The sequence below is a fragment of the Ochotona curzoniae genome, unplaced genomic scaffold (genome assembly GCF_017591425.1).
Source record: "Ochotona curzoniae isolate NIBS_2020 unplaced genomic scaffold, NIBS_Ocur_1.0 contig_4558, whole genome shotgun sequence".
In the NCBI taxonomy this organism is placed as follows: Eukaryota; Metazoa; Chordata; class Mammalia; order Lagomorpha; family Ochotonidae; genus Ochotona; species Ochotona curzoniae.
Window position 1 is genome coordinate 1 of NW_024466327.1, and position 105,345 is coordinate 105,345.

Consider the following 105,345-nt stretch of genomic DNA (forward strand, 5'->3'; position numbering starts at 1 on the left):
AAATTGAAGAGGAAACATTTGCCAACTCCTGCACGTTCAATACCCAAAGACTACAAGAAAATTACAGAAATTCAACAAAACACCAGCCTACAAAGTCATCAGCCTATTACACATCACGCCAAATGAGATTTTTCCTGAAATGTAAGGATGGTTCAACCTATGCAAGTCAACCAATATATCACATTAACAGAATGAAGAACAAAAACTGAATGTGTTTTAAACTGATTAAGACAAAAGCCACTAACATTCCATTCTCTTTAATGGTTCAGAGGAAACCACCTTACGATAAAAAGCATGCCTGAAAACCCGCAGATAACATTACACATCTGGTGATGGACCAAAGCAATTCTAATATCCGGACAAAGGCAGAGACGCCCGATTTCACAGTTTCTGTTGAGTTTAGTTTTAGAAGTTCTAGCCAAAGCATTAGCAAGAAATATAAAGCTGAAAGCGTGCCAACAGGAATGACACACACGACTTGATCTGATGTATGGAATATCCTGAACATTCCACCCACATAGACTGACCGAATAAATGACGCTGGCAAAGCTTCAGGACACAAAAATCAACACGCTAAATCATTCCCGTTTCCACACATTACAAGAAGATGTGACAGTCTATTTTTGCAGCACAAAGTTTAACACGACCACAATAGTTAGTATTCTCAATGACATCATCATCACAGCACAAGAAATGTGGGGATTGTGCTGCCCCAAAGCAGGTGAAGGTGTTGCCTGTGGCAGTAACATCCTATACGGGGACGGTTCAAGTCCCCGCAGCCACACTTCTGATCCAGCTCACTGCTAATGTGCCTGGGATGGCTCAAAGTCCCTGGGCCTCTGCACTCACACAGGAGCTCTGAATGAAGTACCTGTCTTCAGGTGGCCCAGACCTCAATATTGAGGCCTTTTGGAGAGTGGATTAGCAGATGAAAGCTCTCTGTGTATCTCTCCTCCTATGTAACTCTTTCAAATAAAATGCCTAAAGTCGTGTCTTTTGAAGATTTATTTTTATTGGGAAGGTAGATTTACAGAAAAAAGATAAAGATCTTCCATCTACTGGTTCGCATTCCAAATGATGGCCAATCCAAAGCCAGAAGCCTGTTTCAGATCTCCCAGGAGTACACTTTACCACACCATAAGCAGGGAGCTGGATGGGAATTAGAGCAGCCAAGGCACCAACTAGCACCCATACGAGATGTGAGTGCTTGCATGTGCAAGATTAGCCAATTGAGCCATCATGCTAGCCACACAAAATCTTTTAAAAATATAAACATATGCGAAGATAGATTTAAGTACTATATATTTTCTTCCATTTATCTTTACAATCTTGTGAAATGATATGTAGTCTATTTTACAAGTAATAAAATTAGATCCAGCTCTTTCATTTTTATCCTTACTCTTTAATTCATTTTCATTTTATTTGAAAAGCAGAAAGGGTGAGAGAGGAAGAGAGGGATCATCCATCTGTTTATTCTCCCAAATGCCTGCAATATTTAAGGTTGTACCAGGCCATGACCAGGAGCCCAGGATTCAATGCCAATTGCCTACAGGAGGCTAAAAAGCACAGTGAGCTATGTCAACCCAGACAGTATGTGAAGTGGGCACCTCCTCTATTACCTTAACCAAATCCTACTGCTCGTCCCGCATGGAAAGCCTTCTCAAAGGAGATTCCATATGGCACATGTGGTTGCTCGTGTTCTTAAAAGATAATCAAACTTCTACTTGCTTATATAATGCATTACTGTAAAATGGATTGCCTTGCTGAGTGCATGTGTTGTAAGAAAAGTTCCACCCTTAGAGAAACAAAATGGTATAAAAGCCTTCAGTCCAGATATACACACTGAATATTTTACCACGGCGACGGTTCCCACCCCTCCGAGCCTTTGGCCATTCCTGCACTGCTCTGGTTCACTTCCTCTGGATTTGGTTTGTCACCTGCTTTGACACATTCCAGGCCCACACGGCTTTTGTTCTCTTAACCCTGAGATCACCTTGCTGGGAGGAAGGACAGCCTCCTTGGAAGAAGACACGGCAGAAGCACATCCAGTCCCCTCCCCGACTAGCCACCAACAGTTGCAGCCGCTGCACAGCCAACGCTTCCATCCTGGGCCTGCCCAGCCCCCAGCTGAATGCCCCTGCCCGACGGAACCACGCAGAAAAATCACAGAATCTTCAGCTGAACAGATCATCGCTTTAAACCACACATCTCGGGATGATTTTTAGAAACCCAGCAATAGGTAGCAACTAAAAACATAAGCACAGAAACAGACAATACGTTTTCCAAAGTGTAGATGGTTCCCACCCTACAACAGCTCGATCTAGAATGCCCAGACGTCACGGCGGCGTGAGAGTGCCTCCATGCGCTGCTTCTTACTCCCTTCTAATCAATAACTTGAACTGTGGTTATGCAGCAAGGTGGAGGAATCCACCAGGGGGGAGGGTTGTGGGAGGGGTGGGGGGAGTCCCAGTGCCTATAAAACTGTATCACATAATACAATGTTAATAACAATTAAAACAAATAAAACTTTAAAAAAAATTTGCTTGAAATATGCAAGTCTCAATCATGAAATAGACTTTGTGGTAGAGGAATTTGCCCAACTTCAGGCCGAAGTGAATACTCGGAGAATATTTAAGCGAGGGCCCTGTGCGGTGGCGCAGTGGTAAGGTCCTCGCCTTGCACGCCCAGGATCCCATATGGGCGCCGGTTCTAATCCCGGCGGCCCCTCTTCCCATCCAGCTCCCTGCCTGTGGCCTGGGAAAGCAGTCGAGGACAGCCCGAAGCTTTGGGAACCTGCACCCGCGTGAGAGACCCGGAAGAGGCTCCTGGCTTCGGATCGGCATAGCATCGACCGTTGCGCTCACTTGGGGAGTGAATCATTGGACGGAAGATCTTCCTCTCTGTCTCTCCTCTCTGTATATCCGCCTTTCCAATAAAAATAATAAAATAAATCTTTTAAAAAATATATTTAAGCGAGGCATAAACTCTGCTCACCGTTGGGTTAGGCGAATTAACACATTTGGGGGCTTTAGATCTTTCCACTTTACACCGACTCTACCCCAGACAGCATCCGTAACTAACCTCTCCCTTGAGTTAGAATTCTCTGTTTGCTTTGAGCGACAGCATAATTGTGAACAAGTAGATTTTTAAATCAATTTTGGTGGAACTTACGTGTTCCCCAAACCTTAGATGATTTCTCATGAACCGAGTCCCAAGAGTGTGGAATACTGGGCGGCTCCTTCTGTCGGTAAAGGAACATACTGCTTCCCCACCAGACGCCTTGGACTTTGTCTCTGCTTTCGGTCACTGAGGTACTTCGGTTGGCATTCACTTTTAACAAATTATTTTATTTAAAAGGCAGATTAAACAGAGAAGGAGAGACCAAGAAAAAGATTTGTCATCCACTGGCTCTCTTCCCGCGTGGCTCCAATGGCCAAAACTTGGCTGGATCCAAATCCAGGAGCCTGGAGCTTCTCCTGGGGTCTCCCACATGGGCACAGAGGCGATGGTTGGAAGCTATGTTCCAAAGATAGCTTACAAGGATGTAAGCGATCTTCCACTGCTTCCCTAGGCACATTAGCAGGAAGTTGAATCAGAAATGGAATGGTCTGGACTTTAAGCGGCACTTTTATGGGATGCGAGCACAAGTAGAAGCTTAGGGCCCGGCAGCGTGGTCTAGCAGCTAAAGTCCTTGCCTTGAACGCCCGGGATCCCATATGGGCGCCGGTTCTAATCCTGGCAGCTCCACTTCCCATCCAGCTCCCTGCTTGTGGCCTGGGAAAGCAGTCGAGGACGGCCCAAAGCTTTGGGAACCTGCACCCGTGTGGGAGACCCGGAAGAGGCTCCTGGCTTCGGATCGGCATAGTATCGGCCGTTTCGCTCACTTGGGGAGTGAATCATCGGATGGAAGATCTTCCTCTCTGTCTTTCCTCCTCTTTGTGTATCTGACTTTGCAATAAAAATAAATAAATCTTAAAAAAAAAAACAAGTAGAAGCTTAACCTACTGCACCACAGTGCTGGCCTCCAGTGTTGACTTTCACACTGCTTTCTGTCCCTCTGTTTTGAACCCAATCCACAAAACCCTTCACTGTTTTCTCTATCACTGGATTTTATTGGACACAATCTAGAGTTTTCAATTGCAGACAAAAATTCCCAACTCCTACTTTAAGAAAATCAGATAAGCTTAGGATCAGGCCTAATATATGAAGAATTGAAGAGCTCTGCCAAAGCTGCTCCAGCAGCACAGTGGGCTCATCCTCTGCCTGAGGCAGCAGCACCCCATCTGGGCACATGTTTGAGTCCCTGCTACCCTTCCAGCTGATGGCCTGGAAGGCAGGGGAGAACGATGCACGTGCAGAGGGGCCCCCAGCTCCAGGTCAGCCCAGCTCTGGCCTTTGCAGCCATTCGGGGAGGGAGTCAGGGGATGCAAGATCTCTGGGCCAACAACAAAAAACAGACAAACAAAACAAGAGGAGAAGAGACAGAGAGCGAGCGAGCAAGCTGCCAACGAAACCAGAGCAAAAATCGCGCTTAGCTCAGTTCAGTGCACAAGGGCACGCCTTCACAATGCCTCCCCACTGGATGGCCCCAGTGTGTCACTCACTTGTGAGTTAAAGAACCTTTAGTTTCGGATTTGTTGGGTCTAGGTCATGTGCTCTAGGCCACCCCCAGCTGCTCTGGGCAATGCTGAGAAAGACACAACCCTTTTATTTCCATCAAGAAGAAATTATTTCCTGCTGAATCCATCAACAGGAGCCAATCTCTCGATAGTCCCATGAAGGACAGCCAAAAGCCAGCACATTTCCACCACAATCAAGCTCCTGTCGCTCCAAACATCTTGGATGTGTTATTCCTCACTAGATTTGAATCCACCTGTTAAGTATTTCCACAGGACACTATCTTTACCTTGATGAAATTGTGCCTCATCATTTCAACCCTTTTAAACATATATAAAGTTACTCTTAATTGTTTGCTTTTCACTGTACAAGAATTGTCTGTAAAGTTAAACTGAATCGCAGGCAGCATCTGTCATGGACGGCTCACAGTTCTCACCGGCCAAGTGTCTGAACTCCACCACGACGGTCCTAAAGTCACCGCTCCTGTGTGCCGTCCTCCCCCCGAAGGAATTCACTCATTCCTCGCTTCTCTGTGCCTAACTGCCACCGCACATGGGGAAGGAGCGTGTGCAAACAGCTTTCCTTCTCCCGAACTCTGCACCTCTTACTTGCCAACCCCTCAGTATGCTTAAAATTATGCAACAATGAAGCAAGTTAATTGAAAGTCTCGGGCCTGAGAGCAGGTGCAAGCAGTTGCTGTACGTAAGACAGGTGTCGCTCATGACAAAAACCTTCCCTCTGATCGCAACCAGTGTTTCATCCAAAAGCAGATTCATATATTAAAGCAGTTATTGCGGTCACAATGATTCATTTTTGTACAAAGAAAAACAAGTAAAAAACCAAACCCTGTTGATAAAAACACTTACCTGCCAGCACAGGCGTCCGGGGCAGCTCGATACCGCAGCATCCATCTCCGAGGCAGGCGGGAACCTTGACTCTCGGGCTCCCCAACACTGTCGAAAAGGCCTGGACTCATTTCTTGACCGGATTTCTCCTCAAGATAGGAGAAAGGACATGACCTTTCACTATCTCACCAAACTCATAGCAGAACAGAAAATATTTTTAAAGATACGCGGAGTCATACTGAAACCCAAAAACAGAAGTTATCTGAGTTGGGAGGAATCCCAAAAACAGAGTCAACAGAGTAGCTTTACAAAGAAACACGCAAGAAAGTTCTAGCTGAAAATGCGAGAGCAGCATCTAGGTACTCTACACTGGCATCTTCTTAAAAATCATTTCCTTATTTAAAAGAGTTCGACAGATAGGAAGAGAGAACAGAGGGGAGGGGAAGGAAGAAAGAGAGAAGGTAAGAAAGAGGAGAGCAGGGGAAAGAGGAGAGGGGAGAAGAGGGGCAAGGAGAGGCAGTGGGGAGAAGGAGAAAAGGAGAGAGAGAGGAGAGAGAGAGAGAGGAGAGAGAGGAGAGGGAGGGAGGGAGAGAGAGAGAGAGAGAGAGAGAGAAACCCTTCCACCCGCTGGCTTCCCCCAGGAGCGGCCGCAGCAGGGCTGCACTATGCAAAAGCCAGGCTCCAGAGCTGCATTTGAGTTCCCGTGGCTGCCTCACCTGGGCCTCGTCAGCCCCTCTGCAGAGCTCATTAGCAGCGGGCTGGATGGGAAGCACCTGTCTGGCCAACGGGCACCCAGGACATGTCCGGCCCACTAGGCCCCCATGCGGACTCCTCCATATTAGCATTTCAACATGGAAATTTTGAGAAAATATGCACTTATCAGGGTCTCAAGAAAAATAAGTTGAGATATCAAGGAAAAGGGAAAACCTAAGTATTTCCCCTATGGAAAGTGAAGACTAACAACGAACAGCTGAACCCTCACTAACTAGGTAGAGTGAACCCCATACCTAAAGACATTTCCAGAGCCCTTCCCGGAGCAGAGAGGTGGGCAGGCGGCACCTCAGCCTTCAGCCTCGCTGGGGCTGCCGTAATGTCCCAAACAGGAGCTCGCGGCACTCATTTCTATTAGCTATTCTTTAATTGAAATAAATATCAATACGTTTATCAACACAACATATCTGTACGTTACTTTTAAAAATTTCTATGAGTGGTGGTGCCATAACAACACATTTGAAAAGCAACACAAGTTCTCAAGTGAACAGCTTCGAGTCAGGACCTCGGCAGTGCGGCCGGCAGTTCTAAGGGCGCGTTGCCCAACGCTGCCCGCCGGTACTTTCTGGCCTGTTCCGGTTCTGAATATTTATGCTGGTTTACCATTCTTTGTAAACATCTCAAGAAAGAACATACAATAAGAAGCAAGTGAAGATATTGTAAGGATGTATTTAATTGTTTGATTTTCATTGTGTAAACACAAGTCTTATAAAATATCAATATTATACAGATACTCCCTTAAAAATCATAAACTAAAACCTGAATTAGCAAAATAATAGGAAAAACAAAAATGTTTTCTAAAAAGCCATTTGTTTTAAATATGCTTGCATGAAACAACTCGCCTCATGCCCACGCTGAAGGTGACTTTACCTGCACTCACTGTACGTGAGCAAACAGCAGCGCAGAATGACAAAGATCAGCACTATTCATATTTTCTGTTTTCAAACACTCTTGCTTAAAGTTTAGCAATGTTAATGTTAAATATTGAATACTCATATTTATATTTTCAATGGTTTTTGTTTGACATTTATTTGGTAGAGACATACTCCCTAGTATGTTTCTAATATGAAGTGGCGATGTTGGGGCCGGCGTTGGCACAGTGGTACCCCCTTTGGGCACCATATGAAGTGGTGATGTTGGGGCCGGCGTTGGCACAGTGGTACCCCCTTTGGGCACCAGCAGTGTCCCTTATGCTCCACTTCTGAGCCAGCTCCCTGCTAAGGGCCAGGAAAAGCAAAGGAGGACGGCAAGTGCTTGAGTCCTGGACACTCCTCGTGACACGAGAAAACGCTCCTGGCTCCAACCCGGCCATGTTTGTAACTCATGTAGTCTTATTTTACAGCTTTCTGTCTGATATTGCATGATTAGAAAGAAAATAAAAGTACCCTGGTCTGGGCCCAGTGCGGTAGCCTAGTGGCTAAAGTCCACACATTGGAAGCACCAGGATCCCATATGAGCACTGGTTCTTGTCCCAGAGGCCCCACTTCCCATCCAGCTCCCTGCTTGTGGCTGGGGAGGCGGTCGAGGAAGGTCCAGGGCCTTGGGACTCTGCATCCGCTTGGGGGACCCAGGGGAGACTCCTGGCTCCTGGGTTTGGATTGGCACAGCTCTGGCCATTGCGGTCACTTGGGGAGTGAATCATCAGATGGAGGATCTTCCTCTCTGTCTCTTCTCCTCTCTGTATGTCTGACTTTGCAAGAAAATTAAATCTTAAAAAAAAAAAAAAACCTACCCTGATCTGTTTTATTCACAGAAGTTTCCTGGCAACCAGAGTAATAGCTAGCCCGTAAGTTCTCCATAAATATTTTTTTTATTAATAAATTTTATTTTGACATTCTTTACATAGTTAATTAGGGTAAGAAGGTTCAAGGGCTACAGGAAAGTGGATAATACTAATATGTTTTCCATATTGTTACCTTCATGTTTAAAAGGGGGGTATTAAGGGAGAAGGCCCACCCAATTTCCCACCCTCCCCAAGTCCCGGGTGTAGGGCATGCTCTGAGGTTCTTGCTCAAGTGGTTTTGATATTGCAACAGTTATGAATCGCTGTCAATCTTGCCGCTCCAAGCACTATGAGGTCTTTGAAAAATCCACTGATTGACATAGTCCATCATAGCTTAGATGGTTGGTTGACCTGTTCTGTCTTCTCTCTTTTCTTCGTTAGGGTTCTGAGTCCAGCATTTAAATTAGGAAGATCTCCAAAGAAACTTCTTGTATGTGCTAACAAGTACAGGGCCTGGCACCGTCCATCGCTCCAATCAGCTGGTGGTTGCAATTCCTGGGTTGGTTCTGTTTTCACTCCCGACTTCCACTGGAACCAATGGGTGTTGCAGTCCAGTCTGGTTCTGCCCAGCACATACTTGGCCCTCACATAAACCAGCGGGAGCTGTAGCCTAGGTTGGAGCGACCCACAATAACCCCAACCAGGCCCACCCCCTACCCTGGTTTGCCAGTAAGTGTAGCAGTAATCCAGTCTGTCCCACATCCCATTCCACCCCAGCCGCTGTCTTAGTTTTATGTCCTCCCGTGGAAGTGGTAACCCAAGAGGGATGAGCCCACTATTTCCCTCCCAGGCCTCTCCCACTCCCAGATTCCAGTTGATGCTGCCCAAACAAACCTCGCCCACTTTAATTTTGTTTGCACCAGTAGGAATAATCCGCCCAGCCTGGCTTTTCCCTGATCTAGTCCACATGAGGCGCACAGGTGTGGTAGCTCTGCCTAGTCTGGTCTGCCCCCATCCCAGCCCATGCTCTCCTGCAGAAGTAGCTGTCCAGCAAAGGAACCCTCCCTTATTCCCCTGCCAGCTCTGCCCACTTCCTTTCTTGTTCTCAGGCTGGTTGGGCGCTGCGGTCCCTTCTGGTACAGGCAACCTCACCTCGGCATTCCATAATGTGCACTAGTCTTTGTTGCGACCGACCCTGGGTCGACCCACACTGGTGCCTGGATTTGCCAGTGGATGATGTGGACAGATTCAGCCTGGTCTTGCCCCCACGTCTGCCAACTGTATGCCAGTGGGTAGGTTTCCATGGCCTTTTCTGGGCTGTTTCCTATCATGTTTCTTGCGTTTACCTGCTGGGTCTGTGTCCTGCCAGAGGAGTTGCCCAGGCTCCTCCATCAGAACCTCTCCCAATGCCAGGTTTCACGCTTACCAGTGGGTCCATGAGCCAACCCTACTCAGTCCACCTCCTGTCATAGCAGGAACTGTGGCTTTTCCTGACTGGCCTTCAACCCAATCTGGTTCTTGCTGTTGGATGTTCCAGCCCAGCCATGGTTTGTCCATACCCACGTATGGCTCACACATGGCTCAGTAGGGGTTTGAGACCCTGCCTAGTCCATCCCACATCTGCCCTGGTCCTCCAGAACACCAGGGGGAGTCGGGGTCCGGCCCTGTTCGGTGCATCCAATCCCAGTCCACACTTGTGCCAAGGGAGACTACAACTGTTTCCAGATCAGAACGCAGCCCCCTTCCAGGCCACGCGCCTCTTGGTGGGAACCTCAGCCCAGCTAGGGTTGTCCCCTTTGCTCCCCAATCGGGTCCGTTCCCAGGCATAGATCACATGCCTGCCAATGGATGCTCTGACTCAGCTTGGCACAGCCCCTCCCCTGTCTCGAACTCTGCCTTAGACACTGTGGCTTAGCGTCCCAGGCTCCCACAGACCAGCAGGTACAAGAGCCTAGCTCGGCATGACCTCTGCTCCCTCCTGGTTTCTAGTTTTACTTGTGGGCTAAGGTTTGCTCAGTCGTGCCTAATCTACTCTGTTCCATTACCAGTTGACACATTGGCCAACTGTTGGAGCTACTTGTGCAGGGCAAGCCCCAAGCCATAGCTTCTGCATGACTGGTATTTGGTGCTCAGCATTATTAGTGATTACAAGTTTTGCTAAGGAAGAGTTACTGCCTGTTTCAGGTCCAAGAAGCACAATGGGTTCAACCTGGAGCTAATTAAGCAGCAACTCAAAGAACCAAATCCCCAGAGCTCCCCAGCCGGGCGGCCAGCAGGCGGAGCCTGGCACCAATGGCGCACTGGCCGCCCGGGGAGGACGGCTCACCATGTGCCCATGGCGGCCGTCCGGGATCCAGGCATGAGACGCCCCGTCCTGAGACCCACCAGCTGCCAGGAGGCTGCTGGAGGTTTAAATAACCCAGGCCCAAGGTCGCGCCCCTCCCAAATCCCATTCACCGCCCCATGAAGGCGGCGGGTGGGCCCCGGACCTGTCCATAAATATTTATCAAACAATTCCTGAATAATATGACTCAGAAAGGAATAAGGAATGATTTTACCTTAGACTGGCCATTTTCCTTTAGGTCACACTGTCCCGCCCCAATGCCAGAGCCCGTAAGGAGCGTGGTGCCCGGGGCCACGTTGTCGTCACCGTCCTGCTGTGGAGCCTCAGCTCACTGGGGAGGCCGTGTCCTCATTCCTAGGAAGCCTGACATCTCAGGGATATTGGCAGGATTATCTTAGCTGAAGCTAACAGCAGATGTGGATGTTAGGTGCAAATTTTTTAAAAATTCAAAATAAAAAATAAATAAGTAAAAATTTAAAAGTAAAAATAAATAAACGAAAAAGGAAGGTAGTAGAAAAAAGTCACGTTAGTGTCAATTCAATGTAAAAACTTAAAACAAAATGGTTTGGGCATCGCCTTGTGGTGGCATGTTAGAAAGCAGGCCGAGTGGCCCGTTCCACCAACTGGTCAACCGTTCCATGGGCAGTCAGGTTAAAAATTTAAACAGAGAGTTCGCCTCCTTATTCCCAGAGGAAGTTTATTATTCTTCTGTTTCTGCAGATCGCTCAGGGCTCCTGGCCGTCGTTCCGATGGCGCTGGTTTCTGGCCTGGCTCTGGTTCTGGGTCCCCACCGTTCCTCACGGTGACCATTAGGATCGCTCCAGTAACCTCTCAAAACAAACAAATATACATACAAACAAAAAATCTAGAATGGACAGACAACAACATGGAAAGCTTAGAATCAGACAGGAAACGCCCAGCGTGGACCCAAACAGGCCTCACTAGGTGGGACACAAAGATTAGTAACGCCTCACTGGGGTATTGGGGATTTCTCTGCACACCCATCCTAAATTAAAAAAAAAAAAATGTATTGTACCTAAACTGATAACTGTATGGAATCAGGTTGAATACAAACCAAAATTGAAATGTCTATGAAGAAGTCACAGGATGTAGTTAAGAAACCACATCCTATCAACATACTATTAATCAATGTCATGTCAATTGATGCCATGAGGTTGTAAATGGCTGTTGAGGGCATGTCGGGGCCTTTAATTGTTTAGGATGAAGCTTAGCTGGACTTACCTTCAGACCAGAGATGGTCTCACCAAGAAATCGTTGAACCCACTAGGATAATAAGACACTGGACTTTATGCTTGGTAAATATTTCCAATGAAAGACCTTCAACTGAATTTGAACTGTGGTAATACAACAAGGTGGAGAAATCCACCATGGGGAGAGGGTTCGGGGAGGGGAGGGGGGAATCCCAGTGCCCATAACACTGTGTCACATAATGCAATACAATTAATAAAATTAAAAAAAAAAAAAAACTTAAACAAAATGGTTTGGGCGCCACCTTGTGGTGGCATGTTAGAAAGCAGGCCGAGTGGCCCGTTCCACCAACTGGTCAACCGCTCCATGGGGAGTTAGGTAAAAAGTTAAACAAAATAAAATGGTTTGGGCGCCGCCTTGTGGTGGCATGTTAGAAAGCAGGCCAAGTGGCCCGTTCCACCAACTGGTCGACCGTTCCATGGGAATTAGGTTAAAAACTTAAACAAAATGGTTTGGGCGCCGCCTTGTGGTGGCATGTTAGAAAGCAGGCCGAGTGGCAGGTTCCACCAACTGGTCAACCGTTCCATGGGAATCAGGTTAAAAACTTAAATAAAATGGTTTGGGCGCCACCTTGTGGTGACATGTTAGAAAGCAGGCCGAGTGGCCTGTTCCACCAACTGGTCAACCGCTCCATGGGAATTAGGTTAAAAACTCAAATAAAATGGTTTGGGCGCCACCTTGTGGTGGCATGTTAGAAAGCAGGCCGAGTGGCCTGTTCTACCAACTGGTCAACCGCTCCATGGGGAGTTAGGTAAAAACTTAAATAAAATAAAATAGTTTGGGCGCCGCCTTGTGGTAGCATGTTAGAAAGCAGGCCGAGTGGCCCGTTCCACCAACTGGTCAACCGCTCCATGGGAATTAGGTTAAAAACTCAAATAAAATGGTTTGAACCGCTCCATGGGGAGTTAGGAGAGACTTACCATTTTCATGAAGTCCTGACAAACTTCCAGGAACTGCCAAAAAAAAAAAAAAATCTAAGGCGTTTTGAATCCTGGACATCAGTATGCCGACAGACTCTGTGTGTGTATGAGAGATCTATGGATCATTTCTATGAATGATCAAACACGGGTGTCAATAAGTTGACTGAGACTCCCTTCAAAAGTATATGTGTTCATTTAGAAACCTAAACTAAAAGGGCCAGCATATCAGGCTGAGCCACAGCTTGCAATGCCAGCATCTCTGTTAATGTGACTGGGAAGCAGTGGAAGGTGGTCCACACACCTGAACCTCTGCCACCTGCTTGGGATGCAGTGGAAGGTGGTCCACGCACCTGAACCTCTGCCACCTGCTTGGGATGCAGTGGAAGATGGTCCACGCACCTGAACCTCTGCCACCTGCTTGGGATGCAGTGGAAGGTGGTCCATGCACCTGAACCTCTGCCACCTGCTTGGGATGCCAGAGTTGAACTCCTGGCTGCTGGATTCATTCTGGCCCAGCTCTAGCTGTTGTGGTCACCACAGAGACCCAGCAGATGGAAGATCTTTGTCCTTCTCAATTGCTCGGTCTCAAACAAATCTTTAAAATAAAAATGGAGATGAACAATTAACACTTTTACACAAAGTGTTCTTAAAAGGCCCAAATTTAAAGTTAATATTTAATCTTTTAAAAAATCAATCCAAAAGTTCAAATTTAGAAGACCTTAACTAAATATACAGATATTTTATACTTATTAAATATATCCTTAAGTCATTTTTATGAAATGAGAATGTTAAATTTAAAAAGTGGGATAAAATTGGTTGCTATTTTTGACCTAAAATATTTTATTGGGGAGGTTTTTGTGTATATGATTGAGAATTTGAACAGCAAAGCTGTTATTAGACGCTACTATGAGTGATAAAATCATGTGGTGTCTCGTATTTTAATTCTATTTAAAATTCCCAAATTTGATGTGATGAGCAGGCGGTGCTAAGATGTGAGTGAAAACTCCTGATGTAATACATGAAGGCTATAACATTAACAGTTAAGTTCTCTTCACTCTCCATCAAGACCACTCCCACATAAGGCAACCTGCGCACCCAAGGTCAAGCAGAGAAAATAATTGACAAACGAGACAACCTGGAGGAAAAACACCTTCCAGAGGTTTGAGAACGACTGTAACATCACAGCGACGGACTTTCTTCCTGTTGGAAGTAGACGGAACAAAATACGACAATTGAGGTTTTTTTAAGTTATAGTTAAGTTTCAGCATCTCTTTCAAAAATTCATACAAACATGGAAGCTAAGAACACCTGCCAGCCTGACTGAAGTTTCTTGTTTTTGACAACCTGTTTATTTTTTATTTTGATATATATTTTTGGTTCAGAGACTTGAAGAAAAACATGATGATTCCTTTAAGATAAGAAAAAAAAAAAAAACAAAAAAAAAACCAGTCCTGATGAGGCTCATGCTGTAATAAACCCTTGGAGCTGGTTTAGCTCATGTGTACTCCTCAAAGGTCAAAAGCAACAATTCAAAGAGTGTGTGTGAATGCAGGTTCTGGGTTTTCAAAACGAATGATCAAATAATTCGGTTAAGTAAATTTAGTTTTTGCAGAGATTCGCCACCTAATTCCTGCTTCCTTGCTGTCTGAATTTTCCCTAGAGCTCTGATCATAATCATGGAAACAGCAATGCAGACACAACCGCTGGCAGTCCGATCATCCCAGTGCCAGCCACCGTGAACAGTTCTCGAACAGCCCGGAAGGAGCAGTCGCTGTGTGGGGATTTTGCCGCTGGGGAGACGGCAGGACAAACCAACATGCTCCAGTCAGTGTATTTAAGTGGTTTAAAAACTCCAAGCATTTTTCAACTGACAGAAAGGCTGAAACTTTGCTCAGCATATCACATGAGCGCACCGCCTCAGGGAGGCGAATGTCTTGGGGGAGCAGTTTGTCACCTCTCACCATGTTTATGAGGCAGAGCAACGGCAAGGGAGTGTCAACCACACCGTAAATTTGGCAATATAATACATCGAATATCTGATATGATTACCACAGTGCAAAAATTTTCCAAGTTGAAATCAACTCTGGCTTTATTTACTCATCAGCATTCCAATCTAATGAAATAATAAACTTGGCCCATCAACACATAATCCATTTCTTTCATCATAGTAACATTTTTCATGCAAGTAACAGTTTTAATGTCATAATGTAACTGCTGTAAGTTAAATTGATTCAATTTAATTAACAAGCATTTATTTCGCGCCTACCTGTGCACAGCACTGTCCTAGGCATACAAAAGGACGAGAAGATACGGTCCCTGCTCAAAGGGAGCTTACAACCTGTGTAGGAAAGACAACGCGTGCATACAAGAACCACTGAAAATCACATGGAGATAAACATAACTAACGACCTACGCACTCAAGGCAGCCTGTCGTGAAGGCTCCGTGATGGAGAAGCGATGCTATCGGGAAAAGACGATCAGCAAGAGGACTGACAGAATCGTGAGGTCAGAAAGGAGAAACCACAGGAGGGTGACACACATCAGCATGGCCGGTGCAGGGACTGGCAGGGGGACTGGTGTGGCTCCAGAGAGGGGCGGAGTGGAGGCATGCTGCCCAGGCTGGTGAGGGCAAGTGGGCATGGCTGCTCGCGGTCAGGGCTGATGTTCATTTTACAATATTCTTTCAACTCACCGAGACACAAAAGCCCACAAACAGAAGTGTGTTTTCTAGCCTTGACAACAAAGCAACGAAAACTTGTAGAATGCTGAGAGAGTAAGCCCAGGGAAACGGTCACTGAAATTCGAACAGACACACTGTGGGGCAGCAGTCACTTCTGGCATTGGTTCTCTTCCTTACTTGAATTGATGAAGAGCTGGGTTGGTTCAGAGTCAAGAAGCTCGTGAAGGCAGGAGACATCCCCACTCTGCACTCGCTTAGCGACTCAATTCCTTCTCAGGCCAAATCCAGGCTGCATGTATATTTGTGGGAACAGGAGGAAAAAATATATTTATATATATATATATGTTTCTGCTCTCGTAAAAGTAGGTGAGTTCCTTATTTTCTGAGCTTAGACGGAAAAACAGGAAGGTAAAGTCACGCGTAGCTCAAGACAAGGCTGAAGAAATGGGCTTTAGCAAACAAGCATTGTTTTGAAAATTAACCCCCATCCTAGCCTACATAGCTGGGTCACACCAGCAATTTACTGCATTAAAGCAGGGGGGCAGAGCAGGGCAAAAAGCAGTGGCGCAGGAACAGATCTGTAATTGAGAAGAGGTGGAGACCCCTGGTTCACGTGGGACTGATGATGCTTTTATGCAAGAACATGACCTTGATAATCCGTCTGGGGTAGAACAAGGGGTTGTTTCTTCAACAGAAAGAAACCGTCCAGATATCTGTGCGAGTTACTGGCCACCACCAGCTGCGGCTGTTAAAAAAGAGAGAAAGCGCTGATCCAACAAAGGCACATTGAACTCGGTTCCTGCTTAGCTGTCTAAGGGGAGGCTGTCTGAAATGTGGATCTTCCAAAAGTGCCCTACTCTGCTTTAATACTCACCACTTTTCTATTCAAAATGTTTCTATATTTACTTAATAAAATTCTGATAAATTGCAATTACAGGAGAATCAAAGTCTTGCTTTTTTGCAATGCTTACTCACAACTGCAAATGTAATGAACATGGAGATGTATCATTTTCAGATCTTTCCAAAGCCAAGAGGTCCTCGTTGTCCAATAACTACTCAGGGCATAGTTACTGTGAGACTGCACACAGCTCGGGGAAAGTCAGCTAATGGCATGCTAGAACATTGCACCATTATTTCATTAAGGGAACAGTAAGTCTCAACTAGAATTCTTAGCTTAGAATCCAGAACTTTGCACCTACCACTTTAAGCACGAATTTGGTGCTGTCCTGTTACACAAAAGCGCTGCTGGGATGTGTGTTGTATGCTGTTCTAGTTCCCCATCTGCAAAGTCTAAATGAACCTACGCAGCACCCACTACTGTAACCCCTTCTTAGACTTCAAGTCTACAGTCATCACTTCTCAGGTAAGGGCTATGGGCTGGACACAATTAGAAAAAGAGATCTAGTCACTGCTTCTCTTGGTGAAGGACTCGTGAAGGTTTGTCTAGGCCACGGAAGTAAGACGCTGGAATGACCTCTTGCCTTCTCCCAAACATGACAGTTACAGAACTGAAGACACGGAAGTGGGAATAAACTCTTAAGAAAGTGACACTGAGAGAGGACAAGCAGTGACTGTTAAACTAACATCTATTTTAACAGAAATTTTACGTTCATAGTTGAGAAGCAGCACAGTTCACAGGAGAGCTCCACAAAGCTCAGACTTTTGCAGCACCCGGCACCCCCAGACATGAACATTAAGGGGATGACTGTCTCTGTCTTAGGCAGCAAGTTCAGGTTTACGAGTGGAGAAGTCGTACCTCCCGCCCCTATGTAATTCTTCCCCCATGGACTCAAGCGATGCTGGCCAGTCGTCACCTGGACGATGATGGGGAGGGCGCACTAACCCTCCCCTCCCGCGCTCCCGGAAAGGCCCGTGACGAAGAGGGCTCTGTCTGTGTCGGCCCTGCACTTCCTTACTCTGGAGGCTGGCCTTCCCAGGACCATTTGCGTTCTTGTGTAAGAGCTTAGAATAACCGCTTGATTTTGCTTCTGTATATTGCTTTCTGCTGAGCAAGAGTAGAGCCATGTTGGAATAAATATAGAAAAACTATTTCATGAAGGAAGTAAAAGTTTCAGTTTCCCAGACATGAACAAGGCAGCTGCAGGAATAAAAGAGATAAGGTAGCAAGGCCGGAGCAGGCAGCTGCAGGAATAAAAGAGATTCTAATCTTAAAGTAAAATGCCAGCTGTTATGCGAAGTTTGCGGTTTTGTCCTTTAAAAAGATGCTTTAACCTGCTTGGGGCGCGCAGAGTCCTGGATGCCTCCAGAGACTCTGTTGCCCATTCGCGAATGTTCAATAAAATCCTCATGCTTATTGCAGCCTCTGCGTTTGACTTGTTTTGCCAATGACGGTGTGACTCCCCTCCACGGGGTTGGACTCTCCCTGAGTCTAACATTTTGGTGCATTGGCCGGGAATGGAGCGACCGTCTTCAGCAAACAACTCTCGCAGAGGGAGGTAAGACCGATCGGAAAGTGTGTTTTTTGTTTTTGTGTTGTTCTGTACTGTCCTTGTCCCCCCCCAGTCTTTGAACGGTACCGGTTTGATCTTGTACGCCGGGGGACGCTCCGGTGCCTTGGAGACGGGGTGAAGATCACTTCACCCTCGTCTGGCTTTGTACGGTCGACCTTCTTGTATTTTGTATCGGGCCCTTAGGAAATCTTGCATCGCGCGAATCCTGTTTGTGTCATTTGTTTTGTAATTATTGTGTGTGGTCTTTTGTCTTTAATTATGGAACAGACTGTGACGATTCCCCTTAGTTTGACTCTTGACCATTGGACTGAAGATAAGGACAGGACTCACGACCTCTCCCTCCCGGTTAAGAAAAGATCTTGACAGACTTTCTGCTCTGCAGAAGGGCCCCGTTTTCAACCTGGGCTGGCCGAAAGGAGGCTCTTATCATCCAAACAGTTTAAAGGATTGTTTTTCCAACAGGTCCAAAAGGCCACCCTGATCAGCAGCCTTATCCTGGTTTGAAATCTGTCTCAGAATCCCCCCATGGATCCGTCCCTGGTTTTCCCTTTGCCCGGCACAGGTACCAGCTGCGGCTGCCCAGAGGTCAGCAGATTGACCCAAGAAGACTTTGATCGGATCCTCCTCCTGTTTCATTCTCTCTGAGGGACTGGCTGTGGGAGTAGACAGGCCGGGAACCCCAGGCCTCCCTGTGCCCTCCTCGCCTCTGCCCTCCCAGCCAGCCCCATGCAAATCCCCACAGGCAGGCTCCGGGGGCTCCTGCTCCCAGCACGCCTAGAGTCTACAGATAACTTTTGTAACAAGCCAGATGATATTTAATGTGCTGTGTAAAAACTCTTGTTCATAGTATTTATAGTATTAATGACCTCTTGTAAGTTTCCTGGGGGCCACCCAGTAAAAGATTTAGTTTGTTCTGAGAGGGTCTACAACTGGTGATGCCGAAAGTGTCTTGCCTGCAGCCCTTGGGTCCTGGCTGCTGGTTCCTGTGTGTTTAGACCAAGCTTAGTCTGCATTGCTTTGCTATAAACCTGTCCTGCAGTGTGAAGAGTGGCTGGAGTTTAGGGCTATAGAGACAAAACCATTGGGGCATCCTGACCAGTTACCGTATATCTTGGTATGGGAGGACCTCGTGGTTAATCCCCCGCCGTGGGCTCAACCTTTTCTCATCGCACCCTGTCCTCCTCCTCCTTCTCCAGAATTGCCGGCGCCTTCAGCTCCGCCCCAACCCCAACCCTCTGCTCTTGTTTCCCTCTGTCCGCTGGAAGCTACTCGTCCTCGACCTAAGCCTGTCCTGCCTGATGATAGTCAGATGGACCTATTAATGACCTCTGAACTTCCTCCACCTTATCCCCAGGAGCATCAACCTGAAAGAGAACCCCCAAGAGGAAGACCGGGGGAGATGGGCTCTCCAGACACCACTGTAAATGAACAGCCTGAAGCCAGATCCCCAATCCATACCAGGTTACGGCTACGCAGGGCTCAATTGCAGGAGGGAGAAAGAGGAGAAGGGCAATGGTCTTCACAATTGTACCCCTTGAGAATTGTAGGGGGGCAGGTCCAGTATTGGCCTTTCTCTGCCTCTGATTTGTATAATTGGAAAACTCATAACCCTCCTTTCTCCCAAGACCCCCAAGCATTAACAGGTCTCATCGAGTCCATCTTGTTGACGCACCAGCCGACTTGGGATGATTGTCAGCAGCTGTTACGGACTCTACTGACCACAGAAGAAGTCCAACGGGTGCTGATGGAGGCCAGAAAGAATGTCCTTCGGGCTGATGGGCAGCCCACCCAACTTCCAAACGAAATTGATGAAGTGTTCCCCCTTGTCCGACCTAATTGGGACTTCAACACTCCAAATGGTAGGGAGCGTCTCCGTCTTTATCGCCAGACTCTGTTGGCAGGTCTCAAGGGTGCCGGAAGGCGACCCACTAATTTGGCTAAGATAAGAGCAGTTCTACAGGGAGCTGGGGAGACTCCCGCGGGATTCTTAGAAAGACTAATGGAAGCATACCGCATGTATACACCGTTTGATCCGGCAAGTAAAGATAGGCAGGGGGAAGTGATTATGGCTTTCATAGGACAGTCGGCACCAGACATTCGAAATAAGTTACAAAGACTAGAAGGATTGCAGAATTATAGCTTGCAGGACTTAGTAAAAGAGGCAGATAAAATTTTCAATAAGAGAGAGACTCCGGAGAGAGAGAAGAGAGACTAAGAAAGATGCAGGAAGAAAGAGAGGATAAGAGAGATAAGCGACGGAATAAAGAACTGAGCCGTATCTTGGCCACTGTAGTTCATAACAAGCAAATAACATCCCAGGGAACTGAGATAGGGAGACAGTTTAAGGAACAGGGAGGTGAGCGGCGAAACCGTTTAGGGAAAGATCAATGTGCTTACTGTAAAGAAAACGGCCATTGGGCAAAGGATTGTCCCAACAATCCTAGAAACAAGAAAAGGCAGACCTCAGTTTTGACTTTAGAAGACTAGGCCAGTCGGGGCCAGGAGCCTCCCCCTGAGCCCAGGCTAACTCTGTCTGTGGGAGGCAAGCCCACCACGTTTCTAGTAGACACCGGGGCTCAACATTCAGTTTTGACAACTACTGATGGACCTATGAGCCAGAAGACCTCGTGGGTACAGGGAGCCACAGGAGGACGCGCGTACCGGTGGACGACTGATCGGCGGGTCGACTTAGCTACAGGTACTGTCACTCACTCCTTTTTACATGTGCCTGATTGTCCCTACCCCCTATTGGGACGAGATCTTCTGACAAAACTGGGAGCACAAATCAACTTTAAAGACCAAGAAATAACAGTGACTGGGCCTCAAGGGAAATCCCTGTGCATCTTAACCCTAAAATTAGAAAATGAATACAAACTACATGAGGCCATTAGAAAAACTGAAACTAACAAAGAGGGAACCCCACCTTACATGGAGAGATGGATGACTGAATTCCCAGATGCATGGACAGAGACGGTGGCATGGGATTGTCAGTGCAACAGCCACCAGTACACCAGTACACGTACAACTAAAGGCTACTGCAGGGCCCGTGGCTATCAGACAATATCCCATGTCAAGGAAAGCCTTTGAGGGCATTCGCCCCCACATCCACAGACTGCTAAAACTGGGAATTCTCATTCCTTGCCGGTCACCGTGGAACACTCCTCTCCTACCAGTGCAGAAGCCGGGGACAAATGACTATAGGCCCGTCCAAGACCTAAGAGAAAGCCTTGTGCCCAGGTAAACGCAGGGCGACTAAAACTTCCCCAAGGAGCCCGTGCCCAAGGACACCGACCGGGAATACAATGGGAAATAGACTTTACTGAAGTAAAACCGGGACTGTATGATTATAAATATCTCTTAGTTTTTGTAGACACCTTTTCAGGCTGGGTAGAAGCCTACCCCACGAAGAATGAAACGGCCACGACAGTCGTTAAAAAACTCCTTGAAGAAATTTTTCCCCGGTACGGATTGCCGCAAGTATTAGGGTCAGATAACGGTCCCGCTTTCGCCTCCCAGGTAAGTCAGGGGGTGGCCAAGAGTTTGGGGATTCATTAGAAACTACATTGTGCTTATCAACCCCAGAGTTCAGGCCAGGTAGAAAGAATGAATAGAACTCTAAAAGAGACCTTGACTAAATTAGCCCTAGAGACTGGCGGAAAAGACTGGATACGGCTCCTCCCTATGGCCCTTTTTCGAGTGCGCAACACTCCTGCATACCATGGGCTGACTCCCTTTGAAATATTATATGGGAGCCCACCACCGGCATCCTCTTTCTGTGATTTTGATCCTACCATGTTCCCCCATCCACCCTCGTTACAGGCGCATCTCCAGGCTCTCAGAGCAGTGAGAGAGTACATCTGGAAACCGCTTGCAGAGGCCTACAAGGACAAAGACATTCCACCGTGCCCTCACCCGTTCAAGGAAGGAGACCAGGTGTATGTCCGGAGACACCAGGCAAAAACCTTAGAACCACGGTGGAAAGGACCCTTTACTGTCCTACTGACTACTCCAACCGCCCTGAAAGTCGACGGAATTGCCGCCTGGGTACATGCCTCCCACGTGAAACACGCCAAGGATCAGCCAGCAACAGGGACTACAGGGACTGACCAGGAACCAGAATGGAAACTTCAACGAACCCCAAATCCTCTAAAGATAAGACTGACTCGTGCTTAAAAATGTACTTTTTGACTTTGCTATCTCTTCCATGTTCATTGTCAGATTATAACCCACATAGCCCCCATAAAATTACCTGGAAAATCAGTAGTTTAGAAATAGGAACAGTCATAAATAGCACTCAAGTCATTGGACCGGTTGATATTACCTTTCCCAAGTTATATTTTGATCTATGTGACCTAGTTGGAGGAGCATGGGAGACTCCCGGTCTCCCTTATTCAGGAACTAGTAGTCGGAACGCGTATGGCTGTGAGAATGTACTGGGACGGTTACACACCAGAGCCAGACCCTTTTTACGTTTGTCCGGGGAGTGAACATAGCAAAGCCAAAATCAAGCAGTGTGGGGGGGCTGAAGAAGGATACTGTGCTAGTTGGGGTTGTGAAACTACCGGGACAGTGTATTGACTCACTGAATCAACTGACCTCATCTCAGTCAAGAGGGAAAATATTCCAGGGTATTCAGGGACAGGGCCCTGGATTTGCGGCCAGGGTCACTGGAAACAAAACTGCGGACCATGCTTTGATAGTATAACTAGAAGAACGGGGAGCACCCCAGGTGGCAGATGCAATCTTTTAGTTATTTCTTTCACCTCGGCCGGAGAAAAAGCTGACTGGACTAAGACGAGAGTATGGGGATTGCAGCTCTACAGAGAAGGGTGGGACGCATTTACTCTGTTCACTATCTCCCGCCAAATAGAGCCCTTAGCCACCCAGTCTATTGGCCCAAATCATGTCCTGCCTGCCTTCCGCGGGCCGTCAGGACAACAGCCTCAACATCCTATAAGGCCATTTTTCAACCACACAATAACTCCACAAACTAGCATGCCGGCCTCCCCCACTATAGTGCCGAAAAACACGGGAGAAAGACTCATAAATCTAGTTAAAGGAGCCTTTCTAGCCCTTAACTCTTCAGATCCCGAAAGAGCCAGGGACTGCTGGCTATGCCTCAACCCCAGTCCACCTTATTATGAAAGAATAGCCACAATAGCAAACTTAACAAACTCCAGTAGCCCATCTCCAGTCTGCAGCACCATGGGGCACGAACTGACACTTACTGATGTCAGTGGGACAGGTCTATGTATAGGAAAAAATTCAATAAAATCTAGACTATGTAACCAGAGTTTAAATGTCCCCATAGGAAATTATTATCTGACACCACCTAATGGAATCTATTGGGCATGCAACACTGGTCTGACCCCTTGTATCTCGGCACAGGTTCTTAACGTCACCAAAGACTTCTGTGTGCTTGTTCAATTGTGGCCAAGAATAACGTACCTTCCGTCTGAGACTGTTCTAGCTGCCTATGAACATCCAGGGAGGGCCAAGCGAGAGCCTGTCTCTATTACTCTAGCCGTGTTACTAGGTACAGGAGGAATAGCCGCTGGCATAGCCACCGGAGCAACTGCTCTGTCGAGAACAGACTATTACCAAGGACTACACCAGGCTATGAATGAAGACCTACAGGCCTTAGAACAGTCAGTCAGAGGACTAAAAGAGTCTCTTACCTCTCTGTCTGAAGTAGTGTTGCAAAACAGGAGAGGACTAGATTTGCTATTGTTAAAAGAAGGAGGATTGTGTGCCGCCTTAAAGGAAGAGTGTTGTTTCTATGCTGACCAAACTGGAAGTGTGACTGAGACTTTAGATCGACTCAGAGACAGATTAAATAAAAGACAGAAAGAATTGTCAGCCCAAAAAGGATGGTTTGAAAACATGTTCTCTCAATCACCCTGGCTAACCACTCTCATCTCTGCTATAACAGGATCTTTAATATTGTTATTACTCCTTTTAACTATAGGACCTTGCATTATTAATCGTTTATTACAGTTCATAAAAGAAAGATTGTCAATAATTCAAGCCTTTGTATTAACCAGCCAATATCAGCCTGTACAAGAAAATGCCTCCTAATGCTTATATTTTAAGATAAAAATATGTCCTAAAAGAAAAGGGGGGAATGTAAGAGCTTAGAATAACCGCTTGATTTTGCTTCTGTATATTGCTTTCTGCTGAGCAAGAGTAGAGCCATGTTGGAATAAATATAGAAAAACTATTTCATGAAGGAAGTAAAAGTTTCAGTTTCCCAGACATGAACAAGGCAGCTGCAGGAATAAAAGAGATAAGGTAGCAAGGCCGGAGCAGGCAGCTGCAGGAATAAAAGAGATTCTAATCTTAAAGTAAAATGCCAGCTGTTATGCGAAGTTTGCGGTTTTGTCCTTTAAAAAGATGCTTTAACCTGCTTGGGGCGCGCAGAGTCCTGGATGCCTCCAGAGACCCTGTTGCCCATTCGCGAATGCTCAATAAAATCCTCATGCTTATTGCAGCCTCTGCGTTTGACTTGTTTTGCCAATGACGGTGTGACTCCCCTCCACGGGGTTGGACTCTCCCTGAGTCTAACACATCAAGTGGGAAATGTTGGCATGAGCAGAGAATCAAAATATTTTTCTTGTCATTTGAACTTTGCAGCACCCAAAGCAGGCAATGGCTGGAAAGGCAAAATGTTTCCTATTTCATAATCGGTGACTCTTCCAGACTGACACCTTCTGGAAAGGTGACATGTAACAAGGGAAAGTGCTTGGTATCCAGTTAGGAAACTTAGAAGCTAAACCTGAGTCTCATGTCATCAACTTGTGATCTTGGAGACCTCTACTTCTTTATCTGTGGTTTAATCTCTGCCAATACCACTCTATCCTTAAGAGAGGAAAAATACCATTTGTTGAAAGAGATCTAGCTTTACTGACTAAATCTTTGACTATCATTTTATTGATTTTCACTTTTATGAAACCACAGTGAAGAATTTTAAATTTAGTGTAGTTTTGTAAGTTAAGCACATTATTTCTGTGCTAGGAAATAATTCAATCCTACGTAGAGATAGGACTGTACTGATCACTATGAAATCAAAACAGTGTAGAACTAAGCACATATAGCCCCGGCTGAATGCATGGTCCATGAAAGTTCTCTGTCAAAAACCGGTCTCACCTTCCTTAAAGCTTCAATGCTCAACTCCTCGGTTCCTACATTGGGCTTTGTCACTGCTTGTAAATATTACAGTGTCAACATTTTCATTGGCTCTTGCTGTGTTCTGTGATAACTTCTGGACGTTTTTGCTCTGATTAATTTTAAAGTTGCCTTTATTTATTGATCACATCATTATTCTCTCCTCTGATCTGTACATTTTTACATCCCATCACCTCATCTGATCAGCTTCTCTTCTTTCTGTCTTGCCTAGACTTCCTCCCCCAGTATCTTACTGTCTTCCACCTCTGGTACCCCGGAAATCCAGATTCTGTGGCAGTTCAGCTGCTTGCCCTTTTTGTCTCCAAACCCATCAAATGTGACATCACAATTAGCAGATGACTTCATGCATGTTTTTTTTTTTTTCCTTTCATGGATTATTTTTAGAACATCCACTTCTACAAGAAGGTTTATGATTCTCTTTTTCGTGACTTAAGCAACACATTGGTCATTCTGTAGCATGTTTTTTAACTTCATGTTGATGATTTTCATCCCATTGTGGACTGTGTTTTCTGGTTCTGCATTTAAGGGGATGTATAACAGAAATGCAGCAGAGACTGACTGACAGGTCCTAATGTAGAGACATACTGCGGTACACCTCTCTGCATCCAGACCAAAGACGGATTCCCAGTGAAACAGTTGAACGTATCCTGACAGTAGGATGCTGGACTCTCCGACATTATCCATGCCTACAATGTTGGGAAACACTTCATTAGTGGGATGATGGACTAATGACTGTTCATGACACCCATTGTAATACTAGAGGGGAAATAAGTAGTGAGGGCGAGGAGATGTGGGGAGGGGACAGAAAATCCCAGAGACTATGAAACTGTGTCATAATATAATAATTTAAAAAAAAGAAAAAACAAAACAAAAAACAAAGGGTTCAGACAAAAAAAAAACTAATGGAAAACTACAAAACTTATAGTTTTAGTGTCAATTTTTTTAAAAGATTTATTTTTATTGAAAAGGCGGATCTAAACAGAGGAGGAGAGACAGAGAGGAAGTTCTTCCGTCCAATGATTCACTCCCGAAGGCCACAAAGATTCAAACTGAGCCAATCCAAAACCAGGAGCCAGGAGCTCTTCCGGGTTCCCTACGCGGGTGCAGGGTCCAAAGGCTTTGGGCCACCCTTGGCTGCTTTCCCGGGGCACAAACAGGGAGCTGAAGGGGAGGTGAGGTGAACTATGAACTCTGGTTGGACAACAAGGAAGCATCAACATAGGCTTATAGATTACAACAAATGCATCATTCTGGTGCAGAATATTTAGAGTAGGAGAAATTTGGTGGGCAGACACAAAGATATATGAAACTCTGCATGGTTTTTCATTAAAAATGTTTTGAACTAGAGGTGTTCTAAAAATAATCCATGAAGAGGAGAAAAGAAAAAAAACAAAGTAAAGTCCAGGATTGAGTCATTTCAATCATTTTTTTAAATTTTGGTAAGCTTTGTTTTATTTTTCATTTAACTTATTATTATCATGCTATAATACAGTTCCATAGGCCCTGCAATTTCCCTTATCCCCGCCTCAACTCCCTCCCGTCTCACTGAGTTGCCCTGTATCATTACTACAGTATAGTTCTTCATACACAGTTATATGTCCTTCATAGCGGACATGGACAATGGCAGAAAGTCCAACATCCTATTGTCATGATATGGTAAGCAGTTTCATTGTAAGTCCATCTTTGTCTGAAAGTAGAAATACATACTGTATTGTATCCTCACATCTGGATATGGTAGTCTCCATTACACAGTTACTATACTATACATCCCCTTAAATGAAAAGCCACCAGCAAAACCTTCCTTTGTCTATGAAAATGAAATCAAATTCTTTCCACAGAAAAGAAATGTTAAAAGAATATACATCTTCCAAACCTGCCCTACAAATGATACTTAAAGCTGTTCTCTTGACAGAGAAAAGGATTAGCGCCCACCAAAACCAAAGGTAAATGCAAAGAACAACCCAGTAAAATAACAACAAAAGACTAAATCAATGAACAATGCATTGCTAAAATGACAGAACCAAATTACCACCTATTTGTATTAACCCTGAATGTAAATATGGCTTAAACTCATCAATCAAACATCATAGATTAGTAGACTGGATTAAAAAAAAGAAACATCTATTTGTTGCCTGCAGGAGACATATGTCACCTAAAAAGATCAGCAGAAACTGTATCTCATGGATTTTGATTTTTTTTGTTTTAGATACATCTTTTCAAAACACTTTCTCATTAAATTCTTCAGTGACTCACAGATCATACAGTAACATCAATTTCATCAAGAAGGTTCTTGATTTTCTTTCTCATTTTTCCTCAGGGACACATTACATTAGTCATCCAGTAGCATGTAGTTTAACTTCATGCTGTTGTTAATTTCTTTTTTTTTTTCCTTCCTGTTGTTTATTTTGTTTTGTGGCTTTTCATTTAAGTGGATATATAGTAACCATGTAATGAAGACTATCATATCTAGCAGCATGTTATTTAAATTCATGGCATCCCAATCATTTAAAAAAGAATTAGGAGTAAGTATTATGGTGCAGCACGCTAAGCTAAACTACATTTCTACATTACATACGCGTGTGACTTTCCTTGAGAGATCTGATTTGGGTTTGCTGAGCTTCACAAACAGGTATGAGAAACACTCCAACATTGGCAATGTTATCATTTATAATATCATCTGAAATAAGAAAACATCTATGAGTAAATTTAACCAAATAAGTGAAAAAACGTGAAGTGAAAACTTCAAATATGACTGCACTGAAAGAAAACATTGCATGTATTTATGCAGAAAAGACTGAATATCTATGTGCAAAACAATGATGTTACGCTGCTGTAGAATATTGTGATATAACAAAAAATGCATACTGGTTTGTCCCAGCTTCTTTACACACAGCTCCTTAAACTCTTGTAATCTACTAAGTAATAACATTTTGCATGCCAATGAGGTGATAGGGATGTCAATAATTGGAGATTAACGATAGGAGTTAATTGGCAAAGTAATTAATCATGTGATGAGAAAATTGAAACTATTGACCCCAAACTCTAGGGAGAATAGAAATCCTGAAGGTTGGGTTGATTGCTAATGGCGAATGATTCAATTGATCACACTATCATAATGAAGTTTCCTTCTTAAAACTCAGGGAGAGAGGGCTTGGGAGTGTTCCAGGTTGCCATACTTGTAAAGGTACATGAAAGATAAAACTACCTAAAGAGTGCCATTGCCTTCTTTCATACCTAGCCCTCTACAGCTCTTCCATATGATTGTTGCTGAGGTGCACCTGCTTCTGGAGGCCAGCTCCAGCTGAGTTCAGAGCTAGAGCAGGACATATGGAGTCAGCAAGGAAAAGAGACATGGACACACTCACTTAGTGCCCTCACATCAACAGCTCAAGAAGCTGTCCTTTTTATTTACTCAGACACATCACAAGCCTTTCCACAAACTTTTGATTGTTCTATTAACTTCATGACTAAGTAGGCATGCACAGATGCTTATTTTTTTTTTATTTCATGGTTCACCAGGTGCTCTTAAAGATAATTCTGTAAGATACTATGATAATTTTTTTTCAAAGCAAGCCATTATCTGTTCTTGGTAGCAGCCATTAGGTGACAGGCAGGACTCCAAGGCCAGGGCAAAAACTGCTACATCTTAATCAATAGTACATTCCTACTACATTTCTATTTCTACAATGTCAGAAGCCATGTACTAGAGCCACACTGAAGCCATTTTGAATATAGAACTATGGGACAGTGCAAAACCCCCGGTTGGCTAGATGCTTGGGAAAGAGGTTATGAAACTAATCACATGCTTAGCTTCAATTGTTTCTAGCAACTGTTTCAGAATGTGATTTATGCTGTACCTGCCGACATCCTGTTCCTGGTTGCCTACACTATTGTTGATATGGTGGTTACTATGGTTGATATGGTGTCTGCTCAAGAACAATCGGTCTTGAGACCATGGCTTGCATCCCAGTTTCTCCTTCTCTCCCTGAGCCTTAGTGACTGAAGAATATAAAAACCCTCAGTTGAAATCAATAAACTGACAGCTTGACCAGACATCCTGTCTTGCTGTCCATTCTTCGTGTCTCTTGTCCCTTCATTCTCTCCTAGGTTGGTTGCGACCCCCGTTGACTGTTCTGCTGGATGGGACACTACAACTTACCTATTTGTTAATGAGAGAAAATGTGTTAAAAGGAAAAACACTTCCATTTTTACAACTTATTACTTAACAATAAAAATATATCCTAAGGGGAAAAAAAAACATAAAGATCCAAAGCAAATGTTTCAAACATTAAATCCCTCTACAATTTAATTGTACTTAATTATACTTAATTGTACTCTTGAGTGCATTAATTCCCATAAATTGTTTTTTTTACCATTTAAAAAATTTTTTTTTTCAATCGACATAATTAGGGCAAAAAGGTTCAAGTGCTACAGCAGACAGGCAAGACAATTAGTTCTGTATTGTTTCCTTAATATATCTGATGTAAAAAGGGATTTTAAGGGAGAAGTCCCACCCAGTCTCCCATCCGCCCCTGTCCTGGATGTGGGGCGTGGTCGGAGAGTCTTGCACAAGTGGTTTTCATAGTTCAACAGTTCCGATTTGCTGCCACTCTCACCACTCCAAGCACAATGAGGTCATTGAAGAATCCACTGATTGACATAGTCCATCTTAGAGTCTCTGTTTGCCCAGTTTTTGACTGCCAACATATAGCTGAGGTGGTTGATTGACTTAATTCTGTCCTCTGTCTTTTCATAGTTAGGGTTCTGAGTCCGGAAGCTCGATTGTGGGGATCCCCAAAGAAACTTTGTCTGAGGTGTTCCCAGACCAGATTCTTATGTGTACTAGCAAGTACAGGGCCCGGCACAGTCCATCACCTTGATCAGCTGGTGGTTGCAACTGCTGGGTTGGTTCTGTTTCCATCCCTGTCTTCCAGTGGAACTAATGGGTGTTGCAGTCCAGCCTGGTTCTTCCAAGCACATACTCGGCCCTCACACAAACCAATGTGGGCTGCAGCCTAATCAGAGTGACCCACAATAACCCCCACCAGGCCCGCACCCTGCCCTGGTTTGCCAGTATGTGTGGCAGACTAGTCCAGTCTGTCCCACTTCCTCTTTTGCTGTTATACATATCAATGGGTATTAAAACGTTGTTCCATCTAATCAGGTCAAGTATCCAGCCTTCACGGATGCTGTTGTGTGTCTCTCAAGCCACCCCAGCTCCTGTCCTAGTTTTTGTGCCCTTCTTTGGCCGGTGGTAACCCAAGAGAGAGGAGCCCACTCCCAGGTCACTCCCACTCCTGGATTATGCACTCTCCAGGTAGTTCTGTGGTTTGACTTGACAGAATCAGCCCCCAGTGTCAGCTTCTGCCAGCTGATGCTGTGACTAAGCCAAAACAACCCTCACACAATCCAATTTTAGATTGGAGGGACATTTACCAGGCCTTGTCATGTGACTGGGAGCTCCTTGTGGCCCTGCCAGCAGGGGGAGCCATTCTCTTTGCACTTTTGTGTGCCCCAATGACGCAAAAGCTGGGAAACCTCAGCTCCCAGCATGCACTTTTCCAATGACAGACATCAGTCAGGTGTTTTCCTGCATTCTGAGAGCCATTTAGAAGATGCTTGTGGGAATTATATATAACCTGGAGATCCACTACTTATACCTGGAACTCAAAGTCGAAGGGAGCAGTTTGATAGGACAGAGCTCTTAAACTGTTAGGTCTGGGCCAACTCTAGTTAGTGTGAAAACTGGACTCAGTTGTTATCTTCAGAGAGTTGAAACACTGCTTGATGTCGAGAAAAATGTCCTAAACATCTTGTGTCCAATGTGAAGTAATGCAAGAATATAAAAGGAAAATCAATTTTTATAGTGTGTAAAAACAGATTAAATGTATCAACAAACTAAATATAAAAACTGCAGCTATGATACTGTTAGAAGAAAATATAGAGCTGAGTTTTCATGCCTTTAAGTTCAGCAATGGATACTTAGCTGTGACAGCAAAATAATGAGTAACGGGGGGGTTGGGGACAGATGAATCAAGCGTCATCAAAATTAGAAACTTCCCTCCAGCTGTAAGCAATGGCCTAGATTTCCTTTTACCTAGGCAACTGCTGACACTACTGGGAGAAAAGCAGCTGATGGCTGGCAGATATTCTGGACCTGGTTAATACCAAATTTGTGTTGAACTATACCAGTGTGCCAACATAGTTGTTTATTCTTTTTTCTTTTTCCTTTTTTCAGATAAACTGAGAAGGCAGAGAACTTCAGGCCAAGACATGTCACCCAGGCCCCCAGGTAGAGGGGAGGAGGGAGAGGAGGCTTGCAGATTGCCCAGGGAAGGGGGTAATGGACAGGTTGGAGTAGGAATGGCTGAGGGCATGTTTGACAAGGAACGAATGATTTCTGGAGTCTTCCACACCCTGGGCCACTGCACCCATATGTAGGCAAGACAGCTGAGGAGTGGTTCAGAGGTGGGAAACCAAAGGGCATGTCCAGATCAGGCCCAGGTACCTGTCCACATATAAGCCCTGGACTGGGCTAAATAGCACCACCTGCTGCCTGCTGGTGCTCACAAAATCTGGAGTTGGGAGGCATGCCTGGCTGGGTTAGGCCACAGTACCCACCATGACTGTTGAAGCAGGGGGTAGGCCATGTCAGGCTGGCCTGCAGCACCCACCAGAACATGAGTGACCTGGATCTGGGGGCAGATTCTGTAGGGGAATTGTTGAGTCGCCTCTGTGGGACTGCAGCAATTTACATTGAAAGCCAGGGAAAGTGAAGGATTGAGCCAAATGGATTATAGAACCCACCTGACAGGAAACCACCTGTCTTAGCACTCACAGGAAAGTATGCGAATGAAGACAAGGATCTCCTTTAGGCTGGGCTGGGTTGCAACACCCAGCAGAAAGAACTGTGGGTAGACCATGCCAGGCTGGGTCAAAGCATCCACCAGCAGGCACAAGACCTGGCACTGGGAATAGGCCTAGTACGGGAATTCTGGGAACTACCTATTGGGCTGCAACTCCCACTGGTAAGGGTAAGAGCCAGGACTATGGGTGGACTAGGCTGCACAAGGCTGCAGCACCCATTAGCTGCATCTGGAGTTAAAACTCAGCTAGGCTCCAGCACCCATGGGTTCTTACAAGAGTGAGAATTGGTGTAGGACAGGTCAGGCTAAACTGCCAGATCTGAGGTTGGACCAGGCTGGGACAAGCTGTAGCATCCTTTGGTGAAAGCCAGAATGGGTGCAGGCCAGTTGGGTTAGGCCATAGTATCTACCAGTGAGTGCAAGGATTGGGGGCCAGTCACTTCACCCTGGACAGCAGCATTCGACAGTAGCACTTGACAGTGCAAGTGGGATCCAGGGCTAGGAGTAGGCTGGTGGAAACTTGGGAAACTCCCGTGCTAGGAACAGCTCCTAATGGTGAGTGTAACAGCCAGGGCTGGGAACAGGCTAGACCAGGCTGGACTACAGCACCCACTGGCACATGCATACATCTGGGGGTAGGCCACGCAAGGTGAGTTCACAGCACACACTGGCATGAGAGCTAAAACAGGGTGCAGCTCAGGCAGGTTGGACTGCAACACCTGCCAGTTCACATGAGGGCTGGGATTGGGCCAGGCTTGGCTAGGCTGCTACACCTTCAGGCAAGAGCTATGACTAGGAACAGGCTGTACTAAGCTATGCTGTAGCACCTGCTAGTGAATACTAAGATTGGGAATGGGCCATCTCAGTCTAAGCTACAGCAGCTGCTGGCATATGCAGCACCCAGGGCTGGGAGTGGGCCTGGTAGGGAAACTTCAGGGACTCCCTTGCTGGTGAGCATGAGAGATGACACTGAGGGTATGCTGACCTGAGGGAGGGCCAGGCTGAGCTGGGTTACTACACTGCTACATGCACAAGAGTTAGGCCACAGCACCAGCTTGCAAGTGCCAGGACTGGATGCATGTCTTGTCAGGCTGGACCACAGCACCCCCTGGCACACAAGTTCCATGTCTGGGAACATGCCTGAGAGGGGAACTGTGAGCACTCTCCTGCTAGGCTGTACCTATCGCTATTGGGCACAAGAACCAGGACAGGAGGCACCCTGGGCTGGACAAGGCATACATCTATCAGCATACATGAGGGCTGGGACTGAAGGCAGGGAGGACTGAACCCAGCTGCAGCTCCTGTAGGTCTACACCAGAGCCAGACAATGTTGGCTGGGTTGGGTTGGGCTAGGTCACAACAGAGACTGGCACATGCAAGAATCGGAACTATGGGCAGGTCTGGTAGGGGTTATTGGGAGTCGCCCTGACTAGGCCACAGCACCTGCTTGTATGTGAGGACCCAGTTTGTGGTGGGCTCTCCTGGCTGGGGCACAGCACCTGTTCATGTGAGATATGTGGCTGAGGTGGAACTGACCAAACTGCACCAACTGGTGTGTGCATTGGTTGTTGCAGGTGACAGACCACACCTGATCCTGCGCTGGCTGGTGAACATAAAGGTCAAGTCTGAGGTCATCCCAGGTGAGGTGTCTTGGAGAATTCTCTGACCGAATTGCTAAAATCAGACCCTGACCACAGGGAAAATCACAGGATGTGTGGTCCAATCCTGGAGTGCATGTATCGGGACTGGGCCTCATCAGTTGATGCCTGTGCAGCGGATGACATGTCCAGATGCACATGGAGTACAGGACAGCCAGCTCATCTGAGCCAGGAGGGGATGTCAAATACCTCGTCAGAGGATGGATGAACAATTCTCCTGGCCAAGCTTCGCAGTACATTCCTGAGTCTGAAGATGGCTTTTCTGCCAGGATTCTCTCAAGAAGGTACATCGGGGCATCACAGTAGTTCCACTCTCATATACACATACCCCAGAAAAACAAAAATAAGTGATCAAATGTCTGTATGTGAATGTTCGTAGAGCACTAGGCACTACAGCCAAAAGTTGGAGAGTGTACAAATGTTCATCAACTGATAACAAAACACAGTATATGTACTATATATGCACATATAACATCTTTAAAAAGCAATAAAGTACAGTGTGAATGAACCTTGAAACTAGCGTGCAAATGAAAAATACCAGAAATAAAATGTCACATATTGTATAGTTTAATTTATAGGAAATACCCAAAATAATTAAATTCATAGAGATAACAAAGAACATAATATTTTCCAGGGACTGCATAAGAAATAATTAGGGAGTAATTGCTAAGAAATATCAAATTTTCTTTTTGGGTAGTGAAATGGTTTACATGACACCAAATTATACTTTAGAATGTTTAAATTGTGTGAACTTCACCTCAACAAGAAAAAGTTAAGGAAAATAACTTTAGGCCAGTGAAGCATGATTTTAATTTCTGTTATTCTAGCTATCCTACAACACAGTACTACTTGCATCGTATCAAGAATCATCTATATTGATATCATTTCAAAATTTATTTCATTATCCCTCTAATAGTTTATTTCATCCAGCTCTCCAAATTAGCCAAGACTAGATTTTTCCAACCTCCTTCCCTTTTTGTTAAATAATCATCTTGGGAGTCAGAATTGGAGAGTGAGAGGTAGAGACCGATCTTGCACCTGCTGGCACATTCTCTGGATTGGCACAACTGCTGGCCCAGAGCCAGGCCAAACCTGGGAGCCAGGAGCTCCTTCTAGGGCTGCCACAAAGAAGTCAAGAGCATCAGGGGCACAGTCACTTGGACCTTCCTCAACTGCTTTTCCCAAGTCAGTACAGAGGAGCTGAAATTGAAGTGGAACTGCTAGGACAGGAATCGGTGCCCATAAGGCATACTGACATCACAGCCAATACTTCATCCACCATGCCCCAATGCTAGCCCACTCTCACCTCTTTTTAAGTCCAAAATATTTCCTGAAAAAAAAATTCAGTACAATAAAATTCACTTCAGATAAGGACAGATGGAGATGTTCAACTATTTCCTATATGTTCTTACACATGAAGCAAGTATTTGAATTTGCTAGCTCAGGGCTACATTGTTGCGTACTATGTATTTTCATATCAAATCGGCTGTTTTCTACAGGACAAACGGAAGCGACATAAGATCAGTTACAACAAGATGTTACATCATCTGATGCATGTGCAAAGTGCTAACAGAACTTGAGAGAGCAGGAATGGTTCTCTGCTTTCTAATTTAAGGTCAAGTGATTAAGGCAAAAATATTGAATTGAAAAACCTTTTCTTCCGAAGCTTTAACAGAACTCTCACAGTGACTCTACTGTTTTTCGAGACTTCTTTATTTTCATTGAAAAGAAAGATTTGCAGAGAGAAGGAGAGACCAAGAGAAGGAGTTTCCATTCCATTGGTTCACTCTCTAAATGCCCGCAACAGCTGGAACACAGCTCTAAACCAAAGCCAAGAGCCAGGAACTTCTTCTGGGTCTCCCACACGGATGCAGGATCCCAAGACACGAAGCCATTCTCCACTGCTTTCCCAGGCCACATGCAGGGAAAAGGATGGGAAGTAGAGCAGCTGGGACACAAATGAGCACCCATAAGGGATCCTGGTGCTTCAAAGGGGAGGATTAGCCAATTGAGCCATGCTGACCCTGATTCTTCATCACACTGCAATGTTTATCTTTGTCTTCCACCAATTTCATGCTGTTAGGCATAACAAAGGGAGTATGCCTACATACACTGTGTTCCTGTATAATTGTAAATATTTCATATATTTCTCTCAGGAACATAAGTTATACAATATAACTGAAACAAAGGATCCTGCAACCCTGCAGATCAGAATCTGTATAAACAAATTGCCTGCTCCCATGCTCATATACTATAGTTTATTCAAAGCGAAACAAGACTGATAGTGTGGTCTTAGGATTATGTCATTTATTCACACCATTCAAAATCATACCATGCGCATTATAGCTATCAATAAAACTTAATTTTATAACATACTTAAAATAGTATTATATACACTTATTTCTGTGTATATGTTTATGTATAGATGTTTCTCTCTCTCTCTCTGTAATGACAGGTAAAATTAGGACTATCTAATTGGTTAGCTTGCCACATCTATTTGAGTTCCAAATTGACATAAACAGACATTTGTATGAGGCTTGGACCAAGGCTTGTTTAAGAAGTCACTCCTCTTGCCTTATGAAATTGTCTGTCGCAGTTGTTCTGAGTGATACTGAAACAATGAGCAGAAATCTGCCCTTTCTTATGTTCTTTCCAGGGAGGAATCTTAATACAGCAACTGAGAAGCAGAAGGACAGAACAGAGGGTTCCTCTGTTCAATTTGCTGCACAGGATAAGAGATGGCACAACACATTCCAACACTGTAAGACAAGTTTATTTTGTTCTAGAGTATTTTAAGAGCCATAAAGTCACTGTTAACACCAAAACATAAATATCATTTCCATAATTTAAAATATAAGCAACGCACACAGGCAATAAGAAATGATATACAAAATCCTGATGATAGCAGCTGCCACATAAAATATTCCATAGACGGGTATCTTCAGTTGTAATGATCAGTAAAACGAAAACACTTGGCTTCGGACATATTGTACAGGTGGTTCTGTAACTGTCTAGAACGTCTTGCCTCCAGGCGGAGCTGTTGCGCTCTCTCTTTGACTGCCTGCTGCTCTGCTCTTTTTTCTATCCGTTTCCTTCTTAGCCATCTGTAGAGAGAGGCATGATCAGATTAAGTGGTATCAACCTTTACACACTTCCTGTGCTACTTTCATTTTTAGGTTTTTCTACAGACAATTAAAGGTAACTGACAATATTTCTCACATGCAAACACTGGCACAGCATACATGACAAAAGTATTAATTGAGAAATGTCAGGCTTACACAAGACAGCACAGCTGCATTTAGGATCAAATATTGAAGTTAAGTTTATTGTATGGTAAAGCTGCCAATTTGACTTTTTTTTTCAGTAACGGAGATAGTATTTTACATGTGCTATAAGTACTATCTTCTTGAAGAAATATACTTTTCTAAATAGACAACTTATTTTACAGATTCCAAATAACTTATTCTTTGAATCGAGTTGTAACTTAAAACAATAGTTACTCATGCTTCTTGACTGGAGTGCTAAACCTTTGACTACAGGAAGATCACTAAAAATGTTATTTCAAAAATTTGCAAAAGTATCTTTAAAAATTGCAAAAAGTATCTTAAAAAACAGCAGCTTTACTCTTCTTAGTAGAGAAATTATAGATGTCTTGCTTTTCAGTTCATGCAATAGTTCTTCCTTAAAATGAAAAAATATCCCTAAAACCTGAAGTTAGCAAAAGAAGAATCCATCATCTACAAATTTAAGACTATAAGGTCTTCTTATTTAAAATAATACAAAAATTACTATATATATATATATTTGATGTACACACACACATAAATATAAGGATTTCTTTATAAATACATAACTGCCATAGAATAGTCCAGATTTTAGAAACATCAGAATGTTATATAGTTCTGAATTAGTTATTAGTTTAAGTGAAATAACTAAGTCATTTGTAGGTCAGCGAAAGATAAAGATGCATATGGGCTGCACATTCTATTGACATACGAATGAAATGATTCAAATTGCCACATAAATTATATTTTAAAATTACAAATACACCTACAGATACACAGAACCTATGCACCCAGGTGCTAGCAGTCATGGTGTCTAAAGGATGAAAATATGAGCTCAAGCTCTTTGATTTCCGTAATACACATTTGCTGTTTCTGCTATAATAAAAGGTTTTATTTTAAGAGAGAAAAGAGATCAAAAAAGGTGGAAGAGAAAGAGGAATTACAGCTGAGGGACTTCCATTGATAAGTCCACGACATATATATGTATTTAGGGAACCAACACCAAAGTGGTTGGAGGGGAGAACAAGAGTGAGAGATGTGGGTCTGACAGCAGAATTTGTGGGGGCAATATGGGCTCACCCCTGTGGAACCACAATCTCTGATGGCTCACCCAAGAACTGTGGATGGGGTTAGGCCTTGCTGGGGATTAATGGGGTGCTCCAGCTGGGCTGGGGTTCCCACTGGTGAGAACAAGAGCAGGCATGGTTGTACATAGTTAGAGACCATATAGGCGTCGTGTGCACTGGGACGGTGGAGCGACAGATTGAGCTTGACTCCAACCCCCATTGGTACTTATGAGAGTCAGGTTGGGTGTAGAACAGGCCAGACTAGGTCTAGATTCCCGCTGAACTACGTGAAAGCTGTGTCTGGGCGCGGACCAGGTAGCACTGGGCTGCAACACCCAACATCAAGAACCAGAATGGGTGTGGCCAGTTGAACGAGGCCACTGTTCTTGCAGGTCAGGAAGTGGACAAAGGCAACCTGGGCCAACGGCCCACTGGCGTGTGCAAGAACGCCCCTGGGAGGAGACTCCATGGAGGAGCTTGAGAAACTCCTTCAGTGGGATGCAGACCCTGCAGATGAGCACAAGCAGTAAGGCAAGGAGCAGCCCAGATCATGTCAGGTTACAGTACCTGCCGACATACTTGTAGGTCAGATCTGGGAACAGACTAGTCTGAACCAGCACATAACATCCACTGGCAAATCTGAGAACCAAGACAGGGGGATTGAGGAGCCAGATCAGGCCACAACACCAGCCAGTTCACAATAGAACTGGGACAGCAACCAGGCTTGGCTGAAATAGACTGCATCACCCACCAACAGGAGCTGGAACAGGGGGCAGGCTAGACTAGACTAGGTCAGGCTGTGTAATAAGACTGTGAATGCTAAGGTGAGGTGAGTTGTCCGTCTGGGCCCAGCAGGGGCTGGGTATGTGAGTCCCAAGGACGGGGGATATGACAGGGCTCAGGTAGCTTGACCCAGGTCATAAGGCCCACCTTTGAGGCAGGGGATGGTTTCCTGAGCCCCAGGGACAAGGGAACCAGTGGGGTGTGGGTTGTTTGGCCGAGATCCTGAGGCCTGCCTTCTAGGTGGGTGTTGGTTTTGTGAACTGAACCCCAGGAGTGGGGGACCTGGCGGGGCATGGATATCATGGCTCAGGTCCTTCAAAGCCCGCCTACTAGGTGGATGCCGGGTTCGTGAGCCCCAGGGGTGGGCGATCCAGCAGGGCTCAGGTCACCTGGCCTGGGTCCTGGAGCCTACCTGCAAGATGGGGACTGGGTTTATGAGCCCCAGAGGTGGGAGATTCAGTGGGGTTTGGGTCTCCTGTCCCAGGCTCTGTGGCCCACCCACTAGGTAGATGTCGGGTTCATGAGCCCCAGGGTGGGAAATCCAGTGATGTTTGGGACACCAGGTACAGGTACTAGGACTTGCCTGCAAGAACATGCCCTACTTAATGAAAAAGGTGGAGCAGTGAATACAGGTCCATTGTAAAAGCAGAATATGGCAGCACATTTGGTCATGTAGCAGAAGAACAGAACTGGACAACTACCCAAACAAACGATGACAGCAAAAAAATCTCGGTGAATGGAGCCAATGGGCATGGGAAGGGTGACATCATCCTCAGATCGGTGAAATCGGCAGCATTTCAGAACTATCCAAACCACTTGGACAGAACCCTCGGAACATGCACACATTGAGGCTCTGAGTTGACATAAGGTGGCAATTCCTCATCCCTGGGCACTGGGACGTGCAGGAAGTCATGAGTGGTTTACCCCTTTGTCTCTCCCCTTCCCCCAGAAACTACAAGAAGAAATAGCAAATTTGGAAGCAATGAAGTCACCCAATTTTCCCTAAACCTCGATCCTTCCCACCCTGATAAACCCTGTAATCATTATTTTAAAAAAATTTCCTTCCCCATCCAATCTACCATTTTTTACAGAAAAAAGAATAAAAAAACATGTATTGGTAAATTGAACCCTTAATTCACTTTTTCTGAGAGCTATGAAGGAAAAGTCATAATGAATCTTTGTTCTATTATTGTAAGAAATAAGCAACTAAACAAAGAAAATGGTAAGATGTCATAGGTTGGCACATGAATATCATAAGAAATACTTTCAGCACTGAAGAGTAAATAAAAGGAAAATAGTATATATGTGTTTACTGTAAAGTTTAGGAATTATACATTTTTGAAAAGCATATATTATAAGTTGAACAATATGTTCTGTAACAGAAAAAGAAATATTTAGAATATTTTTCCAGCCTTTATTGATCATAAGACTTTGCAAAAGGACTACATGGAAAGGTTTTACAATTTTTCTGCTTCCACTTACTGTTTAAAGGCCTTCTCCCGGCCTTCTGTTCCTTTAAGAAAGAATAAGCATTCCTCTTGCTTTCTCAGTTCTTCTGTCTTTCTTTCTTTCAACTGCTCTTCATGTTTTTTTTTAAGCCATAATCGAAAGGCTTGCTGTGGATCTCTATTTTCCTGCTAATTAGAAAAACAGATTTTGCTTAACTTAGACAAAACAAAACTACCTCGAAAAGCCCTCAGAGAGGTCTATTATATCCAACAGAATATATTTCCGGTGCATTAATTTTTTTCCTAATACCAACTTATCTAAACTCCTAGTATTTAAACCAAATGCACCACCCTGAATCAACAACAGAGATTATTTACCCTTCCGTGAACACCAAGCTCACTGGCATCTAGATCCTTTCAAAAACTAGGCTGGGCCCAGCGGCGTGGCCTAGCGGCTAAAGTCCTTGCCTTGAATGCATCCGGGATCCCATATGGGTGCCGGTTCTAATCCCAGCAGCTCCACTTCCCATCCAGCTCCCTGCTTGTGGCCTGGGAAAGCAGTCGAGGATGGCCCAAAGCTTCGGAACCCTGAACCCGTGTGGAATACCCAAAAGAAGTTCCTGGTTCCTGGCTCTGGATCGGCATAGCATTGGCCGTTGCACTCACTTGGGGAGCGAATCATCGGACAGAAGATCTTCCTCTCTGTCTCTCCTCCTCTCTGTATATCTGACTTTGTAATAAAAATAAAATAATTCTTTAAATAATAATAATAATAATGTTAGTAAGTAAGAAAGTCTAGAAGCAATGATTTTTACACTTCTGTTTCTTTTTTTTTTTTTAGATTTATTTTTTTATTACAAAGTCAGATATACAGAGAGGAGGAGAGACAGAGAGGAAGTGGAGCTGCTGGGATTAGAACCGGCGACCATATGGGATCCTGGCGCATTCAAAGCGAGAACCTTAGCCACTAAGCCACACCGCCGGGCCTGATTTTCACACTTTTCAAAGTGCAGCCACTTTTCAAACAAAATAACTTTGCTTGGAAGATCCAAGGTGGCTGAAGAAGAAGTCAAACTGACTTCAGTCACAGACAGACTGTAGAAAAACAAAACAAAAAACAAACAAACAAAAAATGCACCACATTTCCAGAGAACTGATTGAGAGGAATTTGGAGTGGAAAACAGACATAACAAAACAGACTGTGAGGGTGGTGGGAACAGACACCAGGCAGCCAGCCACCGGCCACTCCACATCAGCAACTCCTGCACAGCTGGCGCCTGGCTGGGAAACACCGTCTTCCCCAGCAACCTGAGACGCAGCTTTGACTGAGGGAGAATTGGCATTGGGTCCAGCCTGGCTACCAACAGCTAGGGGGCTGGGAGGGAAGAATAACTACATTACTTCATGGAGACCATGCTGATTTACTCCCCTTATGGCCCCCACCAATGGGACAGGCTCCTTTTGCTAAGGTGGAGTTGTTGTCATCTCTCTCTGCTGACCTGAGAAACAGTGGACCCTGTTTCTCAGACTGAAGAAAGGCAAGCCATAGGTAGTATGCATGGGATTGAGATTTTTGTCATAATTCCAGAAGGAGATCCATGAAATAATTTGTAAACAATTGTCCCAGTACTTGTATTACTTATACTTTATCTTTAAAATTCTAACTTTGTATTTAAGTGTTTTAGGGCCAGGCGTGGTGACCTAGCAGCTAAAGTCCTTATCTTGAATGAACCAGAATTCCATAGGGCACTGGTTCTAATCCCAGTGGCCCTGCTTCCCATCCAGCTCCCTGCTTGTAGCCTAGGAAAGCAGTCAAGGCCAGCCCAAAGCCTTGGGACTCTGTACCCACATGGGAGACCCAGAAGAGGCTCCTGGCTCCTGGCTTCAGATCGACACAGCTCCAGCCATTGCAGTCACTTAGGGAGTGAATCAGTGGCCGGAAGATCTTCCTCTGTCTCTCCTTTTTATAACTTTGCAATAAAAATAAATAAATCTTTCTAAAGAGAAAGATTTTTTATTAATTTGAAAAGTAGAGTTACAGAGGTAGTAGCAACAGGAAAGAGAAAGATCTTCCATCTGCTGCTTCACTGCCCAATGGCTGGGGATTGTGCTCCGCTGAAACCCCGAGCTGGGAGTTTCTTCCAGGGGGCCCTGTGGGTGGCCAAGCAGCGGAATCATTCTCTTGCTTTCCCACAAACATCAGCAGAGAGCTAGATCAGAGTAGGGCAGCCAGGACTCAAATTGGTTCACCTTATTAATTTGCTACTCCATACCACAGGTCTTTTTGACACATTTTGAGTGGGCTTTGTGTACATATAAGGATCAAATTTAATTCTTCTGCATGTTGTTATTCACTTCTCCCAACATCATTTTTTGAAGATTTATTTTTTTATTATTTTTTCATTGGAAAGGCGGATATACAGAGAGGAGAGACAGAGAGGAAGATCTTCCGTCCGATGATTCACTCCCCAAGTGAGCGCAACGGGCCGATACTATGCCGATCCGAAGCCAGGAGCCTCTTCCTGGTCTCCCACATGGGTGCAGGGTCCCAAAGCTTTGGGCTGTCCTCGACTGCTTTCCCGGGCCACAGGCAGGGAGCTGGAAGGGAAGCGGGGCTGCCGGGATTAGAACCGGCGCCCATATGGGATCCCGGGCGTGCAAGGCGAGGACCTTTAACCACTTGCGCCACCGCGCCGGGCCCCCAACATCATTTTTTGAAGAAATGGTCCTCATCGTGTGTTCTGGGTAACTTTGGTAAGAACTGGCTGCAAATGCATGGATTTATCTCCGAGCTCTTTATGCTATATTTTAAAAAATACAATTGTTATGCCAATTATTGTTTTAAATATGTGCAAAGTGGACAATTTTATGTATTTCACAGCACAAATTCAGGAGCACAGCAATATTCCTCACCCTACTATCCCTCCTGCCAGCATTCCCCACATTTGTCATTCTCTTTTTTTCCCCCCTAACTTTTTTTTTCAAGATTTATTTTATTTTTATTGGAAAGGCGGATATATAGAGAGGAGAGACAGAGAGGAAGATCTTCCATCCGATGATTCACTCCCCAGGCGGCCACAACGGCTGGAACTGAGCCAATCCGAAGCCAGGAGGTGTAGGGTCCCAAAGCTTTGGGCCGTCCTCGACTGCTTTCCCGGGCCACAGGCAGGGAGCTGGATGGGAAGCGGTGCTGCCGGGATTAGAACCAGCGCCCATATGGGATCCCGGGTGCATTCAAGGCGAGGACCTTAACCACTGCGCCACCGTGCCAGGTCCTTTTTCCCCCTAGCTTTTACAGTAGGATGCTTTTGTTTCACTTTATACTCACAGGCTTAACACTCCAGGATGTAAAGATATGCATAGGAAATAAGAAAAAGAAGACATCTACTATTCCTCGGGAGTTAAACAAAGGCTGTACACAATAATCAAACCCCAGAATGTCAATCTTGCTCATAAAGACTTAAGAGCATCTGTCAGAAGCTACTTAACTGCCAAGCCTATCTTCAAGATTTTAGCTACTATTATGGAGCACAGCCACAAAGATTTTCAATAGCAGGAAACTTCTCATAAAGGTAACAGCCATCATGACCTTGGACACAACAAAAAAGCGAATAGGACTTGGTTATTTCATCATGATCTCTCAGTCATCAAGACGGGTACTACTACCTTAAGACAACTGGACAAGTTCATGTTAGGAGAAACGAAGGCGAGAAAGACGGGGAGGAATTCTGGATATGCTCTGAAGGAAGAATCAACACGATTTCTGTGTTGCAAAGAAAAACGAATACCGAGGCAAAAGACAAAAGAAAACAGAAATGTAGTTAATCTATCAAAAAGCTAGTTTATACAATGCATAAAGAGTCCCTGTTTATTGACACAGGGATGATTATTTCTATGGAAATATTTAAACAGTGTCAGTCTCACTCGTAACAAATCTATAATCAGACAACGTTTCCTACCGACCAAACTGGTAAAGAAACAAAATCATTTGAAAGGACACTCCTTAATGAGGGTGCAGATGCAGGAATGCTCACACACTGCTGATAGCATTAAAGGACACATCTACAGAAAACAATTTAGCAATCTCCATCGAAACCTTAAAAAGAAATATCAGGCAATCCTTTTTCTCCTCAAATATATCCTTTATTTAAATTAATACATATTTAAGTATAATTACTGTTGTATTTTTGTGAGAACAAAAATTAGAAAAGCTGTAATGTTAATAAATGGGGGAATGATTAAGTGAATTGTGATGTGTCAATGCAATGGAACACTAAAAGGTCTGTCTATATCCCAACATTAAATTATCTGTAAGTTACATTTGTAACTTACTGGGCTAGGTGCAGTGGCCTAGTAGCTAAAACCCTCACTGTGAACGCACCAGAATCCCATATGGGTGCTGATTCTAATCCCGGCAGCACCACTTCCCATCCAGCTCCCTGCTTATGAAAGCAGTCGGAGACAGCCCAAAGTCTTGAGACCTTGCACCCATGTGGGAGACCTGGAAGAAGCTCCTGGCTCCTGGCTTTGGATCAGTGCAGTTCAAGCTGTTGCGGTCATTGGAGAATGAATCATTGAATGGAAGATCTTCCTCTCAACCTCTCCTCCTCTCTATATATCTGACTTTGCAATAAAAATAGATAAATCTTAAAAAAAAAAACCAGAAGTACCTACTACTATGTGCAGAATAATTTTATGCCCAAATATTTTATGTAAATATATAATTAACATATGGGTGTGTGTGAGTGAGAGTGTGTGTGTGTGTGTGTGTGTGTGTGTGTGTGTGTGTAGTACTCTTGAAAAACACCAAAAAAACCTAAAAGCACTGCTCACCACTGAAAAAGAGGAATTTGCCTGCTGGGGAACTATGAAAGATTTTTTTTTCTCTTGTACTCTTGGACTTTTGAACTTACACATTTGTATTGTTTATCTAAAATACTCTATATTTTTTAAATATTCCTTGCAAAGATTACATTTTTTTTTTAATTCAAAACATCAAGAAGGCAGCAGATGCTTGCCACAGTGTTTAAGCCCTCACTTCAGGATGCCCGAGTCACACACAGCAATGTCTACTTTATGTTCTGACCCCTTTTTCTGTCGTATCAGTGAATAAAGATTAAATGGTATCCATTTTTTAAACGTAAAGTAAACCACAGCAGAATTTAGAAGTCTATCATCAGAGTTACTATAACAGAAAATAACAAGTGTGAAAGTCAAAGATGAAAGAAATCAAAATAGAAATTAGAAGCAAACATTTTAAAGCAGAATATAATTAAATATTAATAACAAAAAATAACTACAAATCAATTAAATTTGGGGGTTATAACAAAAATAGAAAATAAAAACCTTTGAATTGGGAACTTCTGTATGTAGTCTTAAGGTATTAATGGATATCAACCTTTTCCTTCTGCCATAATCAGGTGTACAACCAGATAAAATATGCATAGCATTTGTGATTGCTAAGAAAAAAACATGCTGTAAGCCCCTGGCTCTGTACGTGGTAGAACTTTCCTAACCACAGTGTAGGCAGAGGGAGCTGTAACGTAACAATAGTTTTACTGGGCTCACGAAACAGAGAGGGGTTTGGAGATGTTGGGATAGCTGGGATAGTTAGAAAAGAAGTCACCAAAACGGAATTTATAAATCTTTAGAGGCTTTATTTGGTCTTGGCAAGAAGTGGCTTGAGCATGTTTAGAAGGAGGCACTTCAGCAAAGAGCAGCTGCTGTAGACAGTGAAGGGAGAGAGGCTGCAGGGTTCCAGGGCGTGAGAGCTGAGGCTCAACCGCCGTGAGGATACCTCATCAACCCTAAACGGGAGAAGGGCTGGGAGTAAGGTCAACCTGCAAATGTGGCTTGATTAATTAAGAAACAGTGGAGTACGGAGCATTAAGAAAAGAACGGTCTAAATGTAATGGCCTGAAAAAATGCCCATGATCAGGTATCTGAAGAGGAAACTCACAGTAAACATAAACAATACATACAAGAATCTGCACCACATTTTGCAAACATGATTATCAGTGAAGATTAGCCTTCAAGAGCTGAGGAATAAATTTTCTATCTTTATCTTACATATATATTTTTTAAGTAATAAGGTTACAGAGTAGCATTTTACCTAATTTTTTTAAATTAAATAATGTATTATTTTTAATTTTCTAGCTTTTACATAAGACATTCATACACCTAATCTTAAGTGACCAGTTGACAGGTTTTGTGACTGGGGGGGGGCAAAGCGGGAGTGGGAGTGGTTATCTGTATGTACATCTTTGAAGATCAAAGTTAATGACCTTAAAAAATGAATTAGTGGGCAGTGTGGCCTAGCGGCTAAGGTCCTCACCTTGAATGCGCCAGAATCCCATATGGGCGCCCATTCTTATTCAGCTCCCTGCCTGTGACCCAGTAAAGCAGCAGAGGACGGACCAAGACCCTGAAGCCATGTGGGAGACCTGGAGGAAGTTCCCGGTTCCTGGCTCCGCATCGGCATAGCACTGGCCTTTGCGCTCACTTGGGGAGTGAATCATCGGACGGAAGATCTTCCTCTCCTTCTGTCTGTATATTTGACTTTGTAATAAAAATAAATAGGGCCCAGTGCAGTGGCCAAGTGGCTAAAGTCCTCGCCTTGAACACACCAGAATCCCATATAGGCGCTGGTTCTAATCCCGGCAGCTCTACTTCCCATCCAGCTCCCTGCTTGTGGCCTGCATGTTAAATCTTTTACAGAGATAGTTTCAGGACACTTTATTATTTCTGCAGGTTTTGACTCATATTCAAATTCTCTCTTGTAAATATGTCAAGTCACACCTGAATAAAGTTATTTTCCATAGAAAACTTTTACTTACTCTACTGTTCATGTCTTCAATTTGTTTTGCTCGTTCAATTCTTCTTGTTTCTAGAACCTGCTCTCTTTTCTTTTGCAACCAGGCTTTAAATACCACATCATTCTCTTTTTTCCTTTCTTTCTCTTCTTCTATTTTCCGTTGTTCTTCCTAGTGGAAAGAATATGGAAAGCCTCAATGAAAGAATAACAAGCATATGATTTGCATGAATGATCAGAACGGCCATATTTCCAAGCCCTAACATATTATTCACATATAAAGAGTTAACTTACTGGGGCCAGCACAGTGGCATAAACCTGCAAGCAACAGCATCCCATACGGGTGCCAGTTCATATCCTAGCTGCTGCACTTCTGATCCAACTCCCTGCTTACGGCCTAGGAAAGCAGCAAAGGATGGCCAAAGGCATTGGGCCGCTGTGCCCACAGAGGAGGCCAAGAAGAAGCTCGCGGCTCCCAACTTTGGATCAGCTCAGCTCTTACTACTGTGGCTAGCTAAGGAGTGAATCAGAGAATGGAAAACGTCTGTCTCTCCTTGTCTCTCTGTAAAAATGTGTCACTCAGATTAAAAAATAAATAAATTTTCAAAAATCATTAACTTATTAAAGATTAAATTTTACATCTATTTACACATTAACTTACTGCAGCTCAAATCACATTAGCCAAGATAAGAAACAAACCCAGATGACAATCAACTAATAACTAAATAAAGAAAATGTGTTATTCATTCACTCTATAGATTACTAATCATCTCTAAAAAATACATGCATGGTAGCGTAGTGGCTAAAGTCCTGGAGTCCTGGCCTTACACATGCTGGAATCCCATATGGGCATCAGTTCTAATCCCACCAGCCCTGCTTCCCATCCAGCTCCCTGCTTGTTGCCTGGGAAAGCAGTGGAGGATGGCTCAAAGACTTGGGACCCTGCACCCGTGTGGGAGACCCGGAAGAATCCTCAATTCGGCTCAGTTCTGGCCGTTGCAGCTGCTTGGGGAGAGAATCAACAGATGGAAGAGTTTTCCTCTCTTCCTCTCCTCCTCTGTATATCTAACTTCCCAATAAAAAAAGTTTACAATTTCATTTTTCATCTTTTTCTGCTAATATGAATTATTAATTTAAATGTCAAACATTTCCCTGGTAATCTCCCACTTAAAATGGAAAATAACATTTCTCAATGGGTGTCAGAAACTGAGATTCCGATTCCAACTTTGCTACTACCAAGCTGAGTAACTTGGGTAAAGTTAGTATAGTTTTCCTAACTGCAAAACGATTCCCAAGGCTTCTTCTAATTTTAAGATGTTATCAACCTATGATTTTTTTTGTTAAGGTTTGGCATTTATGGTTAAACATTCTGTTTGGTTCATCTTAACACCACCAGAGATCTGATCAAATGAGGAACTGAGATACTAAAATATAAATAAGATAAAACTCATTTAACTATCAGTAATTTTCATTCATAAAAGAAGGTTTGTTTTAAAACCAAAAATTATTAAGAATGGAAATTTGGGATTTCATGTTGTGTTTTGGAGATATTTAGCATATTAGGCTCAATTCTAAGACTAAACTCCTTTAAATCAAGGAGTCACAGGCATTGAAGACACATGAAGTGAACACACACAAGAGTTAAGAGAATTGTAGTGTACTTGTCACCTCCACATCCTAACAACCCTGTATTTTCATTTTTCCACCTGACATTTGACGTTCACCTGCTGTTGGGATTACTGTCAGCAGTCACATGCTTAATCTGAGTCTTACCTTTAAAATGAAAACAGCAGAGGAAGTCATCACTGAGATGTCCCCTGGTTCTCTGTCATTCTACCAAGTGATGCTTACACAAAGGGCCAGCACAATTACAGTGTTTATTCCATAAACAAGCATTCTTTAAGATTTAATCTAACAATAAAAACAAAATGTAACCAAACTAAAACCTCCACTACTTGTACAATCGTTCTTAATTCTAATTGCATCTGCAAGACATGGAACCAACTTGCTCTCAATTATAAATGCCCACTTAGGTCCTTACCTCCTTCTTTAGCCTTTCTCTCTTTTGTTCCTGCTGTTTTTGCAGTTCTTTCTGTCGGGGGGAGAGACAGTATGTTGAGGTCACTGGAGATGCATTTGCAGACTGTGTCCTCTGATTAGATCGCCAACTTCCTTTGCTGCGGTCTGAGCAGGCGACAGAGCCTGGACGAGCGCTGGGGTTGGGTGGTGGCTGAGGGATGTATGCCAGCCCCTCTCCTGTTGACGCGTGAGTGGCAGCAGGAATGAGCAATGCTGACTCTTCTTTTTTGACACTACTGACAGAAGAGTCACAGGACCTGAGTGACAACTGCTGAGGTTCTTTTTCTGTATTATTAGCATTATTAATAGGGGGCAAAAATCCCTGACTCTCAATGTCTTGTAAATTGAGAAGTTCAAATTTTCCATCTCTCTCTACCAGTATCTTCCCATCCTTATTTTCTTCACAGCTTCCATCAGTAACTGACATGAGCACATTTTCATGTCCAAGTTCACCGGAAATACATAATTGTGACAGCTTTCCATACATATTACTTTCATTGTCAAAATAATTTTTGTAAGTGTCAACTTCTTCCAATGGGGGAACTTCCAGGTCAACTAATTTGTCTTTGAATTTCAGTTTTCTCTCCCTTTTATCATTCACAGGTTGACTCTGTAAAATCTTGTTAGCCTGTATGATTTTCTCCATTATATATCTCCTTACTTCCTCATCCTCATCTTCCTCCAGCTCTTTCTGGCCTTCCAGTTTGGATTCCTGGAAGGAGTTTTCACTGTCTGTATCTGAGATTGCATCTAAGGGTTGAATACTTGGTACGGAAATGAAGTCATTGCTTCTTAGTGAAACTTCATCCTTCACACAGCTGTCATAATCAGAAACCTGGCTGGTGTGTTCTGCTTCTGTTTCATTCTCTTTTGATTCTTGGATAACCTTTTCTTCCTTCTCACAAGCCATCTAGAAAAAATGACGTCCTGTTTGTCAACAAAACTGAGACTCTTGATTCATTTGTATGTGGACAATGCAGAGTGAATTTTTCTAGTCTTGGATTTAACTTAAAATGTTAAGTGCTTCTTGCTCATAAATATCTCAAGCAAACTGTAACTAAATTTGAATTTGGCAAAGCTAAATACTTCTTATGTTAATACATAATTTTCATTGTATGTTAATACATGTTAGTAAGCATTGTTCAATGTTAATATTTCATGTTAATAAACAAAAGCAATGTTAATACATAAATGTAATAGTAAATATCAAATATGACTACCAATAGGACAATATTCTTTTAATATTCCTCCTTATGTTTCTTCATTTATATTTCTAGAAAAAAAAATCCTCCTTATAATACATGTATTCTTTAAAAAAGAACCTACCAGAATCATTTCAAGGTGATCAAGTACTAACCATCTGAGGCTCCATCTACCTTTTCAAACTTCTACAGCTTTTGTGATCTGCAAGACTAACAGCCAAACTGCAGGTTAATTTTTACCCGTAGGTTAGATTACCTTCCTCCATTGTATTCAGAAATTTCCATAATCCACACTACTGCCCTCAGGTAACTTGACCCTCTTCTTTCAAAAGGGATCTCATTCCAGATAAACCCACTCTGTATAACAAAACCCTACTCTAAGGAAAGCTATCTTTTAACTCTTTCCCTCTACAAAGTCATTTTCCCTTTAGACACCTTATCCTCCAATTTGTAATTTTTCCCTCTTTCTCAGACTACTCAGTTCTGTGAAAGCTACCACATTATGCTCTCTCCAACTCCTTACAATCACTTTCCTTTCAATTGAGTTCTGATTTCCTAACCTACAAAAGATGGTAGATATTAAATAAGCAAACAAACCCAACCCATGAAAATTACTGGCAAATAACTAATTAAAACCTCAGAATTGCAATTGTTCCTTTCTAGCCTAGTTGGATTAACAGATTGATTCTTTCTTTTTTTTTACGATTTATTATTTATTTTTATTACAAAGGCAGATATACAGAGCGGAGGAGAGACTGAGAGGAAGATCTTCCATCCAAGGAATCACTCCCCAAGTAAGCGCAAGCAGCGGATACTGTGTCAATCATGAGCCAGGAGCCAGGAACTTCCTCCAGGTCTCCCACATGTGTGCAGGATCCCAAAGCATTGGGCCATCCTGGACTGCTTTCCCAGGCCACAAGCAGGGAGCTGGATGGGAAGTGGAGCTGCCGGGATTAGAACCAGTGCCTATATGGGATTCTGGTGCATTCAAGGCAAGGACTTTAGCCGCTTGGCCACGCCGCAGGGCCCTCATATTGATTCTTACAGCACTTTGTCATTCACCTCTTTTCTTTTTAAAGTACACTTTTTAATAAATAAATCTTTCCCTGACCTTCTTCTCTGACCCCCAGCACCATCACACCTTTTTACCACCAGTATTAAAGAAAAAAATTACTGAAATCCTCCACTGGAGTCTATACAAATTCAACAGAAGACTGCTCACTTTCTGAGGCACCCTCAGAACAGACCGCCTCTGATATCTGGTAGGTGATGATCAATATTTGTTAAGTGACTAAGAGAAAAAACAACAAATCATCGTTCATGTGTTTTAAATTCTGTCTTGTTATGCTTTGGATTTCACATCCTTGTAGTTGTAACACTTTGGTTCAGCCTTACCACTCCAGATTATCTCTGCCTCCACTAACATGGATGGTTCTGCTCAGATGGCATTAAACTCCTGTTGAAAAGCCACCTCAGACAAAATTTCACTTTCGTCTCCTTTTTAAAATAGCATCCACTCCATTGTCTCCTCCACTGCATAACAAAGCAAGATGTAACAAAAGGAAGTTTGTGATGTAAAGTTTCCTCACTTTCCTTTCCTTATCTCTCTTAAACTGGGCTTCTGCCAGGTGACTCTTCTGATCACTGTCCCTAATGATCTAGTCATATCCCAATCCTGGTCCTTTTTCTTCACTACTTTCCCATTTATCGGTATCAACATCATACACACACATATGTACACCTGTACGTTATACACAGATACCAACACACGAAAAGAGAAAGAAACTACAAAGATCCAAGGACTGGCTCATTGTCCTGTATTTGCCATCTACATCTCTGATAAACGGTACATGATCATATTTAATAAATCCACAGTTTCCTGGAAATTCTGATATCCTACCTTTGGCCTGTTACTTTTTTTCTCTGTTCTCATTTCCCCTAAGCAGCTAATTCAATCTTACATAGAAAGTATCATGCTATGATTTAAGTTCACAAAAACTAAGAATTCATTATTTCTTTCTGCCTTTAACAAATTATTTCTTGGCTTCTTTATATTGTTTAAATTATGACTTCATGATTATCAATTTAGCTTTAATAAGTGATAATTTAATAACCAGCTTTCTCACTTACTGGCCCTAAGCCTCAGGGTACACATTTAAACTCATTATACCTCCGGGCTTTCATTTAAAAAGAGGTGTATAATTGTACTTGTCTGAATTGTCCAAATGCACTTGAACATTTAAAAAATTGTGTGACACTCAGATGAGATATTATAGGTAAAAGTCTTCAAAAATTGCAAAGCACTTTGTTAAGGTAATCTATTACGAATGCTGTTGGCAATATATGTACCTCTATAATGCTGGCATCACTTTTTTCCTTTTCATTAATTAACCATTCCAGGTCCTTTTCAAAGTCATCTTCATAGTCTCCACTTTCTTTTGATTCAGAATCTGTATTTTCATTCATTTTCTGTTTCTTAAAGCGTAATGCTATAAAAATTTAAAAGGTAAGTATACGTTAAGTCTACTTCATAAGCGGATATAGAGGCTAATTTAAGCAAGAAACAGCAACAAAAAGAATGTAATGTTAAAAATAAGTAGACATCTGTACATACCCTGAAAGAAGGGTGTGCAATGGCAGGATAGTTCCATAGGTGGACATCTCTGACCGTCTCATTCCTTCCCACGCCCCTCCCCCATCAATTACCAGAAACCTAATCTAAATGACTCAACTGCTTATCTCAACAATTCACATTTTCCTGAGATTCAAACAAAAATGATTGTATCAATCCTTATTCCCAGTTTCACAATCCTCCTAGTCATTTGCATGGCATACTTATAACGTATGATTTGAGAAGCGTTCAGGAAGTACCACCTCCTTCTCAATTACATTAAATGTTGACTTCCACAGAAATCAATTTTGATCAACCCTGAATAAAATAGTTTTTTTTACTTTTTTTTTTTTAAAAGACCTGGCTAAGTGCTGGAACACAGGAATTTTGAAGAGAGCTGGAAGCTGCAATGACTACTTACCATCATTTATAAAAGAACTAGGCTGGGGCTGGTGGTGGTATGCAGCTAGCTAAGCCATCACTCAACCATTTCCTATATTGGAGCACTGATCTGAGTGTCAGAGGTTTCATTTCCAATCCAGCTTCCTGTTCATGTGCCTGGGTGCCCCGAAGACGGCCCAGGCCCCTGGCACTCCTGTGGGAGACCCAAATGGAGTTCCAGTCTCCTGGTTTTAGCCTGGCCCAAAACCTTGTCATTAAGGCCACTGTCTCTTCCTGTCTATCACCCTGACTTATATATATAACTAAATTTTATATATATATAAATATATACAACTAAATTTTTAAAAAATAATGTAACAACTCAATTAGAGTTATCTTTAACTCAAGGTCAGTTCCCAACCTGAAAAATCTTTATCATGTGACTGTATGTGTGTGAACATATAAAAGCTATAAACATAAATGTAAAAAACACAATTTTGACAAACATTTGTTAAATACCTACTATATTCATTCAAATATATGTAAATAACATTTCTGCAATGATTTCTGAAATAAACTGATGCCCTTGGGTATTTGCAGGCTATGAGAGAAGACAAAGCTAAATAAAAACCAGAAATAAAAAAGTAGATAAAATGTATATATATCAAGGACTTTAGAAGGAATAGAACATTAACTCAATATAATAATTAAATATTCATGTAATTATTAAATGGACAGTTATTTCTAAAGTATCAATTGGACTATAAATAACTCTAGATATTGATTTCTAATGCAAAATGAAATTTCAAACAATTCAAAAGTAAGACCTCAATAATTTCTAAATCAGAGTTTGAGGGCAGTAACAAGTTGAAATGACCTGTTGAAGCCAAGTCAACCCTTGGCTTCACTGGTTTACCACTGCCTACTCAGGACACAGGCCAAAAACTCATTGTATTCCAAAACAATTACAGAAACAGCACTATTGTTCACAGTTTAAAAAAAAACAAAACCTGGGGTTATTAGATTCATTTTCAGACCAGGAATCTAAAATTTAGGATTTTAAGATGTTTAAATTATGTAATTGTTGGAAGAACACTTTGTTGGAAAACTCAGGGCTTTCTCTTTGTAACAGACATAGCTCTGAACTGGTGAATGAATGGTAAGTCTTTACAAAGAGCTCTACCCATGGGAGAACTTAAGTTTAAAACTCAAACATGGAATCAACACAAGAAAAATGATTATAGGCTAAACACACTGTTACCAATCCATGACAATATGTCATAACTTAGGAAGCCACAGTTGAAGCAACTGAGAGGCAAAGGAAGTTTCAATACATTTTAAGTATAATTCTTTTCCTGTAACCTAAGAAAGAACACCTCACGACTACTCCGTAAATAAACATAAATCATAAACTCTTGTTACCAAGTCACTAATCCCATTTCAAATGCGTCACTGGATCTCCAACACCTGCAGCTGGTTTAATCTTCATCCCCGACTCCTGTCCATACGGTACGCAGTCAGCCCACTGGAGCAAAAATATTTCACACAGACCAAATTACCTACTCTTTATTTCCTACTTCATTACTTCTTTGCACATTTAAATTGTAAAAGTTATCATCAGCAAAAACCCACGCTAAGCTAGATCCACCTGCCTAATGGAACCGTAGCAACAGAAATTAATTCTTTCCTCCCGGCTGTCTGGTAAATCCCTCGTGGATATGCAACCACAGATCTTTCATTGTGGATCTAAGTCAAGCGCACATCATGTTGCCAACTTGCTGCAGAATTCAGAACACTCTGAAAACAATTTACCCTAATTCATTGGCTCTATTCTTGTCTCACACCCTTACAACCACAGACTTGTTTAAAATTTAAGAATTGTCTACCAAAAATAAAGTCATCATTTTAATTTAACCCACCGGTGCATAATAACCACAGACCGTTCTAGCGTATTCTCAATGTTGTACTCTGTGCAGACTGAGATCCTATGATGATATTTTTTTTTCAGTTACAACTTGCTACAACGGAAGAAGACAGATAATATTTTTACAAACACTGGGTCATCACTTGAATTATTCAGACTCCCAAGCCATCACCAACTAGACGGAAAGCCGTAATAGCCTCCTCACGGAAACATTTCAAGAGTGACTTTTACTCCTGGAGACGAAATTATGATCTCCCCGTTGGGGAACTGCGAGAGTGTAAAGCATGTTACAGAAAACGCAGTGGCTGAGCTCTCTCACAAGTTGCCTTCACCGCGAGGCTCCGGGAGCAGGCGCCTCCCAGCTCCTCCACCCGCCAGCTTCCCGCACGGCGTGCCCTCTACCCGCTCTCCCCCGTGTGCATCTCCGCACTTCCTTCCCTGTCTCCCTCCGAACGCCCTCCTGCCTGTGTCAGACGCAGCGGCTGGGGTCACAGAGATGGCTGGGGAACTCTCCTCCTCTTTCTAAGCTCTGACAAGGAGGCAGAGAAGACCCCGGCAGCTACGCCGGCGGCAGCCGGGAGCGGGCTGCCATGGCAACGGCGCGGCGCGGTGTCCTCCATCCGGGCTCCTCTGACTACGTGTGCGCTGTACACCCGCGCAGGCGCAGATGGCGCCCTGGGCACGCCTGCCGCAGCGGGCGGGAGTCCCATGCTTTCAAGACTCGTCTGCTAACGGTTTCTACGGAAACAACGAAGAAATTCATGTTACCCACGGGTTTCGCGTTTTCACTGACAACGAAGGTGTCTTGGCTGTGAATTTTCTTGTGTGTAGCTGACTCACCAGATTTGAGAAATGTTAGGGCAACTTCTAGAAAAATATTTTATTTTCTTCCCCTTTAGCATCAAAAAGTAATCTTAGATTTCGCTACTGAATAAGCATATCGTTAAGTCATTGACATATTTGGGGCTCTCGGCTTGTTTCTTCTGAATCAAAACTGATTCAATGGAAATAGGCTTTCTCCTCCCAGCGCCCCTCCCCTTCCATTTTCCTTAAAAGAGAAGGAACAAACCTGTGCTCTTGTACTCCAGGCTAAAGCCCAGCGCCAGGAAATCAAGTGATTTCCCCAAGTGGGTATCAGAGCCGTCCTCTGCTTCCTCCCAGCGTGCTGTTAGCGAGAAGTTGGATAAAGAGAGGACTAGAACTCCAATCAGGCTTACAGATAAAGGCTGCCGGTGTCCTTAAGTGGCGACTTACCTGCTGGTAAATGTCTGGAAAAATGTTTGCTCTTGTTCTCAACATTGTACACTAGGGTTTTCTGAAATCCTCCTTAAATGTCTTTATGTATATTAAAAAAAAGCAAGATAAAGTTTAAACTGACGCTACAGTTGACAAAATTTTAAGAGTATCCGTTCTGAGCTAGACAAAAATAAGTTGGTAAAAAGCAAAAATATTTCCTAGATGTAATTGGAATGTTCATATTTTTCTTCTTCTTCTTCTTTAAGGATTTACTTGAAAGGCAGAGCTACAGAAAGTGGATAGGAGAGAGAAACAGATCCTCCAACTACTGATTCACGCCCGCGACTGGCCTCAATGGCTGGGGCTGGGCCAGGCTGAAGCCAGGAGGTAGAAATTTAATCCATGTGCCCTGGGTGGGTGTAGGGCCCATGAGTTGGGGTCCATCCTTCACTGCTTTCTCAGGCGCATTCACTGGAGTTAGATGGCAAATGGAGAAGCTAAAGCATCCCTTTGCGATGTGCTGCTGATGGCAACTTAATCCATTATGTGACAATGCAGACCCAACCAATCATTTTAACACTGGATTTTCTATAACTAGATACGGAGAACACCTTTACTCCAAGAGGCAAGATAACATTAAATTTTTATATAATTCAAAACTATGGGCCCGGCGCGGTGGCACAAGTGGTTAAAGTCCTCGCCTTGAACGCCCAGGATCCCATATGGGCGCCGGTTCTAACCCGGCAGCCACGCTTCCCTTCCAGCTCCCTGCCTGTAGCCTGGGAAAGCAGCAGAGGACGGCCCAAAGCTTTGGGACCCTGCACCCGCGTGGGAGACCCGGAAGAGGCTCCTGGCTTCGGATCGGCCGTTGTGCTCACTTGGGGAGTGAATCATCTGACGGAAGATTTTCCTCTCTGTCTCTCCTCTCTGTATATCCGCCTTTCCAATTAAAAAAATAATAAAAATAAATCTTAAAAAAAAAAAAACTACAAAGGAAACCAAACCACGAAAAACGGGGATTAAAATGAATCACAATGGTGAATGTAACGCCCACTAATGGTACCGAATATAGAGTTTCCCTGAAACATATTTCTATCACTTGAAGGTGTAGGTCAAACATCGAAGCAGTCTCTTCTCCCCTTCTCCAAAATTATTGACTGCAAAATGAGAAAGTTTAGACAAATCTTCTTTAATCCAGCAAAGCCAGAAACAGACCTTAGTTTTCAGAGCTCCCACTTTTTTGTGTGTGTCACCCTTGAAATTTATAATCTGTCTTCCCTCCACGAAAACAACTGCACTAAAAGATTCTGTTTCGCAAGGTCATTTTGGAATTCTAAATTCTAATAAAGGCTTGCAATTTAAAAAAGTCTTTGGTAAACAGAAGACAGTTTTAGTCCCTGCCTCTGACCATGTCCTCCAGGAGCAGCCCATCTCAAGATGTTGCAAGAGAATCCTGTACGAAAGTGGGAACCACGGAGGGCAGTGAGCGTCCTCTCTTCCATGCTGAGGCACTGTGTTCTGATCACCAGTTGTTTCTGATTAGAGAGATTCGGGTAGAGAGGTGGCGGCCATTGTTTTTGCAGCTTTCCACGCTGTAATAAATTCTTAACTTCCATCAGGAAATTTCAAGAACTGTCACCTTCTCTACATTGATTTTCTTTTGTCTTCTTTTACAAGCTAGATAATAAAGACTCGTACGTTGAATAGTAACTGCATTTACAAGGGAACGTAAACAAGCATTAATGTATTCAATCAATAGAGTAATGTTGGAAAAGACCTGTCAGGAGCCGCGTACTGTAGCCACACTGAAGTCATTTTGAATATAGAACTATGGGACAGTGCAAAACCCCCGGTTGGCTAGATGCTTGGGAAAGAGGTTATGAAACTAATCACATGCTTAGCTTCAATTGTTTCTAGCAACTGTTTCAGAATGTGATTTATGCTGTACCTGCCGACATCCTGTTCCTGGTTGCCTACACTATTGTTGATATGGTGGTTACTATGGTTGATATTCTTGTCTGCTCAAGAACAATTGGTCTTGAGACATGGCTTGCATCCTAGTTTCTCCTTCTCTCCCTGAGCCTTAGTGACTGAAGAATATAAAAACCCTCAGTTGAAATCAATAAACTAACAGCTTGACCAGACATCCTGTCTTGCTGTCATTTCTTCGTGTCTCTTGTCCCTTCATTCTCTCCTAGGTTGGTTGCAGCCCTCGTTGACTGTCCTGCAGGACGGGACAAAGACCAAGAAGACGTTAAGTTCTTTATTCTCACAGATGCTTAAAGTAGTAAAAGAAGATGATGACAAAGTCAGGCAAAGGATGTAAGCACAAACTAGAAATAGCAAAATTCCCAGTGGCTGTGTCAGTCCATGGCCAGTGTGTGACAGACAAGATCTGCTTTTGTCAGCATCCATATTGCGCACCCTGTGCGAGAATGAGGATGGGCCATGAGGACTGGAGGAGATAGAACAGGAAACGTGAGAGAGGAGGCATCCAAGGTCGAGGACTGAATATTTTTTTTTTAAAGATTTATTTTTATTATTATTTTTTTATTGGAAAGGTGGATATACAGAGAGGAGAGACAGAGAGGAAGATCTTCAGTCCGATGATTTACTCCCCAAGTGAGTGCAACGGCCAATGCTATGCCGATCCGAAGCCAAGAGCCTCTTCCGGGTCTCCCACGCGGGTGCAGGGTCCCAAAGCTTTGGGCTGTCCTCGACTGCTTTCCCGGGCCACAGGCAGGGAGCTGGAAGGGAAGCGGGACTGCCGGGATAGAACCAGCGCCCATATGGGATCCCGGGTGTGCAAGGTGAGGACCTTAACCACTGCACCACCGCGCCGGGCTCGAAGACTGAATTTTTTAGCTAGGATCCTGCCTACAACTTTTCCGCAGATTTGGGTTTTTCCTTAGGAAAGTGGTGTGGCTCCCTTTGATTTGTTCTACAGGACTATGTGCTGTAAGGAACAACCTATGTGCTGTAAGAGAATCTTTCCTAAGGTCCACACACTGCCTATAGCAGAAGCCTTTTCTGACTTCTCAACAGTACCGAAGGCCTCCCTCAGCCAGTGTTTGGTGTGGGTTCTAGAAGTTTCAAAAAAGAAAACCAGCCAACTGGAAGCACACAACGGGAGCTTTTAAGCACAGGCTCTCCCAAACCTCGGATTCACCACTCCGGGATCAGTGGGCTTGAAGGTCACTTCCCTAGGAATGCCAGTGAAAGTGGTCCAAGTCAGAGTGCGCAGGCAGGGACAAGGTCACAAGCTCGGGGCTTGCCCACAGGGCACTCCTCCAAGCCTCAGAGGACTTGGGCAGTAGCTGCTTGCTGCCTTGGGGACCTGAGCTTTGGGTTTTTAAACATTTTGATTTGCTTCATCCCTACCCGTTGGACCCTGAGGTGCCCAACTCCTGTACCACCTTGTGCCCCTCCGTGGTGGGACTGCTGCTCCCATTCTGCGCCTTTCTGCTTTCTGAATGTCGTATTTCTGGAGCCGTGTACGCTGCTCAAATACATTCTCTCATTTCTTAGCAGATTTCTTATGGACAAATATAATTATTACCTATTGCTCCATATACAATTAACCAATCTTTTAAAAAAACAATCCCAGTCTTTTCCAACTTTCTCCCATCTTAGGCTATATTAACATAATGCCCCCACCATCACCACTTCGCAGCATCCTTTTCTTTAAGGGTTATTTATTTGAAAGAGTTACACAACTGAGGAACATAGATGGCTCTCCAGATGCCCTGACTGGCTTGGGCAGGGCCATACATATCAAAGCCAAGAACTTTAGCCCAATCTCAAATGTGGGTAGCAGGGACCCAGGCACTTAGGCCACCTTGCACCGCTTTCCCAGTCCATGAACATTGAGCTGGACTGGAAATGGAGCAGCCAACTTCAACAGGTACTCAAAAGGGATGCAGGTACCACAGGCAGTGTCTTTACTCTTTACGCAATACCATTGGACCCTTTTATTTTCTTCTAGTCGTTTCTTCATTCTTGCTCTGCTTTCCAAATTTCTGTTAAGATCTTACCCAGCTTGCACAGCTAACGTAATTGTTACCTCCTTCAGGAAGTCACTCCTGATTTTCCCCATGTTGTTCGGTCCTTTAAGTCAATGTCTTGCATTGCAGTCAGGCATTTCTGTTTTCCTTTCTACTTATCTTTTTCAATAATACATTTAAAATTCCATGAGGTCAGGAACCCATGGCTTTTCTATCTTTTTATTCCCAGAAATGCTTCTTAAAACAGAATTCAAAAATAAGGTAGGGGACTTTATAAACCTGTGATTGCAACAAGCTTTTTTTTAAGTGTATCATTTCTGAAATTGACAGACACAAATTGTAGATGGAGAACAAAGGGAATGGAACTTACCAGTTTCCTACTCAGTAACTATAATGACATAGGTGCTTTCAAATATACAGTCTTGAAATAGGAATGCAGCCAGGTAATAGCACCTCATAGCAGTGGGCAGCTGTGACTAAATTTTGGTTCCTTATTTAGTTTCTAGCATAGCTAACTGCAGCTGTGTGCTTCTGTAAGCAGACTTGCTAGTTGATTGGCTTAAGGTGTGGTCTGAACATAAGTTGATTGGATGATTTGTAATGCTTGCCACCTAAGTTGACCAGAATGTGGTCCACTGATTGGATGGTTTGAGAAAAGATCCCTGGCTGTTGCACACCAGCAGGAGCTTAGAAACCCCTGACCAGTTGACCATGCTGCACAGTGGTTCCTGGTGTACAGTGGGAGCTGCTGTCGCCAAGCTGGGCTAATAAAGATTACTCCTTCAGCCCGGTGGCATGGCATAATGGCTAAAGTCCTCGCCTTGAATGCTCCGGGATCCCATATGGACATCAGTTCTAATCCCGGCAGCTCCACTTCCCATCCAGCTCCCTTGCTTTTGGCCTGTGAAAACAGTCGAGTACGGCCCAAAGCTTTGGGACCCTGCACCCGTGTGGGATACCCGGAAGAAGTTCCTGGATCCTGGCTTTGGATCGGCATAGCATTGGCCGTTGCAGTCACTTGGGGAGTGAATCATCGGATGGAAGATCTTTCTATCTGTCTCCCTTTCTCTCTGTATATCTGACTTTCCAATAAATAAATAAATCTCAAAAAAAAAAAGATTATTCCTTAAATCCTAAACTTGTGTCTGTTTTTCTGACAACAATCCTGCATGAGTCTATTGAATTTCAAAATCTTGAACTCCCATTAAGCATTACTGAAAATGAAAATAGAGAAATTAGTACTATTCCAAGATCTGTTACAGCCATCTTAGAGATTTCATAAATATCCTTCCCAAAGCAAAAATATTAAATAAATGTTATTAATTATAGTGTTACAATAAGTTTAAAATATTATCCAACTTCTATTACTCAAGCATGATGAGTGAATAAGACATTCTGTGGACTAGAGATGATGAGTCATCTTAATCTGAAACATTCATGTTGATGTACTTTAAAAAACTGGGCCTTTAGCTATATATATTTGTCCATGGCCATGTTCAATCTGTCACGTGGTTTTTGGAATTCAGCATTCATAGGTATTATTTTGCAGCAAAAGACAAAATCAGATGTTGCATGATTAGAAGCTTTACAACCTGAAAGGCAACCAAACGATTTAACTATAAGAAGCAGAAAACCGTGTTTAGTTTTTCATGTAAAAATTTCCATGTCTAGTGAAAATCAATGAAATGCCTTACCTATGTGCATTTTGTATTGGAACAGTATAGAAAAAATATGAATTTATGTACCCAGGAAGAGAATTTGAGGGGCCAGTGTTGTTGTGCAGTGCCTGCTGCAAAATCAACATCTCATATTGGAGTTATGGTTTAGTCCTGGCTGCTCTGCTTCTGATCCAGCTCTCTGCTAATGCATCTTGGAAAGCTCAAGTAAATACCAACCCTGTGGCCAATTGGAGAATGTAGTAGTGGATGGAAAATCTTTCCCTCTCTCATCACTCTGCTTTTCAGACACACACCCACATACACATATTCCTAATTTGAAAAAATCTGCTCAGGACTGATGCATTGGCTTAATGGCTAGTCTTCCACCTCTAAATGCCAGCATCCCATATGTGTCCTAGCTGCTCCACTTCCCATCTAGCTCCCTGCTTGTGGCCCTCGACAGCAGTGGGATATTATCCAAAGCGTTGGGACCCAACATTCACATAACAGACCCAGGAAAGGCTCCTGGCTTCAGATCAGATGTTGCTACTTGGGGAGTGAACCAGCAGATGCAAGATTTTTTTCCTCTCCTTATCTACATAAATCTGCCTTTCAAATATCTCCTCAGTTTCTGAGATGTAAAGAACACATGAGTCCCCAGTGAAACTTGTCAAATACATGTTGAGAACACGATGCTGGACTTTCTACCACTGTCTACACCTACAATGTTATGCTACACTTAAATAGAATGATGGACTTGTGACATTTTTTGAAGGATTATACTATTGTATTAGTGTAAGCGAAAATCAGTGGGGGAATAGGGAACGGGGAAAGTTGAAGGGGAAATTCCTGAGCCTATAGAACTGTATCATAAAAAATAGAAATTACAAAAACAACAACAGCAAAACATGAGTGTCACTTCATGGAAAGACGATCCTGGGTTGCCAGAACATTTTAGGGCAGAATGAAGCGCCTATGAAGCTTCAAAACAATCCTTCCTGCCAGTGCTTTAATTTAGTTTCCTTTATCTAAAAAAATTCAGGGAAAATCAAAACGAGAGCAACTTTTTTTGGTTTCTAGAGGAGACTGGTTTAAGAAGAAATAAGAGAGGAGCAAAGATGAAGAGCCAAGAAAAATCAAGTGGAAAAGGATACTAGAAAACACTTGGGAAAGAACAGAAGAGAGAGAAAATGGAAAAAATGACACAAAAATGTAACAGTTAATGGGATTAATGAAAGCAAATTAGAAAGTAGATGAAAAGCAGGCTTACCATGAACTCTGCTCACGGAGAAATTGCTAAAAGATTCAAAGATATTGTAATGTAAAGCTCATTCTGGAATAAATGATAAATACAAAATAATTTCAAGGAACAATTATTTAGTAAATATTTATTTACTAGTAAAATATTTATTTAGTAAAACAATTTTATATTGCACACAGAATTGAATACAAAGTACAACAAAGGATTTTCACTTCTCTGCAAAATTGCATACAGTACAACTTTCACGTTAGACTCAGCATTTTACAGATACGGCCACGTACCACAACGTGAACATATTCTTAAAGAAGTAAAGGCTCAGACTGTGTACCACAAACTTTGAATTAAATTCCAGGGATATATTGCTTTGGTAACATGAACAACTTGATTGTATGTCATTCAATTTTATCTTAAAGAAAAGGCTAAATAAAATCCCCCAAAATGACTTTTCAGCTTGTTTCTGAGATAACAATTCCCTACATAATAAAATAAAATTTATTAAAAAGGCAAAATATAAAATGGGGGGTTGTTACTCTTTATGACATCATTTCCCTTTTCTTTCTTGGGTAGTATTCCTTAACTGTAAAGGAAAATGAATGGAAAAATGACCTATTTTTATCCTCGACTATTTGCTTTTAGGATTCCTGCTTAAATCAAATGAATAGGTCAGTTTTACCATCTCAACACTGTCATTAATACTGTTAGCTTTGTCATTCTCAAGAAAGTTAAAAGCACCTACCTGAATTCTTTTCAAGATAAGGCAGCAAAGTTGTCTTGAAAATAGTTTTCATGTCTCACGGGAGCAGGCCCTCGGTAGACTGCTTCAGAATCACGTACACAAAAAAATATGTTTTTCAAGTGACTTGGAAATGGAATCAAGCAGCTTCCATTTTATCCAAATATTCTACCCTTAGAATAAAGGCAATCTTAAGGTATAAAATGCAGGAATCAAATCTACCCTAGTCCCTGTTTTGTTGAAATAAAAAGTCTCAGTTTATGAAAAAGACCTTAGCATAATTCAGCTCCCACTGACATCTTTATCTTGGGTAAGAAACACAAAATAATATAAAAGCTATAAATGGAAATGGATTTATTAATGACATCTTCTTTTTTATTTTCAAAATAAAAGGAATGCAGATACAAAATGGGCAAGTTATTTTGCCCATGAATGAACTTTTCATCATGGAATTAATAGTCCTTCATACTGAAGATTTAAATAAAAGTAAACCTACTTAAGTTTAATGATTTGCATCATTAGCAGGCTTTAAAACTTGCCCTTTGTTTCATACTAAACGAGCTCCTCTGGGAAGCATATGAACAATGCAAAAGTGTACTTCTAAAGAAAATCAACATGGGTGCAGCATTGCAGTGTACCAAGTCCCACCACCTGGGACACCAGCATCCCATGAGTGTCAGTTTGAATCCTGGATGTTCCATTTCCAATCCAGTACCCTACGGATGCACCTGGGAGAGCAGCAGAAGATGGCCCAAGTACTTTGGTCCCGGCACCCAAATGGTAGTCCCAGATGAAGCTCTAGGTTCCTGGCTTCAGCTTAGCCCAGCCCTGGCTGTTAATGGTCTTTGGGGAAGTGAACCAGACGAAACACCTCATTTTCTGTTTTTCTCTCTCATTCCAAACTCTGCATTTCAAATAAATAAATAAATCTGAAAAGAGAATCTACACAAATACGTAATGATTTCTATGGAAAGCAAGAACATTTACACAATGAATTTTTAAAAATAAAATTAGAAACAACATATATTCCCTATAGGATAAACACTAAAACAGAGCAAATATTGCCGGTGATCTTTCATCTGTAGAAATACAAATGCACGTGAGTAACACAGAAATATTTCTAAGTTGAACAGAGGCAATTGTTGACAGAGCGTATTTCCACCATAACTTATAATATCTTATGGCCTCGGCGGAGCTCTGGTCCCACCAGACTAAGCACCTGGTGAAGCAGATCCAGATGTACGCGACCCATAGAACATCAAATTCATTGTTAATCAAGTATACAACACCACGTATTCTTGATTGCTCTTGATTTTCAAATTCAAGTTCACTTTTGAATCAGAAAACAAGTCCCATAAATTAGGCCTCATAAATAACACGTGAAATACACTTAACCTTCTGGATCCTCTGAACAGTATCATCATTATTCCAGGAACACACAGTATTAGTTGAGTGGCTGTTTTGAAACCACTGAAATACACATTCATAAATACCTATCTAAATATTTAAAAAATTAAATACATCCAGGCAATACATGTGCAGAGTTCCTCCAGCAGTGTGTTACGAAGTGGCTGCTTGAGAACTTGATTCTTGATCTTCCTGCTTTCTATATTTCTTCATAATACTGACTGTACCACTCACCAGGAAAACCACAGCAATGAAAGCAAAATAACCGGCATAAATCAGGAACTAAAAGGGGGAAAAAAAAGTGGTAATTACCAATTTATCCACTAGAAGATACAGTGTTTCATTACATATAAGAAAGTTCCCTTTAACCACTTAGTTTATCACTAAAACTTGAAAAAATCATAGCAAGTTTATACTACGGGCTTGGTATCAAAGACACAAAGCACAAGATGGTGGTACTCAACCTTGGAAGTGTGAGTGTGAAACTGAAACAGCAGGCCTGACATGAGGGATTCCATGTTGAGCTGGGCTCCATCTTAGGTGAGCCACCTCCCTGCCAACCCATGAGACTGTAGCCCAGCCAAGAACACCACATCCTGCTTGGCAAGAATATTTTAAGCATGACTGGGAGAGAAATGAGTTTTACCTGGCTCGGCAACAAAGTTTCAAAGTCAGTCATTTTTCATTTCTAAGGTAGTTCTGTGTCAGCTCAGCCTGGTTTACCTTTATAAATCTCACTGTTCATAATTTGGGAGACAGATCTTTGGGGGCATGATCCCACTTCCAACCCTGGCAATAAAGGACTTTCAAATCTTCTCAGTGTCTAGCTCTCCTCTGTATCAGCTCCCATGGGTGCAACAAATCTTGACTTCATTCCTTGCCAATTGTGAGACATGATAACAATACTTAATCTCTGAACCTTGACTTCTTTATTTACAAAATGGAATTCTTTGTAACTTTGCAGAGTTACTGGGAGGAAACAAAAAGTACATGCATGAAAAGGCTTATTGGCACATTACTAATAATTACTGCTTTACTGTTGTTGCCATTCTTGTTATAACTGGTTTCCAATCTCTGTCCTCAAGCTGGCAGGTGGGCAGGTGGGCATGACTATCAGGCCAAGCTCTGAAGATCAAGTACTTCTTTTCTTCCCAGAAGAGAACAGAAGGTAATCTTTCACTATAGGATTACTAAGGCATTTTAAGATAGGACTATATAGTTTATCAATATCTTCATCTGTTTTCTCTTAAAATAACTTCCTGAACATCTATGAATGGTTTAAATGTACAAATAAGAGTGTGTCTTTATATCTGAATCCTGTTCTCTCAAAACTGGAAACCTACCTGTAGAAAGCCTACTAATCATGGCAGCTAGGGTTCCAGCACAGCCTGTAAAATCTTTTCATCCCAAAATTAATTTTACTTTTTCCACTTCAAACATCAGCCAAGTTTCCCTCAGATGGGATAATCCAGGATCCTTCTTAACCAAACAACTTAATTTCTCTCTTACTATCCATGCCAAAGTAAATTTTAGGACTAGGAAGATATTAATTTAAATACTAGTTCTAATTGACGTATGTCTGGATGTCTAATACTGACAACACCTCTACAAATTCTCTATTAAGCGCTGGGGAGATAGAAGATACTTGCGCCTCCTACACATTATTTCTCTTATAGGTCCGTTCAATAAAAACAAAGTTAATTACAGTCAGCATCTTAGTGTTTGTATTCTAGGAAAATTAACATTGAAATGTAGAATATTGGGCAGTGTGGAGTAGGAATAATTTGAGCTGGGTCGTGGGTTGAAGCAGATGCTTCTTGATTGAGCTGCCCATTTTACCAAAGTACAGAGCAGGCCCCTCCTATAAACTCACAGTGTATGAAGGCATATATAACGATGCCATTCCTGAATGAATACAAGTAGTCACATCATGTTCGTGCAGGTGTTTTCTCATCATATGTTATAAATCACAATGTTATTCATCCACAGCAACTCATTACCATGTATTTGGGTAAGAGATACTGGGGTATCTTAAATAAAGAAGGAGGGAGACTTCAAAAGATGTGTGACAAAGAGAAGCATTAAAAAAATAAATAAATAATAAAAAAAAACAGGTACAGAATTCCAGGCATATAATATTAAGAATGGAGGGAAAGAATGGATGAAGAAGCAGAAAAACTTTGCCTAAGGAATCAGTATTACCTCTCGGTGAAATAGCCCTATTGGGCCAGTTAGGAATATTCAGGAGTGCTCTAGGATCTCATAGAAAGGAAGATGATTCCAACAACCTCTTAGTAGAAAAAAACTAAGGATGGAGCAGGCAGTTGACCAAAAGAAGAAGGGAAATATAAATCTGTTCAGGTTTCAATTTGAGGTTTTTTTATGTATAGATATTTTAAAGATTGAATCATTTTTATTTGAAAGGAAGATTTACAGAGAGAAGAGGCAGACAGACAGTGAGATCTTCCATGCACTGATTCAGTCCCCAAATGGCTGCAATGGCAGGAGTTGGACCTGTCTAAAGGCAGGAGTCTGGAGCTTCCTCTGAGTCTCCCATGTGGATTCAGGAGCCCAAGCACTTGGACCATCTCCTGCTGCTTTTCCAGGCACTTTAGCAGGCAGCAGGTTTGGAAGTAGGATAGCCAAGACTCAAACAAGTGCCCACATAGGATGCTGGCATTACCAGTAGGCATCATCATCGTCTTCTCCACCACTATGCAGGTCTGAATTGTTTGTAACAAGCATGGTTCACCTCTGTCACCCTGAGTAACTCCTACTATGACTATGTTCAGCACTCCAAGAGAGATCTTACCTGAGTGGTAACCTCCAAGCCAAGGCCGCTGGCATCTACCACAATTAGAGTGAGCAGAGTCTGCAGTGCCAGAGCAATGAAGGTATTCACACCAAAGACTAGAGCATAGCGTTCCATGCTGAGGTTTGCCGCAATCTGAAATCTTAAAAAAAAAAAACAAAAACAAAAACAAACAGTTAAGACCAATAGACAAGAATTACTTCCTTGATGGTTACAATTTTCACTAAATATGAAGGGAGGCCCATTCTTTCCTCTTGTTGACTCCCTTCTCAAACATGTGAAAAACGCTTTTCTTGCTAAACATCACCATATGGATGTGTCTAAAAACTGTAGGGACATACAAAGGAATAAACAAATTTCTGCTAAAATTCCTCCTCAGAGGAAAAACTGATAATATTGCACATAATACCATGCCTCCTATTTGCCTTTTTTAACTAAACCAGTTTATCCTAAGTTGTTTTTTTTTTTTTTTTTTTTTTTTATCCTAAGTTTTGCCAAGGTTCTTCTGATACCAAATACGTACGTTGCGATTGTGATGAGTAGCATGTAGATAATTCTGAAGACAACATAGGATGCGTAGCACACCCAGATGTTACCCACAGAGTCCATGATGTACACTGCAGCAGCAATGAGGAGCGAGAAGAGAGATAATGCCATTTCTCCCCAAGTTGACCAGGATATTTTTATGTAACCAACAGCAAACACAGCAACAGCACCTATAAAACAAAAAATGTATTTATTTTGTTAAACAAAGACTATTTCAATAAAGTAAAAATTCACCTTATCAATTTTAAAATATATTTTTTAAAAAATCTTAATTTTCAGATAGCTCTTGCATCTACCGATCCACTCCCAAAGTTCTAAATCTAACCTAGGCCTCCCATGTGGATGGCTGGGACCTAAGGACTTCAGCGAGCCGGCTGAGCTTACAAAAAAAAAAAAAATCAGCTTCCAACAACCTTATGGAAAATACAATACAATACAGGCATAATGATGAAGGACACAGGCCACAGGCTCTGGAATTTTCTTCTACTCTTTGACTGGCTATTGGTTCAAAGGAGAGCTGTGGACACCGTAATCAAAGGACGCATTATGATCCCAGAGAAATCCCAAGGCAGAGTATTATAAGAACAATAAAGACTATTGGATCAAGCTCAAAGACCGTGTTTGATCTAAAGAGATTCAACAAGTGAGTGTGAAAGTTGCAGATAAAGTATTCCTTCACAAAATATGAATGCATCAGAATAATTTTAAATGACAGGATTGTTTTTTGTTCAGGTGATGGTGACATTCTTGTAAAATATGTACACTGAAATCTCCACTGAAATGGAATCCCAAGAAGCTGCCCATTCCACTGAAGTTCTGAAATCTTTCATCATGTATATAATATCCATGTCTCTTTTTATAGCAACTAATGTCTAGAAAAATGACAGCTATTATCTCTAAACTTTATTTTATCATTCTTATATAAACATTTAAAAAAAAAAAAAAGACACAGACTCTGAGGTCATTTTGCCTAAGGACTCTGGGCATATTTTCAACCCTACTTCTCCTACATTTCCATTGTGAAATGAGGATAATAATTGTACCTATCTTGGGAATTCTGTTAACACTGAATTAATATACATACAGAATTCTTTTTTTTTTAAGATTTATTTATTTATTGGAAAGTCAGATATACAGAGAGGAGGAGAGACGGAGAGGAAGATCTTCCGTCCGATGATTCACTCCCCAAGTGAGCGCAACGGCCAATGCTATGCCTATCCGAAGCCGGGATCCAGGAACTTCTTCCGGGTCTCCCACACGGGTGCAGGGTCCCAAAGCTTTGGGCCATCCTCAACTGCTTTCCCAGGCCACAAGCAGGGAGCTGGATGGGAAGTGGAGCTGCTGGGATTAGAACCGGTGCCCATATGGGATCCTGGTGCGTTCAAGGTGAGGACTTTAGCTGCTAGGCCACGCCACCGGGACCTACATACAGAATTCTTAAAATAGCACCTAGCACACAACATTCAATAGATATTAACTATTACTATCATAAGTTAGTGTAAATTGCTATTCAAAACTTTACATCAAGTGAAAAACTCACCAGTAAAAAGCTGGAAATTTAGATAAGGAAACAATTTTGGAAATTATTTTGTGAGGTTCTCCTCCAAAACTATAAAGCATTCAAGTTTGTCCATTGCAGTTTTCTACCACTTGAGTTCTTCTGAGCTGTCCCCCAATTTATAAAATCAGAAATTGTTATTCAAATAATTGCTATTCAAATTTTGGAAAATCTGATTATGGCTGGCTGATGTACGAGAGGATTCTAATCACCCAGCCCTCTACCACCTTGTACTACTTACCCAGTAAGGTGGAAACAGCCTCAACTCCGCCATTATAGATAGCAGCATGGCGAGAAGACACCACTTTCTCCCACAGACCCTGTGTGTAGTTCACGACTTGGAAATAGCCACAGGTGGACAGGGCCCACCACACAGACCAGCAGAGCAGAGGGCGAGAGGAGTAGCACACCAAAAAGTCATTCCACAGAACCTTCAACACAAGCAGACGATCTGGCTTGGCTTCCTGCATAGCGAAAGGGGAACAAAGCATAAAAACATCACGTACAGAAAAGCAACTGTACAAACTGCATGTTGTATTTATTTTCCTTGTGAAAACCAATCTCTTACTTGCTTATATTTTATATAAGATAAACAAGTAAGAATGTAAACTTAATAGCAATCATTTTTATCCCCTTTAGGGGAAAATATACATTCTCACACAATTTTTGTTTTAAATGTCCTATCACATAAACACAGCTACGGTATGCATGACTCACAAAATGAAGAAAGATGTTCGGCGTTTGCATGCTTTTGCCACAGATGACATTCCCTGTCTCCCACAGACTGGCAAACATTAAGTAACAGACTAAGCCCTGTCCAATCACTGTTCAGCAATTCCTGCATTGGAAACCTCCTATCCTTATAAATGATAAATCCATTGAACTATAATTGTTAAGGGAGAAATCTCACAAAGATATCAGTCAACATTTCAACATCAATTCTCTGGGTAAGGGAGTTATTAGTAATTTTATTATTTTTCTGTCTTAGATATATGACCTAATGCTTAACATATAGGAAATACCATTATTACTATAAAGCAATAAATAAAGCTACTCTGTTCAGAACTGAGTAAAGCAAAAAAAAAAAAAAATCACTAATCTATGCATCATTCCATGGGTATGTACACTGCAAAATGAATATTAGTTTTCAGATGCCCCTGCAAGATCTCTGTCATCGTATCAAAGGCCTAATCTAGCACAGGTTCCTATAATTCCTTAGCTTGCTGAGAATACAGGAGGTTTAATCTTGTGGCTAGCATGGAAAGGCAAAATGAGAGACATAAAAATATGAGTATTTGTAGGAGGACATTGTGACCCTAGAAGGTCAGTGAGCACAGGATTACAGTTGGTTGGACAATATTTGTATGATAAACAACTGAATGGGTGCTGTTTGTGTGACGGATTGGATATCCTTTGCATGAGAACAACCGAATGACTATCTTTTGTATACCTGATGGGATATCATTTGTACAAGAACAGTTGAGTGGAAAGTATGTGTATGAGAACACTTGGAATATACAGGACGAAAGGACTTCCAAACAAAAGCATAGAAACAGTTGATGGGCTTGTTGATGGGCTAAATACCTCCACCCTAATTCTATACGACCATAAAGTCTGTTGCCCCTAATAAATTTCGACTATTGATCATCAGTCAGTAGTCCATGCGTGTAATTATCGGCTCCGTGCACCAAGTCCATCGCTGCAGGACAGCGACAAGTATTAGAGAATGCTGAGTAGAAATAAAGTTACAAAGCTGTGCATAAGTTATAACCTCATTTATCGCACATCGTATATATATCAATATGTATTTATGAAAAGATGTTTGGAAAGAACTTCATGAAACTATTATTAGTACTGATTTTACTTCCTTTTATAAAGTTCTCTGTAATGTTTTTTTTTTTAAGATATTATTTGAATGCTGAAAAAGAGGAAGATCTTCCATTCACTGGTTCACTTCTCAAATGGCTGCAATGACCTGAGCTGACCTCAAGTCAGGAGCTTCTTCTAGGTCTCCCACATGGATGCAGGGAACCAAGTACTAGAACCATCTTTCACCATTTTCTTAGGCCATAATCAGGAAGCTGGAATGCGAGTTGAGCATCCAGAACTTGAACCAGCGCCGATGTGGAATGCTTCAGCTGCAGGCTTAAGCTTAGCCAACTACGCCACAGTGCCAGCACTGTAATGTTTAATTTTAAAACTAAGTATGCCTTGTTCTACCAAACCAGTACAAATATTCTCCTTTTTTCTCCTTAAGATGATATTGTTAGCCCAGAGGGTCTGGGTACAGGTGGAAAGTCCCTAGGTGGCCCAAAAATTCTCACCAAGAATAGCCTCCTGGGACTCATTCAAATGGAGCCAACCAATCAGAAGACAACACATACCCTACCTCAAGTCAGGACAGCACCACTACTTAAGCTAATTGCCAGTCAGTCCGGTTGCTACTTCAATGGTCCACTCCCTTGCATACCAGTAAACCTTGCCCCAGAGCAGACCCCAATAAAGCCTGGTTTTATCATCATTCTGGTCTCAGTAGCCCTGCTGTTTTGGTGAGGTTTTTATCCAAAAGATACGAGGCCAGCCCTGTGGACACAGCAAATTGAACCATCAGCTGTAATGCTAGCATCCTATATGGGCACAGGTTCCAGTGTTGGCTGCTCTACTTCAGGTATAGCCCCCAGCCCATGGCATGGGAAAGCAGCAGAAAACAACCCAAGTACCTTGGTACTTGCCAAGCAGATGGGAGACACGGATGGAGTTCCCGGCTCCTGGATTTGGCTTGAACAAGTCCCTGCCACTGAGGCCATTGAGGAGTGAGCCAGCAGATTAAAAAAAAAAAAAAAAAAAAAAAAGTTCTCTCTCTCTCTGTAACTGCCTGGCAAGTAAATAAATCTTAAAAAAAGAAAAAAGAAAAGGAAAAGATGACATATTAGTACCTATATGCAATGCTATGAAAATGAAGTGAATGTGCAAAGCTAGTGATTTCAAAGATATCAGATCACAAATAATACATGGCCGTACTAGGACAGCCATTTCTTAAGTATTAATTACATGATCTGTATGATTTCTAATTATTGAAGAATTATTTAACCTATATGAGGGGCAGCTACAACGTGCAGTTCTCTCATGAAACAGCATGTTCCATTGTGGTGGCTCCTCTTCCGCGAAGTCAGCATCCTCTGTCCCACAGCAACAGGCTCTCTCTGCTCAAAAACACCTAAAGGTAGCGTGTGGACTGACTGAGCTATCACTTGGACTGCTGGGACTTCAATTTCCCTTTCTATCAATTCAAAACAAAATCAAACAGCCACTCTTCAATAATTATCACAACTACGTTACACACTGTAACAATGGGTTTTGTCAACTGGAACTGGCTGTCTCTAACATTCACATGCTGACTTTCCTTCAATCTTGCCAAAGGAAAACAGCAGTGTTTCAGATGCCAAGCACCAGTGCCGCTTCCACGCTACCAGCAGCGAGTCTTGGTTATCACTTAAATTTTAATTTTGACTCCCTGTGGCCAACAAGACGGCTCAGACAATGCTGTGACCCGAATGAAATTCTTTGTGGTGCCACATGCAGTCGGAAGATGAACCTCGTAACTGCTCTTCCCTCATGTATAAACTGCATCTATACAATTCTGCAAAACTAATCTAATCTAAATCCTCGTCTCCAAAGTAAAAGAGTTGATAAAATCTAACCCCTTTTACAAAACTGATTGTTGGGCCCAGTGTGCTTGCCTAGCTGCTAAAGTCCTTGCCTTGTATGCGCTGGGATCCCATTGGGTGCCGGTTCTAATCCCGCCAGCCCTGCCTCCTATCCAGCTCCCTGATTGTGGCCTGGGAAAGCAGCCGAGGATGGCCCAAAGCTTTGGGAGTCTGCACCCATGTGGGAGACCTGAAAGAGACTCTTGGCTCCCAGCTTTGGATCAACACAGCAGCATCCGATGCGGTCACTTGTGGAGTGAATCAGGGGATGGAAGATCTTCCTCTCTGTCTCTCCTCCTCTTAGTATATCTGACTTTTCAATAAAAATAAATAAATCTTTTCTTAAAAAGATACTGATTGTTGTATAACTTACATTAGAATCACTTCCACCTCTAAACTTTTATAATCTTTCAACAGATAAAATACTGATATTTTGCATAAACACATCAGACATTTCAAGTTGATCTAGGACAGAATTTTTGAATTGAAGGCCACAACTATGAAACTGATTTAATGGATAGTGGTGAGAATTACAAAAAGCAAATAGATTTGAATTTATCAGAAAAATGTATTACAAAACCTTGTTTATATGTATATAAGTGTATACATTCATATAGGCACATACACATAATATGTACATGTGTGTGAATTCCCTGGTTGCTATGTAAAAATGTCTTATCATGTTTATTATTCATATTTTTAAAAGTTCAAAGCTGATCTATAAAAATCTTTAGAAGTATGATTAATGCTAATATTTAAAATACATGTTTAGACGCATTTATGTGAACTTTACTCAAAGCCATTGTTAACAAACTTGAAACATACTTAAGAACAAAAACTAAGGGTTCCTTTTTTTCTATTACATGAGTTGCACCCCAGGATTTTACTTGCTTCCTCCCTCTCCTCCGCAACCCCCATCAGCACTTTGCTGACTCTGCAATGTCACCTAACAACGTTGAAAACTTCAGTGTTTCATCACTCTCTAATACCTGGTCATTTTGACTAAAGCCGGACAAAGGTGCCTCGGTAACCAAGGTGTTTCATGTTCTGTCACCCCCATTCTTTGGGGTGCCCCAGGCTTTGGGGGACAACAATCTACATCTCATAATCAGAAGCAAACAACAGTGGTGTGCAAAGGGGAATAATTGTCAATGAGGACATAAAAGGACACACTGATGCTACCGGCTGAACTTTGGAGAATCAGTCTATTCATACTGGTGTTTCATCCTCATTCAGCCTCACGGAGCTCAGTTTTATGCCTGACATAGCTCTCTTGCAAAGTTGCAATGTTAACAGGTCTATTTCCTGACATGGCCCAGTAAAACTAAAACTGATTCAGTGTGGTCAGAATAAAATCTACTCCTAAAAGCTTATAATCTGACAGGAGGAAAAAAATTAGCATAAAAAAGAGACACAGCATGGCAATTTACCTTCCTGGCTACAATCAGAATAGAGAGATAAATTATTTTAATGTCATTTTAATCGGCTCAAAGACATGGCTTTAATAGTCAAACTTCCAATCTATCTGGAATTTGTCTCATGAGTCTCTTCCTCTGTATTATTCATAACTAGTGTCATCGAAATATAAATAATAGACATCACTTACAGCATAGAAGAGGAAAATAATTTCCTCTCCTTCGATACTTTGGGCCTCAATATAGACAGAAATAGATTTTAATCGACTTTTGGCATCATTTCATCTACCCCTTTAATAAAAGTTTTCCCAGTGCTTTCTTTATGTAACACGTACTGCAGAGGATACACCCCTGCCATCCAAGGCATGTGGCACGCACAGACCGTGCCATCCCAACCTGACTGAAGGCCACAGTCTCCAGAGAGTGCGAAACAACTACATCTTGAACTAAGGCATGAATGAATCACTGCATCAACTCAGAATAAAACCTAAATTCAAACGAATGCAAAAACCTAGCAAGAAACTTCCAATCTGCTTTTCTCCATTGATGCAGCCCCCTGAAATAGAAAGTGCAAAACACTGAAGGTTGAACTTACTGGTTCTTCTGTGGGCGACTCCTCTAAATTTAGAGGGATTTTTGACTCAATGTCCTCCCAGCCAGGAAGGTGGTGAGAAGTTTGGGTGTCAGTCATAAGGCCACCATTTTGTACCTTGATGCCACGAACCGCCTGACAGGAAGATGGGATGTGAAAGAAAAGGCTCTTCTGCGGCATAGGAAGAAACCAGGCCACGGCAAAGGCCACAGAGACACAGGTGAGGGAGATGACATTCAGGCTGAAGAGGGACCAGCCCGCCATGGAGAGGAGGATCTGCCCAAGGACAGAACCCACTGTGAAGCCCACCAAGGTGGCACTTCGACAGTAACTCGTGACTTTCTGGTACATGCTCAGGTCAACCACACTGTAGATATAAGAGTAGTAGGCAATTTCAGTAGCGGTGGCGATGCCATAGAAGAACTCCAGGAACTGAATGGCCAGCAGTCCCTGGGCATAGAGCAGCATGAACCATGTGACAATAAGGCTGAGGCCCTGCAGCAGCACAACAGGCTTGTAACGGAGGTAGTCTGTGGCGAGGAACACGGGGAACAGCAGCACCAGGTAGGAGTAAGTCCACACTGGGTAAATTTCATTGAAGACCTGGTAGAAGCAAAATACATATCCATCAGTGATCAGAGAAGCTTGATTGCTTATGAAACAATATATCAACACCTCAAACAACTCACTCTTAACAACCAAAAAACTAACAGTACCACTTCAGATAAATTGGTGTCTCCCCCTCTTCCATCCCCAAATCATCATCTTCATCTTTTTCAATCTCAATCCATCAAGGCCTAGCTCCAAAACTTCCTTAGCCAGAAAGACTTGGATGAAGCTAAAGGTATTCATTTTGCAATATTCAAAGCTCTCCAATAGTGCTTTGTATGTGTCAGTACCCCCAGGTAAGTCATAACACAGGTTCTTAAGTATGACTGCATCACTTCCAACAAGCTTTCCGCCCCCCAGCCTCCCAAATTGGATACCCAGTTAGATATTTTGGAGAAACTCCACAGAAGATTTTAATATGACCCAGGATTCAGAACCCATTGACTTAAGGAGTTCTCAGGCTGGAATCAAAGTTCATCTGTCAGATGTAATAGTCACAATACTGTTTTTTTTTTTTTTTTAAGATTTATTTTTATTATTTTTTCATTGGAAAGGCGGATATACAGAGAGGAGAGACAGAGAGGAAGATCTTCCGTCCAATGATTCACTCCCCAAGTGAGCGCAACGGGCCGATACTATGCCGATCCGAAGCCAGGAGCCTCTTCCGGGTCTCCCACGCGGGTGCAGGGTCCCAAAGCACTGGGCTGTCCTCAACTGCTTTCCTGGGCCACAGGCAGGGAGCTGGAAGGGAAGCGGGGCTGCCAGGATTAGAACCGGCGCCCATATGGGATCCCGGGCGTGCAAGGTGAGGACCTTTAACCACTTGCGCCACCGCGCCGGGCCCCACAATACTGTTTTTAAGGACAGCTGATCAATCAATGTTTCAGCAACTGAATTACTGTCATTATTATTTAAGACACAGATTAGGGAGACTTGATTCTACCATGTGATTAGGTTTCTTTGTAGATTTTTTTGTTTCTCTTGGTATACAGGATACATCCGTTTTTCATGACTTATTTTATTTGGTAGGGTATTGATAATGTTTATATTCTTTTCATTTATTTGTACATTTCTGTTGTTTCCTTTATAATTGAAATGATTCAAATTAGCAGTTAATAATTGGACATATTTATGGCATACATGTGATATTATGACACATGCATACACTGTGTAATGATTAGCTCAGAGTTATTCATCTCAAATATTTATCGTTTCTTTGTGATGAGAACATTCAAAACACCCTTCTAGTTATCTCAATTGATACAAATCAAAATTGACTATAACTGCCTTTCTATGTAATAGCAATCAGAGCTAATTAACTTTAACATGCACTTTAAATTTGGGGTTACCTTAAAAGTAATCCTTAAAATAAGGCCTAAAGTCACAAAGACTCCAGCTGGAATTTCATTCAGTTCCATATCTTGCTGTGTTATTATAGATGCTCCTCAACTTACCGTGGGGTTATGTCTTGACAAACCCAGAACAATATAAAAGCATCATTAAGCTGAGAGCATCTGATACACCCAATTCACAGAACACCTTGTCCACAGGTATACTGCGGAGTCGCGGTTGTTTAACGATGGCAGAGCTCACGCACAGGGACCTGGGGCTCACTGTCACAGGAAAGTACTGCTCGACTGACGGAATTGTAACTCCTTATGAAGAGTTGTGACGTTACGGCAAAAATCAGTCGGAGGGTGGAAATCAGGGGGAAGGGAATCCCAGACAATACAGAATCGTACGATAAGTTTCAAAAATAAAGATTAAAAAAAAAAGTACATATTGTTAGACTGGGAGAAGTCTGAGTCTATATCGCCAACCAATCACTGCAAAGGTAAGAGTATAAAACGTCTCCTGTGCTTGACTCAGCATGTTGATTCGCCTTGACACTTTCCTAAATATATTTTCCTCAATACAGCACCACAAAGCTAGAAGCCATTAATCCTTCCCTTTAAAAATGTTTTCTGTTTCCTCCTCCAAAACCTGATCATTTGTTTTGGGACTTTTGTTGACCTGTTCACTCCAAAAATACAGTCTGTGCTTAGAAGACATTTTCTAACTTTCAATAATAGTTGTTTCACAATGAATGACTGCCAAGATTTCATTGTACAAGTCCCACCCTCTAATCGCCAATTTAAAGAATCTATACTCAAGAGTCAAGAGTTCTGTTCCTAATACAAAACCACAGTTTAGGAAAAAAAAAAAGGCAGAAAGCATTATTGCTAACCTTGCAATACCAACTAAAACAGAAGTACAAGGCAATATTGTGGTGCAGCAAGTTAAGCCACTGCCTGCATTGCTGGCACCCCACCTGACTGCTGGTTCAAATCCCAGCTGTTTCATTTCCAATCCAGTTCCATGCTAAGGTGTCTGAGAAAGTAGTAGAAGATGGCCTGAACACTCGGGTTCCTGACAGCCACACAGCAGACCAGGACGGAAGTTCCTGATTCCTAACTCTGGCCTAGCCCAGCCCCAGGCACTGCAGCAACCTGCCTTGTGGTGCAAGTGAATTTCCTTAAATTTATCCTGAATAAGAGATCTGCATTTTCTCTCATGACACATCAATGCAAGGTGATTGGTGCTCTCACACTATTATAAACATGAATAGTAAATCTCCGATGGGTTTACTTTACCAAAACTTCCCCAACTCAATCCCAACAATAGCCTCCCAAGGCAATGTATTTTATCATTGCCTCCCAACCGAGGACACTTGGCCTCAGACAAAAATTAAGTAAATTCCTCAATGTTGTCACAGCTAGCTTTAGCTGAGGGAGGAACGAAACCCAGATATTCTGTGTATACCAGATTAAAATGTCAGATTTTTTTCATCAGAAAATTGTTACTCATCAAGGTTACTTGAAATACGTAACATTTTCAGTTGCAACAAGGTGCCTCCCTAGGGTCTGAGGCCACACAGCATCTGGAGCTTAGCTACTGGGTCTCCAAAGGAGATGCAATGCTTCTTTTCCAATGCCCCCACGGCAAAGGCATCACACCAAAAATGTTGCCTGATAGAGACGCCTACCTCTCAAAGATAGCATCCTACAGGCAAAAATGCACGAATTACAGACGCTTTATCACTGAACAATACCATACTCTTCATCTCTGGTTAAAATCTGTCCTGTGAGAAAAAGTGTCTGCTTTTATTCAAATTTAAGCACAAAAAAAAAAAAGTGCTTCACAATCCTTGTATCACAGTTTGTGCCTTCTCCTGAGCTACAAAAGAAAAACAGATGTTCCGTTTTAAGTTCTAATGCAAAAGGAAGTTCAGATCTCCAAGAGTTTTGAACCTAATGCGAATATACATGCATACATGATTTACACTGGAAATAGAAAACACACGTCCTGATTTTTTTTCTTCCTAGATTTGTTTTATTGATGTAAGAGGCAGAGTTACAAGGTGGGAGTTGGGCCCGAATAGTGGATCTTTTTGTTCACATTCCCAATGGTCATAACAGCCAGAGCCAGACCAAGCCGAGTCAGGAGCCAGGGGCCTGGAACCCTGCCCAGATCTCAAATGTGTACAATAGGGCCCTCCTAAGGCTCATTGATGGGGATGTAAAATGGTACTCATTTGGGATGCTGGGATTGCAGGCTGCACAGCCACACTGACTGAGCCACGGAGCTCCTTCTTGAAGAGGGATGATGAGTTGGGGGAGGGGAAATCCTGGAGCCTACAGAAAGAACTGTATCATGAAATAAATAACTTTTTTAAAAAAAAAATTATTCTATTTTTCATTGGACAGTCAAATACACAGAGGAGGAGAGAGACAGAGAGGAAGATCTTCTGTCCACTGATTCACTCCCCAAGTGACTGCAATGCCAGAGCTGAGCTGATCTGAAGCCAGGAACCAGGAGTCTCTTCCAGGTCTCTCACACAGGTACAGGGTTCCAAGGCCTTGGGCCATCCTCAACTGCTTTCCCAGGCCACAAGCAGGGAGCTGGATGGGAAGCAGGGCCATTGGGATACGAACCAACACTCATATGGGATCCCAGTACCTGCGAGGTGAGAACTTCAGCTGCCACGCTACTGCGCTGGGCCCACAAATAATCTTTCTTAAAAGGGATAATATGAAAAATAAGAAAACTAGAAGCTAACATGTATATATGTGACAATTATTTCAAGCAGAGACCATGTTTCTGAGAATAGGCCAATACATGAAATACTGTGATTATGCTTAAGCTATGATTCATAGAGATGGAGTTTGAGTATATCAAAGGTGACAAAGACTGTAATGGAAGATAAGGATTCAGGGAAGTAAGAATCAAAAAATCTAAGGCGCTAAATTGTAGGCAGAATAGGTACAACTATAAATCAAAGCATATGTAAACTACATGTTACAAAGATGAAATGACAAATAGTGCTTTTAGATAGAGAGCTCTACTTCACTGAAGACTTGGCCCTCCAGCCATGAGAGAAGCAAAATTAACCTCTTTAAAACTTGTAAAGGCGGATCAGTGCTGTGGGTTAAGCCATCATATGCAATGCCAGAACCCCATATGGGCACCAGTTCTACTCCTGGCTACTTCACTTCTGACTCGGTTTCCTGCTAATGCCCTGGGAAAGCAACAGGGCATGGCCCTGGCACTGGGCCTCTGTCACCCACATGGGGGAACTTTAAGAAGCTACCCCTGGCTCCTGGTTTCTGCCTGGCCCATATCTGTCTGCTGCAGTCATTTAGGGAGTGAATCAGCACAAAGCGGATCTCTCTCTCTCTCCCTCCCCCTCTCTCTTTTCCTCTCCCTCTGTGACTCTGCCTTTTAAGATAGTCATTTTAAAATATTAAAAGAAGAAATTCTAAAAGCTTGTAGTATCAGTCTTGAAAATTTTTCCTAAAATCTAAGAAAATAATTTGTCCTTTCTTTTGTCTTCAGACTTCTTTAGCAATAGCACTATTTTTAAATATTTATTTATTTTTATTGGAAATGCAAATTAACAGAGAGAAGGAGATACAGAGAGAAAGATCTTCCATCCACTGGTTCACTCCCCAAATTTCAACAATGGCCGCAGCTGAACTGATCCAAAGCCAGGAGGTTTTCCAGGTCATCCTTCAAGGGTGCAAATTCCCAAAGCTTTGGGTCATCCTCCACTGATTTATCGGAACACAAGCAGGGAGCTGGATGGGAAGTGGAGCAGCTGGGACACGAACCAGCACACACATGAGATCCCAGCACTTGCAGGTGGAGAGCTAGCCCACTGAGCTATCATGCCAGACCTGCAATAGCTCTATGTAAGATAGTCCAACCTGGTCTTCCTGCAGTGTCCTGGAGGAATTCCAAACTTAAGCACCAATGTCACTGAACATGACCTCATTCACTTTGCTTAAAATCTGTAATTTTTTAAAAGAAATTAAACTGTTCATTGCCGAGAGCAGCACTCAATCAAGACAGGGAACAAGATGTTCTACTATTTTCTGTTTGTCATTGAAAGAACCTAAGGCTCTCCTCTGAGTGAGCAGAGCAATGCTGAATGGTCCACGATTCCAAGGTCTGTGGAGACAAATAACACCCTTTCCCCACATCACAGGATTTCTCCTCAAATTCTACCCTTCTCATCTGATTTGCAGTAACACAAGTATGCTTAACTTTTGTTACACAATCGGCAAATATTGATTGGGCCTGGCGTCTATGCCTTCTTTACATGCCCTTGAACATATTCCACTCCCTCTGGAAAACTTTCTCACGAGGCAGAGCACATGATCACAACAGCATATCCCACAGCAACTGTCTATGCAGGACACCGGACAAACCAGAGCAGTTTTCAAATATCAACACTGCTGGGAGCACGGTGCTACCCCACTCGCTTCTCTGGGAAGCAAAGTGCCTAAGAGGCACAGAGCACCTGGAGGAGGTGGGAGGCACAGAGATCTGGCCAGCTGCTCACAGGAAGAACCAAAATCACCATAAGTTGAGTGTGTTCCCATAAAATCCCTGTATGCATGAGAACTGCGTCTTTCCACTTAATTAGTCAGCAATAAAATACAAATAATGAATGACCGTTATAGTCCCTCTGCTGATAAACAGACGTTGGGAGATTGGGTAAGAGCCAGATATTAACCAGGGTTGAGACAATGTCAGACACCCGAATGAGCCCAGGATTCATCACTGTCTCCCATCTATCTCTTGAGTGCCTCTGAGACAGAATGTCTACGTAATCACATTCTGTCATTCAGCAGATGACGGTCCTGCCACCTCTTACACCTGTTACACAAGGTTACCAAGTCACTTCTTAAAAGAGATGACTGGCTACTAACCACAGCGGGGAGAGTAAGGTTTTACAGAAATGAGAATGGGAAATCAGTATAGGAAAAAAACCAGACAGGAACAAAAGGAACAGCTAACAAGTGCCTACTAAGCTCGTCCTAGCAAAAAGAAACCTTTCTTCGACACAAAGTACAGGTTGGGAATGCCAATGCATTTTAAGAACTAAGCACATTTCTAAAGTACAGGACGGGTTACCTCTGAGATCTTATCTAGGGAAAAAAAATCAGTCAACAAGGTCTTTGATTACTGTAGGGAGTGCACTCTATGACCAGGACCATCTCAGCAGCCTCCAAACATCTCACCTGTAGTTAAGGAGGAGCAAAACTGGGTCCCAAGGACCCACAAAACATAACAAAACAACAAAAAAAGAATGGGTGCAATTATGTGATAATATCTGTTTTCATTCTAGGAGGTGGGAGGCAGGACACAACTTCAACTAATTAAAATTTAAGACAGGTCCCAGCAAGCTAGCCTAGTGCCTAAAGTCCTTGTCCTACAAGCCCTGGGGTCCCATATGGGATTGTGTCCCAGCGGCTCCACTCCAGCTCCACACCCAGCTTCCTGATGTGGCCTGGGAAAGCAGTGAAGGGTGGCCTTAGGACCCTGAACCCGCGTGGGAGACCCAGAAAAAACTCCTGGCTCCTGGCTTCAGATGGGCTCATTGCAACACATTCACCTTGCCAATGGAAATGCAGCAGAGATACGATGATTTCAGTAAAGCAAGTGCGTCTACTTTCAATCAATGAACACGTCCTAACCTCTACGGTGATCCAAAGTACGGCTTGCTCCTTTCACTGTACTAAAACAGTGTCGCCTTCCCCGGGCAGCTACTGCTGCACTGATGTGAGCAGAATGAGCTAAGCCACACTACAGTAACACCAGGAAGCCAATCACCCGGAGAACACATTTCTTGGGGCTCGGCGTCTGCGTTCCGGATCCGGGGCGGAAAGCGCACCCTCTAAACCCAAAGGAGGACCAGGAACTATAAAATACAACAGTGCACAACAACGAGCCGCCTGGCAGCTCCGCCCAGTCTCATGCCTTCCTCGCCGCTCTCTGCCGTACCGATTCCCCTCCCCACACGTCTCCCGCACGCCCTGGGTCGCCCCAGTCCCCCACCCACTGCCCGTGGCCGCCCTAGGAGTGCCAGTACCTCGCGCTGGGTCAGGTTCTTGTCTGGTCCCAGCAGGTACGGGGTCAGGAAGGGCTCGGACGGCCGGAGGCTGGCGAAAAAACCATAGGCGCAGAGCAGCGCGGTGGGCAAGAACCAGCACTCGCGAGGGACGCGCGCGGTGCGTAGGAGCATGGTGGCCGCCGCCGCCGCCGCCCGATGGGACACCGGGCCGGGCACATCCATCCGGGGCGCGAGGACCGGAGAGCCGGCCCGGCCCCTTCCTCCTCCTCCTCCGCCAACCGGAGTGAGGGTCGCGGGCTGCCCCAGAACGAGCACCTGTAACCCGGAGCGACTGTGCCTCTCGGAGGGGTCAGGCGGCTCTGAGCTCGCCGCCACCTCCGGCGCCGGGGCCTCCCGAGGAGCCGGCCGGCCGCCGCCAGCAAGGCCCACCCTCCGCCACCGCCCCCCGGACGGACAGCCACTCACAGCGAACTTGGGCAGAGTCATCCGTCTCTTTATTGGTCGGCGGCTCCCAGGCCCGGCTGAGGCGACGGCCGGTCACACCTGACGTGACGGCAGGTCGCGGCCTGGAGGACGTGAAGGACTCGAGGGAAAGCGCAGTCCCATGGCGGCGGCGCGCACTCGTCAGGCTGGGGCGCTCTTGGCGCCAACGCGCGGTCCACTCGGTCACTCTCCAAGCTGTCACCCTGAGGTCGGAAGGGCCTGGTCGCCAGGACCTGCGCGTGTACAGTCACGCGTTCTTAAACCGCACTGTATCCCCTCAGCTTATGCTCCAGAGATCGCTGCTGACCAGAAGCAATCCTGGGTCGGAGGAACGCTCAACTTTTGCTCCAGTAAGCTTTCGGGTTTGTAGTTGTCCTCCACCACAGGAGACGCTCTGGCAAACCCAGGTTCTAGACGCCCGGGGCAGACTGGAAAAAGTGGAACCTCTTGTGAGAACAAAGAACAAGTCAGTCACTTCAAAGGAGTCCCTTTTTTAAAATGCGATTTTAAAAAGGATTGTTAAACGACTTAACTGAACCAGATAGCCTATGGTTAAGTGGGAAATCCTGACTCATTAAAGCAATCTGGAACCAGGAGGAATCTCTTAATTTAAAAACAGACAAAAAGGCCAGCTTGGCAGGGTTTTCAAGGGCAAAACATGACAAGAATCCTGAATGCTTTCTTTCATCTAGAATGCTGGCTTTTATCTCCGTAATGGCTCTTTCTGTCTGGCTCTCAACCTGAGCAGTCCTAATCCTACAACACTTCATCCAAGTACAGCAAATTTCCCTGCGCACTATCCTAAACTATAGAGTGCCAGACGCTGCATGCAATTTTTTTTTTAATTCTGTTGTGCTCTTTTTGCATGTTCTGATTCCTTAGTATTTGTAACAGCAAATGCCATTTTGTACAAAGATCATTAGTAAAAGACTGTTCCACATAGAACATGATACTAGTACATGGAAAGAATTATTTCTACATGCATAGACTAGGATGCACTAAAATGTGTGATATAATTTATAAAGAAATATAATAGTTGGAATTACATGTCTATCAGTCTCAAAGCCCTGAGTGTCCTTGGGACTACTTCATAACTCCTACAAGGTCAAAACCATTTTCTTCTCTTTAAAAAGATTTCTTAAAAAGTTAGATATACAAAGAGGAAGAAAGGCAGAGAGGGAAGACCTTCTACCGGGCGATTCACTCCCCAAGCGGCCACATTGGCCAGAGCTGAGCTGAGCCAAAGCCAGGAGCCTGGAGTCTCCTGTGGGTCTCCCATGCAGATACAGGGTCCAAGACTTTGGGCCATCCTTGACTGCTGTCTCAGGCCACAAGCAAGAAGCTGGATGGGAAACAGGGCCAGAGGGATACGAATCGGGACTCTTATGGAATCCCAACCTGTGCAAGGCAAGGACTTTAGCTGCTAGACTACAGCGCCGGGTCCAAAACCATTTTCATAATAAAACTTTATTTCCTTTTCTTTCCAAGATTCTAAACAACATGCAGTGACATCATCATTCTGGGCTGAAACGTGGGCGTTGTTAGATGATGACCACAGCCCATACACCTGCTAGTGGAATAATATCGACAAGTTGTTCAGAGTTGTAATGGAAGCTTTATTGGAACGTCCGCTCCTGGGCCCCCTCACACAGAGGGGAAGAAAGAGGGAGGCAAAAAGGGCAACTGAGATACGTGTGGAGGAGTTTTATACTCGTATAGACACGTGGGCGGGCAAAGGGGCTGTCTGTGCCCCAACTATGTAAGGAATGTCCATTCAGGTGTGCCATTGGTCAACTAGATTCCCGCCAGGCTGGTGACGTAACTGACTTCTGTGGCCCCTTCTGTTCTAGGCTGAAGCCTGGGAGACATGCCGGGTCCGGAGCAGACCAGCCCCTTGTCTCCTGTGCCCTGGGCAGCCATCAGGCGTCTTTGCATTTTCTACTGTCTGGAGGAAAGATAAAAGTTGAAGCTAATTCCATTTGTCAAACTGAAGATTCCTTTCCAGAAACAGTCCAGTGTGTTACCTGAACTGGCTGTTCTGCAAGCCTGAGTTTGGTTGTAAGTTTAATGCTTTTCTTAACAGGTAAGAAAAGGTATTGCATCAGGTTGAAGCAGTGCAGCTTTGTGGATCATGAAGAGCCGTATTGAAAATCCAAGAACCTCCTTGAAAGTTGTACACCTGATAAAGTCTAGCAGGCTTGACTACTGAACCAGGAGGTAGATAACATCCTCACGTGGCTTGGCATCTATGTTCAGGGAGAGGAAAGCATGGAGTCATTAATCACATTTCTACCATGGCAGAGGAGGCCGATCCCACTCCTCCTTAAGACACAGCAGATGTTTCCTTGCCTGTTGGCTGATGCTTCCTAGGTTACAGCAGAGGTTCCTTGAAAAGCCCTTGTCCTCAGGGAACCAGTTTCAGGGTATCTTCGAGCAAAGGCAACATCCAGGTTGACTAAAGCCTCTGTACAATTTGATTGCTGATAACTGTTATGTTTTAAAAATGTTGCAGGTTTTATTAATAACATGGCAAATAGCAGTATGTTAAAAAAGGAAACAACAACAACAAATATGCCAAAGGTCACTAAGGTTCTCAATGACATTCCACTTCTGGTCCAGCTCCCTGCTAAACATCTGGGAAAACAGCACACAGTGAAAGATGGTCGAGTTGCTTGGGCCTCAGTGCCCACAGAAAGAGACAGCTGCTGGCTTCCACTAGCCTAGTCCCGGCCATTGTGGCCATTTGGGGAGTTATCAGCGGTTTATGGAAGACGTCGCTCTTCTCTGCAACTTAAAAAAAAATATGGCTTTGAGAAAACACTATGCCTTTATCAGATATCTTACTTGCAAATGTGTTTTTCTCCTATTCTGTAGACGGTGGCGGAGGGGAAGACTACTGAAGGAACTGTTGCTGTGGCATCTAGGTTAAACATCCACCTGCTGTGCCAGCATCCCATATGGGCTGGCCAGTTCAAGTTCTGACTGCTCCACCTTTGAGCTCCCTGCCGATGCTCCTGGGAGAACAGCTGAAGATGGTCCAAGCCTTTGTGACTACGTGGGAGACCTAGAAGAAGCCCTAGGCTCCTGGCTTGGACCCACCCAGCTCTGGCTGTTGGGACCATTTGGGGAGTGAGCCGGCAGCTGAAAAGATCCATGTCTGTCTTTCTCTCTCTCTCCTCTGCCTCGCCTGTTTTTGTTACTCTATTTTTCTAATAAAAATAAATGTTTTTAAAAATTGAAACTTAAAAAAAGAATGTTGAGGAATATAGTTCTCTTCATATAATATAAAAACATGTGGGGTGTGTATGTTTTGTAAAAGTTAAAATACAGCAGACTCCTGCAGAATTTAGCCGCTATCTAACATGTTCTCACCTGACATGTTCTCCACATTATGTGCTTTAGCCACTGTGGCTTTCTTTTAGATATCTCGCCCCACAGGGTCTTGATTTTCTCATTTTCTCATTTTAATATCCCATTATCATTATCACAGCTAACATTCAGGCCTAAGAGAGAACTCCAAAAGGGTCGTGGAAAAGTGGAGTTCAAAATGATGGGTAAAGCTGCCACCTGCAGCCAGCCTAAGTATCCCACATGTGCCCCAGTTTGAACCTGGACTGCTTCATTTTCAATCCATCTCCCAGCTAATGAAAGCAGCAGAGGATGGACCAAGAACTTGTGCCCTTGTATCCACATGGGAGACTTGAAAGAAACTCCTGTTTTCTGGCTTCAGAGCAGCCCAGCTCTGACTGTTGCAGCCTTTTAGGGAGTGAACCATCTGATACAAGATCTCTCTGTCTCTTTCTGTTTCTGTAACTCTGCCTTTCAAATCAATAATAAATCTTTAAATATAGAAAAAACAAAGATTGAATGGTGAATTACATTATGCATTCTTTGTTTTAAAACAATTTATTTGTTTGAAAGGTAGAGTTGTAGAGAGAAAAGTGGGCATGGAGACAGAAGGGGAAAGACCTTCCACCTGTTGATTCACTCTTGAAATGACTGCAACAGTCAGAACTGGATTCATCTGAAGCTAGGAGCCAGGGCCTTGTTTCTTTTTCAGGCACATTAGCAGGAAGCTAGATCGAAAGTGGAAAAGCTAAGTTTTGAACAGGCATCCATATGGAGATGCCACCATCTCTGGAGGCGACTTCATTTGCTTTTGCCATAATGCGGGCCATACATTCTTATGGTTCTTGATTTCTCACTAAGGAAAAATTTATGGAAAACATTCCATGTTGTTAAAGTGTATCTCCAATTCTTTCTAACGCCTACACAATGCCCAATATAGTGGATTACAATTATTCAACCATTCTGCATTTAAGGTTGATCACTGCGCATTTACTTTTCGGGCACTGCCAACGTGCTGCAGTTAACAACCTAGCCCAATATTTGTGCATGGATTTTAATTTTACTTGTATAATCAGGCTTTTAAAAATTTCTGCTTGTTTAACAGGTATAAATTAAGGCTTTTCAATTTATCATGATTTCATTCCGTAGTGGAAGCTGACAAGATCTACAATCAGTTTTGACTGTTGACTGGGTGTGGGAAGGGACAGGTCTTCCACCCACTGATTCAGTCCCCATGTGACTGTAACAGCTGAGGCTGTACCAGCCCGAAGCCAGGAGCTAGCTTCGTCCAGATATCCCAGAGGAATGGCAGGGACTCAATGGATTTTGACAATATCTTTTACCAACAATAAAATATTGCTGTAGGTCATAAAATAATGTCTGATTATAAATGGTCATACTATGTCCCTGAATAGGACAATGGTACCATAAAAATGTGCTTTTCCTGAGCATGGATATGTGTTAATACAGTTCCAGTTAGAATCCAAACAGTACTCAATTAAGAATACATAACTGCCTTACAATTTATATATCATAATTAAAATTTCAAGAATAGAAACACAATTTTAGTGTGAGAATATTTGCTTCATTGGATATCAGAATAATACTTTAAAGGCCCTAAAGTAAAATCTATTGGCAATAATTTTAGAATAGATAAATATATAAGTAAAACAGACTAGACTATCCGGAAAAGTTTCTCATTGTATATGAAACTCTGGTAAATAACAGCTATTTTTCTAATTAAAGGTAAAAGATGAGTAATTTAATAAATGGGAAAACTGGCTATCCATATGAAAGAAATTAAATTTGGAACAATCTTATGTATAAAAAGAAATTCCAGAATTACAAATATAATTCCCCAAATTTAGGAGACTACATAAATATCTTAGATGTCAGAGAAAGTCCTGTGATAATGAAACTCTACTAAAATAAAAGTAACCTACCAAAACAAAAATGGTAAAGTGGTCTTCTTTATTAATTTGATCATACTGAGATTGGAAAACTTTTCTTAAACTTTTTTGTTTTTCTAACACACTGAAGTCTAATAAATCTTGGTGAGTGAATTTTTTTAAAAAGATTTATTTATTCTTATTGAAAGTCAGATTTAGAGAGAGGAGAGAAAAAGATCTTTACTCCCCAAGGGGCTGTAATGGCTGGATCTGAATTGATCTGGAGCCAGGAGCAAGGAGTTTCTTCCAGATCTCCCACCTGGGTGCTGGATTCTCAATATTTGGGCCATCCTCTACTGCTACCCTAGGCCATAGGCAGGCAGCTGGATGCGAAGTGATGCAGCTGGGACATGAACCCTTGCCCATATTGAATGCCAATACATGCAAAGCTAGGATGTAGCCACTAGGAGGACATCGTGCAGGCTCTATGTGTGAACTTCTATACACGACATCAATTTTTAATTGCCATAATTGACCCATTATAACACCTCCTGGACAGCTTCACGGCCTGTAATAACCCACAGAGCATAATAGTCAAATACTTTTAACCCGTGAAACAATGCGGCCTGAACAGGAGTGTTGGTCAATACTCATTGTGTTACCTACAGAATTTTAAGAGCAAAGAAAGAATTAAGATCAGCTTGTCTGTTGCATTGCTTTTCAAAGGAAGACTTAAAGTTACAGGGAAGTAAAGGGACATGGAGATGATAAATTGGAAACATGCGTGTTCACCCAAGTTAGAACTTTGTTCTATACTAGTAATGATGGAATGTAAAAAAATAATATTAGACAAATATTGATAATTTAAACAATATATTTAAGTATAGTTAAGTATATTTATGAGAGAACTAATGGCAAACTCAGACTAGTGTTTGGTTATAAAGACTTTTAGTCCAATCCTATTTCTTCATGCTAAATAACCTTGTCTGTTCTCTCCTAGATACTATTCATTTACTTTCAGTATACATCTTGGGCCCCACTCTCATGGGTTTCACATCTGTGGGTTCAATTAAAATATTTTTAAAAAGAATTGCATCTGAACTGAATGTGTACAGACTTTTTTCTGATAATTTCTGCCAATCAATATGGTATAATAACTATGTGTATAGTATTACACTGTATTAGGCATTGTAGGAGACCTGGTGATGATTTATGTGAAATATTATGTGATTTTATATAAGGGACTTTTAACATTTTTGGTATCTGTTAGGGGTCCTGGATCCAATCTTCCATGGACACAGAAGGACAGTTGCACTGGACCACAAAGTAGTTTTGGAAGACAATTTAGAAATTCCTTTCCAATGTGTTTATAAGAACTTGAATTCTTACTACAGTCTTGTAAATTCGTAAGTAAAATATATATTATTCTCAGCTTATACGTGAGCTTCAATCTTGGGATTAAAAATCTTCGTACTTTATCACACAGGTCTCTTTATTAACAGAAGTTCTTTGTGCCTGTAGTATAAGGCATTGCTTTTGTCTCATAGGAAAGAAATATCAGACATTCCGCCAACTGAGGGAGTTCCTATGATGAATCAACAGTGGACCAGGAACCGAAGTACCACTCTGAGAATGAGATATCCCTACATCGATGCCCTATTTTACAAACAAAAGCAAGGTGTATCTTGACAATACATATTTACTAAGCTGTGCCATCTAGTCGAGTGCCACTCAGCTCACAAGTTTTTAAATACTTGACCCAGAACCTACATACAGTCATCAAGACATGGCTGCAGAGCTCAGCTGTGTCATGGTGCAAGCTTTGTAAAGGGCTGCAGACTCATCAGCCGCTCCGCCCCTGTGGGCTGGGAATGTTGCTCCGTGTAGGCACGGCACTGCCACACCAAAGCCCTTCAGGAGAGTGCTCTCGGGTGTGGCCAGTATATGCTTTGCGCCATCATTCCTTCCTCCTGACTATGCCTCTCCTCCACTTTGACACCTGAATTAGAGTGCCACCTTCATTCCTGAATGTCAAAAAAATTCTATCCTGGGTAAAAAGTTAAGTGTTCTCTACAAGAACCGAGGTCTGTTGTTCTCTGTAATTCAGATTTCCTTCAACTATGCTACTAAGTTTGCATTTATTTAGTTGTACTCTTCCTGCCTCTCTCTAGCTTCTCCCCATCTCAGGGTGGAATTCCTCAAATCTAGCATTGCCTTAGTCCTGACATGCTTGTTTAAGAATGTCTTGACAATAGGAGCCTGGACTCTGCCATTGTCCATACCTACAATGTAAGGTATGATCGCAGATTGATGGACTGTATATGAAGGACTATACTACTGTAATAATAAGGAGGAAATCACTGAGGCCAGGGCATTTGGGGTGGGGGAAAGGGAGACCCCAGAGCCTATGGAACTACATATAAAGAATGTGTGGTACTACCCAATAAAGTGTAAACAATTCTTCCTGATATTGCTAACCCTACCAATCTCATTCTCCAGTAATCTCCACTAATAACTGCTCCAGAGTCTCTGCGAAGTCTCCCTTTGTTGCTTCTTCACCTCTCCTTATATACTCTTTCCCCAGGTCCTCATTTAGCCAGAAAATTGGATACAGATGAGTCCAATTAGTCTCAGTGTTTTTAGCCACAAGCCCAGTTCCTGTTCCTGCCCAGTTTAAGGAGCGCTAATCAATTCCTTAGTTCACAACAAATAACCAATCTTTCAGAGTATCTTTCAAATGTTTTATCCCCTCTACCAACCTATTTAAACCATCATTACTCTCCAAGCTGCTAGATTCCCTAGCTCATTTTTTTTTCTGTCTACCATACTTCCCTACCACTTTAGTCTATTTGTACATTACAGAAATTCCTCTAGGGATTTTGCAACAAATTTGGAATTAAGTTTTAAGTTGTTACTATGGATCATGTCTTAGTTCATTTCCTACTGCTACAATTGGATAACACAAGGTGAAATGTGTGTGTGTGTGTGTGTGTGTGTGTGTGTCTGTGTGTGTGTGTGTGTGTGTGTGATTTAGCTCATACTTCTGGAAGTATGCTTGGTGCCAGCATCTTCTTGGCATCCGGTGAAGGCCTTCTTACTTGAAGGAGCCTCTCAGTTCCAAGGCAGTATAGGGCATTATATGGTAAGAGGAGTACATTTAAAAGACAGAGGTAAACGGTTTTATTATTTATTATTATTATTATTTGAAAGGTAGATACACAGAGAAAAGGAGAAACAGAAAAATCTTCCATCTGCTGGTTCACTCTGTAAGTAGCTGCAATGACTGGAGCCAGAGTTGATCCAAAACCAGGAGCCCGGAGCCTCTTCTGGTTCTCCCATGTGGGTGCAGAGACCCCAGCCTTTGGGCCGTCCCCGACTGCTTTCCAAGTCCACAAGCAAGGAGTTGGATGGGAAGTAGAGTAGCTCGGACATGAACTGGCAACTAAATGGGATTCCAGTGGTTGCAAGGTGAGGATTTAGACACTAGGTTATCACATTGGGCCCATAAGCTGGCTATTAGATTGATTTTCATGTAAATCATGGATCCATTAGTTCATTAGGATATTAATCTATTCACAAGCCTTTGTAATCTGATCATCTCTTAAAGCTCCACATGGTTCTACCTCTTAATAACTTGTATGCACAAAACAAACTCATACCTCAAGACCTTTGTAATCACTGTTCTCTCTGCCTACCACGCCCTTTTCCTAGACATTGACGTAGTGCCCTATCTCATTGCTTTCAGATTTGTGCCTACTTACTCCTTTATTCTACTTTAATCAGCATACATCACCATCCTCTCTACCCTCTGACTTTCTTCTCTGCTTTATTTTACCCAGCACTTATCCCCACTTGCTTCCTTACATATTAACTCATTATTGAATATTGCTTGGAATGAGTGCTAAAACAGGAGCTCCACAAAAGGAGCATTTCTATTTTTGTCTGCTGATTTAGAGCAATACCTGGCAATATATTCATACTTAATATGCGTGTTTTGTTGAATGAATGAATTAAACATTATTTCTGTGCACTTCCCCCATTCCTCATGTGCATTCATTCTGCTCTCTATTCACTGGAACTATGTATTTATCTCTGTTTCCAGTATATATGTTGTTATAATTTTTGTCTCTTACCCCTTGAAGTATATATGTATAATCCTTAAAAGCATATGTCTTGCTCATCTTCACATTCTTTCTTGTATCTAAGTACAAATGTGGTGAAAACCAATAGAATGAATGAAGTGGAAGAATAATAAAACCGCATGGAGATTCTAGTATGTTCATGTGTAAACTCTTCATTATTCCACCTTCAGGAGGTGATGCTGCTAAATTCTGGCACTTATTTTGATATGGATGATCAAGACAAAAAAATGGTTCCTTCTAATCTAGTACTTCCAAAGTTTCCCTTCCTAAGGATCTTTGGCCTTTTCTGACTCTGCAAAAACTACTTGGGTGGTTATTTCATCTGAATTTGTATAAACAAACTATTGTGTAACTGTTATGCTACAAAGATCATATCATGAACACATATAACCTGTGGTATTCAATAAAGAAAAAGACTTAAGCACATAGACTGCACTTGTGTAGCATGACTTCATGGACCTTGTAATAGCCTCTGGGGACCAGTCCATGCAAAAATAGTCTGACACCTGGTAGAACCAGTTTTCAAATGCCATTTTTATTTCTGTTCCCATCAATACTACTGCCGCCTTTCTTCTTCTTCTTCCTCCTTTGCCTCCTCCTTCTCTTCTTTTTGAAGATTTATTTATGTGAAATGCAGAGTTACAGAGACAGAGATTGGGAGAGATCTATTTATTGGTTCATTCTTTAAATGGCCACAAAGTCAGAACTGAGCAGGTTTGTCCAAAGCCAGGAGCAGGGAGCTTCTTCCAGGTTTCCCACATGTGTACAGGAAGCCATGCACTTGAGCCATCCCCTGCCATTCTACCAGGCACATTTGCAAGGAGCTGAATTGGAAGTGAAGTAGGTACCAGCACCCATATGAAATACCAGTGTGGCAGGCCGTACTGCCAGCCCCACCACTACCTATACTAACAGCAAAAAAAGTGTGCATCAACCAAGATTGAAGAAGAGAGGGAAGAGATTAGAACAGTCCTCAATCCAAGTTTGAGACATATAGCTGAGAAGGATTGAATAGTGTATCGCGAATTTCCCCAACTCTGCCTTTGAGTTTTTCTTGAGAGGCAGAATCATGGTGTCCCAGAGTTTAGGGAATTCCCAGTGGCATTCTGGAGATCTTCAGATGCACAATGGGAGCAGACATTGAGACACCAGTGGAAAAGCAACCTTGGAGAGGCATCGTATGACTCAGCTGAGGCAGCTCCAGATGTCTTCACATCAGACGGACTTCTACCCAGGATGGGTTTTATGGGAGAATAGAACTGACTGGGCTCTTAGCCATGCTGAGTACTGAAATAATTCATGCTTTGATTTAATCTACCTCTTAGAAGATGGAAATCAGAACTTCTTGGGAGAATGAACCAAGTCTTGTTTGGTAAGAGCATAGAACCTCTTAAACTAACCACCAAAAACAATATTCACAGTCACATGTGAATGAGTCATAGACATAATTCTGAATAAAGTAAAAAAAAAAAAAGGCCATGTTGATTCTCTCATCAAATATTCCTCCGTAGCAACATAATTGACCTAAGGTACAGGACTCAAGTGCTTTAAAATTCTCAAAACCACAGAGATAAGCTGCATATATTAAAATTTTTCTGATCTCTCGCTCTCGTCTACCCCTCTTAAGAGTGTATTAACACATCACACACTTATTTTGTCTCTTCCTAAGTATTCTCCACATGGATTTGTACTTCAAAATACCCTTTAATAGACAATTAAGGGTTCAAAATACTTAGCGTAAAGCCCTGCTGGATAAAAGAGCTTAGTAAATGTTAATCATAAAGTTAGTTCAGGACCCCCTCCAGGAGGATCTCATAACTTTTTAAATTGGAAAGCAAGAACCCACTATGGCATTCAGCTAGTCATGATTTTGAGGGTGAGGGATTTCAGCAAAGCATTCAGATATGAGAAATTACTATTCAAGTGTTGGGCTCTTATAATTTGCTGCTTGGTTAATGATTCCTCATTGTTGAATATGTAACACCTCTTTCACTAACAATGGGGGCTAAATATTAGCCGTACCCCTTCCTCTGTTTCCACTAGTATTTTGAGCACAAAGATTGCTCAGTTCCATTATCTATGTTTCGAAGTCATCATGAGTTATACTTTCAATCAATAATATTACCATACTGTTTTAAGTATATTTGCAAGAATTGTAATATCATCATACTTAGCTATAAAGGAAGCATTCTATCTCCACAGTTTTTGTTTCTTTTCTGTTTTTTTTTTTTTTTTAAGGTACAGTTGAGTGAGAGAGAGATCTTCCATTAACTGGTTAACTTCTCAAATGGCCTCAGTGGTGAGACCTCGTCTGGTCCGAAGCAAAGGAGCCAGGAGTTTCTTCCATGGACCAAACACTTGGACCATCTTCCACTGCTTTCCCAGGCACATCAACAGGGAGCTGATCAGAAATGTAGTGGCCCTGACTCTAACCTGTGCCCTTATGGGTTGTGTGTGCTGCAGGCAGCAGCTTCCACCGCCTATGTCACATCATTGACTCCAGCGTACTTCTTCTAGTTTGTTGTAAAGGTCTTTAGGTGAAATCAACATAAAATCAAAACTCTAAATATTTATGTAGGCAGCAAATGCAGATTGCATTTTTAAATTTAGCATTTGATTGTTTTGTCAGAGAGTAGAGTGTATTCATGAGCATAGGGAAAAGGGACAGAAGAGATTCTGGATTAAAAAAAAAAGATTTACTTATTTTTATTGGCGAGGCAAATTTACAGGGAGAAGGAAGGACAGAAGGAAAGATAGTTCATCTGCTGGTTCACTCCCCAAGTGACCACAACGGCCAGAGCTTAGCTGATCCGAGGCCAGGAGCCAGGAGTCTCCTTCAGGTCTCCCACATGAGTGCAGGGTCCCAAAGCTTTGGGCAACCCTCCGCTGCTTTTCCCAAGCCACAAGCAGGGAGCTGGTTGGGAAGTGGAGCAGCTGGGAGACGAACTGGTACCCTTATGGGATGCTGCCACTTGATGGTGAAGGACTAGCCTGTTGAGCTACCTTGCAAGCCCCTGAATATTTTTTGAGAAAGAAATTTTAATAATTTTATTGAGGCATAACTTTCACTCAGTAAAGATCACTCATTTAAACTATATGATTTAGTGAGTTTTGACACATGTGTACCATCCCAAATTACCACTGTGAGACTCAGAAGTTTTTAAAATAGGCCTCTGAGGTGTGGAAACTGGAAATGCAACACAAGGTTTGGCCTTGACTAAGAAAGGGGATCTTACAATTGCTTTTCCTCAGGGAAGGAAGTGAAGTAGGTAGCAATGTAAATAAATAGGCACTGAATGGGAATAAGATATTCCCTGATGCTATTAGTTTTTCCTGTGTAGCTAGCAGGCTATTCACTGAGAAAAATGGTAAATGAAGGTGGGACAAGTTCTGCCAGAGAACAGGGGCATAGCTTATGTGGAGATTGATTGATATGGTATGTTTAGTCAGTGTCCAACTAAAACTCTCTGTATGCAGCCCATGTGAGGTCATGGGAAATGCAAGGTGTACACTAATCCATGGTTGGGAGTTTCTCAAGGGGTGGAGATCAAGGCAGAAGGACAGAGGCAAGGATATCTAAGGGACTGGTAAGTAATGCTAATGAACCTTGGCTACATTGCTTATGAGCAAGGGAAGTGAGGAGAGAGCTCAAAATTACGCCACAATGGAGGGGTTGACAGAAGTAGAGCCCTCAGTGAAATCTGTGAGTGGCTAAAGTCAAAGTTTATGAAAGCCAAGATGCACAAGGAGTGTCTGGCCAGTTGGGCTTAGCATTCCATGACGACTTATTCTAAAGATGACAGCAGGACACGCACACAGGAAGTGCTGTTGACCCTGAGTGGGACACAGAATCCTATCTGCTAATAATCGATACAGAAGACTCAAAAGAACTATCACTCAGACAACACTGGGCTTTAAGGAATCATTGCCGGGCCTGGCATGGTAGCATAGTGGCTAAACTCTAGCCTTGCATGTGCTAGAATCCCATACAGGGGCTGGTTCATGTCCCAGTTGCCTCACTTCCCATCCTGCTCGCTGCTTGTGGCCTGGGAAAGCAGTGGAGGATGGCCTAAAGCCTTTAGATTCTGCACCTGTGTGGGAGACCCAGAAGAAGCTCCTGGCTCATGGCTTCAGATCAACTCCGGCCATTGTGGCCATTTGGAGAGTGAACCAGCAGACAGAACATCTTCCTGTTTCTCCTTCTCTCTGCAAATCTGACTTTCAAGTAAAAATGAATAAATCTTAAAAAAGAATCATTGCCAATGTTTCATTAAAGAGGAGTTTGAGTCTTTGGTGGACAGCTCCTGCCCATTTCATTGGTAATCCTTTTCAGTCGGCTTTGCCTTCAAATCAAGCATCTCCCCATGCTTACCACCTTACTGTTCCCCCTGTGTATATGGGTATCTGCAATGGTATTTGTGTTGATCTTTCTGTGAATATCCTTGCTTTGCTGTAGTCTGGGCTCTACCAATACCTTCTAATAGTTTCCCACCTCATTTGGAAAGCCCAGGGTTTTCTAGATCTTAACTGCCTTCCTATTCCACACCGCCATCTCTTTCCAGCCACTTTATTCTTTGATTGCATCTTTCACTCTGCCTTGCTCAGTCAATTTCAGTCTCACAGTCTTTGTTTTTCCTGGATCATATTCTGTGTTGTTTTACTGCATGAACTCTGTATTCTTTCTGACTGCTAAGTTTTTCTGCAATTCTGTGCTGTTTACTTTCAACTTTTATGGCTCCTGCTGAACTGTAGCTTTCTTATTCATTTGATATTGACCTCCTGTGCTTCACAAATATCCTGTACTCCCTTTAAGTTGTTTTTGCTTTAGTACATATTATATGATATGTCCTGCTTTCCACCTAGCAGAGTAAGAATTTTATTTTATTCCCTTTAGTACAGGAGAGTGCTTAGCACTTGGTAGACAATCAATAAATGAACTGGCGAAAGAGATATTTCTTCATAACTGTGAAATTTTAATCGAATGTAGGTTTAGATAAAGAGAAAAAAAATGACAAGAAGACAGTGCTCCCAGAAAGAAAGCAAAAAAGAGGGAAAATTAAGCAGTCACTGATGTTTCCTAACAGATCATTAATAGTCCAAAGTCTAAAACCATTTGAAGAACAGAAATAGAAAATAAAGGATAGAATAAGAACTTAAAGTATCAGCTGGAATGATGAGAATGAAAGCTCATCTTGGTCAACTCTCTTGGCATATGTATATTGAAGTGAATACCTAGGTTTGAGTTCTGGCTCCAATTTTTAATTTTTTTTTAAGATTTACTTATTTTTCTTGGAAAAGGCAGACTTATGGGGAGATGGAGAGACAAAAAGAAAAAGAGCTTCCATCTACTGGTTCACACACCAAATGACCGCAATGACCAGAGCTGAGCTGATCCAAAGCCAGGAGCTTTTCCCAGTTCTCCCACATTGGCACCTGGTCTCAAGGCTTTGGGTCATCCTCAACTGCTTTCCCAGGCCACAAGCATCAACTGAACGGAAAGCAGAGAAGCTGGGACGCAAATCAGCACCCATAGGGTGCTTTTATTTTTTTTTTTTTTAAGGATCTACTTATTTATTTGAAAGGCAAAATTACAGAGAGACATAGAGAGGGACACACATAGAGATGTTGGCCATCCTCTGATTCACTGCCCAGATGGCCACAGCGACTGGGGCTAGGTCAGGTGGAAGCCAGGAGCTTTATCCAGGTCTCTCATGTGGGTGGAAAGGCCCAAGCACTTGGGCCATCTTCTGATGCTTTCCCCAGGATATTAGCAGAGAGCTGGAGCAAAGCGAAGCACCTGGGATTTAACCCAGCACCCACAGCAGATGCCAGCCTCACTGGTCTCGGCTTTACCTGCTACCTGCAATCACTGGCCCCATGACTCCACTTCTGATCCCAGATGCTTACTAATGCACACCTTGGAAAGCACCAGGTGACTCTAATAGTTTGATTCATCCTACCCATGGGAGATCTGGATTGAGTTCTGGGCTCTTTGACATGGCTGAGGCACAGATGTTGTAGACATTTGAAGAATAAAGCAGGAGATTTTTCTCTATATGCTTCAAAAAATAAGAAACATTACAAGAAACAAATTAGGAACCTTTCTTGAATCTGCTTCTTCACGTATATGTTAAGTGTACTTTCTGGGAAGAGCCTTTAATTCAGCACCTCTCCACATTCATACACATTTAGGTCATAACGAACTATTCAAGGAAAAGGGTGTTTTTTTTTTTTTTTTTGAAAGAATCACCTTAGGATTAAGTAGGTAAGTACTTTAAGGGGGACTAAACACAAGAGGAAGAGGTCTGTTTTTGTAAAATATGTAATGAAGGTTACTAATTTAAAGAACTTCTGTTAATATGGAAAAAGAAAAGGCTTATTCTTGTATTCGAAAATTATAGTAAAAGAAGGAGGGTGAGCGGGGAAGGCGAATGTAGTTAAATATAAACCAGGGTTTATTGACAAAGCTTTCATCTGGATGAAAGGTATCTTCTAAAGTAAATCTCTTGTTTAGGAAGTCCACAACATATTGGTATTTCAAAATCTGGGTTATAGTCCAGATGATTTCAAATCTGGGAAGAACTAATTGCCTTAGAGTCTGCGGCATTGAATGTACGCCAAGAAACAACTCTATAATAAGAAAGTAACTGATAAGAAGAAAACATGTGGTTACTGAAAGCAGGCCCTAACGACTAAAACGTGGCAAGTTTGTAAATTCCTTGAAGGTTCTACCAGGTATTGTTCTCTTCAGTACCTAAAACTTCCTTTTTCATAGATAACTAACTAGCTATAAATATATAAATATAAATAGATTTATATAAATACATATATATCTGCATAATTGCACTGAAAGACTACAAATGAGTTACATTTTTTTCCCTCAGGAAAAAAATGATTTATTAGACATGGTTAATATGTACGAAATGAGGTATAAATAAGAATTTGATTACGTCTATAAAATTTAACCATTGTTGGCATCACCATATCTATTCTGTGAGCTGGATTAAAGTACTCTGATATTAAAACACAGTGGTGTCCTTTTACCAAATGACAGGAAAGAAAGGAGTCTAAGGGAAATGACCTTCCCAGTTGACAGCCATTCTCTCCCTAATTGCTGTGAAGTATTCAGTTTCTTCTGCTATTTGCTTACAATAGAATCGGATGTGAAAATACACCAACTTTTGCACAGATGGAGCTGTTGCAGCTTGCAGTGTGATCTTCAGTTTATTGCCACTAAGTTGCTGTCAGACTCGTGAGAAAGATGTTTATGATATGAGCCATGATCTGAAGAAAAATGTTTTTTTAGAGACAGGAGAATCTGCCTTTGGACTAACCCTAACAGCAGGGAGCCTTAGGCTGTGACCATATCGCTGTGGTCCAAGCAGACTTGCTTCTGCCGAACTTAAAGTCGGTGAGAAGCCCTCAGCCTCTCCCATGCAAGAAGCAACCTGCTAAAAAAGATGCTCTTGTTAGAGGTATTGTGCATACTGCATGGTGACCTCTGTCTGTGGACCTTTGGGAGAAACTTATTTTAGTTCCAGCCTGTGCTCTTTTAAAAAGAAAATTGGGAACACTGTTATTTTATTTGAAAGACAGAGAGAAGTGACAGAGAGAACTTCCATTTGCTCGTTCACACCCCAAATGGCCACAATGGCTGGAGCTGAGCTAGTAAGAAGTTAGGAGCCAGGAGCTTCTTTTAGATCTCCCCAATGGGAGCAGGGGCCCAAGAACCCAGGCCATCAAAGGGATGGATGGAAAATGGAGCAGCTGGAATGCAAGCAGACACCCAGATGGGATGCTGGCAGCACAAGTGAAGGCTTAACCTACCATGCCAAGGCATTGGCCCATATTGTGAAGTTTTACATGTATACCAAATATAAAACACATATATAAGTTTTGTTGGGAATAGTTTATATGAACTAGAGATAGCAAGATCTTAAAGCTCTGCCATCTGTCTCAGCAAAGAAAACCTTCGTTATCTGGCTTTGTAAATGCCACTCCATGAACAGGGCAATCAGCAGGACATAGATAAAATGATTATTTCTAGGCTATGAGGACATACGAACTTTGGAGAATTAGAATTTTTGAAAATTAGTCATTCAACATTTTCCATACAATACCTTTTAGAAAAACTAGTAGGAAATGGTAACAAAAACTCTCAAATATCTTAAATGTCTAGTAAGTATACTGTATTATAGTGTATGCTGATTCTAGAATCAAAATCTGCTCCATGAATTGCTACTTCTTGGTTCATCAGAGAATTTGATGGTGAGGTACTTATTGGTCTTGGGAGGACCATGATATTTGGCTAATATTTTTCCCCTGAATTTGTCAAAATGGTCATGAACTCTAAATATGGTGTTCATTCAAACTTATTTTGAAAAATTACATAAGTTTGTGATTCTTTCAAAAATGTGTTATATTTACTTAAAAGGCAAGGTGATAGAAATGGAGAGACAGTTACAAAGAGCTCTCCTGTCTGCTGTTTCACTCCCCAGATTGTCACAATGGTCAGCAGTGTGCCATGCTGAAGCCAGGACCCAGGGGTGCCATCCAAGTCTTCCACAGGGGTCACAGAGGTCCAGGTAATTGGCCCATCTTCTGCTGCTTTTCCAGGTGTGTTAGTAGGAATCTGTATAGGAAGCAAATATCTGGGACTAAACACAGTGCTCTAATTTGTACTACCAGCATCACAGGTGAAAACTGGACTCAACTTCATCCAGCCTGTTATTTCTTTTAATGACTTGAAAGCAGTTCTGGAGATAGAAGTTTATGTTTCTTCTGTCCTTTTTCTATGTATGATACCCACTCAGCCACTCTTTCCCAACTTTCTATCAGAATGACTAATAATGTTTGGGATTTTACCTGTTGCTTTCCCCAAGTCCATGATTCTATTGCGAGTCATGTAACTACTTTCCACAGCAACCAGTTAGGAAATAACAAACAATGAACTCTTTTGCTACTGGAGAATATACTATGTAGCTAAAGCTAGTGACTTCATAGAGGGGAATAAAAAGTAGAAATGGTTTGGTTTTCAAAATAATTTCATTTTTTGTAATTAATTTCTACACAGTGTTAGATACGCGGCAAACCAATTCCAGACAGTACTTTCCAGATGAATTAGTAGTCATTACTGATTATATTCATGTCTACCTGGGTGGAAGGGTGAATCATAAGCATAATGAGACTGAAAGAGAAGCTGGGGTATGATTTGGTTTCCGGTTTCAGCTCTGGCACCGATAAATAAGTTGCTCAACCACTGATGCCTTTTCCCTCCTCCCTCACTTACAGGCTAATACATTGGACTGGATCTTGTGTAGTTTTGTTGTCTCCTCCCTAACCTATGACTATGCATATTTTCTTGTTTCTGTTATGCCTCAATGGATTCTACCCCTTAGAAATATTGTGGCCAGTTCTGTAGTAGAAAGGCCCAGAACTATCTGCTTAAGTTGTGGGCTTCATGACTGAAAGAAAATGCTGGATTCTTTGCCTAAAAGTTATTAAGGCTTTCTAGAGATACGAGCAGAGGACTGAATGAAGCACAGGGTATTCTGAGCATGGTTAGCCTTCTGACCATGACACCCCAATGAGGACAGCCCCAGAGAGACTAGGGGAATGCCCCCCCCCCCTTTTTTTTAACCCTCAGACACCTTTTGTCTCTTAACAGAATGAAAATCTTAGGCAAGTTTTGGTGGAATGATGACATGAATCACTAAAGGGAAGAAATAATGGGAATAGAAATATGACGAAGCCAGTGTGCTTGGATGCTTGACTAGCTCCATAGGGCTTACCCCTCCCAGAGGAGCAATAGATAACTTCAGAAAACTCTGAAGATGCTTCCCATGAACTGTGAGTCTACATTTGTACATAATTCCCTCCTACACTGAATCAAGGCTTGTCCATAACTTGTATTACACATAGCAGCAGAATCCAGTTTTGGGCCTAACCTTCAAGAAGACTGAAAATATTATATACATTACACTATACCATTCTCCCCTCTCCAAAGATCATTGTAACAAATCCCATATAGTATGGTATTAATATGTGTTTTTAAGAGAAAATTGTATATATGTGTTTGTATATAACAAAGTGGATGTGGCAAAAAGTTAAAAACTGCTAAATCTGAACTTAGTAAAACGCTCTTGGAAGACAAAGAAAAAACAGCAATATCACAACATATCTATATAACATATATAATAATTGCTAACAAAATAATTTTAGAGAAAAAATTTGGTCACTTCTGCTTCCAATCCCTTGAATATTTGCTTTTGAAATTCTGAATCAGCATGTAAGACATCCAACCTATCCCACTGGGGATGTCAAATGGACAGACCACATGGAAAATTCTCATAGTGAGGAAAGGACCTGAAACAAGCTCTTGAAACAGAGAGAGCGCAACAGCTGCCTCAGGGCCCTGGAGCCTCTGGAGAACCCTGGCCACAGCCCTTGTCTGAGTGTAACTTCCTGAACTTTCAAAGGAACCAGCAAGAAATCCATTCAGCTGAACCCAGTGAACCCACAGAACCATGAAAGATAATAGATCTGTTGATAATACTGTCTTTACATTTGAAAAACTCACCCAACAAATAAGGAATGTGTATATTTGGGATCATGGCAATGTTTTTATATATGCATACACGATGGAGGCGTTAAGATCATGCAGTCCAGGATCACCACATGTGACTTTATGTGGTGCTTGCACAAAGATTTGAACTAATTTAGTTCAGAAACGGGCATAACTCAACAACGACCATCTCTCATAGGTAACTTATAGAATGCCAAAAGGCTCCCCAGTTTTTACAGGGACATTGGATACCAAGTCCCCAGGGAAAGGATCAATACAACAGGAAGAACTTAGAGGAGAGAATGCACTGACACAGCCTTCATCTACTTGTCAGCGTGGACAGGGACCAGTTAAACAGCAGGACAGTTTTGCTTTGGGGCCAGCAGCTCCAATGCTGTATCAGAGGCATTACAGTGAGCTAGGCAGTTAGTTCAGGGTCACAAGCTTGCAAGCCACTCCCCACCACCACCTAGGTGTTCCCTCCTGCCCACCTGTGACTCTCGCCTATCATCTGAAAGGGGGCAGTGTTGCATTGTTTTGTAACCACTCCCCTCACAAGCCCCTATAAAGGCTCATGATAGGGAGGGGCTCATTTCCTTGGTGGTGTGCTTCTGAAGCTCTGGCACTCCGACTCTTGGCCTCCCCAGTACCTCTGAGGATAGGTGTCCCCTGAGCATGGCCCCTGTGTGTCTGTATTTCTCACCCTCTGTTTATTGCTTGGGTGGGACAATGAAGATAGCAATGTTAAGATGCTTTGTATTCTGGTTTGTGTGCTGTCAGGAGTTCCAGGAGAGGTGACGCCTTAGCAGTGGTGGAGTGAGGGCAGGCAGGGGTGCAGGGAAAAGTGAATGTCTGCAGCTTTGTAGGTGTGTTCGTGTTAATCATTGCACGTCTCTATCTCTTACGATAACATATTGTTGGGGAAGCTGGGACATACGTCTTCAGCTTAATGTATGGACTTGTGGGTAATGACCATTTTTCCTCTTGGGGTTATGATTGATTGGATTGCCATATGGACTTGTGATTTAAACCTTAGACATGTC

At 42.6% G+C, this 105,345-nt stretch overlaps 3 protein-coding genes across 6 annotated transcripts; 1 reads left to right on the top strand and 2 right to left on the bottom strand.

The window, feature by feature from the left end:
• The first annotated feature begins 20,250 nt into the window (after positions 1 to 20,250).
• On the top strand, positions 20,251 to 21,867 carry LOC121160747. Its single transcript, XM_040986790.1, has 3 exons — positions 20,251 to 20,682; positions 20,842 to 21,156; positions 21,460 to 21,867. The coding sequence occupies exons 1-3, from the start codon at positions 20,251 to 20,253 to the stop codon at positions 21,811 to 21,813; spliced, it is 1,101 nt and encodes a 366-aa protein (XP_040842724.1). The 3' UTR covers positions 21,814 to 21,867.
• Positions 21,868 to 35,633: 13,766 nt separating this feature from the next.
• CCDC181 (coiled-coil domain containing 181) lies at positions 35,634 to 55,278 on the bottom strand. Its single transcript, XM_040986794.1, has 6 exons — positions 54,935 to 55,278; positions 52,373 to 52,512; positions 48,784 to 49,731; positions 46,768 to 46,914; positions 39,966 to 40,120; positions 35,634 to 36,453 (listed from the first exon to the last, which is right to left on the bottom strand). Exons 2-6 carry the CDS (start codon positions 52,487 to 52,489, stop codon positions 36,291 to 36,293), a joined length of 1,530 nt encoding a protein of 509 aa, XP_040842728.1. The 5' UTR covers positions 52,490 to 52,512; positions 54,935 to 55,278; the 3' UTR covers positions 35,634 to 36,290.
• Positions 55,279 to 63,210: 7,932 nt separating this feature from the next.
• Positions 63,211 to 84,252, bottom strand: SLC19A2 (solute carrier family 19 member 2). Of its 4 annotated transcripts, none has more exons than XM_040986797.1 (7): positions 83,895 to 84,251; positions 75,986 to 76,471; positions 72,019 to 72,021; positions 70,396 to 70,618; positions 68,574 to 68,766; positions 68,051 to 68,192; positions 63,211 to 65,520 (listed from the first exon to the last, which is right to left on the bottom strand). In XM_040986797.1, exons 1-7 carry the CDS (start codon positions 84,096 to 84,098, stop codon positions 65,392 to 65,394), a joined length of 1,380 nt encoding a protein of 459 aa, XP_040842731.1. In that variant the 5' UTR covers positions 84,099 to 84,251; the 3' UTR covers positions 63,211 to 65,391. The 4 variants fall into 4 exon arrangements, with proteins under 4 accessions (XP_040842731.1, XP_040842730.1, XP_040842729.1 ...); XM_040986796.1 differs by having other exon boundaries at positions 75,872 to 76,471; XM_040986795.1 differs by lacking the exon at positions 72,019 to 72,021 and having other exon boundaries at positions 75,872 to 76,471; positions 83,895 to 84,252.
• Between the last annotated feature and the right edge of the window lie 21,093 nt (positions 84,253 to 105,345).

What these genes read in the sequence shown, in the direction of transcription:
- SLC19A2 (XM_040986796.1), bottom strand. Translation starts at nt 84,098, where the DNA reads ATGGATGTGCCCGGCCCGGTGTCCCATCGGGCGGCGGCGGCGGCGGCC. An exon ending in AGAACCTGACCCAGCGCGAG is followed by an intron (nt 76,472 to 83,894) that starts GTACTGGCACTC and finishes TGCTTCTACCAG; the next exon opens with GTCTTCAATGAAATTTACCC. An exon ending in GGCTGTTTCCACCTTACTGG is followed by an intron (nt 68,767 to 70,395) that starts GTAAGTAGTACA and finishes TTTGTTTTATAG; the next exon opens with GTGCTGTTGCTGTGTTTGCT.
- CCDC181 (XM_040986794.1), bottom strand. Translation starts at nt 52,489, where the DNA reads ATGAATGAAAATACAGATTCTGAATCAAAAGAAAGTGGAGACTATGAA. An exon ending in GTGATGCCAGCATTATAGAG is followed by an intron (nt 49,732 to 52,372) that starts GTACATATATTG and finishes CATTTTTTCTAG; the next exon opens with ATGGCTTGTGAGAAGGAAGA. An exon ending in CGGGAGAAGGCCTTTAAACA is followed by an intron (nt 36,454 to 39,965) that starts GTAAGTGGAAGC and finishes CTCTCTCTACAG; the next exon opens with ATGGCTAAGAAGGAAACGGA.
- LOC121160747 (XM_040986790.1), top strand. Translation starts at nt 20,251, where the DNA reads ATGAGCCAGAAGACCTCGTGGGTACAGGGAGCCACAGGAGGACGCGCG. An exon ending in CAACTAAAGGCTACTGCAGG is followed by an intron (nt 20,683 to 20,841) that starts GCCCGTGGCTAT and finishes AAATGACTATAG; the next exon opens with GCCCGTCCAAGACCTAAGAG. An exon ending in GTCCCGCTTTCGCCTCCCAG is followed by an intron (nt 21,157 to 21,459) that starts GTAAGTCAGGGG and finishes CCCTCGTTACAG; the next exon opens with GCGCATCTCCAGGCTCTCAG.